Genomic DNA, 144,179 nt, shown 5'->3' with positions numbered 1-144,179 from the left:
AGAATGGAGATTCCATGGTAGTTCTCTACTCCGTTGAACGAACCAGTTTTATAAATCGGTGTGATTGAAGCAGATTTACAAAGAGCTGGGAAGTGTTTCTCGCTAAAAAAACGACCAATGGTGTGTCAGATTTTGGGCAGTTTAACAATCCAAATCCCACAGGAAGCTTTGGTAGATCGTTCATGTCTGCTCTTCATATCAATTATCAGCTTCACCCAAATTCTAGATAGGATTGAGGTACGGAGGTTGTGGAGGCCATTCCAGAGGTTTGATCTAACAAGACCGAAAGAAAGACTTAGTCTTTTTGGCAGCATGCTTCGAGTCATTGTCCTGCTGATAAAGCCTAGTCTGGATCAGCGGAACCTCCAGATTTTCCCGCAGAATTTTACCATTATTATCCCGTCGGTTTTGATAAAGTTTCCTACTTCATTCCAATAAGGCGCTTCTGAACCCAGATAACACAAAAAAGTTCACATTAAATCGTTTTCATGTCAATTTCACATTGGAATTGTATAATGATTAGAGTATGCCAAATCGAAGTGAACAATAAGTTGTTTTGCAGTCGTGCGTGTCTTCATATACAATTCATGGCTGTGAATTATAAAGCAGTATAGACGATTGCAATATTTGATCATATCTTAATCATATATTAGTATTTAGTTGCGTGTTATAAAAACTACGCAAAATAGAATTACAAATAATTGTCAAAATTTTCGCACGTATAGCGCCTCCACTTTGGTACATATATGTTCTTATATGGCGTGAAATATAACTTTTTCGTTCAGATATGATTTCGTATATCTCAGTTGCAATCGAGATATACAAACCAAATGGTTTACTGGGAAGTTTCTCATCTGATTTGCGCCACACACGAACACGCCGTTCGGTTAAACAGCTCGGATTTTTATCCGTCTGTTCAGAGAGCTGCTTTCCAGAGCTCTACGAGCTTATCAGCTTGCTTCTTAGCGAACTTAAGCCATTTGACTTAACATGCTTAGCAATATTGAAAAAGGAGCTCAAAAGTGGATACTGTTTACACTGATTTTAAAGCCGCTTTTGATCGTGTCAACCATCGTCTGCTTTTAGCAAAGTTAAGACGCCTGGGAGCGTCTGATTCATTCGTACGCTGGCTAGCATCGTTCCTCTCCAACCGCTTTCTATCAGTAAAGCTTGGAGACTTCAAGTCTCAGGAGTTCCAGATTGAGTCGGGTGTACCGCAAAACAGTAATTCGGGACCACTGTTATTCTCTCTTTTCTTCAATGACGTCTGCCTGGCGCTTCCAGTTGGTTGTCGAACTCTGTATGCTGACGACCTGACAATCTTTTCCGTCGTACGGTCGAAGGAGGACTGCGCGCGGCTTCAACAGTAAGTCGATTTGTTTTTCGGATGGTGCACGTGCAACCATCTGACTATTAGCGTAGCAAAGTGTATGGTAATTACGTTTACGAGGAAAAAATCGCCTGTAGCCTACTGCTACACTATTAATACCCTGCCAATTCAGCATGAAACAGTTGTGAAGGACCTTATAGGGTGTTGTTGGATACCGAATTGATTTTCCAGTGCCACTATAGCTACATTGTCTTGAAAGCAAACAAAAACTTGGGGTTAATCATGAGAATGGGAAAGGATTTCCGTGACCCCTACTGTTTGAGATCACTTTACTTCGGTCTGCCCTCGAAACAGCTGCAGTAGTTTGGAGTTCTTATACTACAATGTGGTCTACAAGGAGTGAGGCTGTACAAAGGAGGTTCATTAGATTAGCATTGCGATTCCTTCCATGGACTAACCCGTTTGAGCTCCCCCCATAAGAAAGTCGTTGTAGATTATTAAGCATGGATACCTTGGCTAATGGAAGAAACTGCACGCGTGCCACATATATCTCTAAATTGCTTTATGGTGAAATAGATTGGGAGACTACGGTGGGCCGGCCGCGTCGCAAGGATGCCGGTTGACTATGCAGTGAAATCCGTTCTTTTCAAGAATACCACTGACAGCAGGAATAGATGAGCCCATCGTGCTAGATGGCTCGACCAGGTGGAAGCTGATTTGCGTGTGTTAGGATGCTCAACGAATTGGCGATAAGTAGCCCAGGACCGAATACAGTGGAGAGGAAATGTTGAGACGGTAGGAGGCACTCCGACTTTATGTTGTTAGAAGAGATAAGTGTTAGAAGAGCTAGGCAAATTCATACTACAGGATTTCGAATTTGGCAACAAATGCGTGTCGCCTATGTTGCCAAAATCGAAACCGTGCCAAAATCGAGACCCTTTTTCGATATGAAAAAAATTAATGTAAATGCTTTAGAAGTTGACTAAATATAATTAATCAACGATTGCAACCATTTTATGTTTAAAAGGTCCGCCAAGAGCTATCCGTCCGGTCTGCGGTAAGACGTAGTCCTACGGCAATAAAAATATTGTTCGAAACCACGTAACTTTTTTTCATGAACATGCTCCGGGCATTATTTTTTCGTCATTTAAAGCATGTATGCGGAAACTGATTGATATTTAAGTATATTTTTGGAAGTGAAATATCTTGTGTTGCCAAAAACGAATACTTTTGTTGCCAAAATCGAGGCATGCCAAATTCGAAATCCAACTGTACCCATCTATATTTTTATTACTGCTTATAACCGTGCATGCTTGCTTTGATAATATATAAATCACCATTATTGGATCACATTTTTTTACCAAAAAAGGTATTAAAGTGTGATTGGATTTCATTGAGTTTTCTGATACCAATACAGACTTACACATAAAGTTTCATCAAAATCGTGCGACAATTTCTTGTCGCCGTCGAAAATAAGTTCTGTAAAAAATTCAGCTCTCTGCCTGCCACCGATGTTGACCCACATCTAAACTTAGACGCCCGGTAGTGGGTAGTCCTTTCCATCTGCTCACATTTTTTCTCATCAGTAAACTTCAGTTCGGTCTGACCTTCTTCTTCAATTCAGTCACAGCAAAGTGCCGGGTTCAATTAAGAAAAGTTTTCGTTTTGAAAGTAAAAATTTCTTACCTCGTTAGGCAGGCACTATAACCCGGCGCGGCGTCACTGACTGCGTCGCGTCGGAGGCGGCTGAATGCGAGATTCCGTATCCGCTTAACCGGCCCGAAGCACATTCAACGCAGGAAAAACCGATCGTAAAAAAAGCAACTCCCGGTATGAAAACAAATGGAAAAATGGCACGACCGATTTCGGCATGCGTACATCTAGTTGGAATGTTGTAGGCCACGATTCCATCGAAGGCTCGCACCAACGACGACGACAGCACGTGACCTGCTTTCACCATCGCACATTAATGTGGGACATAAATTTATTTCAGACGGTAGTCCTGACTGTGATACATTTGAATACATGGCTCGTCTGATCCCGGCGGCTGGTTGGAGACTAGCACACACACACTGTTGAGCACACCCAAGTCTACGCAGGAACTGCACTCAAATCGAACGAGTTTCCTTTTATTAAAACTTGATTATACGGTGGATTATTTAATCATTCTCGTTAGTAATAGTTTGCGTCGAAGTTCGATTCGGAAAGGGCAGCTTTTCCGATGAAGAAACCATTTTACAGAAGCACTACTTCGGGACATTGACGTTTGCCATATTTAGCGCCAATTAGATGCACGCACCTATTAGGAATGGCATAATTATTATTATCAGAGTTGTTTTTCATCCTAATGCCACCGCACTGCCAGCCCTCTCGGAAAATAACTTGAAACACGAATGAAAGGCACACATACCCTCTGCATGACATGAACGATAGAAATGTATGTGAAGGATTAACTTACCACCGGCAACTGGTTCTTGCTAAGGGCATAAATCATGGGGAGGGTCTTTTCCTTGAAGCATTACACATGCGGAGTTGGCATGATTAATGTCAGATAATGTGAAAGCAGTGAATTTTTTTCCAGTAAAAAATCAGAATGATGAAATAATTACAAATGTGATGCAAAACTGCATATTTTATTAATTTCGGAAACTATTGACGTACGGGAAGTTCGTTGAAAATAAATGAATTCTGCTAAAACGGGTCATAAAACAGACATTTCGCCATATTCTACTTACCAAACCCGAATCGTGTTGACTAAAGCATAGTTCACGATACCTAGTATTTTTTTCGGTATTAATCAAAAGCTCGGACGTAAATGCTGCAATGTTCGTTCATGAAAGTACATCGCCGCAGCTCTTCAAGTAAAATCCATAAAAAAGCTGTAATTCGTGCTTCCATGAAGCTTCACTCTACCGTGCCTATTTTAGGATTCCGTGAGCATCGAAGCTCGGTACTTACCCCAAAACGCCCCGATCAGAGGCCACCGGCACCGGCGGCACCGTCTAAATCAGTCGAAGAAAACACTACCCATGAGCGACTGCCCGGGTCGATTGCGGCTAAATTATAAATGCCCAAGCCGAGAAGACGGTTGTCGGCGCCAATCGGTCAGCGCGGCTCTAGCTACTATAGGTATTGCTGGCACAAAACAAAATTAACCGGAACCGGCACAAGCTGACCACAAAGGTGGTCATGGTTCTTCGAGGACCTTTTTTTCTTATTTTTAATCAGCGTTTGCACGATGTAATCACGCTATACTAGTCGCAGTTTTAGCCTTTTGCATAATGATTGATCTGTTTGAAAACTAGCTGGCTAGGGGTGAGTGCTTTTCGCAGTGAAGCGTCTTTATTGCTTTCATTGCGTAAATAAGTTACTGTATTTACTTTTTAATTAAGTAAACGATTTAAGTGAAGGATTGAATACAGAAATTAAGCATAATTACTTATTTTTCAAATTTCTTTTTTTTTTCAAGTATTGTCAATAGGCCCTAACGTTATCTTGTTATAAAACCGGTACATCTCTAGCAGGATAATAGTTCTAATTAATGGAAATAATTTGAAAATCGCAATCATGTTTATAAATTATTTTTATATTTTATTTCTATGTTACGTTTTACGAAACTAAATGTTGTCAGAAACTCTTCATTTCCTGTTAAATATTAGCAGTTGGAAATGATCTACAGAACAAAGCAACTGAATGGTTAAAGAAAAGCGCCTAAGAGACTTGTATGAAGCATAAACGTGGGCGCTTTTCATCTGTGATGCGCCTACTGGTATGCAAGCTATCGAAAACAGAGACCACGGCCAAGGTAACGTCTTCATTAGTGGCTATTACAATCACAGTTGGCGTTTGGTTTAAACTTCTAATTGACGTTTCGGCATTATCGGTTTATTATCGAAAGTTTCGCATAATTCCTAAATTAATCATGAAACAAATAACAAACGATACGACTTCAGCAAAAGGATGGATAGGGCTTTCAATGACGGGAAAGATTTGTAGGTGGCCATGTTCTTTTTCTTTCAATGGTGATGTTGAAATTAAAATTGGATGATACAAACATGGCGAAAACGACGAACCAGACCTATCAAACTTTAGCATCGTACAATATTTTTCGAATTGAAATGAAATCCCTCAGCATGAAGTTGATTCAATATGCTAAAAACTGCGCAATATAAAACAATGAAGTCGGGAGCCTCCGGTAAATACAATATACAAAACGGTTACTTTATACACGTAGCTAATAATCATATCAACATACACTACAATAATATTTAGGTCAATCACCAGAAAATGATCGATTCGATTCGTCATTCGTTTCCAGTAACATTACCAATTCCCCACCCGCACCCCCAGCCAGCAGGGCAATATCTCCTCGTTTCCTTGAAGTTTTCGTCGACAACGAGCGAGTGAGTGTCCTTCGCGTGCACCAAATGAACAGTTCCCGGTTTCCTGTTTGTTTATGAGGAGGGTAGAAACCGACTTAGTTCTCTGGTGAAGAAAGAAATTAAACTTTGCTTGAAATTAATGGTTGTGGAAAGCAATCAGATTACTTATTCATCGAAACATTGCTACCTGTGCTATCGATGCCGAGTACGGGCTCAGGTCGTGCGATAGAAAGACCAAGGTGATTATTTTAACTTATCGGATGTATTAGCCGATATTCTTTATAAAAATTTTATATCATAGAATGACTTCCATTCTCAGAATTTAATCACAAAAAGAAAACCTTCTAAAATAGGAATCGAAACTTTGATCTGGCTCTTTAACTCATTAATCTGGCTTTTATATAACTCTTTAATACAGATTTAAGATTTTTCCTGAAATACTCATAAAGTGGTCATGAGGTACATGAACAAAGTTAGTGTCAGAATAAAATTATTTCCATCCCTACCTAGTACAGCTTTCCATAAAATACCGCAACTATGCCATGCTCTCTGTACCTCTGTGCACTAAATTATTGTTCAGGGAATTAGCGATAACGTTTATATCACAACCGCAAAGCCACGGGGACCTTCCTAGTAGCTCCAAGCGTTATATTTAATTGATTGATTTTTTCAATTTTACTATAAACACCAATCAGAGAGTGCAACTATCAGCTACTGGTTTCTGACTATCACTGGATGAAGGGATTTAGAATGAAAATGTTGATTCTCATTTACGATGTGAAGCTATGTTTCAAAACAAGTAATAAGACTAAAATATTTATACCAGATGACCAATAAATATTACCAATGCTATTCAGATCCAATCATTAAGCATTTCGATCACCTTATGTGCTACTTACAAACTACTTTGGCGAAATGTAAGGCTTCTTTACTGCTAACCCTCCTACAGTGCTGACAATGCTTATATACAGATTACTCAGATTACTACTTACTTTTTTTCTCAGCTTTCCAATGGTGGCCTTAAAATGAAAATCGTCTGGGGGGCTCATGGTGAAAACGGCGATTTTTTTTATAAAATCCAATATGGCGACCAAATCCAAGATGGCCGCCAAAAAAAAATTTACTCCATTTGAAAGCCCTGTTCTTCTTTACAGAACCGAGACATTTGTTAGTTGTTTCATGGCAAATTTATGAAATAATACATGATATAGGGCTCAATGTTTGCTCAAAATTCAACTTTTTTTAAAACTGTTACGCCCCTTGGCGAACGAGGGGTCCACTATTTCGAGGTATCAAAAGTGAAGTTCTTATTTTTTAACCATTTTCAACCAATCAAGCGGAAAAGTTCCAATATTTGAACACCTCGTGTCAGTAGTGGCCCCGTTTCAGCGAGAATTACTCAGTGCACCTACGAGTGTAGTTTTACACTTTTATCCAGTTTGGTCCGAGACTCGCCTATGTGGGTCCCCTCTACCATCGACAACCCCGCCTTCGCCGTCGCTCAAGAAGAAGGCTTGGTTTAGTCGCAGAACGTGCGCGGTTTGCCACCTTTACCAATTGCCCAAGAAGGAGGGCATTTTTCAAAATTATCGTTACAAAACTGGGTGAACTATCTTAGAATTTCATGAAATTATGCATACACTCAAGTACTTTTTTTACACGGTTTGTTTTTTTCGATTATCAAGAACAGGGCAACTTAGCGACCGTTCATTTATATCTCAATACATTTGGGAGCGGCCCGACATTCCTCACGTAGTTTGTGAATGGTTCCTCAGTTGTACCGTTCTTGAGTAATCGGAAAAAACAAACCGTGTAAAAAAAGACTTGAGTGTACGACTATAATTTATGGACTTATTAATGAAAATAGTATTTAAAATATTAAAGCTTTCCCATTTTTATAGAAACCAGTTCATAACTCTTGAACATAAGGTCGTAGAATCAGATTTTGTGAAACATTTTTTCCATCTGATATTAATCCTAGTGATTTTCCCAGAAATTTTTCTTTCATCTTGACCTAAGAAAATTTTGTTCTACGACGGGTTCAAGGCTTAACAACTTTTAAAATAAATGATAACCGATAAAATCGGAAAATTTTCCTTTGGGTGTTATGAGGACTCAGGAGACTTCAAACTGCTCAATATTATAATAAGTTCATTTCTATCTTACTTACTTGTATATTACTATGCGGGGTCATAACGTAAACTATTTTTGTAAAATGAAGAAGTGTCTGATGCAAAGATTGATTAATTGGATGAACTGGAAAATTTCGATATAAACTAAAAATATATCGGGGTGATGGCACGATCTTTCGGTTCGTACCCGACTGCTTTGCTAATGGCAATGTATTGTTTTGGTCTACATCGAAATTTTCCAGTTCATCCAATTAATTTTTCTTTGCAACAGACACTTCCTCATTTTCTAATCCATAAATAGTTTACGTCATGGCCGCGTATAATATAAACTCATAAACAAATAAGAAAGAAAAAACACTCCCGGTGGTGGATTTCATCCGAGACTTGCCGTGCGAAAGTCGGCAACGTATTGCTTTGCTTCTATCACACTGACCGAGTAGATACCAGTCTATCAGCTCGGTGGTAGAAACAAAAAGAGCTGTCATATCCAGAATGATTCGCGATTAGGGCGCAACTAGCAAAATATAAACAAATCATTTCATTACTCCATCAGCCTTAAAAAGATTGTTAATATCCATGTCAAGATTCCTTTCTTCTGTAGTAATCGATAGAATTATTTAAAACAAGTTTTTAGTGATGGACGATAGAAGTACTTAACCAAAACAAAAGACAATCTGTAGTTTAGCCCTTTGCTTTGTTGTGAAGTAACAGGCTCATTTGCAAATTGTTTTGTAAACAGGCGATAGTAAAGAGCGAAACTTCGTTGTTTTAAAAAAAAACAGGCGCATGTAAACAGGCGAAGCTATATAATAAATCAAAACAAGGCGAAGCAGCCCGGGGGGTCAAACCGGGCGAATCTCATTGTCAAAATGCTTTGAGACTCATTTCAAGGGGTTCAACTATAAAATTTAGATTTTGAGCATGAATGCACATATTTAACGCGGTATAGTTGGGAAACTATGTGATTGCTTTATTTTACACCAATTTATGTCTTAAGACTCGATTTTTCTCACTTTTATTTGAATTACGACTTGAAAATGTACTCGCAAAATATCACAATGATATTCCTCATTGTATACATTTTGCTAGTTGAGCCCTAATCGCAAATCACTCCGGATATAAATAATATCGTCGCATGGGGAAGTGTTTGATGCGTATACGGGAAGTGATAGAGTTGGGAGAATAAAACAATATTAGATACTAGACTAGCTTCTATAGCGGCTGGCGGTAGTTTAGTTAATAAAACAGTCGGATACCAGTCGAAAGATCGTGGGTGCGAACCCCACCTGCCATCACCTCGATATGTTTTTGGTCTATATCGAAACTTTTAAGTTCATCCAATTAATCATTCTTCGCATCAGACGTCACTTACCAAAAATTTATTAAGTATAACCGTATGCAAAATTTAATTAAATTCTGAAACCCTTCGATGTTGTAGGATAATATGGAAAAATACCCAGAGGGTAAAATTTGGGTTCCAGGTAACTTCCAATTCAATCAATTCTTTAAACTTTTTATAGTGAAAGTTTCTACAATCGACGGAGGGGAAGGGGACTAGAAGAAAATAATAAATAGCTGTAGGTGTTTATATTATTTTAAACAACGGCTTCGAAGATGAATATGTTTTTTTTTGTGTATATCTATACTGCTTGTTTGTGCTGCTTATTAATCATTAAGACTACTATTGTCAGATGATGTATTTTATAACAAATAAACAAATAAACAAATAAACAAATTACCCAAACAGAGTAGGACAAGACGTGAAGGGGAAAAACGGAAAATCAGATAAGGAAGGGTAATTGAAGCAACACTTGTTAAAGTACGTGTATCGCACCTCTTTTTCCAAACTGAGGAATCCGCTGATCGAGCCAAACTATAATGAGAGCCAATCATACCCGGATTCGAACTCAACTTCTCCATTAGTTACTGTATAATTTCTTTCTTGAAGGAAAGCAATTCAATTTGGATGGTCCCGATAGATTTAAAGGCTATAAGCTTGATTTACCCAAGCATCCACAGCTTGCGTAAAATTCCACATATTTTCAGCAGAAATACAGTTTTTGCACAGAAATATAGATTTTAAATTAAAGTTCTGGCATGGTTGTTATATTAAAATCTAGTATGAGGTATGAGGTTTAAACCTATTTTTCAGTATAAAATTTTTCTCAGCTTTTCAATGAAAGTAGCAGAATTGAGCTAGCTAGTATAGTTTTTGTACCAAAGCTAATTTAAGGCAAACAGAACCGAAAACTAGAAATGGTCAACGACTCGGTAACGTTTAAGGTTTAACCATACACGTAGAAGTATTTTTCCGCAAATGTGGTTCTCTATCACCCCTGAAATATCTGCATTAAGCTACCTAACACCCTGTATATAAAGTAATCATTTTTAACATCGTAGTTTCTTGATAAAAACTGATTTTTTATACTTGTCCAAAGTAACCCGCCTAATAACAAAATGAACGTATGTTCGACCTTATTGGGTTATTTTTTTCAACAAATATGCTACTGCAGTAATTATTATCCTTAGTTGTAACTCAATGATTGCTTGATTCTAGCGTGAAACTGTCCAAAAAGCACGGCACGACGATACTTACACAGTAGTGACTGTCTCTAGAATTTAGACAAAGACAATCAACACTTTTTATTTTTTTGAACGCGGAAAATAAAAAGTGTTAATTGTCTTTGTCTAAATTCTTTTTCCTCCAGTGTTGTCTGGTTTTGGATTATGTATGTTATGCACGAAACATTTGTAGAGCTCTACAATCTTCCTGAATTGCGTACCGTAAATTCAGATGAAATTGATCACGTTTTCGAGCATTTTTTAAATATCTTTAAATAGAAACTTATTTTGGAAGATGATTCATTTTTAAAATAAGTACTATAGTGCTGGGTACACGACAGTTTAATGTACATCTCATATAAATTGTTTTATTTTAGACATAACTAAATATGGTATTGCCAAAATGAATATTTACATTTTCGGGTCAAATTATCATTTAGAAAACCAGGTGGGGAGCTCTGTAGCTGCAAGGTTATCGAGTCTGCTTTGACAAGCGAGTGGTCGTGGGTTCGAATCTTAGCATAATCAAACCATTTGATGTCAAGTAACTTCAGCATGGGTTTATTCTCAGGCCCCTCATTTACCCTTCATTCATGCTGAATTCTATATATTTACCCACTGAAGCCTCCTGACAGTGCAAATGTCCCGCCTATAGCTAAGTGTACTGGTCAGAGGTACAAATGAGTCCTCGCCTGGGACGGCTATAATATGGGATAGTACTGGCAGTGAGGAATAAGTGGGTAAAGTAGATCAAGCTTTGAAGAAAGGGTTAAACCCCAATAGGGGAAGGGCAGTAAAGACGGACACTGCAGGAAAGACGGACACTTATCATATTTCATAAACAATAATTTTTTGAAGCAAACCAATGATGGAAAATGTTTCTATAGACTGAATAAACACTTTTGAATTAAACTGCCGATTTCTAGCAGCGCAGCTGTCAAATTTATAAGCAAAACAAAGAAAAAATGCCTAAATACGCTAACCGGTGTAATTTTGTGTGTGAAGGAAATAGCTGGTAAATCGTTAAAAAGCAATACTTTCGTGCTATATCGACGACATTACGTTAGTTTGACCCTTCACTGAATGTCCATTGGAAATCTAGTGAATTTTTGAATATTCAGTAAAAAGTTATTAAAGTTTGAAAAAATGGTATCCAAGTCGGGAAAGACGGACACCCGAAGGTAGGGAAAGACGGACACAAAGATTCCGTATTCATTTTGCCTAACAACGATTTAAATTGCAAATACTTGCATATTATACATGTAAAAGTATCCAGAAGTCATTTAACAGTTGGAATAGGCCAACTTTTATAAACAATTAATTCATCACCAATTAAAATATTGAAGATTATAAAAGGGAACCATTTTATTTCCTCGCTCAAAGGGGTAGGGGGTTTTCCCAAGCCAATTCTTTCCTAAATACATGATGAAATATGTTAATCTTTCTTAATACTGATAATTCGTCGGCGCGCGACACCTTTTCGCGAGTGTCCGTCTTTCCCATATCAAGTGTCCGTCTTTCCCGCCCATGCGCAGAAACTCTGATTTATACATAATGTTTATAATATTAAAAAAACTATAAATTTTGGAAGAAATTTTCTAGAACACGCTGTAACTTTATTAGACAGAGACTTAAAGTTTCAGTTTGTATGAAAATTGCAATCAATACAGTTATATTTGAGTAGATATTGACTCTTGACCTTAAGGTGTCCGTCTTTACCGCCCTTCCCCTACACATAAACACGCATAAATTTAATAAGCATATCGCTCACTCAATAGCGATTATAGCAAAAAAATGCAGTGCAGGTCATACAGCAAACACCCGGGCGATATTACAATAGATCAACTATACTGGTCGCAGTAATGAGTCCACACACGTTGAAAACGTGCAGGTGTAGTCAAGATTTATCCTGCATATAGGCAATTATGTCTCGTAAAGGCAACTAGTAGACAAATGAGGCAGTCGGCTTTAAATTAGCATGATTGATGCGTCTGCTGGATAAATATGAATGATAAAAAGAATATTAAGCAAATTTAATCTGAAACTTAAAAAAATTAAAAAATCCAATTTAAATACTACTATTTATATCAATTCGCGACAGACACGTATTTCGACTACAACTTGCAGGCTTCATCAGTGTAGGTTTTCAATCAAAAAACTTTAGTTAAATTTTATCAACGTAACTGTGTTTTCTTTGAAAACACATTGCTGTATGAATGTTCCCATGGACGATTTACGTATACAATCTTCGCCCTTTTAGTAAAACTGATAATGTAATTATCCCCATTTACAGGAGCAGGACTGCTTCTTTAAATGTGTGGTTGCATTTCACTATGTAAGCACCAACCGATCTTTTGCACTCTCATAGAACTGTCATATGGAAAGATTGGGGAAATTTGTGCAAAGTATTATCGTCGAATGTTCGATTCTCCGCTAGACGGTGTTGCTAGGGAGAGTCAGTAGGATTGTTGCACTAGCCTCGTAATTGTCCTGTACTCTAACATTCGGCTACGAAGTCTGTCGATAAAGAAGGGTCAAGTCTTAGAAAGACGTTGAAGGCTTTGCTTTATTATCTGTATTTTGCACTCTTTAACAAATCTTTATTCTGCTCAACAGGATAAACTTTCGCAGGTGGCAGCACCGTTTCGCATATACACAGCGGTTTAGAAATCAATGTTGTCTCAGTACATGATGTTATCAATCGTTTTATTTTTTTTTAAGGTTCAATTAAAAAAGCTCTGTCGCATGATTTTTTTCATTAAAACTATTAAAGCACAGCCAGATAATTAGAGAACCGAATTAGATCTCACACTTAAAAGAGCACCGAGTTCGGCAAAATTTTGCCGAAATCTCAACAGCCGATCGCTCGGTAAATTTTTTTTTATGTTGCCAAACGTTACTAAAGATCCGTAAACGTCGATATACACCATTGACATTTTTACCGGACATTCGGCTGTTGAAATTTTGGCGAAATTTTTACGAACTCGGTGCTTATTTTTAAGTGTGAGTCAAACTTCCTACAACAACGAAATTTGTGTTAACGGAAAAGAGTTTTATCAGGCATATAGGAGGTATGGTATATCAATTTTCAAAGCTTGTGGAATAGTGAACATATCCCATAGAAAATTATGTTTTGATATTTAAAAATGGTGATTTTTTCGGTTTGCAATGCTCTAAAAAAATTATATCCTGCGTTTTCCAACAGTAACATTAAGCTAAAAAAATAAATGTCGAGTTTTTTTACCAAAGAACGTAAAAAAATATTTCGAAGAAAAAAAATCAAATTTAAAGGTTGTTCAACAGGTTTTACAAGAAAAGTGGACGTGATAGAAAATTTTTATTATTTTTCTGTATTCAGTGGACAAAAATCTATAAGAATAAGTTGAAAAATTCTATGCAATTTTTTTGAATTAACAAACAGGAAAAACACATTTTAAAAAATTTCCATGAACTAGAACATTAACATTAACATTAACATAGGTTTTTCTAATTCTAAACTTTTAAAAGAAAGATGAAAAATTTCCAATAAAGTATTCTGCAAAAATAGAAAACTTTAAATTTCCCAAATATATTTTTTATTAAAAAGTACGTAAACTGTGCCCATAATTTCATGGCATTCTGAAACCGTTCGGTCCATTTTGTAATTTTGAAATTTGTCCAAATAGTAACTTTAGTCTTATTCCCTCTTATTGTGAATTCCCAGATAACACAAGATCGTAATAGAATACATTATATTGGATAATTACATAATTACATTGGAATTTCATAATGATTAGAGTATGTCAAGGCGGAGTGTACAATAAGTTGTTTTGCGGTCGTGCGTATCGTCATAATTGCTGTAAATTGTAAAGCAGTATCGTATGACTGTAACATTTAGTTATATCTTAATCGTATATTGAGGATTATTAAGTTGCGTGTTCCAAAAATTGTTGTATAGAATGCAAGATAGAATTATCAAAATTTTTGTACGTATATTGCCTCCACTTTGGTACTTATATGTTCTTATGTGGTATGAAATATAACTTTTTCGTGCGGATATGATTTCGTATCTCTCAGTTGCAACCGAAATATACAAACCAAATTGTTTACTGGGTTATTTTATGATTTCTATTTGAAAATACTTCTGAAATAAATTGCGTCACAACAGTTTCTACAATCTTACAACTACCTGGTTCACGAGCAACGACTGTAAGATACGTGCGATTAAAGAAAACAGTCACAGTGTACGCTTGACCCTATGAAGAGTTTCTGCTATACAGAGTGTTACGTAACTCAGTGCAAATATTTCAGGGTGGTAGAGGAACACATTTGACGAAAAAAATCATGCATTCTATGCATATGGTCCAATCTCAATTACTACAGCGTAACTACCTCGAGCTACGATTAAAAACTCGTGTCCAAAGGAAAATTATACTAGTGCATTTCTTAGCTCTAGACGATAAAAATGAAAAAGTAGTAAAAAGCACAAAAAACGGAAAAGGGGTGAAAATACCGGCACTTACTGGCACGGACAATAAGAACAGTCCACTTCATCTACAGCGATACTGTAAAAAGAACGAAGTGCGGAATACAGAATATAAAAATACTTCGACGATATCACAATAGATCAAAATTATAATCGCAGTGATTTTATTCCATGTGTGGACTCATTACTGCGACCAGTATAATTGATCTATTGTAATATCGCCCGGGTGTTTGCTGTATAACCTGCACTGCATTTCTTTTAGCTATAATCGCTATTGAATGAGCGATATGCTTATTAAGTTTTATGCGTGCTTGTGTGTATTGAGGTTTATCCTTCCTTCAAAGCTTGATCTACTTTACCCGCATATTCCTCGCTGCCAGTACTATCCCATATTATAGCCGTCTCTGGCGAGGACTCATTCGTATCTCTTAACTAGTACACTTAACTATAGGAGGGACATTTGCACTGTCAAGAGCCGTCAGAGGGTAAATATAGAATTCAGCATGAAGGAAGGGTAAATGGAGGGGCCTGAGAATAAACCCATGCTAAAGTCACGACATCGAATGGCTTGATTCTACTAAGATTCGAACCCACGACCACTCGCTTGTCAAAGCAGACTCGATAACCTTGCGGCTACGGAGCCCCCCTAATCGCAGTGATAGTGTCCATACAGAAAAAAATGGCGAAAATTTCATGATAAGGTTTTTTTTATCAATTAGTTAAGGCCAAGACGAATTTCGAAGTTCGAAAACAGACACTGACGAAGCCTGCAAGTCGTAGGCGAAATACGTATTTGTCGTGAATAAAATATACATAGTAGAATTAAATTGGATAAGTTTTCTTCTTTTTTAATTTTAGGCAATTTCAATTACATGTAGCATTGTATTATTCCAGCTCTAATGTGGGAAATTATCGGCCCATTCTGGTGTCTAATTTTTATTGGATCTAAATAATCCTATTCACGCGTAATTGACCAATAAAAGGCAAACATCTGATAGCACAAAATAGCAGTTAACGGTTCAGTGCTTTTCGATGGATGAGACATAAAATTCCCACGAACTTTATACTTCGCTTGCCCTTCTCATATTGATGAGCAATCTATCCTAAACTCAAATTCATATTTAACGTTTCATTCGAAAAGCCTTCGAGCAGCATTCTAATTAAGTTATTCAAACTATTCAACTTTTTCCATTACCGAGCAAAAACATTTCGAAATACTACTCAAAGCCACCACCAAGCAAAACAAATGTTCCAGATGCTGCTGATTATGATTTAGCTAACGCGATTAGTATGAATAATCGGCATAACTTTTCCTTTTATTGCAACGCATACAACCCGTGGTGGGTTTCGCGGAATTTCGATGACTACTGTCAGCGCACCGACCGACCGACCGACATCGTAGGAACGGAAGTTTACGACATTGTTTACTCTGTGCCCAACCGCACACTTCTGTTCTGCTCGGTTCGTCCGTTCTCAGAAATTGCCTTTGCAAGCCAAACTTCAGACCAAAAGTCATTAACTTACCATCCATCCAGCCAGCCAGCCAGCCATCCATCGGAAGTGGCTTTTCCACAAATTCCTTTCAGCGAGCGCAGTGAAGATCCATAATAAGCCATTCATCGAAAAATACCTTTTGATGTGTACTGGAAAAAATGAAAAACCAAGCGTACTACCTAGCTTCGACGAAAATCATCTTCAACTGCTCAATTTTCAATATAAACCATTCATGCGAATTTTCCTGGCTGACTTATCGGACGTATTTTCATTCGGCGTTTCCCGCTTTGCCTCCATCCAACGCCGGTGTCTTCTTCGGCCAAATCGGAATGATGATTTCAATAAGGAGGACGAAGAAAAGAGATTTTCGATTTCATTTAATTCATTTTTTTATTTCTCTTTCATCCTAAAAGATCGTTTCACTAAGGTGTGTTGTCTTCTGTGTGTGTGGGTTTATTTTCTCTCGACTTTTTTTCTTTACTGGCATGTTTTTTTTTTGTTTCCACAGAATTTTCGTCAATACATGTACACGTGTGTGTGTCTTGTGCTTATTCGAAATTTTTTGTTACCTTCTCACAGTGTTGTGTTTAGCGCTCGAAGAAAATTTTTCTTCACAATTCAAAAGTCTTTGGTTTTTTATTTAATCCGATTTATGCTGTAATTAAATTAACTTTTTACATGGTTCGTATATAAAACTAGCCTAGTTTTTTTTGCTTCCTTTTTCAACTTTTTCCTTGTAACCATTTATATACTTTTTTCGTTTTTGAATGTATATATATAATTAATTTCATCGCTATGTTTATGTACTAGTTTTTCTTGTTTTAAATTCTGTACACCTATGTTAGCATTTTTTTATAAATTAACTGTCAAGTCTTTTTCATTTCAAAAAGGATTACTTTCTCGGTATTTTTTTCTCTCGTACCCTCTCATTCGTTCGTCGACTTACAGCCGACAGAACACAGTGCAGTAACTTCATCGGCAACGATCTTCTCCTTTTTCATTTACTTGTGTAGTTTTTATTTTCAGTCGACAATCCCCCGATAAGGAAAACTTTAGAGAAAACTTTCCGTACTAACCAGGAAACGAAATGCGTTCAAACAACTCTTATAAATGTATACAAAACAAAGACAAACTCTCCTCGCTCTCTATCTCACTTGCGTCCGCTTGCATTCGAACTTTTTTCAAATAGAACTACACACTTACAAACAGAAACTTTAAAAAATTGACTACACATCAGTACCGCATCCTTCCTGGTAACCCTCGTCCGGGGAGTTTCGGCTGTTGGATAATGCACGTTTCAAGGCCGTCACTGGAGGCAGCACTGGTACGCCACCTTTCTGCCACACCCGCAGGGTCTTAGCGTTCATTGGCATGCTTCCGGTGCTGCCATGGTGTGCCGGCTGTATACTGCTGAGCTTATTGTGCAGCTGTTCCGCCCCGGGCACAATGGGCAGCCCATAATCGGAGGGATAGCCACTTGGGCCACCGGCGCCCGCAGCGGGAATTGTTCCACCGACGGCGCCTACCACACTGGAACCACTGCTGCTTCCGTTACCACCACCGCAGCCCGCTGCAGTTAGCGTTCCGCTGCCGCCAAAGTGTGTCCGCGGAAATGTCCGACTATGATAGTCTACGGAGGACGCTTCATCGTCTAGATTCATCATGTTGTTGTTTGCTCCGATGATCGGGATCTTGTCGGAGTACGTGGTGTAGCCTCCACTGGCGATCGTAGCGGTCGGAGTCCGCGTCAGAAGCATATCGGTCGTTTGCTCTAGTGCCGATGTAAGATTGGAGCTGTGTGTTTCCCACAGACCAGAAGGATACAGTGAATCACAGCCCGCTCGACTGTATTCACCGCTTCCCGGCCGTTCGATGGGATCCATCAGCGAGAGCGTATTCAATGCATTGGCAACATTAGCGGATAAGGTAACACCTGGGTTATTCTCCATCATACCTGGTCCGCAACCAACGCCGCCACCACCTATACCACCACCACCGCCACCGGCCAGATCGTTAATGCTGCCGAGTCGTTTCGTGTCGTTGATCAGATCTGGATTGTTTCCCGATGACGAGTGCGTGGGGGACACGAAACAGTTGCCGGACGCGATCAAACTGCCGCCAGCGTCATAGTGGGACGTCGAGTAGGGCAAATCGGTTAACCGGGGCGGCTTCTGCACCGGATTGGCGCTCTTTAGATCGCCGGAGTTTTTTCGATCTGGAGAATGGACATCATTAATTGGTGTGCTCACCTTTCCATTTACATTACTAGAGGGACTTACGGAGGTGATAACCTCGACCTGGCCGGGTGTCTTTGTCTCCGTCATCGGTATCCGACGCAACCGGACCAGCAAAAACAGGATGATCAACAGTATGAACAGTATCAGTATTACTAGTGCGGCACTCAGGCCGATGATCTGTTTGTTCTCGATTGCGAAGCCGATGTCCCGCATTACGACGTGCAAGGTGAAGTTCGCTTCGGCCGTTCCGGCCCTATTTTCCACCACACAGTAGAACTCATTGGAGTCCGAGTCCTGGGCATTCGTTAGCACCAATCGGCTGCGCTTTTCAAAGTTACCCTGTTCGTATACGTATACGCGCTGATAGGAACTAAACTGGGAGTTATTGGCTAGTAGCTTTCCATTCCAGTACCAGTTTACGATAGCGGATGGAACGGCACTGGTTCTGCACTCGATGCTGGCGTTTTCTCCGGTGAAGGCCTGAATGTACCGTCGAACCGGTAACATCTCCGGTTTGCACGCGAAGTCGTCCACGTGGAGTTCGGCGAATGTCTTCCCGATGATTCGTTCCGGGCCTCCGGCGCACACGGGTGCGATCGGATAGGGAATGTTGTTATCGGTAAGCCAGACCTTGGTGGCTCGCAACCTGCAGTCGCAAACCCACGGGTTTTCATGCAGCTCGACCCCGTGCAATTTGCTGAGAGTTTCGATCGTTTTAGGCCGTAATTCCGACAGTTGATTGCCGTTCAATTTCAACGAATGTAGTGAGCTGAGACCTTCGAATGCTTGCGGGGCGATGCTTTGAATTTCGCAGTACGAGAGGTCCAACTTGGTGAGGCTGGATACGTTTCGGAAGGCATGAGATTCTATCTTCTGAATGTGATTACGAGCTAGGGTGAGATCTCTCAACGAGGCAATGTACAGAAACGATGCAGACGGGATGGCAGTCAACAGGTTGAGAGACAGATCTAATTCGACGAGATTGGTCAATCCGGCGAATGCACCGTCGTCAATCTGCCCCAGGCGACAGTTGCGTAGGTAAAGCTTCTGCAAGTTGAGCAGATTTGCACGGCTAAATGTTTCCTTGGGCAAAATCTGCAGGTTGTTGCCCGACATGTCCAACACTTGCGTGGAGTAATCGATGTGTTCCGGGATAATAATCAACTGCTTGTCGATACATTCGACCGCTTGTTTGCCACCTTTCCACTTGCACTGACAAACCGCCGGACAGCTGCGTTCGGCTTCGGTTTGCGAAATGCATACTGTTAATAGAATTAATGCCACCACCAGTCGGCTGCTCGAAACAATGGACGCCGACGTCGAGCTGCTGGCTTTCCTAGGACGACGATTTTGTGCTTTCACTTCGCTGCTGCTGGCAGTGACTTCGCTATGACGGCACGGATTTGCCATGATAGGGGTTTTTTTTTCGCTCTGCAGGATGATTGAAGACAATATGATGCGCGGGGTCCTAACGGACGCGAGTTCGACCTTCTCCGTTCAGATCGTTATTTACACCCCTCGGAGAAAATTCTGTGCACAGCTCCGGTGGCTTTTATTAATTTCGTTTTTTCTCTCAAGTGTGCTTAGTTGAGACCGAGAAAGACTCTGTTTCGGAAAAGTATTACGCGCACGAAATAATCCGCATTCGAAGTGTTCTGAACTGAAACTTTTCAGTTAACGTTGGGAGTAACGTTCTTTATTGCGTTCATGCTATGATTGCCAACTATAACCCAATGATGATGCAATCGGAAGATTTCACAATTTTTAGCTCAATTCATTTCACCACAACAGCATGCAAGCTTAACAATTGTATCTTTCCAGAAGCAGCTCGCATATGAGAGAACCGTTTATTTAGGGTTTATAGTCGCTTTCCTAGTCTGATCCAAGCAGGACGCAAAACCGCACTTAATCGCACTTAATCCTGGGGATTCGGTTTGCTTTACTACACTATACTATATAGCACATCGTTCGAAATCTTTCTTCTTTGTTGGCTAAGATTTTCACTCACTGCTTCGTTTGGGTGCACAAGCCAGAGATGAACTATGTTGGACACTAGAACCTTCCCCACTTCTAATGAGCACTAAAGTGATTTTCGCTCTTCCACCTCATTTAGCAAGTTACTTTTCTTCTGCTGTTTTTGGATCCTTTCACTTGCCAAATTGATCCGATCACCAAACCACTATCTCGTAAGGGTTTTTCTTCTTCTCTTGTCACACGACTGATTCTAATTGAATTATGATTATCACATTACCGCTTATACTGGGTCGCCGGTAGCATTCCACATGCCGCAAACTGTCGATGTCGTTCAGCGATTATCGATGCTTTCACCTTCTTCACGTGGCATGCAGCTCTCAATAGGGTTTTATCACGAAACTGCATCGGAAAGCGAGGCGGCAAAAATCATAAAAAATCAATTTTATGCATAAATCTTTTTTTCATTCACTGGTAATAAATCCAATTTAATCCTTGTTATGTGCTTTATACGAAAATTTATTACGTAATACGCTCGGAATGCGACTCGGGTCCGAGAACCCAGCGCACACGGTTCAATAGTCGATTACGGTCGTGGCCACCGGGGCTGCGGGCGTAAATTTGCGTTTAAATGTGCAGCCACAATCAGTGGGCCTACCGAGAAGGAAGGTTTTATTTGGGATTTCAATATTTCATAATCCGTTGTTGGTGAGCCGGTTCGATTCGGGGCTCTCACTGCTCCCGTACTCGTACGTATTCCGTTCCGTCTATGACCACAGCAATCACACCACAAGTATTCACCAATGATTCTCTCCAGTCAGAAACTGTTCTTGGGCATGCTAAATGTTCACGAGAACCCAATCTTTAATCCTTGCGGTCATCCTATGCGGCACTGTAAATCACTTCCGCACTCACACACAGCTCTGCAAGCACAAGAAGGGGCAATAGGCACTCCAAGCACTCGAGAGGATTGCCTGCTTCCAGTTTCCTTTCCAAAATTGGCTTTCGAGATCGTAATTCCCTGCTTAAAGCCGATAATTATGAACATCCAATCATCAGAACTCGCACATCACCTGCCGCAAGCCCAGGGCATTCCCACTCTTGGCTGGCGTCTTCACTATCGAGCATTTCTTCGCTTTTTCGGTGTACATTAGCGCATTCCTAGCAGCGCGATTGATTTTTCCCCCTTCACCAAACACACCAGTACCCTCCGGTCTGTTTTCACCCTTCGGCAGTTTCTGATGATTGCCTGCCCTCGCTGAATCTCTGTCAATTTACTTCCGTTGCTTTTGGCGAGAAATAATTACAATTTTTTCTTGTTTTTCGCTGGACGAAAGTAGAGATTATTATGCTCGTTAGGATGCACTTATAGCTCTTTCTACAGCCCTCCAAACAGTCACTATTCGGAATAAAAACGTCACGCACGGACAACTCGACACGTCCGAAGCACACGGTAAACAAGCATTGACTGATCCTTCACGACCATGCAAAACATGCGAGCCTTGCGTACTGAACGAAAATCGGTCAAAACTGAGAAAAAAGAGAGAACATAAAAGATAATCTCTCGCAGTGGGACTCTTACTGCTACCATTATTGATTCGTTACCCTTGCCGCCAGTGTTGCCACATCGAAGTCTGTTCCCAGTTTGGACTTAAAAGGAAAGAATTCTACATTTCTTTTCGTGATAGTAATCTAACACTGTGAATCATCTTGTAAAATTTTTAAACCTCAGTGGTCTTCACTTTTACGGGAAAGAAAGCACTTATAGCAACGCTGTTTACCGCTCGCTTTAACAAGCGTATATCCTCAATTATCTCAGCATGCCAAGGTTCTCTCCCGCTCTCAGTCGGTAAAAACAACGATTGAGTGAGAACCGCTCATTCATGTTTTCCTTCTCTCAAGCACAGGGTGCCTCCGTAGCATTGTCGGAGTTCCTCCGAAACCACTACCTTTGCAACTACCACTTCGTATTGCCCATGCGCATTTCCTGTCGCGAATAGGCAAGAATTGCATGCTTTCCATCCGAGGGCAGCTTCTGCATTTCTGTCGGACTGGCGGACGTTGTTGGGTTCTATAGAACCCAACATACACCGTTTAGTGGACGTCACATGGAAACTACTATTTTTCCTAACCGGGATAATCTTTCTATACATAGCGTATAAATCAAAAGAGGATTCGAAGCAAAAATCATCAGACCCGAAACAAGCCGCAAGCTTTTTTACAAATTCACCTCACAAACTCGGGGGGTGGTAGGTGGTGGTGGGTACTGGTACACCGCCGTCGATCTACCGTGTCCCCCGAATATTAAAAACCTACCAGCCAGCAGCGCTGCTCGGTCGAGCGCTGGCTGGGAAACCTTAAAGCGTTCTTCGCGACGAGTGGAGGGTAACCCTCAAAATGACTAAAAAAAATTCTACGCAGTAAAAACTGCTTCCTATCGACAGTGAAAAAAAAGCGAACCAAACCAGAGATGGAGAGGAAAAAAACAATGAACCCCGGCGACTCGAAACGAATCAAACCAAATTTCCTGCCTTTGTCAAAAGCCGGGCGAGGCGACCATCTTCGGGGCGAGCCTAACGCAGATCGATGGGGATTACGTGCCGCGTCGCCGTTTCGCCACCAATCCAACCAATCCATTCCAATCCAATCCGTCCGTCCGTCCGTCCGTACAGAGAGGTGAAGAAGTAAGGCCTAACCGGCTGAAGAAAAACTAGCTCGTTACACCTAATTTCGCAGCAGCCAGCCAGCCAGCCAGCCGACCGGTCCGCAGCCTGAGGGAACCGGACGGAATGCCGTACGGTCGCGTCGGTCCGTTCGCGCTGAATGGTTCACTTAGCCCGGCCGGTCGTCGAAGAAACGGACCCAAACGACCGCAACGACGACGGAGACAACGAAGATACGTATAGGTAAAGGTACAGGCGATTTGAGCGAGCGCTGTGATACACTCCAGCCGGCTCATTCACCACCAGAAGCCATCGTCCTCGCCGTCCGTCGTCGTCGTCGGCATCGCTGATCAGCCGAGTGTGGCAGGTGTTTTGCGGGTTCCTCGCTCGGGATGCGTTCTTAGCGAACTAATCAACTTGTGTAACTTCGCTTGCTGGAGCATGAAAATGAGTCATTTCGTAATAATGCGTTCTTGATGCTTGGCAGAATTATGCTCGGTTCGGAGCGAAAAAAAGGGAAGTATGGGCATTTATTTGCAGCGGAATAATGAGACGATGTCGATGGTTAGATGCGGCTAAAAACGAGCGCTTGACGTTTGAAAGAACAGAAACTGAGGCGGTTTTATTACCGCTAAAGCTGTAATAATGTAATGGGTTCTCTGGAATTTTTCATCTCGAAAGGGCAGCAATAAAACAATTTTTGCGGATACATTATAAACGAAGTGGTTATAGGAAATTCGAAACAGGTTTGTATTTCTTTATGTAATTTTTAAATTAGAAAAAAGCTGTGCTGAAGTCTGTTTCAAGTGCAATATTTGGAAGAAAAAAGTGAAGCATATCATCATAGCGTAAGCTGCAAACATCATCAATTTCATGAAAAATGATGCTATCGAAATTCACAAGTACTCCAATTTGGTTACGATCTTTTGTATCTGTTTCTTTTCGGAATATTTTGGACTATTATTCTTGTATTTGGCGCTTGTTATCTCCTCTTCTGACGTATTGTTGTCCCAAAAATTACCCTCGTTATTCTAGTATTCATAACCTAGCTCTGAACCCATTTGAATGATTCTGATACCAAAATAATGACATTTTAAAGTTGATTTTTAAGGCTCAGCCTTCCTATAACCGAACTCCTAGCTCCTCATATCTCCAACTGGGATGTGAATAAGAAATGAGAAGATCGATTAACCAACTCCACCAGGACTGTTCCAAACAGCAATACTGTATTGATCCTCCAGCGAAACAGTGATTGTCTTGCAAGCCGGTACCACTAAAACTTACGCAACGAACGACATAGGTAATTCAGATCTACAAAATTGGCAAAAACCTAAGCGACGAAAATAGACTTTGGCTAGTGAGTGTATTCAAAATCAGAACGATGGTACCTACGTAAAGGGCTGGTCAGAAAAGCGAATTCTGACTGATAATATGCCTACAAAAACGTAACAATACTCAGTAACAAGGTCCGACAACGTCACTTTTCATTACAAATTGTCACTCAACAATGGAGCAATGAAGTTTCGGTTTCAACTGAACCAGCAGCGCTTCGTTTCAAAACTAGCTTCAATCAGCGTCTGTAAAATGGGTTTCACTTCATCATGACGATCGGTTTTAAAGTTTCAGCTTTATTTTTCTATCTAATATTTAGTAGAACACAAACGACTTTGAATGCAAATAAATTAAATTTGAGTGACATTTCCTACAATATAACGCATTTCATATTTAACTTAGTCAATTTCGATAAATCGTGCCTGACTTTCAGTCGTCGTCACTTGAAACTTGATTGAAGCGTTCTATTAAACAAATGAAACAATCCAGCCAGCACCAACTCGTATATTAAAGTACAAAAATTATCGTAAATATCTCTTAATAAACTCGGAATCGTAATTAATGCTTAATAAAGTGCACCGAAGTTGATTTTCTGTCGTATATAGTGACAGTAACTGACACACATATGATATTCGGCACAAAATCGTATAGTAGCATGGAGCGAGTCGGGCTCAATCGGATATTATCGTATATAATTACTTATATACCTGAAACGCGTATATTTATTCCCCATCACGTATATCGCCTCCAAAATAGTACGAATATGCCAGTTTTGCCGCATCAAATACGATTTATTAGCATGTATATATGTATGTAATGCTGATTTTTAACTTTTTTATACATATAAAAAAGTCGCTTCGCGTATGATACGAAGGTAAGAAAAAGTCAGTTTCATTTATTTGTTTCGACAATACCGGCCCTGCTCAGCATAGCCTCCATCCAAATGTACCAAATAGGGCACGGGAGGGTATTTTCAGCCCATTAAGCGATAGCATCTATTTTTTCAGCCTATGGCCTAGTTCTAGTGGAAGAACAGGTGATTTTGACGTTCTTTGAATAAAAAATAGTAGATTACTTACAGTCTTTAGAAAATAGTTATAACATATCACAATTGTATATCGGAAAAATATTTTTACTGGCGAAAGAAAAGGCAAATAGGCTGAATTTAGAAACCTGCTGAAAATACCCTCCCGTACCCTACATCAGCGGTTCCCAAATGGGGGTTCGCCAAAACTTTAGTTCGCTGCAGAGTAGTATAGGGAAATTTGTCAGGGGGTACGCGAACCGAAAAAAGGTTGGGAACCGCTGCCCTACATAGGAATCTTTCATCAAAACCAAATCATAAATCGTCTTCCCCCTCAAGATTGGGATACGAAACGGAGGGGCGAAAGAATGGGGTTATATGCTCTGGGTAATACAGACGCAGACAAGTTATCTTCCAGTTCCAGTTATCCGACTATCGCCAAAACTAGCCAAAACATTCGGGGAAAGTTATTAGGCCATGGAAGCAGCCATTAGCAACTTATCGGTTTCAAAGCCGTATATAATAACGTAAACCGTCAATAGCTGTTCAAAGTTATATAGCGGAGCTCTGTAACTGCTAGCTTTCTGATTTTGCTTTAACAAGCGAATGGTCATGGGTTCGAATCAAAAGCAAAGCAAAGCCTTGGGGTTATACCGTCTTTAGATATTACCCTTCTTTATCGACAAACTTCGCAGCGGGCTGTTAGAGTACAGGAAAATTACGGGGCCAGTGCAACAATCCTACTGACTCTAACTAGCAAGCACCGCCTAGCCGAGATTCGAACATACGACGACTGGCTTGTTAGACCAGCATCGTACCTCGAAGCTAGCTGGGCGGGCGGAATCAAGGTCATTTGATATCACGTAACTTGAGCTTGGGATTATTTGCGGGCCTCTTACTACGCTACCTTCATGCTATGTTCTACATTACCCCTATGACACTATACACCACTTATAGTTTATGTACTGGACGGAAGGGCTGTCTAGGGAGGAATTAGACAGACCTAATGAGACTACGCCAGGGTTATCTCAACCAGGCGAAACTGGTCAGTAGGGCAAACTTCGAAGGAAGCGTTAAAAGAACTCTCCTATACTATACAATACATAAAAAATAATAATAAGCATATTGCACACTCCATAGCGACTATGGCAAATACAAATGCAGGGCAGAATACGACATACACCACGAGCTATATTAAAATAGATCTAAGTACTGGTCGCGGTGATACGGCCATACAGCAAAAAGAAATGGACGAAAATTGCAATTCGAAAAAGTTAATCGGACTAATCTTATCTACGACGGATGGGATTCAGTGGTGGGTGAGAATTTCATGTAGGCTTGGACTTGGACTTGGACTTGTACTGAAGTTATTGGAGCGTCTTAGTAGAAAACGAAACTTGCAGACTTCCTCAGTGTTCGAAAACAGATACTGAGGAATCCTGCAAGTTGTAGGCGAAATACGTATCTGTCAAGAATAAATATACATAGTAGAATTAAATTGGATAAGTTTTCTTTTTATTTAATTCTAGGCTTAGAATTGTAATTGTTCTTGGGCTACTTTTACTTGGGTTTGAACTAGGGCTTGGGTTTGTACTTGAACTTCGACTTGAGCTTGGGTTTGGATTAGCGTTTGGGCTTGAACTTGGATTTGGATTCGGACTTGGAATTGGACGAGGGGTTGGGCTTGGACTTGAACTTAGATTAGGACTTGGACATGCACTTGGTAGTGGACGAGGGTTTGGGCTTGGACTTGGACTTGAACTTGTACTTTTACTAGGGCTTGAGCTAGAGCTTGGGTGTTGACTTGGACTAGGCCGTAGGTTTGGGCTTGGAGTTGGAATTAGACTCAAACTTGTACTTGGACTTGGACTTGGACTTGGCCTTGGGCTTGGACTTGGACTTGGCCATGGACTTGGACTTGGACTTGGACTTGGACTTGGACTTGGACTTGGACTTGGACTTGGACTTGGACTTGGACTTGGACTTGGACTTGGACTTGGACTTGGACTTGGACTTGGACTTGGACTTGGACTTGGACTTGGACTTGGACTTGGACTTGGACTTGGACTTGGACTTGGACTTGGACTTGGACTTGGACTTGGACTTGGACTTGGACTTGGACTTGGACTTGGACTTGGACGTGGACTTGGACTTGGACTTGGACTTGGGCTTGGGCTTGGGCTTGGACTTGGACTTGGACTTGGACTTGGACTTGGACTTGGACTTGGACTTGGACTTGGACTTGGACTTGGACTTGGACTTGGACTTGGACTTGGACTTGGACTTGGACTTGGACTTGGACTTGGACTTGGACTTGGACTTGGACTTGGACTTGGACTTGGACTTGGACTTGGACTTGGACTTGGACTTGGACTTGGACTTGGACTTGGACTTGGACTTGGACTTGGACTTGGACTTGGACTTGGACTTGGACTTGGACTTGGACTTGGACTTGGACTTGGACTTGGACTTGGACTTGGACTTGTACTTGGACTTGGACTTGGACTTGGACTTGGACTTGGACTTGGACTTGGACTTGTACTTGGACTTTGTAACCGTCGATCTAGTCTCTGCCCAAGATTAAAGAGATTGTCGCGCGTGTAAAATATTTAAGAAATGTCACATAATAAATTGTCAAGAAAGTAGTTTAAATACTCTATTGCGCACGGCTTTCCCCGACGACGTACGCAGCCACGCGTCAACGCTTTTCACCCACCCTCCACTAGGGGGCGGGAAAATAGAGCCAAGCTAGCGTGGATTGGGGATGGCAAGAAAACGATAAGCCAGAGATAATATGGTTCTTGGTGCGAAGAAAGATCATAAGTCGTTGGACAAAAACTAATCGAAGCCATGACCTTGTCTGAAGTCAAACTGTTACCGTCCGTTACAAATCGTCAAGTCTAAATTCATAGCAGTGCACAAAGTAAAATACAAAGAAAAATAGAAATAGAAGATCAGAAGCCTGAGTTTGATTAAATACACAAATAAGAAGGAAGACAGAAGTGAAAGACATGGTTTGAAGGAGGAAAGGAAAGGCGTGTATAGCAAAGCAAACAAAAGGACCTCTGTATTTACCTTGAGTTTCCTGAATTTACCTGACATTTACTAACGTGACCCGGAACTGCATCTGAGTTGTACCGAATTTGGTCCTCACGTCCGCCGTTGCCACCACATCCGTTAATCCCGAAGCTGGAAAAGCGTCCTGCCATCGACGCCATCGCAGTTAAACCGCGTCGTTACCATCGCGCTTAACCAGAAAGCTATGTGTGCCCGCAGTCTTAACGCCGGGAGTAAGCCATTCCGTGCCTACAGTCACCGACCTGACCGCAATCGGATCACGGACTTGGACTTGGCCTTGAGTTTGGGCTTGGCCTAGGGATTGGACTTGGACTTATACCTGGACTTGAACTTTTAGAACGGTTTGAACTAAGGCTTGGACTTGAACTTGGACTTGGATTTAGCCTTGAACTTGGTTTTGGACTTCAACTGACTTTGAGCTTTAACTTGAATTTATATCTAGACGTGGACTTTACTGGGACTTGGACTAGGGTTTGGATTTTGCTAGAAAGAACAGCTACCAACAAGATGAGACGATATTGTAGATCTTGCTCGGCAAATGCCAATTCCAGATTGTCCCTTGTTTAAGGAAATGTCAATCTTTTTGCTCGTTAATGCTTGCTGCGTTTGTATACCAGTAACATGTTATACTACAAAATGGTAATATTTAAGAAAGTCAATAGCAAAAGAATAAATTTGTCACCTCCGATTAAGAATTTGCATTACAACCCCTCTTGGTTATACCTGTGCTTCGCTGCTCCAATAACTGTGTGTTAAGGTATTCACGATTCCACTCCAGTAAAGCGTTGCAGCAGCATTTTTATTTGTTTGGTAACAAAGGGCATTCATTTGGAGGCAGTTGATAATTCGTTTCCTGAAACTTCTCCACTTTTCTGGCAGCGTTATAACGTTTTGGGGCACGACGAGGACACCCGTAGTTAATTTGGAGTGGAAGGGGTGGGGAGGTATGATACCGAATTCATTGGTGTAAGATGCGAACTAAGGCAGTTACGCAAATTAAAAAAATTGCCGAATTTTGCCAGCCAAGGAAAATTCAATGGAAAACTATTTCACCGAATGCCCCACACTTTGGAGGGTTGTGGGAAGTAGGAGCAAAAAGTGTGAAAACGACACACTAATGAAGGTATTCACGTAAGTGGCATTGAACATTGCAGAATTTGCTACACGTCTATATCAGACTGAAGCAATTCTGACCGAAGGCCACTGCTTCCGCGTTCAGGCGATCCTAATGATTAGATACGCTTACTTCAGGAAACTTTCGCTTGTCCTTAAATGACAATTTCAGAATCGACTTGTAAAAGTATCCCTTTACAAAGGGATCCCTAAAGGTTGGCAGCACATATTCGAGGACATTTTTGGTAGCGATGGTCCAAAGAATCTATTATGGAGCTTCAAGGTATTGCAAAGTGTACCCCAAGATGCACTAATATTCAATCAGCTATGATGGTTATCATTCGCGAGGGCAATCTATCACCTTAAGTACAATGTTTGGTCAGATTGGAGAAGCTTTATCCAAGAGAATGACGATCTAGCTCGAGTGATTAATGCTCGTTACAAGTAAGTTACAACTCACAAATTGGATTTGTGACCGATTCCAGAAAACGATTCTTCAAAATAGTTTGGGTTCTTACGGTGGAGGATATTCAAGCCACAGCTGCCGTCGATTTATAGTATCAGTACAGCCAACGCTACTGCTAGAATATATGCAATGTAATGTTAAACGGTTCTAGAATAAGTACCTGATAGAAAAATTAGAAATCAGTAGAATTAGTTAGAATATTAGCAAAGTGTAAATGTTCAATTTCTAGCTACTATGAGAAGGATGTAAAAGTAATTTTAAAGAAAAGCAAGCATACATAAAGTCGTTATCCATGACAACCATGACATCGCGTTTCGTTGGAAAGATGTTTTTCATCAGCACCGTCGGGTGGTCAGAAGCAGGCTTCCAAGCAAAGCAAAGCAAGGCTTGATATAAACGTCCTTAAGAACTTGACCCTTCTTTATCGACAGACTTCGCAGCCGGTTACTATAGTACAGGAAAATTACGGGGCTAGTGCAAAGATTCTATTAACTTTATAGCGACACCGCTCAGTCGAGATTCGAACATACGACGGCTGGCTCGTTAGACCAGTATCGTACCCCGGAGCTAGCTGAGCGGGCTTCCATTTTATTTGAATCTGGCGGACCCGAAGTGCCTTGCGATGTCTAACCTCTTCACTCTCCGAGCTGGAGCTGGTAGAACGAACATAATATCGAAGGTAGTTGCTTGATTGTTGCGACGCTACAAATCAACTGATAACACTGTTAATTTTTTTGTACATGCTTAATAAACGTAGTATTCAAGGAAAATTTGTTCCAATAAATTATCTTTTGTAGTTTTTTTCATCGCTATTCGATATCATTCCATCTTTTAATGCATACGTTAGTAAGTTCTACAACTTTCTTAGAGACACTTTAAATTATTTAACAAATTATTTAAAAAAACTAAAAGTGAATAGAAGCACTATATTTTATTAATAAACTTCTCTAAAAGCATCGCCCTTTTTTCTGAGAGGACATTATCACTGAGACCAGTATTTCGATGTTGTGTAATATCATCCGGTTGTTTTTCATGTATTCTGCACTTCGTTCTTTTTGCTTTATCGCTATAGAGTCCACTCAGTCCACTCAGCTTATCATCCGTGCTTAAGTGTTGGTGTTTTCACCCACTTTGTACCTTTTATGCTTTTTACTACTTTTCAACCAATCTTGTTCCTAGAACCAGGTAGTGGAACAAGTTACAATTTTCTGTCCATGGACAAGAGGCTTCAGTACAAACCTTGAGCCAATTTCTCTCTTATAACTTGCCCTGGCGCATTTTGTACGTTACGATAAATAATATCGCTTTTGAGGTTTAGTCCCACTACTGTTCGCATGGTCTGGTCAACTTAAAAAACACACGAAAGTTTGCTCTCGAGATCTGTTATTCAACCAAATTATAACACTTTCAGTGAAAGGGTTTAGCCCGATCAATGCTTGCGCGAGCAACCATGGGTTGGTGAATTTATATTTTCCCTGTCACTGTCGATGTTACGCAACCAACACTCACTTTATGTCTAATAATTCGTTGATTTAAAGTCCTATTGCAGCAGCTGGGTTGAAAGTGATGATCTTTTTCGTTTAATGACAGTATTGGAAGATTAAGTTTACTTAATTGATACTTAAACCAGAAGGAATGTGACATGTGCTTCATGCCATGATTTTTAATTTTTTGTCGCGTGTTGCGTGACCACCAAACTTTCACTAGGGACAAGTTTTGTCCAATAAATGTACTGTAAGTCTTTGAAAAACCAAATGGATTAATATCCTTAGTCATATGGATGTGATTCCTTGGATAATTCATGCTCAATTCATTCCACCCAAGTAACAATTTGGGTTTTATGACACTCTTATAATGGCATTTAAGACCAAAATTGGTCACGAAAAACCGCAATAAGAGTACAATAAAACTCCCATTGTTGCTTGGACAATTAAGCTTAAAAAGTAGAAAAAGATTTATTTACCAATTTATCTGTAAATAAGAATGGCAGATATAACATTACGTGCTGACACCCATGGTTTTTTTAGATTTTTCTGTTACCGTTTTATTATAGAAATTTCCATTTAATTCCTATAAACTTTCAAACGTCTACCAAATCAGTTTGTTTTTATTCTACGTAATTCATAGCAAAACTATACCCAGTTAACCATGCGTATGACAGAAACCGTAATGCAACCGTGGACAAGAAAATTGTGCAAAAACTTTCATTTTCCATTATACCGTTTTAACTACGTTGAAAACGTATTTAGTTTCTGTGAGCCATTCTTCCACAGTCCCTGCGGTCGCACTTAGCGTCTCTGGCAGCGCCAGGGTTGAGATTCAAATGATACACTCGAGTATATTATAGGGTTTTTTCTTCCGAAATGCAATTATCACGAATGCGGCATCAAGCAAAATCCAAACGATTGTAACCGTTCCGCTGCGCAGCGTTAGTTGGTCACCATGTACAGAGGGAAGGCTCGAACGACTTCATGCATCAATAAATTTTGAACCTCTTCAACCCTGTTTACCATATTGTGCCGCCAAGTACTAAACTGTTGCCCGTTCGTGCTTGAAGCTCCCCGGCGGAGAAAACACTTTTTTTCAGCATCAACAATTTTCCTTTCGCGCCTTTTCCGCTCATTATCGTTGAATCGTCTTTTTCGCGCACTCCACGGTTGATGGTTCGCGATTGCGACTGCGGTGCTGCGTTTTAGGCAAACCACGCTGCTATAGGTACTGCCTGCCACCCGAGCAAAAGCACCGGCAGCAGCAGCATTGCAAGCCACCTGCTGCCGGTACTGCTGCTGCTACTTGCATTCGTCGATAGGCATAATTTAGCAGTGAGAGGAAGATGCGAAAAGCTAGCAACTTTCATTTGAAGTTTTGACGATTGTTTCGTCTTGCTCGCTTGGCTGCCCAAGGCTCCCGAACCGGTTATGGGAAGCATTCGAATTGCACAATGCTGCAGGCATCTTTACTTTTCCTTGCCGGGTGGCATGATGGCGTGTCTCTCTCGTTGTTGGCTTGGAAATTCCGGTGGCGGCGACGACGACGACGCACGGTTTGATGATTGAAAGTGGGGAAAAGCTCACCGGAGTGGATTCAACAGCAACTAATGGATATCGTTGCGATAATTCGTTTCGCTATAACGAACCAAAGTGGTTGTCATGCCTACTAGTTTTAAGTAGATGATGACTAACAGTAGTTTAATGACTTCCACAGTAATGTATCTTTGGGTTCTAAATTTTTGAAAATTTAAGTTCTTTGCTTCAAGCAATTCGTTTCCGTAGCCTAATGGTTCATTAAATTTATTTGAAGGTTTTAATATCAAAACATTTTTTTAGCAATTGAGTTAAATTTCACGTACCAAATTATTCACAGTTCCTGCTTGCATTTGGTAAATAAATTATATAAAATATTGAAATTTTGTAAATAAAATAAAACATACTGATAATTAAACGCCTGATATTGCTATGATGAGCATGGTGAAAACATATGTAAAAAAAATCCTACTTTCGTCAAAGTATTTCCATTTTACTCAATATATAATATTGTGAAAGCAAAAAATAACACTATTGCATTTTTATAAATGTTAATACTTCCGATTATAAGCTCAGGAATAGCTAGTCTGAATGTACAACATTTTCTATATATAATTCAGGTTGGATGAACTACGCCCACATCTACTAGCAATGGTCCCTTTTTAAAATGCGTAATAAACGTTGCATTTTCTCTATTACTTTACTGGTTGATGAGCTGTTATTCTGCTGAAAAACAAGTTATTTATAAACATGTAAATTGAAATTCATGGAAAGGAAGCTGGCAATGGCACAGTGTTCAGAATGGAATTTAAGTGGAAACATAATTTATATGTAGAACTATTCAAGGTAGCCTGGAATTGCAGTGTCCGAGAGAGCATTAGAGAGAAAGGGGCCAATTTTCTGATGTAGAGCCATTCCAGGTGAAAACGGCCGAACATATAAAAAAAATTTGCATGAGCCCACATTAACCATTACGACTCAAGACTAATTTTTAAAGAGGCTCTATCGCAAGTAACAATTCTTAATTTTATTACGTTCCTCTAGTGGTTTTCATTACCAATTTCATAAAACCGCTAATAAAACTATGAGCTCCACCAGAATTTTCTAATGACCGCTATAAAACTGCTTTCCGACCAAGTGGCCCACTCTTCAGAAAATTTTTATAACCTCTTCAAGCATCTGTTTATAAGCTCAAGTAGTCTTATCACGCTCTGCTCCAAGTTGCAATAAAACCGATTATGATTTCTTGCTGCATGGTAGCCATCGCCATAATTAAATGAAGCTTTCCGCTACAAACTTATAAAGCATACGGCTTGCTCTTTTCAAAAGCTAAATCAGTCAGCTTTGTTAACTTGAAAATATATTTCAGTATGCAGAAACGTGAAAGTTTACACGTCCAATCATTCTGATCGATTTGGTTTATAGCGATCATAATAATATATTCCACATATTCATGAATTTTCAGCAATTTCCGTAGTTGTGCAGCATATGCGCATTAAATATTATCGTGTATATTAAGAAATGGATAAAATCAACGCGCTATCGAGATTTTGCAGTTGTTGACAACTAGTTGTTTTAACAAAATAAATATATATTTTCTGTTAGTCAGTCTCGATTTCTAGCAAAATCATCTTAGCTACTTTCTGTTACATGATAACCGATTGCTAATAATTTTCTTTTTTCTTTTTCTAACGACTTATAGCAATCGACTTACTTTTTCTGTTGGGGAAGAATAAATGCCAAATACGAAAAATGTAGATTTAGGAAAACTGAATATTCTTGATATTAGGCTAGAAATATAGACTTAGCGAAGGTGAGAGTCGAGCTCACAGCTCTCAATCTCTAGTCGAGTGTGTAGTTTAACCAATTACACCACTACGCTGTTCGTGTACCAATTTTTTTCTCAAGCTGTCAAAAGAAAAACAAAGATATATGAAAAAGATCTGATTTACCGAAATTAAAGATAAATTGTCCATTGTTAAAAAAAAATAGTGTACATTTGAAAACGGTCCGTAATCGGCTGTACGGCGAAGCTTCCGTTTGATGTCGGAACAGGAGCGTTGTACAGCCGTCATGTCAACTTTGCGCATGCATCTCTTCAACTGTTTGCAATTCGTGGGTCTCCAGTTATTTTTGTACACCAAGGAACTCAAAATACCGAAGAAATTTTCGATTGGGCGCACTGAAACAGATTTTTAGAGTCGTCGTTTTTAGGTACAAATGGGATCGTATGGGTATTCGGGAACGATTGTGATTTTATGGCGTTAAGCGATGAAAATACGTATTGTCCATCTGCATGATGTTTTTGTAGAAACGGGATCAAAATTTTCTTCAAACATACGTCTGGTTCACATCTATTGATAGCCAAACCAGAGGACTTGTTATTGAAGGCACGAGAAAGAGAACGAAGTACTTCTGCGTTCAAAGTTTTAGCTGGTCTTCCACTACCTTGCTTGCGAATAGTTGTTGGGCATCTTAGGATATGGTGAACAGTCGAAGCCGCAACATATTCGCTTTTTAAATGTTGTACCGTATACTTTTTGTCGAGATTTCTGTGGCAGTTCGTAGAAGTGTACAACGCGCTCCCGAAATGCTTCTTGTTTCGACGCCATCTTAAGCAAAACTGGGCAAGCATAAACAACACAAAAAATATTGACAAAAAGAGGATAGAGAGAGCTAACACATACATACTCTCATTTCTCTCTGAGCTCGTTTGTTTTTGAGTATAGAGGCCTCGAAAAAATTCCAAAATTTTAGTTGTCACCCGTTATGCAGCACATCTTTTAGACATTCCTCGGGATAAACGATAAACTGACTGTTCAAAGGTTCCAAAATGGATGATGATGTTATGGGAAAGTTTCTCCAAAAATTTGAAGAACCATTTGCTTCCCACTGTCAAAAAACATTACAAAAAAACAGCATCTTCCATCCTTCTCACGCTTCCAACATGATTCTGCACCGTCTCACCAGGTGAAAGCAACACAGGTCTGATGTGAGGACAATTTAGCGGATTTTATTTCTTGGAAAAATTGGCCTGCCTCTTCGCCTGATTTGAATTCTCTCGACTTCTATGCATGGGGTTACATGCAAGGCAAACTAGGAAGCACCAAAGGATTAAAGGATTGACTGTGGATACTTTTAGGAGAATATTTGGGATCAATGTGTTTGTGAGTAGCCCGCTCTAACTTCAGCCTCGGATAAATGTGTATTGACGGGGTCTATAGCGTCCGAACAAAGTTGGTGTTTTACTTTTTTTCTTTTTGTATCGGACGTGTAGGAAGCGTAAAAAGAAGCCTTCAATTTCATACGCCTGTTTGGGATTAAATGCCTTAGGATATCGTGCGTAACGCTTATCAACAACGATTGCGACTAGTAATTAAAGCACGGGATGAAATATTTGAATCGGACTAATTTAAGGCAAATGTTATGAATAGACTTACACAAAGTACGCTCAAAATTGCTCAAAATGCCTTATTTTTGTTAACAATTACTTCACTGTTATTAGGGTAAGACTGTCCAGAACGCAGGGGGGGGGGGGGGGGGGGGTAGAATGGCCCATGCTATTAATTGCTTAAAAACGTGGAAACTATTTGGTAAAATTATGCATTAGCATTTTATTTTGGTGTAAAACACGCTAATACATAATTGTGTAGAATGTAAAAGCATCAAACATAACATCCAATAAAATCAAGCGATTATCCGCGATCTCATTCCACATGTAAGAAATCATGGGTTTCTCTTAAGCTTTTACCACTAGTCGGTATGCAAATTTCATAATAAATACAGTCTAACTAATTGATATACTGTCATACTCGATGATTCATAAAAAAAAACGGCATTAACTATGCATATTTTTCACATATATTTCAAAAAACTTCAAAATACAAAACAGGGGTAGAATGCATCATAGCGGGATCGAACAGTTATAAAATATTTTTAATTTGCAGTACATCTTTTGTTTCGGACTATTTATTAAAAATGTAGCAATATTATGTATTGTATAGGACTTAAAAATTGCCTTAAACCGAATTGTACATTGTTTAACTTACAATATTTCATCACACATCAGTTGGAGAAAAGTAGATGATTAAATTTTATTGTCAATTATGTTGAGATATGAACCCATTGTATCCCAGCAAACAAGCGTATGTAACAAACGCTATAACGAACGCTTCCGCCATTGCGGCAGCCTAATTTTAGGAGTTTATACAACACGTGATTGAATGGTAAACTTTTTGGTTGCGTTTAACGCCCAGCTGGGCAAACTTGGTGCGTTTTGCCCACGGGTTTTAGGGTTCTGCCTCACATAATGATTTTGACTCTTGCCAAAAATCGTCAAAAATAACAAAAAATACTGGTTTTTGTTAGGAAATTTCACCAGGAGTAAGTGTAAAAAAGATCTCAAAGTCTTCTAGAAGTTGAAAAACGTGGAACAAACACGCCGTTGCTCTGCAAAATGATGTTTTGCTTAAGCGGTGCATTCTGCACCACCTTACCCTACTACTCATCCTATAGAAGAAAATATACTTGTGGCAATTATAATCTGCTCAATAGGCAGTGGTCGTGGTTCTGTTGTCAGCGGCGTTGTCTTTTCTTCAACATGGAGTTGTCACCCCTACAACCTTCGACCAAGAGAACCCACGAGAATACGAGAAACCTTTGCGGAGATCGGGCAATCAACCCTGGTGAAAACTAAGGTCGTATACCGAAGGGTTGAAAACACTCATGCGGATGCAGAGTGAAACAACGAGGAATAGCCATGTCAGCCTTGAGCGTCTGTTTCCATATCAGGCCTGATTCCCCAACCAAGCAACGGTTGTACCTTAGATTATTTAAGAATATAGATACGCCACTCTTCGCGCGTAAAGTTGCTCCTGACGGCAACAGGGGTTACTCACTTGTCATAGTGTTCGTGGAGCCTTTTCATAGCCAGACGTTTGACTATATCATCTGTCACCAAGACTTGTGTAAAATGAGAATGCAATACAAAGACTATGATAGACTAATACACCCTGCAACCAGTAGATAGTGCTGATGGCATATACTTTTTACTCATGTATGAGGAAATCATAGACTGGCGTATCTAGTTCCTTTAATAATCTAAGATTGTACGCTAGGGTAGGAGCGCACAAGACAGCATCTGATCCTGAACTGACGGCTGAAATAAGACATGTGTTATGACGAGCCCCTATCATGAGGCTCGGTAGCGTGGCGCTAGTAAGGCGACCTACCTAAACTCATTTTTACTACGAACAATCAAGGTAACTCGACTTGGAACGTTCGGCTTGGACAAGGGCGGTGAAACAAGGACATAGGATGCTTGGTACCTGGAACTGCAGATCGCTGAATTTCGTGGGTGATGACAGGGTGCTGCTGGACCAGCTAGAACCCCGAAAGTTCGGGTGGTAGGTGTGGAAGCTCCGTGGCGGCAAAGCCCAATTTTTTCAGGGTGGTCGAACGACCAATGAGCTTCGTATTGTTGGGCAAAATGCAGGAACGCGTAATGGACTGGATAGCGATCAACGAGAGGATGTGCAGGTTGAGGATAAATGGCCGTTTCTTCAACTACGCCACCATAAACGTGCATTGTCCACACAAAGGTAGACCCGACGACAACAAGGAAGCGTTCTATGCGCAGTTAGTGACAACGTACGACAGTTGCTCACCACGAGACATCAAGATCACCATCGGGGATAAGAACGCCCAGGTCGGCAGGGCAGTAATATATAGACCGGTGATCGTGTCCAATAGCCTGCACACCGACACGAACGACAATGGCCAACCTTGTATCAACTTTACAGCTTCCCGAAGCCTGGTGAACAGATTTTTTTCCCCGCCAAGATATCCACAAAGCCACCTGAAGAATAATAGAACAGCTGGAAAGGACTAACTCACGGTAGTACGCTACAAAAATGGTTATGAAGCACTAGCAATGACAGTTCACTTAATAATTTGCACTGCAAGCAGTGGATGGAAGGTATGATTTGCCCCATCTATAAAAAGGGCGTTCGGCTCTATTGCTACAACAATTACCGCGACATTACGCCGATCAACACCGCTTATAGGGTGCTATCTCAGATTTTGTACCGTCGTCTATTCAAGATATATATATAGTAATAGCTAGAGAATTCGTTGGGCAGTATTAGGCGGGCTTAATGGGGGACCGTGCTACTACGGATCAAATTTTGATATCATGACAAATTCTTTAGAAATGTCGGGAGTACAACGTGCCCACGCATCATGTTTTCGTGGATTTCAAGGCAGCACACGATATAGTTGAGCGCAAACTACTATGGCAGATAATGCACTAGAAAATCCAGAAAAACTAACGCGGCTGATCAAACATGCGTATTTCGGGAGCACTACCGAGTTCCATCACGCAGGGGTTACTGCAAAAGAAAATGGATGTTATTCGACATCGCACCGACAACAGTGGTCCTGCAAGCGGGCATCAAAATGAAAGGAACTATCTTCGGTAAAAGTAACCAGCGCTTAGCTTTCGCGAACAACCTCAAAACCATTACTAGAAACCTCGGAATGGCGATGGCAACAACACTCGCCTCCCACGGACAGTGACTAGTGACGGTTATAAACTGGAAGTGGATGATGAGTTCAAATATTTGGGATCTCTGGTTGCCGCCGCCAATAATATGAGTCAGGAGATTCAACGACGCATTCAAGCTGGAAGTCGAGTTTATTTTTCCACCCGTGAGACGTTTCGAACACTTGAGACTGCAACTGCTTGCGAAAACACTTGTAAGGAACACATACGTGCACTTGCCGTATTTGAACGATAGGTGTTACGGACTATTTTTGACGGAGCACAAACGGATAGCGAAGAGTGGCGTATGCGTATGAACCACGAGATGGAGGCACTGCTTGGAGAGATTCGCACCGTACACCTGGTGAATGTTGGAAGACACCAATAGGTCGGCCGCGTCGCAAGGATACCGAACCCGAATTGCACCGGCATCAGGAATAGGAGGGGCCGTACCACTATTGTGTGTGTGTTGTATGCTTCATGTTTTGTGCCGACGTGATTTTTAAGTACATATTTTCAGAAGCAGATTTCTCATCAAACGAACTTTTTTGACAGAGTTTCAAATAAAAGTTTATCAAATATGTAAGACAATCAAACATTAAACTTAGTGAATTTGCTGTATTGTATTTCAAAAATTGCAACCAAATTGTTAATAAACCATATTTACTAACGCACTCAAAGCAATCATCGTAGTCATTAATACGGCTTAATGCTCTTCAAATATATTTTTTTCTCTTTTAACGTTTGTAACAATTAATGTTGCGATTCATATTTTTTACACTCAGCCAGATTACATTAAGCATGACAAGCGACGTAATTTCGAAGTGTGCAGAAAAATTAAATCTTGCACGATGGAAAGGTCACTAACCTGCTAAGCGGCTTTCAGTATGTTCGTTGCATAATTTTCCTGTGCCTTTGTGAAATCACAAAGCGCAGCTACGGACAGCCAGCGAACGATGCACTGTGCAAATGCAACGTTTTTGATGCCTGAAAATAAAGACACTTTAAAAATAATCACAAGTTAATTGCGTGAAAAAAATAGTATTATTAACAGCAAACAACAAAGCCAGAAATTGCTGCCAAGGCTTGACTATATAATGTGTGCTATTACGCGGTATAATTTTCGTGTTTTAACGCATTTTTGAACAAATTAAGGACTTCAAGTTTTAATTGCTTTGCTTGAAAATTCAAGGTTTTAGATTCGGGTACAATTATTGTACAAACATTTAGTTTCGAATCGAATACGAATCAAGTTTAGTGCGGTGAGAGCGAGCCAACATGAAAGCACACCATTTCTGCGAGCTGTACGATACGCTGAAATATGCATGAACATTGTAAAACAATTTATTTACACATTTTGTACTACTTTTCATTGGTTTATATCCATTTTAAACGATCACGAACATTTGAACTCGTTTTTAAACAATTTAAAACAATCAAACTAACAACAAGTACATAGGCTTCAGCGGCTAATGACGACGACCGAATCGCAGCGTGTCGGCAAATCATTCAACTTTCGATGGGCGGTCGATGGCTTGAAGAAAGTCGTAGCCGGCTTGTCTAGGATCGAGCCAACAACCGTATAGCAAAAGCAAAGGTTTGTTACACGTGGAATCTCTTATCGGCAGGTAGAGCAATAATTAACCGCTCAGTTGCCAAACCGAAGAAAACAAAAAGAAAGGCAAACCAAACCCCGCACACCCACGAAGAATTAGCGAAAACGGTTCAGGCAGTTTGTTTATCGCAACCAGTCCGGCCAAGTAAATTTGTAAGCATTTCGCGGTCACTTTAGTCGAGCAATTAGCCTTGATTGTGTGCGGGGGTGGAGGATGATACGGCTGGCCGGTGTGGTGAGATTTTGCAAAACGGATAAGGCAAGGTTTCACTTCTTCTGGAACCTCCTGGTCGTACCGCCAACGACGACGACGACGACGACCGTACTTGTCGATGATGAAAGTATCTCTAATCAATTTCGCTATCCGATCACTTGTAATTTGAGGGATGTTAACTGCAGTCATTAGCCCATCGTTGTTGCTGCTGCTATCGACACAAGAACATCGTGCGAACGTTGTTCGACAGAGGAAATCGATGGGAATAGTTTGAAAGCGGTTAGGGCTTCGACACTCTGTGCGAGCGATGAGTTGAAACACCTAACCTCCCACAGTAATTGGTAATAGTGACAAATGATTAATACCTATAATTTAACAGATTAACTCGAAACAGATCTGGAGAAGCTCAATTTGATAATCGAAATGGATCGGTAAGAAGAGCAGAAAATTTAGTTAGAATACTCAATTATTTTGATTTTTTTAAATAAACTACAAATCTTCAGTGCCACTGAGTCTTTATCAATGAAAAAAAGATATATTGAATATTATCACACTGAAATGGTGAAAGACCAGTCGGAAATAAATGTAATTTTTCATAAAATGCCTCGATTGAACTAGTGAATCGTTCATAATATTTCCGTTGCCAATAGAACTGCAGAAGCCAAACGAAATGTCAAAGTTATGAATATGAATCATCCGTACATTTGAATCAACGTTGAATATTCTATTAATAAATGCAAACCTAGAGCTTGTTTCGAGGCCATCAGAAAGGTTGCATTCAAAAAGGATAGTTTTGCTTTCACATATTACAGGCTGAACTGCTTTGAATGTACGAACAGCGTAAGTACGTTGTTTACGAAAAACTAGTAGCAAGCATTGATTTGCGATAACTAAAATTAAAACCCTTGTTGCAAAATTCTTTTAATGCGCAAAATAGTGAAATTCTGTTCAAATAGAATATTGAATTAGGGGCAAAGCATATACCTTCTGTCATAAATGCTGGTTATTCTAGCAGGAACCATTTTGCTGCATGATTTCTTATGCAAATAGACTCAAATTATTTCAATAAATTGTTCTACCAAAGAGGACGACCATGTCGCTGCGAAATAATAAAATTTAAAACTTTTCTTCAATCAAGAACCTAATCTGTTCATTAATGGGTGCTCTGGCAGTGTTTACACTTATCTCTTAAGTCAACTAACGTAACAGCACATCGTAACCCCTCAAAGCAAATTTCAACAGCGAAGGGATAATTACCTTCATATCGAAGGGTAACGTCCAAAATAATGTCATTTCGCCCTATGGTTTCCCGGAAGGAAACACGCAGATGGGTAGTAGGTACTGTTCTGGGCCAAATTTCGAACACTCGCATGAACTAACTTTTTTACTAACTACATATAAATTAGTAAACGAGTAAATCAACTGGCAAATTTTTCCTTACGCCATCTAAGCGTTGAGTCTGTTCCGAGTTCGAACCAGAACGGTACCACTCTCCACAAGAACCATCCATCCATTATTACGCAGAAAAAGAACCATTTTTTTCTTCTTCCGTTTTTCCCCTTGTTGAATTCCGGTAGGGTAAACCTTCTGTTGGCCTTAACAATTCCAGTACGTGCATGGCAATCAATTTAATGCTTTATTAGATTCCAACATTTATTAGCACTGTTCGTGCGTCAATACTGAACATGCCTACACGCTGCTCACTGCTGATGCTGGGGTGGCGAAATTGGTACCGGCGCGCCGCGGCGCCGCCCCGTAGGAGAAGGGTTCCGAAGCGAAACTGTGCCGAAAGGATTCAGGACAGGAAAGTTCTTAGCTTCTAAATCAGCTGCACCCAGACCAGAACCCTTGACGATTCGACGTTTCAACGTTAAACAAGTGCTTTCCTGTTCGAGTGGGATTCTTCTGCCTGCCGTGATGTACGGAACCACCCATGTCGTGGGATAACCATTTACAACGGTATAGTCGTTAATTTGATTCACTCGAATATGGGGGGAACGAACACAGTCTAGTAACAACATATCTCGAGAGCCGACCTAGATAAATTTGTAAAAAAAAACTTCTCTGCATGATACAAAATGCTTCAGCCACATTAGTTTATGAAAGAGAAACATTCTGATAACATGGCTAATTAAGAGTCAAGAACAACATTTTGCCTGCAGTTCTTAAAATTGAAACAAATGGTTTGTAAAACTCATACTTCAGAGGATTTCGACTTCTGAGAAAAGTGGGAATTTTAAACGTACTATTTATAGCTAAATAATAATGAGATTTTTGAGAGGGGTTTACTAAAGTGTTCGTCTAAACCTAACATTTTGAAAAAATTATTTCATGGTTTCAGTTTACTACAAAACGTGTGATAATATTATTTACAAAATTTTGAGGGCATGGCCAAGGGTCTATGCCTAGGGACATGAACATAGCCTAGGCGTAAGTTTACGGATTAGATAAAAGGTCACATCTCATCCAAGTCATTTATGTTTGGAAATTTTCTTTCCCCAAAAAATAGAAATATGTTTTAATTATATCTTCATTAAATACGGTGATAGCTTTGCAATTGTCCATATTAAATGTTTCTTGTGGCCCTAAAAAGAACGATTTTACTTATACTGGTCACATACTGACGGTCGAGAAACAACGCCTGCTTGCGATTCGTTATTCTTCTGCCTCCTAAAAATTTCCACAGTTTGTTTGCTGCGATAGTTGGGCCTTCTTTCTCGTCAGTATCGAATCTTCTTCTTAAATCCGCTCGCTACTGCTGCCACTGCCGATATAAATTTTGGCATGTGATCCTAGCAAAATAAAATAATCCAACAAGATAAGCAGTGTTTATGCCGGAAAATAAATGCCAAAGGTCTATAATTGCTTCCTTGGAACTCAAATTCCTGCATAACTCGTGAACTAATCAATCAAATGGAACCAAATTTGGCATGTGTTGGTTTTTGGAGGCAGGAATTTTTTTCTATGGTGGTTTGAGATCCCTCCCATCTCTGGTTATAAGCGACCCGTCGTCTGAAGCGCCGACCACTGCGAAAGGCAGCCTTCCGCAGAAATCATCATTGTCCAGATTTATTTTCTAGGCCTAGTGACCTCTATTACTTTCCTTCAGTTGGGTCCAAACGAGTGACAGCAAGTAAGGAGCGAGCCCAAGTAACACATTTTAGGTCCTTTTAGTTCAAGCAACTGGATTCCGACTGAAATTGCTCATTACGATCTCACATTCAATTTTCCAAAGTTTTGTACGGATTTATCAATCCCCCTTGCAGTGACATGCAGTGAAAAATGAGTTTTTACGAAAATCTGAGAAAAATAGAGATCGGCACTGCAAGGGAGATTGATTAATTCATACAAAACTTTGAGAAATTGAATGTGGGGTCGAAATGAGCAATTGTACCAAATTTGGTTCAAATCGGAGATGGTCGATTATAACGGGTAAGACCATTTGAGAGGGAATGACTCCTATATATACTTAAAAATGGAATTTTTCAAAAAACCATTTTTAAAGTAATCGTTTTAACCGATGACACCCCGTTAGGCATACGGACGTTAGGCATACGGACGCGAGGCATAGTACGCTAGGGATAATGGATATAAGGCATACGGATACAAGGCATATAGACGCGAGGCCGAATGAACACGAGGCCGAATAGACGCGAGGCCGAATAGACGCAAGGCCGAATAGACACGAGGCCGAATAGACACGAGGCCGAATGGATGCGAGGCCGAATGGATGCGAGGCCGAATGGATGCGAGGCCTAATGGACACGAGGCCGAATGTATGCTTGGCAAAACAGATATGTCAAAATCAAATCAGATCACTACAGACAAGGAAACAGTAAAACGATAGCGGCGACAAACGTTCAAGTTTGAATTTAAATGATAAGTTATTTGTCATAAATTTCTGAGGATGGCTGAATAAAGTAAGCAGAAACGTTAACAATACTAAGTTAATTCAATAATTCACCGAAAAGAGTCAATTTAAATCTGATAAGAAAATTGCACGGTGATCAAAAAAGACCAAAAGAACAGATATGATAACGAGCCAAAGGTGGTGGTACGAAACATCCAGCAAACGACGTGCCATGCGGTAACCGCGTCGTTAAAGCAAAATTGATCCAATTACCGTTTGGCTCAATATATTCGTTCGAAAAACTTCTTTGACGAAATGCAATGTCGCTTAAAACACTGAAAATTCATCAGTGATGCGATGATAACTTTAATTAATTACTTTCCAGTTTCTATTTTTTGTTTTATGCGGTGTTGGGTATTAGTGTTCTAATTTCCAATTTTTTTTATTAAGTAACCCTCCTCGACGATTTTATAACATTAGCCCGGGAACCACTAGCCCGAAAGTAACTAGCCAAATAGCAAACCCGAATGTACCATTAGGCGCTCCGTAACTGCAAGGTTGCTGAATCTACTATACTGGTAAGATGAGCTAGTAAGAATGCACCAACCAAGGATCATATGCTCATGAGGCCTCGGTAGAGTTATATGTACAATTGCAAATTAATACAATTAGACGTAATAATTCTATTGAATACCAATACAATACGAATATGAATAGCAAAAATGTAAAAAATCCTTTGGAAAAATGAAATATTCGCAGGCCGACTACGCTTTCGATCATCTAGGATAAATGGTTTTCCATAATGTCGCATATTTTTTAGTATATTTCGCCATTTTCGCCGAAAGTACTATTTGGCGGAGAACCACCGCTTATTCAGTTTGAAAGCCGCAAAAAGCGGCTTCGCCGCTTTGTATTCAACGAAAGTTAAATCGATGCGAGGACTAGGGAAAACTAACTAGAGGTCGGTAGACCTAGGAAATCGAATAGACCTAGACAGATGTGATTTCTGCGGGGGGGCTGCCCCCCGCATTGGCCGGCGCTTCCGACGGCGGGTCACCGGCGAACACTCGCCGTTGCCTGCGGCCGGCTCGCCCTGAATTATCTAGGAAACGTGCGATACTAACATGATAAAAAAGTTTCATATCTTATGACAAGCATAACTCATAACATGGTTAACTGAGCTTACTTTTGTCACTTCAATTCAATTGAATTAGAATACGCCTTAAATGTTTTAGCGATCTATTGGAAAAATTGTCTTACATTCGGATTAGTGTTACATTCGGGCTACTGTCACATTTAGGCAAGTGCCCTTCGGCTATGTGGTATTCGGACTAGTGTGATAAAACCATCCGCAACCGAAAATCGGTTTTGTCATCGATGCGAGGACTAGGAAAAACTAACTAGGGTCAGTAGTCATAGGAAAGCGAACCGGTTCGCCCTGAATCATCTTAAAAGCGTTTGCAGCATCTGGCTAGTAAGCTGACTAGCCACTTCGGTTCTCATTGTTGTGCAGGTGGTCTAATGTCTATTCGGCCTCGTGTCGATTCGGCCTCGCGTCCATTCGGCTTCACGTCTATTCGGCTTCTCGTCCATTCGGCCTTGCGGTCACTCGGCCTCACGTCCATTATGCCTTTTGGCAGTATGCCTTTAATCCAGTATGCCTCATATCCATTATGCCTGACGTCTGTATGCCTAACGTACTATGCCTTGCGTCCGTATGCCTAACATCTGTATGCCTCGCGTCCCGTCCCCGTTTTAACCAATACTAACATTCTGTGAACAGAAATCTGAGGTGCTTGCAAGTTAAATAATAAATGCCTTCGGACATAGCGTGAGGAGTCGTCTTCATTCAACCTGATCTCGCCAATTTCTCAGATTTCATAGAAGTCATGAATCGTCTTCGACCGGGTAGAGTTATCTCGTACCTTGTACTCCTGTTACTGGTGCAGGTGGGGTTTTGAAGACAACGGTTTACTCCGGCATTCTTACATTGTAACCGAGACACAGTAACCTCCCGATTTTCACCAAATGTACGATGGAATTAGCCCTAGAAGTCTCTGCTTTAATGAGCCGCTGAGTTCCTACTTTTTTCCATGTGCGGACTCATCACTGCGACCAGTATAGTTGATCTATTGTGAGTTCCTCCTTGCTCGAGCTGTTATCCACGGTCACCAGCGATCTGAATTACACGAACTCATACATCTCTTCCAGTTCATCGCCGTGAACAATTACCACCCATGGGTAATGCACTATATTTTCTTAAGGTGAAATTAGCAGTCATCGATTCTGCCAATTTCGAAAGCAGTTTTTTTGTTTGAAACAAAAATTCTGTTCAAGAAAATATATTCGCTGTGTTCATATTTGCAAGAAGAATGCAGTATTTACATTTTTACAAACAGAATCCCGCTTTTGGGCCCAAAAACTGCTTCCGAAATTGAGCTTTCCGACGAAAAGTCAATGACTGCTAGTTTCCCGTTAAGCCTCTATATTTCATGTATATCGACTTTGAAGCATTTATTTCGAGCCCAATAGCCTTCAGCCTGGCGGGGATTCCATCCTCCGTACTAGTTTCTGAATATAATATCAAAATCATCTGCGAACTTTAGGACTTAGCAGGCTTGTTTTGGTTCATCTTAATTATAAACAGACAGAGCAATCTGCTCCCCACAGTAACCAAGTGATTTTGTTTTCAGTTTAACAGCTTACTCTACTCCTGAATGATGCGAAATACTACTTTCTCTTACAACAATTCAATTTGCGCGGAAAGAGCACGACTCAGTGCTATTCATTTCCTGAAATACTGGAGACTATACCTTAAGAGCATCCATTTTGTAGAGCTCCAGTAGAAAATGAAAGATGAAACCAAATTGAAGTTCATTGGCTAGCAGGACAAAACAGCAAAGCATTGCAAAAGATAGGAGTTCTCTGACTTTTTGATGAAGAGAACAAATCGATTCCTATTCTACGTTTTGCCAGTAAACCGCTGAGAATTGAAATTATTGTTAGAGGATGGCGTCAGCCTGAAAGTTGGCTATTCTTACTAAACATCATCGAGTCATCCGCCCAAAAGCGATATCATCACCTTGCTTCAACCCTCGTCAAAAGTATCCTGGAACACTTGATTCAAAGTTGCTTTGAACAGTTGTCTCCGTTTGTTTCAACATTATCTTTACTAGCTAGTTTCAGTCGACTGAATCGTATGCTGCTTTAAAGTCGATGACACGTAGATGCATTGTATTCCCTAAATTTTTGCAGAACCTGCTGAACCGCGAATCTTGATTAGCATGATGGTGGCGATGTTGATGACGATGACCACAAAGTCCATGACGATTGCGGCGGTCACGATGTTGATGACGATGATGGGGAAGATGTAGATGGCGATGGTGACGATGCTAATTACGATGGTGATGATGTTGATGACGATAGTAACGGTGTTGATGACAATGGTCACGATGTTTGTGACGTTTGTGACGATATTGATGACGATGTTGATGACGATGTTGATGACAATGTTGATGAGCATGATGGCCATGTTGATTGCAATGGTGACGATGTGAATTACGGTGGTGACGATGTTGATGACGATGATGACAGTGTAAGTGCCGATGGTGACAATGTAAGTGCCGATGGTGACAATGTAAGTGCCGATGGTGGCAATAATGATGATGATGATGATGATGATGATGATGATGATGATGATGATGATGATGATGATGATGATGATGATGATGATGATGATGATGATGATGATGATGATGATGATGATGATGATGATGATGATGATGATGATGATGATGATGATGATGATGATGATGATGATGATGATGATGATGATGATGATGATGATGATGATGATGATGATGATGATGATGATGATGATGATGATGATGATGATGATGATGATGATGATGATGATGATGATGATGATGATGATGATGATGATGATGATGATGATGATGATGATGATGATGATGATGATGATGATGATGATGATGACGATGATGATGATGATGATGATGATGATGATGATGATGATGATGATGATGATGATGATGATGATGATGATGATGATGATGATGATGATGATGATGATGATGATGATGACGATGATGATGATGATGATGATGATGATGATGATGATGATGATGATGATGATGATGATGATGATGATGATGATGATGATGAATATTTAGTGAAGCAAGGTGGTGAAAACAAAGAACATACTGACTTCTTGTCTGTTAGAAGAACCCACTAAAAGCCAAAGAACTACTAAAATATGAAAAATCAAAAATATAATGAACGATTTATTGATGTATAAGCTTCATCCAACTTTATGATTTATCCAACTTCTTCAGTTGTCCAAGTTTCGACGGAAACGCGTTTCGACCCGAAAGTTATCTAAACTTGATTTGGAATTGAACCAAATAATAAAATACCATACTCAAGGGGAAATAAGCAATCATTAACTTTTTCTCGGAATGCCCAATTTCGGAAGCAGTTTTTGGGTTCAAAACATAGGCTCTGTCTTTAGAAATGTCTTTAGAAATTCAGAATGCAGTGAATACATTTTTAAATACAGAACTCCTGTTTTGTACCCAAAAGCTGTCTCCGAAATTTGGCTCTCCGACGAAAAGTTAATGACTGCTAATTTCACGTTAAACCATCTTTAAGAAATTTGATGGAGTTTCGTTTGATCTCTCAACATTCAGAAACTGGAAGTTTGTAGCGAAAATAATTATTCAGTATATTTTGCCAAACCAAAAATCATAGCTGCTCCAAAAAACTTCCTGTATGCAGCTGTCGCAAATGTTCGCAGAATATAATAAACAACAAGCTGTTTGTCTCGCCTAGGTCTATCTAGATTGACAGAGCCCATCCGAAAGGTACGAGACCGGGACAACTTTGATACAATGCTGGAAGTCTTTACCACTCAGCTTAATCTGTACCGGAATCAGCACGGGTCCGCTCGTGTGTCTTTTGCTGCTCTGAATACGTACAGCAGCTCGAGCTTCACAAAGCATCAGCAGCCGGCGGATTCATGCAGTGTCATCGTCGTGTGCTTGCTCGGCAATTAAAACCATTTCCAGAGCATAACAACGTTAATAAAAAAGTGACACAAGCAAGCATATCACACACTTTGCATCCATTCCGTGGCCAACCTCGCATGATCACAGGTGCCAAATGGCGACCGACTGAAAAGCCCAGGTGAAAAATATCGAGAGAGGGATCCTTTTTGCCGAAAAAATTGAAACCTCGTTCACTCCGGAATTAACGGTTCCAATTTTAGCGTGCCTTTGCTCGTACCTACCCGAAACAGCAAACAACGACAGCCGCGTCGCATACGGCTCGCGTTATTTATTTATTCAGCCAAGCGCGTTTGCTGCTCTGGTGAGATGAAGCAAAATTTGATAAATCCCCATATATAATTGCTGACAGATGCGCTTGCACGGTTGCACAACGAGCCAAAACTGATTTCCGACGCGGTAGAACCTACGCTAGAATTATTATAGCCCTTTTGTTATAGACAAGGGAAAATTATGAAAATGAAAAAGTTTTAAGCTTTTGTGACTAATACGTCATACTGGTAAGGTTTTTTGGGAAGTCGGTTGATTCAAATATCGATTGAAACACACTTCAGCGTATAACGTTTTCCGGTAGTTTGACCTAACCTTTACGGAAGCACATTCATCCTAAAAACTTCACCCCAATGTGAATATCATGAGCAGAATCATTAAAATCGGATCACTCTAATTATTCGCCTGAAATCAATACAATTTTTTGCGCGTACTTTACTTTGCTACGATCACTAACTTCACCAACCAACCAACCAGAGTACGGCCTGCCCGTGCGTACCTGTGTATGTAGCTGCATGTGAGTGAAACCTATCATCTCAACCCATCTGCACCAACCGATGGAAGACCATCTGTTCGATTGTATACATCACCTGAACCAGCAGCAGTCCTTTTCGTCCATATCACTGGCGCTTTCATTGCCAGCTACGGTCGGGCGCGGCGGCAGCCGCAGCGAAGCCCTGGCTATATGTGCGCTCTTATCGACGATTGATCTGTTGTACCAGACCGAGGCCAGAGGTTCTGCATGCGGCCTGGGATTTGCACCAACATTCGATGTGGAACACCAGCAACACCGGTTGAAGGCAATTATCTGATAAATTAAGCAGTTCGGGATGAACCCGCCAGCAGTTTCGGAAGCACGGATTGATCTAGATTGCGCGCGATATTAATAGTAACAGCCGAGGTGAATGGCTGAGATTTTTTCGCTGATCGAATAGGCGCCAAAAATTGATGAAGAAATTTTCGATTCGAATGAGTTTTCTACCCATCTACCCGGGATAATCTACGCAGCCAGAAATCAGAATCGGTTTAATTGCTCTAATTAAAAATATGGTTCATTCAATGGAAAAATCGGAACAAATGGAGAAGTCGAAAACGCAACTTCTTATTTGTCATCCTTTATACACTCAAATTGCTAGTCATCTCCGTTTTTTTTTTCACCTGTATCGAATCGCTGAAGCAACAACTTGCTCCACAAGCACAAACTTATTATGATTGGGAATTGTCCCGTCCGTACATCCGTCCGCTGCACGCCCGTGACGACAATGGGCTGTAATAACCATGAAGAAGTGCTTCCACCGTACCAGCCAGCATCGAGCAAAGGCTAACTCCAATGAATGGAGAACCGGTCCCGATAATAATACTCTGTAACATGGCAACAGTAGCAGCAAAGTCCGACACAGGTTTAGTCTTTTCTCACACTTCACGCTCTAAACTGGCAACTTCCTTTCGGAGTGTATTGGAAAAGTTTGTCCGCCTGCTGCTTTTGACTTAGCCTCTTAGTCTCGGTATTCGATAACGCTGACTGTGGGATTGTGGACTGTAGGTACGTTCCCTCCTGACTACCCTATAACCGTACGCTTCCGGGGCGGTACATTCTGAACGGAACGGACAAGTTTGTGGTTTGCACACGAGGTGAATCAAATCAGTTACGCATCTGAAAAGCAACCACTCGACTCCAACGGAGGTTTTCGAGGCGGTAACAACGGTTTTACACCAACTATAGGTATGTTGGAGAAGCCAACTAATAATTTTGATCTCGTTTCGCACTGATTGTGTTTGAGTTTTAATAATCTTTGCTCCGGTTTTCTTCTGTCACAACATTGCTCATTCTAACTTTCGGTGTCTCGATTTGAAGCGGTGCTGCTATTATGACCGAGGAATGTGACACAAACAGTGTCGATTGTCTTTTATCTTATAATGAGCTGTGACGATTATTTTTCGCACTCTTCAGTACAATCCGTGCAGAATAAAATTTGCGTTCATTCAAAAATGCATCACAAGTGTCCCTTTCGTCAAGTTTCAAGATGTCTAAACCAAACATCTCGTCGGTTTAACTTTTTTTTTTAATGGATTACCTTTTTTTTTCAATCGACGGAGGACAGTACACTTTATTGTACTGAAACAAGGGTGTTGATAGTATCCAAGCAGGATGGAATAAGGCATGAAGGGGGAAGAGCGAAAATTTAGTAAAGTAAGGGTCATTGAAGCAACGCTTAAGAAGTTCTGTATGGTTCCTTTTTATCCAAGCTGAGGGATCCGCGGAACGAAACCAGCTATAAACTTACGTGGAGGAGAAGTGGGTTCAAATCCGGTTATAGTTGGCTTCGAAAACAAAACGAAATTTACGTTTCATTTTTGTATACGACTTCTACCGTTCCGTTCTGTTACATCAGTGGTGCCCAGGCATAGGAATGGTGCGGGCCAAATCTGATCGCCCATGAATGCCGCGGGCCGTAATAATTTCTGGTCATTCCTGTGCATAACAAAATGTAAAATATGCGACAACAAAAACCATTTTCTAGGAATCACCGCAAGATTTAAACCTGAAAGCATTCCGATTCACAACATGCACGAGTCATTACAACTAAACTGAGTGACTACTATGTCAGCAAAAAAAATTTCTCTTAAGTCCACCATCTTTCAAATCGGTCCGCGGGCCGCACGAATCATCGTCAAGGGCCACAGGCGGCCCGCGGGCCGCAGTTTGGCCATCACTGTGTTACATTATAAAGTTATACCTAAAAATTTTAGAGAAAAATTCAAAAAATCAAATATTAATCTATAAGAGGCTTATGTCTGTATCGAAAACCAGGTCTCTGAGACAACGTCATAACTCATAAGAGGCTAATCGGTAATTAAAAACAGGCCCCTGACAGGACGTCATGTTTTCGGAGCAATGAGCTCTATTCTCAGTCACCGCACTGGTCGACTGCTGGACTGCTCAACTGGTTGACTAAACTGCTCGACTGGACTGGTCGATTAGACTGCTCGATTCAACTGCTCGACTCGACTCAACTGCTTGACTCAACTACTCAATTAGACTATTCACATCGGCTGCTCGACTCAGCAGCTGTGCTCGATTGCTCGAATCAACTGCTCGACTGGACTACTCGACTGAGCTGGTCGATTCTACTGCGAAACTTAACTACTTAACTGAACCAGTTGACCCAACTGCTCGACTAGACTGCTTGACTAAACTGCTTGATTCGACTGCTCAACTCAACTGATCGATTCAACTTCTCGGCTAGACTACTTGATTCAACTGCTCGACTGGACTACTCGACTCAACTGCTCGATAACTGTTTGGCTGGACTACTGGATTGAACGGCTCAACTTGACTGCTCGATTCAACTGCTTGATTTAGCTGCTCGACGAGGCTGCTCGACCGAACTGCTCGACTCAACTATTTGACTGAACAGCTTAATTTAACTGCTCGACCTAACTGCTCGACCCAACTGCTTGATTCGACTGCTCGACTCGCTTCCTCAACTCGATTGCTTGTCGCGATATCATATGGTCGGTATTAAATCAGACCGGACCAAATCGCAAAATTTTAAAAAATGAGTTAATAACAGCAAACGATCAAGAATTTTCTAAGCAACATTTTACTCTAATCAGACTACATAAATGTTACAAACAGCCACAGTTATAAAATGATTTCGAACGATTGACAGCTATAAACCATACAGAGCAGCAAACTTTGAATGCGTTTTTCTCGAAGTCAGAATTTTGTCACTTGGTTCCGCCTGACTTAACACCGACCATATGAATCGGTTCGCGACAGAAAGTAGACGGTTCAAAGCCGTCAACCGCAGTTCAACCGATCACCCTGTCTGTCTGTAGCTGGGACAAACAACTCCTCCGGTAGCTTCTCATACTCCCAAAGTTTGGAAATAATCCAGTACAGAGCCGTTGCCAGTGTTTCTCTGTTATGTTCAGAATGCACTGCCGATAGGCGGTTGTTGGTCTTCAATAACCCGATCTACCATTTGACTTCTTGGAGATCGTGGAGTTTTGCGTTCTATGGTCCCAAAGATCTCGCATCTTCACATATTATTTTCTCTATAAAGTTCAATAACTTCCCAGGTAACAATTTAAGTTGTACTGCGCTCTTATTATTGTTTTGTCTGTATGTCTGTCTGTCTGTCCCGTCTGTCTGTGTGTCCCGTCTGTCTGTGTGCCCCGTCTGTCTGTCTGTCTGTCTGTCCCGTCTATCTGTCTGTCCCGTCTGTCTGTCGCTCCTGTCTGTCTGTCGCGCCTGTCTGTCTGTCTGTCCCGTCTATCTGTCTGTCTGTCTGTCTGTCCCGTCTGCCTGTCTGTTCCGTCAGTCTGTCTGTCCCGTCTGTCTGTCTATCCCGTCTGTCTTTCTGTCCCGTCTGTCTGTCTGTCTGTCCCGTCTGTCTGTCTGTCGCTCCTGTCTGTCTGTCGCGCCTGTCTGTCCCGTCTATCTGTCTGTCTGTCCCGTCTGCCTGTCTGTTCCGTCAGTGTGTCTGTCCCGTCTGTCTGTCTATCCCGTCTGTCTGTCTGTCCCGTCTGTCTGTCTGTCTGTCCCGTCTATCTGTCTGTCCCGTCTGTCTGTCTGTCGCTCCTGTCTGTCTGTCTGTCCCGTCTATCTGTCTGTCTGTCTGTCTGTCCCGTCTGCCTGTCTGTTCCGTCAGTGTGTCTGTCCCGTCTGTCTGTCCCGTCTGTCTGTCTATCCCGTCTGTCTGTCTGTCCCGTCTGTCTGTCTGTCTGTCCCGTCTATCTGTCTGTCCCGTCTGTCTGTCTCTCCCGTCTGTCTGTCTGTCGCTCCTGTCTGTCTGTCGCGCCTGTCTGTCTGTCTGTCCCGTCTACCTGTCTGTCTGTCCCGTCTGCCTGTCTGTTCCGTCTGTCTGTCTGTCCCGTCTGTGTGTCTGTCCCGTCTGTCTGTCTGTCTGTCCCGTCTATCTGTCTGTCCCGTCTGTCTGTCTCTCCCGTCTGTCTGTCTGTCGCTCCTGTCTGTCTGTCGCTCCTGTTTGTCTGTCGCGCCTGTCTGTCTGTCTGTTCCGTCTGTCTGTCTGTCGCTCCTGTCTGTCTGTCTGTCTGTTCCGTCTGTCTGTCTGTACCGTCTGTCTGTCTGTCCCGTCTGTCTGTCCGTCCCGTTTATCTGTCTGTTCTGTCTGTCTGTCTGTCTGTCCCGTCTGCCTGTCTGTTCCGTCTGTCTGTCTGTCCCGTCTGTCTGTCTGTCCCGTCCGTCTATCTGTCTCGTCTGTCTGTCTGTCCCGTCTGCCTGTCTGTTCCGTCTGTCTGTGTGCCCCGTGTGTCTGTCTGTCTGTCCCGTCTATCTGTCTGTCCCGTCTGTCTGTCTATCGCTCCTGTCTGTCTGTCGCGCCTGTCTGTCTGTCTGTCTGTCCCGTCTATCTGTCTGTCTGTCTGTCTGTCTGTCCCGTCTGCATGTCTGTTCCGTCAGTGTGTGTGTCCCGTCTGTCTGTCTATCCCGTCTGTCTGTCTGTCCCGTCTGTCTGTCTGTCTGTCTCGTCTATCTGTCTGTCCCGTCTGTCTGTCTGTCGCTCCTGTCTGTCTGTCGCGCCTGTCTGTCTGTCTGTCCCGTCTATCTGTCTGTCTGTCTGTCTGTCCCGTCTGCCTGTTTGTTCCGTCAGTGTGTCTGTCCCGTCTGTCTGTCTATCCCGTCTCTCTGTCTGTCCCGTCTGTCTGTCTGTCTGTCCCGTCTATCTGTCTGTCCCGTCTGTCTGTCTCTCTCGTCTGTCTGTCTGTCGCTCCTGTCTGTCTGTCGCGCCTGTCTGTCTGTCTGTCCCGTCTATCTGTCTGTCTGTCCCGTCTGTCTGTCTGTCCCGTCTATCTGTCTGTTCCGTCTGTCTGTCTGTCGCTCCTGTCTGTCTGTCGCTCCTGTTTGTCTGTCGCGCCTGTCTGTCTGTCTGTTCCGTCTGTCTGTCTGTCTGTCTGTTCCGTCTGTCTGTCTGTCCCGTCTGTCTGTCCGTCCCGTCTTTCTGTCCGTCCCGTTTATCTGTCTGTCCTGTCCGTCTGTCTGTCCCGTTTGTCTGTCTGTCCCGTCTGTCTGTCTATCCCGTCCGTCTATCTGTCTCGTCTGTCTGTCTGTCCCGTCTGCCTGTCTGTTCCGTCTGCCTGTCTGTCCCGTCTGCCTGTCTGTCCCGTCTGCCTGTCTGTCCCGTTTGTCTGTCTCGTCTGTCTGTCTGTCCCGTCTGTCTGTCTGTCCCGTCTGTCTGTCTGTCTGTCCCATCTGTGTGTCTGTCCCGTCTGTCTGTCTATCCCGTCTAGCTATCTGTCCCGTGTGTCTGTCTGTCCCGTCTGTCTGTCTGTCCCGTCTGTATGTCTGTCCCGTATGTCTGTCTGTCCCGTCTGTATGTCTGTCCCGTCTGTCTGTCTGTCCCGTCTGTCTGTCTGTCCCGTCTGTCTGTCTGTCCCCTCTGTCTGTCTGTCCCGTCTTTCTGTCTGTCTGTCCCGTCTGTCTATCTGTCCCGTTTGTCTGTCTGTCCCGTCTGTCTGTCTGTCCCGTCTGTCAGTCTATCGCTCCAGTCTGTCTGTCGCGCCTGTCTGTCTGTCTGTCTGTCCCGTCTGTCTGTCTGTCCCGTATGTCTGTCTGTCCCGTCTGTCTTTCTATGCCGTCTGCCTGTCTGTCGCGTCTGTCTATCTGTCCCGTCTGTCTGTCTGTCCCGTCTGTCTGTCTGTCTGTTTGTCTGACTGTCTCGTCTGTCTGTCAAGTCTGTCTGTCACGTCTGTCTGTTTGTCTGTCCCGTATGTCTGTCTGTCCCGTCTGTCTGTCCCGTCTGTCTGTCCCGTCTGTCTGTCTGTCCCGTCTGTATGTCTGCCCCTCCTGTCTGTCTGTTCCGTCTGTCTGTCTGTCCCTCCTGTCTGTCTGTCCCCTCTGTCTGTCTGTCCCCTCTGTCTGTCTGTCCTGTCTGTCTGTCTGTCCCGTCTGTCTGTCTGTCTGTTTGTCTGTCCCGTCTGTATGTCTGCCCCTCCTGTCTGTCTGCCCCTCCTGTCTGTCTGTCCCGTCTGTCTGTCTGTCACGTCTGTCTGTCTTGTCTGTCTATCTGTCTGTCTGCATGTTCCTTATAAACTCGGAAGCTACTGAACCGATCGGCGTGAAAAATTGCATACAGGGTTTTTGGGGCCGGAGAAGGTTCTTATGATAGCCTCCCCCCAAGAGGGAGGCCTCCCATACAAATGAAACTCAAATTTCTGCATAACTCGAGAACTAATCTAGCAAATGGAACCAAAGTTGACATGTGGGGGTTCTTAGAGGCAAGAATTTTTTCGATTGTGAGGGGGCTCCCGTACAAGTAAATTATAAATGAATTGAATGAAATGAATGATCTAAGGTTGAACTCGTCAAAAACTTGCAAAACTCGAAATTGTGACGAAGGTCATCCTAGATTCACGATTCATGTACAGCACAATTTAATTTGTGGCGATGCAAAGTTTGTCGGGTCGCTATTTCAAAAAAAAAATTATACAAAATTGAAACAAATTTAACGAAAATAAAAATAATCAAATTTGACAAAAAGTAGGTTGAAACACGAGAATCAAAATTGAAAACTATTGAACAAAACTGCGTGCATAATCAAAGACAAATTTAATGCAATATACAGATATAATTGTCTCCCAGTTGACCTCGAATTACGACAAACCAGTCATCGCATGTTCAAAACTCAACTAAAAGAGATAATTAGCCCGCAATTAACATCCTGTAGGCTGCGCAGTCAGCTGAATAAAAGTCAAAAGTCAAGTTCCGAAAACGTAATCTAGCACCAACCACTTAGCTTTTGGACATGCTAAGACAAAATTATTGATGATTGGAAGAAAATCTAAGAAACTCAAAATGCGGTTAAGTTATGTCAGAGAAAATTGACTCAAAATAGCAAAACTGTACGATATCAAAGCAATTCAGCAAGTTAGATCGAAAAACAATTTGGTAAGTATTTTATTAAGATAAACATTGTTTAATAAGAAAACAATTTTTTGACTAATCTTCTACTATCATAAAACACTGCTGATTGAAAACATAACCAGTTCGATTCGTACCTTGTTGTCAAATTATCAGCTTTTCAGAGGCAACTCGTTTAAACTATCGGTTAACGATCATTCGGAAACAAAGTTTGGCACAATACCAAACAGCAAGAGGGAACACTCAAACGATTTACCGTCAGCCACTAGTCCCAGCAAAACAGTTTACATTCACAGCAGCAGCAGCAGCAGCAGCCGGCAAATCCAGTCAGGAAATTGAGGATGAAACTTATTCTTTTTAATAACAATAAAATGCAACAACTTTCGCCCGCGTTTTGTGCATCGAAGACTTGCGTCCGCTCGGCGTTGACTTCACACAACAACAGCTTAGATCCTGCCGGCAAACCCCCAGCTTAGTGTGTCGGAAGTTTCGGAGCTTTCGATGCGGTACCGGTGTTTTGCCACCGCTTCCAGGAGGACTCTGCTTCTATGTTGCCGAGGCAGCCAGGATCAACCAGACCGTGATTGCACTTTCAGTCGAAACCACTGACTGTACGGGGCGAACTCTCGACACAGGAAAATCTCATTAGGGTTGGTTTCCAACCGGTGGGAATTGTGCACTGCTTCAGCTTCTTCTCGCATCTGCCTCTGCCGAGGCAGTCAAAATTAAGAACACTATGTGTGGTTCTGTCCAAAAAAGAGCGAACCGTCTACACTATGTGTGCTGGCGGTTAGCGAATGTCTATTTTGCGGTACAATACTTTGTGGCCAAAACTCTGGCAGTGCGGAATTAAGCCAAAGCGATAGTTTTTGAGCTTTCGAGTAACCTGTGCACGGTGGAACAAACGTGCAATTTTGGTCTTTGATTAAATATAACTTTTGAGGTAAAAATCATTTATTGAACTGCCATCTACAACGTGCCCAATCTCTTACTTTGACTTTGACTTGGAAAATTTTATAAACTTGGAAAATTTTGTTGTGCCGAATATGTAGTTACCTATTACGTGGTAAAGAGTTATTTGTTTTGAAAGAATTCTGTTTCTAAAAAACCTGACCAGCTTTAAAAGTTGCATGCTCTTTCAGGTAAATTGTATATTGTTCGTTGGTTTGTTCCGGTAAGAGTCAGGGACAAACAAAAGCTTTTAATATATTTTCATCCTGTAATTTGTTAGCAATTGGAATTACAATATGTGCAGTACATCAGAAACCCTATTGCCGGCAAGGATTGTACTAACCAGCACAAAGAAAGCAAGCACCGAAAGCTATTCCCGATGCTCGGTTGGAACAGTTTCTATGAGGTAGGAATTTCGTTTTAGATTCTGACCAGCCCCGACCACTCTCTTTCGTATGCACCGTGCCTTGATGGCCACAATCAGCAGCCTCGTCAGTTCCAGTCCCACTGGTCGGTACACGTTTGAAACGAGTCGAGTATGAAACGAGCTAACAGTTTTAGATTTTTGTAGCACCGAGTAACTTTACGGCTATGAATGCAATCAGGGAACTAAGAGTGCCAAGAATGCGGAGAAGCTATGCTTTCGACCAATTTACCAATAAAAAAGTTACACCCGGAAAACAGGAGAACTGAAATTAACTGAGTGTGGTACAAATTTGGCCAAATTGACAAAAGTCGGAAATTAGGATGATGTAAATGAATGGACAAAAACTGCCTGTGATTGGATTGATTTCTTTTTTTGTTTTTCAACAAACTAAGCCACAAAATCACCCATCAGTCTTAGAAAAGCTAAGAAATTCCTAGATTGATGCTATTTGCCCGTAATTTTATTGCCCATCCACCGAAAGTCCTGAAAAGTTGCATTCGAAGGTAATCCTTAAACTCGATCACTGCAGCAGCCAGCGAGCGTGGTGGTACGCGCCCGCAATGGAAAATCAGAAGAAAACATACAGAAACTCACATAAATTTCTTCAGATAATCCGTTAACAATGGCATAAAAGAAAAGCGCCGCGTCTTTGTTTCTGTCACAAACGGCACAGGCAAAAGAAAACATCCATCAGTTAACGAAGGCAGCCTTCACCGGGGTCCTCATCCGGTGCAGAAGGGACATTTCGTTTGTTTTTTTTTTTCGTTCTGCCTCCTGAAGCCGAGCTCCTATTTCGGTTCACTCCACGCTTATTCATTCGGTTGGCACATTCTGCGTTCCTGCGATTGCTGTTTCCGTGGAGACTCACGTGTGTTCTTGCTCCATTTCGGTCGGTGACGATTCCTTTTTTTTCTCATTCCAAGCGACGAAAAAACTATTCATCCGTTTAGCTGTGTTGATTTTGTCGGAGCCAACAAGAAAGAAAAAAAATGTGCGGAGCTGAGCTGCATCGTAGCGAAATAGTGTTGAGATGAGATGGAGATGGAGATGGAGACAGAGAGAGCAGGATAGAGAACAAGAAAGGAAAAACAGTAACAGCATCCGATTGGCTTTGAGCGTGGTCTCAGCTGCATCGGAAGGATAAACCCAGAAAGGTGAGGCCTGCAGAATCGAACAAGAAATTAATGCAAATAAACTTCACAGTTTCTTCGCATTGTTCGGCAGCAGCCTTTCGGGCTGGTGACTGGTGGCTGGTCGACGGCAGTACGAAGCGAAGGTTTGTTCGCTGTTTGAAACATTTTTATTCTTAGGAAAATATTTGTATTGCCAAATGGTTTTCTCCTCTCGGCTGTGTCGGTTTTTCTTGCCATTGCCATCATCGTCTGGCATTTCTACCTTCCCCGATGCGATGGATGCGGGCTTTATGTGTTTCTACGACATAATTGGGTTTATGGGCGATCGGTGAATGTGACAGCAATAAACAAGCGACTAATCTGATCGAAACGAGGGATTTACTCAGAGTTTTCCAAATTTATTTTTATTCAAATTTCGGGCGATTTGAGCGGCTTAGTGGTTCGGCGGAGTTCTTCGTCGTCTCTGTTTGTTTTCAGTGCGATTGTTTGTTGTGTACACAGCGCAATACGGGTTGCTGCCGGCTGGGAGGGATTGGCCACAATCTTTTGTGTGACAGGTCAATCAAGGAAAGATTTAGCTAGTTTGTTCTATCTGCGTAAAAATGTCTCTTTTGGTTAGAAGTTGGGTTGCCCGGTAAATGAGAATAACGTTAGATGGAAGCATTATCATACATAAATCATCGCATTGATTTGCTTGCCGGGGCGTTCAAGGTGCTCTCTTGTTTGGAAGCAATTCGATATGGGAAAATTTCACTTACTTTAGACACAACAAAGATTGTTTGACCCTCGTCATAGCAGCGAGTCGTAATAAAATTTGTACCTTTATTGGTTGTTTCTTATTTTGAGTTGATTATTATAATTTTCCGAGAAAGATCAGCAGGACCTTTCATAACGAAACAGAAGAACCGCTAACTTCTCCCTTTGTTGCATGATTTGTCGCAAATTGTTGACTTCCTTTTTCTGCTTGCCTATGTACCCTTGAAAAGTATTATTAGATGATGATGCTGAATTAGAAATTAAATCCGATATAGTATTAAAGGACAAGGTTCATTCGGATTGCTTTAACTCCATCCATTTGTACAGCTTTAATACCTGTATAGTATATACAGGTTTCAAATAAATTGTTTGTACATACATCAAATTAAACCAAATTAAGTTAAATACTTCTGGATAACTAGCTTTTTCCAATGGATAGTATCAGTAGTATGCAATAAGTAAATTAATTGCATATGAATAATTCCATGTTATAAGTTAAATTTTAAGTTTATTTAAACTCAATTCCCATTTTAAATTCAATTCTACTTTCATGCCCAAGTTGAAACCAATGTCAAGTCCAATTCCAAATAAAGTATGGTTCCGATTATATCAGCCCCCGTTTAAATCTATCCCCGATTATTTCAGCAATTTTTTCCGATTATATCAGCTCCATAAATAAATTTTTTTATTGTTCTTTTTAAGGTATTTAATGATTCCTTTGAGGTCATATAAAGAACCAAATGAACGTTTCAGGGTTTTTAAACCTTTATGGACCAGTCTGCAAAGTGGTCCAAACAGCGTCGAAATTCACGATTGCGCGAGATATCGCTGAAACGCGATATTTTTCGTGTATGGTGTCTTTGACAATATTTCTTTTTACAAAAAAAAACACTTCGTTTGACAGGAATCATTATGTGATTAATACCCTTTTCCTCTTTTTCTGTTTTCGTTTTTATATTTTTATGTTCCGTTCATTTCACGCTTTCTCCTTTCCTTTTACTTCTTTTCTCCTTTTTTGTCCCGCATATTCTTAGCTTTTTTCTGGATTTCTTCGTTTTCTTTATGGTTTTTCCTTGTTTTCTGTCATTTTTCTTCTTTACTTTTCAGTTATTCATCTTTTTTTGTTCAATCTCCTCGTTTTTTTGCTTCGGAGAAACGGATCAGAGCAAAATCAGGAAAAGGACGAGAACGGAACACTAACAAGACGAGAAAAGGAACAGAGAAAGATAAAACAGCGGGATAAAAAGGATAAAGGAGAAGGAAAACGAGAGAAAACATTGTAAAACAGGACTGAAAACAAGAAAAATGGCATAGAAAACGGAAACAATACAACAATGATTCAGGAAACACGGGACAGGAAAAATGGACAAGGAGAGAAAAAAAAGGAAAAACGGTAGGCAAGCGATAGTAAAGGGAAAAGAAAAGGAGAAAATACGGGAGTATGAAAATAGACAAACGAGAACAGAAAAAGAGGAAAAACGGGACAGAAAAAGAAAAAAAACTGAGGGAGAAAATGACAACGAAAAACAAAAAAGATAAAACGGAAAAGAAAACCAGAATGTGACCGATAAGGAGTAAAAGCAGGACACAATGAGATAAAAAACAGAAACGAAGAAAACGAAAAATGGGACACGAAAGGAATTAAAAGGCGAAGAAAGGCTATAACCGGGACCGAATAAGAGAAAAAAGTCGAAAAAAGAAAAATGGGTCTGATAAAGAGGAAAACGGAAGAAATTACACGAAAAACAGAACTAAGGAAAACCAGGACTCAGGGAAAGGACGAAATACGGGACAAAAGAGAAAAAAACAAATAGTAATAGAGAAAGAGTAAACTGCGGAACTGGGAGAGTGAGAAAGAGGGAAAACGAGACCAGAAAGCGAATACGGAACAGAAAACAAAAGAAATAGAGATAGGAAAAAAACGATAGAGGAAACGAAAAAACAGCCAAAAGGGTTATAAAAGGAGAAAATTGAGACATAAAATGGCAAGAAAAGGAAAAGCTAAACAGGAAAAACGGACTAAAACAGGTAATACCGAAAAAAACAAACAACGGAACAGATGAAAACAGGAAACTAGTTGGAAAAGGATAAAAACTGGAAACGAAAAAAAAGTTGGAAAACGGGAAAGGAAATAACAAAAAACTAGTGGTAACAGGACTGAATACAAGAAAAAATGGAATAAGAAACCGAAAAAATAGAACAATGGAACAAGTAACACGAGATAGGAAAATGAAAACGAGAGACTAGGAAGAAAAACAGAAGGAAAATGAATGCAAAAATCAAGGAAATGGTACAGAAAAAAAGAAACAAAAAACCAATTCAAAAGTAGGAAAAACGGGACTGGAAAAGAGAAAAAACGATACAAAAAAACGGGTAAAACGAGTGAGAGTATTAAACGAAAACTGTCAACTTAATTTCAAGTAAAACTTCGTGTTCAGTTCTGTTGGAAATAAAACTTCGAGCTCGGATTAATCCAAATTCAAGTCTAATATAATGTCCAGTGCCAAGTTCAATTGCATGTAGCTTGATTATTTTCAATTTTAGGTTCAATTTAAAGTCAACTTTCAATTTTGAATTCTAATCGAATTCCACGTCTAATTCACTTTCAATTAAAATTCCAAGTTCAATCTATACCTATAAAAAAGATTTCTGTCTGTCTGTCCGTATGTTCCTTTTAGAAACTACTGAACCGATCGGCGTGAAAATTTGCATGTAGGGCTTTTTTGGGGCCAGGGAAGTTGCTTATGATGGCTAGAGACCCCTCCTCCCACTAAGATGGGGGCCCCCATACAAATGAAATGCACATTTCCTCATAACTCGAGAAATAATCAATCAAATGGAATCAAATTTGGCATGTGGGGGTTTTTGGAGGCGAGAATTGTTTCTATGATGAATTAGGACCCCTCCACTTTTTAGGAGGTGGACTTACTTATGTGTCCATGTCCGCCGGTTCAGCAGAAGAAAGGGATGAAATCAGAGATCTCCACTGTTGACGGTTACCCGCCATGGCTTTTACCTGTCGCCAGGACAGGTTGTCATCTACAGCCCGGATGTCGTTGGCTAAGCTCCGTCGCCATGAGCCTCTGGGTCTGCCTCTTCTACGCTGTCCTTGTGGATTTCAGTCGAGTGCTTCTCTGCAAACCTCGTTCGCTCCTTTCCTCAAGGTGTGTCCGATCCGCTTCCACCTAGGTTCACGAAGTTCTGTGGCTATCGGCCGTTGATGACACTGACGATGGAGTTCCTCATTGGATATCTAGTTATCAGGGCACCAGGCACGAATGGTGTATCGCACACACCGGTTAATGGATACCTGCAGTTTTTGCGTTGCCTCCGCTGAGACGCACCACGTTTCGCAGGCATACAGCAGTACGGATTTAACGTTTAAAGTATAGATTCGGGTTTTCGTATGTAGAGTGATCTGGTTTGAGCGCCAAATGTTTCGCAGACCTGCAAAGGCACCGAGGGGTATTAGGAGGGGAGGAGTTAGGAGGGGGAGCTCCCATACAAATGAAAGACAAATTTCCTCATTTCCAACAAATGGAACCAAATTTGACTTGTGGGTGTTTTTGGAGGCAATTTTTTTTCTATGGTGAATTGAGTCCCCTCCCCTTTTTAGGAAGGGGGCTGCTATACAAATGAAATACAAATTTCCTCTTAACTCGAGAACTAATCAAGCAAATGGAACCAAATTTGGCCTGTGAAGGTATTTGGAGTCAAGAATTTTTTTCTATGGTGAATTAGGTCCCCTCCCCACTTTTGCAGGGGTCTCCTATACAAATGAAGTACAAATTACCTCTTAACTCGAGAACTAATCCATCAAATAGAACCAAAATTGGCATGTGGGGGAGTTTTGAAGGCAATAATCTTTTCTATACTCGCTTGTCGGATCACCCTCTTAACCCTCACTTCACTGAATACGAGTATATCTTAGTATAAGTGCCGACTTCGATAAGTTTGTTTTGAAAAATGTCGAGAGGCTCCAGATTCTCTGTCGAGCAATTCAAAACTTATGAAGTTTTAAAGAATGTATCATAGACCAAATTACTTTCTGCCGTCTCTCACCAATTGCGAACAGATTTGTGGGAACTTATCAAGCCGGTTTCGTTAAAGGTCAGTCAACAGCGCATCAACTATTAACACTGCGAAAGTCCTCAAAAGGGCTGTGAATACAGAGTTTCCATGCACCATTTGTTCATTGACTTCAAAGCCGCATATGATACCATCGACAGGAAAGAGGTATGGAAAATCATGAACGAGAACAGCTCATCAAACTGTTTCAATTTACGATGGATGGTGCACAGTAGTGGTGCCACATGTACAGATTTATCTGGAAAAGTGCAGAATTTTCTCTGTACAGATTCTGTACGGTACAAATTACAGATTTTTGTCATAAAGTACAGATAGGTACATTTTTTTAGGTGCCAAAAACCCATCTTTTTCCCTCACAGTTGTTACTTGAAATCAAAGAGGAGCACCTCTTGGCATGCATACAAATAAAACAAAACATGTCTGTCTTTAAGTTTAGTAAGAATACGTACAAACTTCTTTAAAGAAATAAGTAATTTGCGACTTATGTATTTTTTAAAGCTAACAAACCAGGTTATCCTATGCAACAAATAGTAATAGGAGTAATATGAGTTATCCTATAGGAGTATATAAAAATCAATTCTGTTGAATAACTACTATCAAATGTTCTACAAAGTTATTCAGTAACTATATCAAAACACACTTGCCATGATTTAATCATTTACGGATTGTTATCTACATAATAGTTACAAAGGTAAAAATAATTTCAACAATATAAAATGACACCAATTGAATTTTTATCAACCGCTCTTCTACCTTTAAATTTGTTAATCCAGCCAGCACTCACGACCCACCACCGCAAACCCTTTAACGTTGTTACAGCACACTGTTCGAGCTAAATCAATTTCTCGCAACCCTTCTCGTTGCCCTTCCTTCGTGATTCCAACGTCGTCGTGAGGGATTGAATGTGGGCGTACCTACTTTTTCGTCCGAACCTTTTGGCTTGGTCCGAGATTGATGAGCTACTGTCCACCGCGGCAGGTTCCTTTCCTCCCTCGCCCCCCATCCGCTCAGTTTGCGGACGCTGCGAGTGATTTAAAGCCAAAAGATTAATATTGGCACAATCGACCCTCGTTGACGTTAGTTGGCAGGCTGTTCGTTTCAGATCGGTCCGAGTCAGAAAACGCCGGGTGAAGCAACGTGTCTCATTTTCGACGCTTACATTATTGGATCGCCGCTGACGGAAGGTCGCCGGATTGCAGCCACGAAGGCGGTGGTGTCAGTGAGACCTGTCCCGGGCCCTGAGTTGTTTATCTTCGCCGCGTAATCTTTCGGAGAAACCGATAAGCGAGAGTTGAAGTCAGTGAGTCGAAACGAGTTGGTGGATTTTATAATGTCCTGTCAGGGTGTGTCCTGAACAGCGGGAAAGTTTTGCGAAACCATTCCGGGCAACCGAACCCGTTTACGACCACAAATAACAATAAACGGCACATCAATTCGGTATAATCTACTGCGGAGTGATCCGTTTTTATTAGATCAGTAAAAGTGGAACATTAAAATATTACCCGGTTAGGAACCACCCTCCGCCTACAATCACTGGCAATCCGCAATCACAAAACTTTATCAAGTTTAACCTCTAGCGAACCAGTAACTATCATTTCCAAACTCACATCTCATTTGCCTGAGGGAGGATGCTTTATTCGACCTTTACCACATCAAAAAACTCGAGCAGTTCAATCATGGACCAAAACAAAGAAATCCTGACGGGCGCTGCAGGGCGGCAACGACAATGTATGGAGCGCTTTATTCGGGCGGGAACCTTCAATCAAGAGGTGATGGTTGAATGAAACTGCTTCTACGTTGTATGTACATATTTCCCATTGAACCGATACAGCCAACTTTGTCGCACGCCTGTGGACAAAGACAGTATTAACCCACAAGTGAACTCACACGGACAGGCGGTAATTTAAATCTCCGACGTTAACGAAATATTGCGAAATAGTTTTTCGGGTGAAAAATCCGACGAAAAGCCAAATTTCGTGCACTTTTCTATGCATGAAATTAACTGACAAAATTACGTGTACGGTTTAGTTTCCGGTAAACTGCTAATGTCGTGTGCATTCGAGTATGTTGACGCCGTCGAAAAGCTTGGGAAAAGTTTTGCTTTCGGTGCGAGCAGTGCGAATACCGTCGGTTGGAGTTCGTTCGGACAAACTGGTGTCGGCTGAACTCAATTTTTAATTTGTCAGACAATTTTTAGTCTATTTTAAAAAAACAAAGTGGACAAAAAGTGGATTAAAATTAGGTAGCACTTTAATTTCAATTATTTTTAATAAATTAATAAATTCGTTTTTGTTTTGTTTATTTTTTCTGACGGTCTCGATGACAGATCAGCGACTCCCGTTACATTTCACACTAATGCTTGGCATACTTTTCCGTCCTAGCCAGGGCATACTTGCTCGATTTGCCTTCGTAACGATTGGTTCTGATCGATCACCATAACCAAATGACCAACTGCAAGGTTCTTGGGCACTTTGAACCATACTTACGGGTGATCACTGCGCACCAGAATTTGTCACAAATGATCTGCACCAACTTCCAGCTGCTTCTGAGCTTCAGCCGCCCTGTCTACAGCAGTCGTCGGGTGGAACTAGACCACGGAAGAACTACCCAGCAAGAAATGATTTAACGTCAGTATCTCTTGATCGGCTGACTTAAGTATGGAAGTGGACAGCAGTTGACCTACTTCAAGAATGACAGTTTTCGGTATCTCATCCTCCCGTTTACCTATTGACACCAGAATTGGCCCGGTTGCCACCTTGCCCGTTCGAAAGAGTCATTCCCACATCCCGCCCAAGTGTGGCACAACAGATGGAATGAGCTTCCAACTGGTCTTCGCGCTCGCGAATATTCATGCTAAGGCTCGATTTCTTTATTCGGTTGCTTCGTTGAGCTCCAGTCTTACACCGTGGAAGCAAGTGCCATTGTCCACGTGGAATTCTATCGTAGAACTACGGCGAAAACTACGGCGGATACGAAACGGCTCACGATCTTGATGAATGTTGCATATGCCATGTCGAGAGAATGTTGTGGGTGAATAGGTGACCCGCCGAGGAATGGATGCAACGCGTGGTTTTATCCCATCTACAAAAATGGCGGTCGGCACAGTTGCTGGAATATCCGCGGTATTACGCTGATCGGCGTCGCCTACAAGGCCCTCTTACAGATCTTGGTACGACGTCAATCCTCAATAACAAGAGACTTCGAAAGACAATATACTACTGGCAATACTACTACGGATCAAAATTTTACACTCATCATATTTTTACGGATTTCAGGTCAGCAGTCGAGTTCAAAGAGCTATGGCAGATAATGTACGAGTACGGTTTTCCGGACAAACTGACGCGGCTGATCAAAGAAACCCTGGAGCGAGTGATGTGATATGTGCGCGTTTCGGGGACACTCTCGAGTCCTTTCGAATCGCGCAGAGGGTAGCGACAAGGGGATGGACTGTCCTGTAAAGCAAAGCTAAGCCTAGGTGGTACATTCCGAAACTTGAGATACTGTTCGATACCCTGTTTTGACGTTTATTTAAATGAAATTTCGAAAATTTTAAATTTTTGCCGAATTCAATAAATTTTTGTAACCAAATATTACTCCAGACTTGCCACTATAACTTTTTTATGGATGTATCAGATCTCATTGATTGCAAAAAAAATAGTTAAGTAACGTATTTCACCTACTTTAACATTTCTAAAAATATGTTTTTTGAATTTACTCCTGAAAAATGCCATTTTTTCATAAAACTCAAATGTGCGACCCCTAAGTCGCGGCAACCAGTGTTGACGTTATATAAAAGTTTTGATTTGAGATTGCTTGATTCTTTTCGGTGAAATGATAACTATGTTTGTTTTATGCGTTACGCGTTTCAGCCTACTGCATTCTTTCGGCCATCTTCGGACGCCTGCGGAAGTGTAGAATTTTATTTACTTTAATTTTAATGTTTCACAATTACGCAATGATTTTACAAAAATTAGCGAGCTTCTTGTCAATATAAAGTGAACAGTTATGAAACAATTTACAATACACACAAATCTAAATTAACACGAATCTTGCACTTACAAAACAGGCACGTCTAGTAATTTTAAGCGTTCAATGTCTATTCCGTGGTATCATCGGTTCTCTGTTGTGTTGATCCTCCGTGGGTTGGGTTGTTTTTCGTTTGTATGCGACGGAGTTTTGGTATTAACCCGTCGTATGCTGTGTTGAAATTTCCACACTCACGCTGCAGGTTGACCGTTCTATCTTCACCGAGCACTTTAATGTGAAATACCTCTGCTGTGAGTCTGGTCTCCTGGTCGTCGATTCTTGCAACTATTCGGGTGTCGTCAAATTTGAAGAGGTGGCCATCATGGATAGTGTGTTGTGCTAGTCCAGTTATAGCATCCTTCTTCTTAGTGTCGTTCTTGTGTTCCGCTATCCTCACCTCCAACTTCCTCCCTGTCTGCCCGATGTATACTTTGCCGTCGTCGGTACCACACGGGATGGAGTATATGACGTTTGTCTGCTTCCCTGGTGCGATAGGATCCTTCAGCTTACTATACACGTTCTGTTTAACTTTGTTTTTAGGTTTGTAGGCAAGCTGGATGTCATGCTTGCGTAATATTTTGCCAAGTTTTTCACTGAGTCCCGGTATGTAAGTGCTGGATGCATATTTGATCTGATGCTTTTCGACAGTGCTCAGGCTGTTATAATGTTTGTGGGTTCGTTGCTTAGTAAGCCGGTTGATGAACCATCCTGGATAATTATTCGATTCCAACATACTTTTCGCTGTGCGTATTGCCTGAGGACGGTTGTTCCCGTCGGACAGTTTAATCGCACGATCTATTAGTGCGATCGCCGTGTTTGCTTTATGTGAAAAGGGTGATTCGGACGAGAAGTCTAAGTATCTCCCGTCGACATATTTCGGCATCCAAGACATTTCTAAATGATTGTTTGTTCTTATGATCATAATGTCTAGGAACTTTAGTTTGTTTTCCAGCTCGTTTTCAATAGTAAAGCGTAGTTTGTCATTATATTCATTGAAAGTGCGTAAGATCTCAGCAACGTGGTTAGTGTTAGCAATGCAAAAGCAATCATCTACGTAACGGCGGTAGTATTTCAAGTGTATTTGTTGCGATTTCAGTGTTTCTATGCGATTTTGTTCTAACCGCTCCATTACAAGGTCTGCAATTGCCGGGGATAAAGGTGACCCCATAGGGGTCCCAAAGGTCTGTTGGAAAATTTCCCCTTTGTACGAAAAGAAGGTTGACTCTAAAACCAATTTAACGATAGCGAGAAAACTTTCTTTGTCGATGGCAGTGTGTTTCGTAATTTCTGGCCATCGTTCAATCAAACACTCCATAGCGTGATCGATTGGTATGCTTGTGAACAGTGATGTTACGTCTAAGGAGAAGAGAACGTCCTCCTCTGCGATCTGCACTCCTGTGACTTGCTCTGCGAACTGGAAGCTCCGTCGCATACAAACGAAAAACAACCCAACCCACGGAGGATCAACACAACAGAGAACCGATGATACCACGGAATAGACATTGAACGCTTAAAATTACTAGACGTGCCTGTTTTGTAAGTGCAAGATTCGTGTTAATTTAGATTTGTGTGTATTGTAAATTGTTTCATAACTGTTCACTTTATATTGACAAGAAGCTCGCTAATTTTTGTAAAATCATTGCGTAATTGTGAAACATTAAAATTAAAGTAAATAAAATTCTACACTTCCGCAGGCGTCCGAAGATGGCCGAAAGAATGCAGTAGGCTGAAACGCGTAACGCATAAAACAAACATAGTTATCATTTCACCGAAAAGAATCAAGCAATCTCAAATCATAATATTGCGGTGATTTAACGTTCTAACTAAAGTTTATTTGATCAAAGAAGATGCTAACCGCCAATGAAATTGTGTCTAAATATGGCGAGGAAGGTAGAAATTTGATGCGTAATTTCCAAAAAGTGGCAATCAAACTTGCAAAATCGAGCAACCGCTACAAGTTTCTGTTAAATTGTAGAAAATGTAAAGTTGTACCCAATTGTCTCAACTACAAAGTGCAATTAGACCTCAATAACGAAAACTCGCAACGTGAATTGGAAAAAGTGGTACGTAAACACAAAATACGAATCTTAAGTGTTATGGTAGCAGATGCAAAACGAACGATAGCCATGTTGAAAAAACAAAAATCAGCGCTCATTTCGGTAATGGAAAGAACTTACGAACAAGGAGACGTGAGACGAGTGAGGGAAGTTGTCGAACGCAAGGCTGTAATAGTGTACAATACAGTGAAACGCACCGAACAACGGAAAATGGAGGCGCTGAAAACCCGACGTGCCGCGGAGCTCACACACGAAGTTGGGTGGATTGAAAATACCACCAACACTCCAATACCTGAGTTTCTGGAGAGAACACTCTTACTTGGACCGAATTTCAACATCCAACACAGCACCAACGTACCGTACATTGATGTGGTCTCGGAAATTGAGAAAACTGTTAAACATAAAGAAAATGCGAATGAAATTAGAACGGAAGTAACAACAGCAATTACCAACCACATTAACTACATGTTACAACCAAGACACCATGATCACGAATGGATAGCGAAAGATATGGCAAAGAGCAAGAAGTTTTTGAAGGAAAACCCAAATCTCATTATAACGAAAGCGGATAAAGGCAATAAAACGGTGATCATTACCGCGGAAGAGTACCACGATAAAATGTTGGAACTCCTAAGCGATAACATAACTTATCGAAAATTAAAAACAGACCCGTCGGCTAAAATCCACAAATCTGTAAATGTATTTCTTGACCAATGGCTGGATAGAAAATATATTGATTCCCGAACCTACAAGAGCGTCAAAATGATGAGCTACAACATACCGCGCATCTACGGGTTACCAAAAATCCATAAACAAAATCGTCCGCTCAGACCAGTTGTGGCTACCATCGGGTCCGTGACATATAACATAGCGAAATACCTTGCGAGCGTGATAGGGAAAATCGTGGGTCATAACGATTTCCACGTCCACAATAGCTTCCAGTTCGCAGAGCAAGTCACAGGAGTGCAGATCGCAGAGGAGGACGTTCTCTTCTCCTTAGACGTAACATCACTGTTCACAAGCATACCAATCGATCACGCTATGGAGTGTTTGATTGAACGATGGCCAGAAATTACGAAACACACTGCCATCGACAAAGAAAGTTTTCTCGCTATCGTTAAATTGGTTTTAGAGTCAACCTTCTTTTCGTACAAAGGGGAAATTTTCCAACAGACCTTTGGGACCCCTATGGGGTCACCTTTATCCCCGGCAATTGCAGACCTTGTAATGGAGCGGTTAGAACAAAATCGCATAGAAACACTGAAATCGCAACAAATACACTTGAAATACTACCGCCGTTACGTAGATGATTGCTTTTGCATTGCTAACACTAACCACGTTGCTGAGATCTTACGCACTTTCAATGAATATAATGACAAACTACGCTTTACTATTGAAAACGAGCTGGAAAACAAACTAAAGTTCCTAGACATTATGATCATAAGAACAAACAATCATTTAGAAATGTCTTGGATGCCGAAATATGTCGACGGGAGATACTTAGACTTCTCGTCCGAATCACCCTTTTCACATAAAGCAAACACGGCGATCGCACTAATAGATCGTGCGATTAAACTGTCCGACGGGAACAACCGTCCTCAGGCAATACGCACAGCGAAAAGTATGTTGGAATCGAATAATTATCCAGGATGGTTCATCAACCGGCTTACTAAGCAACGAACCCACAAACATTATAACAGCCTGAGCACTGTCGAAAAGCATCAGATCAAATATGCATCCAGCACTTACATACCGGGACTCAGTGAAAAACTTGGCAAAATATTACGCAAGCATGACATCCAGCTTGCCTACAAACCTAAAAACAAAGTTAAACAGAACGTGTATAGTAAGCTGAAGGATCCTATCGCACCAGGGAAGCAGACAAACGTCATATACTCCATCCCGTGTGGTACCGACGACGGCAAAGTATACATCGGGCAGACAGGGAGGAAGTTGGAGGTGAGGATAGCGGAACACAAGAACGACACTAAGAAGAAGGATGCTATAACTGGACTAGCACAACACACTATCCATGATGGCCACCTCTTCAAATTTGACGACACCCGAATAGTTGCAAGAATCGACGACCAGGAGACCAGACTCACAGCAGAGGTATTTCACATTAAAGTGCTCGGTGAAGATAGAACGGTCAACCTGCAGCGTGAGTGTGGAAATTTCAACACAGCATACGACGGGTTAATACCAAAACTCCGTCGCATACAAACGAAAAACAACACAACAGAGAACCGATGATACCACGGAATAGACATTGAACGCTTAAAATTACTAGACGTGCCTGTTTTGTAAGTGCAAGATTCGTGTTAATTTAGATTTGTGTGTATTGTAAATTGTTTCATAACTGTTCACTTTATATTGACAAGAAGCTCGCTAATTTTTGTAAAATCATTGCGTAATTGTGAAACATTAAAATTAAAGTAAATAAAATTCTACACTTCCGCAGGCGTCCGAAGATGGCCGAAAGAATGCAGTAGGCTGAAACGCGTAACGCATAAAACAAACATAGTTATCATTTCACCGAAAAGAATCAAGCAATCTCAAATCATAATATTGCGGTGATTTAACGTTCTAACTAAAATATAAAAGTTTTGTTGTAACATCCTAAGCTATCACTTGAGAGGTAAGCCCGCGGGTTTTCTGACATAGTGCTATTTTGGGACACTCTACTGTGCAGTGAAATCCGTTCTATTCAAGAGCCCTACCACCACCAACGTGCCCAACGTGCGAGATAGCTCGACTAGGTTGAAACCGACAGTATTTCGAAGTTCACTTGATGTGAACGCATTGTTTGTTGTAATTTTCAATGGACTTTCCTGAGCACACTTTCTCGATCCGTCCTCGTAACTATTGGTACCTTGCCGATCCGTCGACTACTATCACCAAATTACCAACTAGCTTGAAACCATTGCATCTACGGGGTCCTTATAAACGAAATGCACCAATTGCCAGCTGATTCTGAGTACAGATCGACTGTCTTTAGGTGCTGTAGTAAGATATTGAACCGGAAAAACTGTTCAGCAAGAAATGATTTGATCAACCGACTCAAACGGTATGAATGTGAGTGATTTGTAGTCGATCATTAACTTTATTTCAAGAATGACAACCTTCAAGGTCTCGTCATCGTCTTCAGAGCTGCTCTTTATCGCCATTTTAACTGATTGAACGAATCGTTCCCATGCGCCGCCCATATGGGGAGCAGCAGGTTGGATGGGTTTCCAACTGGTCTCTGTGCACGTGAATTTGCGATTTGTTTCTTTCTTGAGCTCCCAACTTGAAGCATATACTATCGTCTGCGTAGTGTAATTATTCCGTTGGATCACGGCGAAACACGAAGCGACACATGGCCAAGTGATTTGATTGGGTGGTTTATTTTATGTTGTCCAAAAATCGGCGGTCGAACAATGAAATGTTGGGTCGGATAGAAATGAGATACGCGAGGCACGTCCGAAATAAAAAAAATGAACTGATGATGGTTTATTATTCATGTAGTTTTTTTTATAGAAGACGAGGCCACCGTGACCAGCATTTGGATCTATTGCGGTAAAGTTATTTTATGCTCGACTGTGTGAGGCACAGCTCGCAAAAATTGCCTAAGGGGTATAAAATTTGCAGATTAAGCTACTAAGCCTTATCAAAGCACACAATAGAAAAATCAAAGTCATTGCAACGTGGAAAGACACGCTTTAAATTCCGCTACAAAAGTGGTCATTGAACAAGATCACGGGAAGGTTAGCTTTGGATGTTGCGCATCTTCAGGATCCGTTGATGGTTCATAAGCGGCAATGTTTTCTATATGAGATTAAATTTGTGTACGATGCGAAGGCGTTTGTCAGGTGGCTACAGGTGGCTCAAACGCAGTGAAAATGAATACTTCAGGTTGTCTTGAACTGTAGATTTAGCTGTCTATTCTTCCGGTGATAGTTATTCACGCAGCGAAAAATAAATACAACCATTCTCTGCGACGCTTTGTCCACGAATTGAAACAGAATTTCATTCAGGATATCCTCGTGGCGTGAGTTGATGCAGAAGGACCGCGTTTGATATAACTCTTCATTTTTAGCACAACTAGACCGTGGCGGTTCTTAAAGGAAAGTCGATCAACAAGGGATTCTCTACAGAGTCTCCGGCGGAATCCATTGTTTGGTCGGTAACATTCGATTATGTAGCAACCCACCTCATCTTTGTTAGTTCGGCGGCTTTCAGCATTTTTCCGATGAGAAAGACTACGAATTTATGATTTACGATGATAAAAATGCGTGCTTTGTCTAGTATCGGGGAAAGACTCCTCCAGTATTGCCATCTGTTGTGCCGTTGTTCAGAACTAGCCTAATTCCGCTTAGTAGCTCTGACTCAAATATCTTGGACTAGGATTTTTCCATGGACGGGAAAGAATGAAATCAGTCATAGTGGATCAAGATCAAATATTGCCATGACCGCTGCGATGATTTTATGATTTGCTTGAATCGACAAGGCTCGATTATCCTGGATTTGTCTAAGTAACCCTACACGTAGTGTATGTCAGCGAAGGCTTCAGCAAGCCGTTGAAACTCCGTGGAGAATTTTCGAGTAACTTTTCAAATGAATCGAAGTAACCTTGAGAGACTCTTTTTGGCGCTCCTCTCTTCCGATTATTATGACAACTTAAATGCATTTCATCAAAAATGTTATTAAAGTTTGGCTAAACCGTAACGCTAGCAACCAATTCATGCAAAGCGGACGTTTTAAAGTGCATTTACAATGTCGTAGCAAGTGAAAGAGAAGAGGTACAAAGAGAATCTCTCATTGTTACTTAGGTCCTTTTGAATAGTTACGCGAGAATTCATCGGCCTTCCGATTACGTACTAGGTCTGGGGGTTGGTCGTGACATTTGCGAGTGATCGATAGGCTTGTTTCGAATTATAAACGCTGGGACTGGTAGTCAGGGAACCAATGTAAAAACTACATCTCCGTTGATGGGACAGCAACCGGCCGAAAATGATACGATACTTTCGGCACTGGGGTTAAACGCAGGTTCCATCTTTCTTGCGGAGGGAAAAGAAGGGACGACTTTCAGTTTAAATGCGTCGTTCAATCACCTTACTTGTATTATTGTCGGCGATGACCAGTTATCCCAATAAACGTACTCATCAACCACTTTCAGTTCATCGCCGTCAATATTCACTGCCCGTGGCGAACCTTGTTTTCTCGAGGTCTCTTTCTGCCATATATTTCGACGCATTGATTTGTATCCCAATCCTCCTAGCCTCCGTTTTTAGGCTGGCGTCTATATTTCTAGTAATGACATCGAGATCGTTTGCGAAGGCTAGATGGTTCCTCTTATTTTGATGCCCGCTGACCGGATCACACCTTCAAAAGTAACGTTGAATAACAGTCCACCCCTTGCTGCAATCCTCTGTGCGGTTCGAAGAGTGCCCCCGAAACACACACGTAGTGCGTCACTCGTTCTAGGATAGCTAATCAGCTAGACTGTATCGTATGCTGCCCTGAAATCCACAAAAAAAATGATGCGTGGGCATGTGTCGGGAGTACGACACATCTTGAAGCTTAGTCTGAGAGTAAAAGCACTGACGAACTGACATGACACTTAGAAGAAAATCTTTTAAAAACCATCGTCCTGCACATTTTGCTTGCACACTAGCACCCTCTATTATGCATGTTGCAGAGTAGCTTGCATTTGCAGGGTTTTATGCTGTAGGGTTTTGTACATTTGAATGGTTTTATATCGAAAACTCAAAGCAACACTCGCGCGCCGCTGTGTGACCATGTTGCGAAACATGCTTTTTTGAAAAATGAGTGGTTTTTGATTGGACGATGGAATTATCGCGAGTGTCTCGTCTGTTTGTCTGTGGTAAAAGTTTGATCCGTAATAGCACGGGACCCCATAAAGCCCGTCTGATACTTGCTATTGGGGATAGACGACATAACAGAATCTCCCCTTTTAATGATTGGATAAACCATATCTTGCATCCACTCCTCCGGTAGTTTTTCCTTCTCCCAAATCCTTGAAATTATCCAATGAAGTGCCCAAGCTTAAAGTTACTAACGGTTCTTTGCCAATTCTATAGAGTTCCTGGAATCGGTCTTTTTCTACGGCTCTATTATCCTTCGAGATCGAGAGCCGCCTCGCTGTTATCGTTTGCAGGCACTTCTAGGTTAACTTTCTTTCCAGCTTCTTCTGTCATGTCACCATTAAGATGCCCATCGAAGAACTGCTTCCACCTGACGACCTCGTTTGTGGTCTTTTGTGTATAACCTTTGCATAACATGCGACTCGAGCAGGCTCCCCTGAATAATAAAGAGGGTTTAAATGACCATAATTAGTCGAAAGCAACTTTATAAGAGTCGAATAAAACTGCAGCGCCCATCGGAAGAATTTTTGTATTGAGTCTAGAAATATCAGTAAATGGAAAATTCGGAGCGACAAACTAGCTTCCAGCAACGGTAGCTTTGGCAGAAACATCACTCCATATCGCCTCACGATTATTGGCGCGGTTAAGTCACCTCGCCAGCATGACACAGAATGGCTGGATGGATGTGAATGTGTGGGTATGTGTGGGCTTTAGCGAGAAAGAGGAACGAAAGGCGTCCGTAACGATGAGTGCATGAAGTTGTTCAACACAGTAACGTTATCTCCGCCCCGTTCATTCATCAATCTCTCAGACGTGACAAAATTTAATTATTTTTATCTCGCTTCGGAACGTGTTTATTCGGAAATGGGGAACGCTCTCCTACGCCCACCCGGACAGTTTGTCCTTGCACCGTGCCGGTTGTTGGTATTGCCGTTGCTTCGATAGATGAGATGCTGTTGCTTCAAAGCACCGAGAATGGGAACAAGGCAAAGGCTGCTCCGCAGGATTAGAGCTGACCCCCGGGCAGGATATGGGTTATGCATTTAAATGTTTACTCCGAACCAATTATATCGTTAAACGGTTACTCGTGACCGAGCAGGATGCTGGTTTGTTGTTTGGGGGGGTACATAGACTGAAGAAAAACCCACAAAACAAAAGAATTCGCTGCCCATTCGGGACAAAGAACACAGCATGGAAATAAAATAAAATCCCAAAACGTAAAACACGTGCAACGTGATTGAGAAGAGATTGAAGCTGCATGGGAGGAACGTTCTTTATACTGACTGCAACGACCGACGACGACCGCTGTTGTTGCCAGTTGGGATCGATTCTGGCATTGCTGATGAAAGATGCATACAACAATAATGGGACCTGGGGCAAAGTAACAAAACATGAAACAGTCTTATGGCAGGGTTAGAGCACTAACTTCTACCATAATTCATTCGGATCAAACCATCGATCGATTGATTTAGTTTCTGTTTTTTTTTTTGCCAACCTCTCTCCTCCGGTGGATTCTTGCCAAATGATTGGTTTGGGTAATCCTCCATGGAGCATGGCAGTAAAGGATAGGGAAACCGAATAAAGTAAATCGTTGATTTGGTGGTATTAAATTTGCTTGATGGAATACTATCTAAGCATTCTTTCGTAGAACTAAAAGAAAATGTCTATAAAGATGCCTTTAGCTGGTAGATTAAAATATGAACCATGTTTTATATGAGAATGTAGAAAGAGCTGCCAAATTTGATAGACATAATAATTGTTTATTGTTTAATAACGTGTCATCTATCCGCTGGGTGCAGATTCCGTAACTAACTGTATTTACCTATGAGATATATTTTATCAGATTAATTTGTAACACTTCTGTACTAATGAAAACGGTCCAGAAAAATTATTTCCTTTCTTCTTACCTAAAATTACCCAAAATTTGTATATTGAATGTTAAAAAAAGATTGTTGATTACAGTTGACAGGACGGAGGCAACAACTCGGAGGCGAAATATTTATCTGTCAGGGCAATAAATATTGACAGAAGAAAACAATTCTGTCCTTCTTGATCTCCAAATTCAGTTAAGAAACTCAGTAAAGAAACATTAATACATTCGAAGATTGATGTGAGTCATTGCTAGAAAATTAATAATGTTAGTATGTTTTAATAATTACAGAAAAAATAAAGTGCGAAGTAAACAAACCTCTTGGATAGGTGTTTCATTCAAGAAAAACATCAAAACTAACAAACTTTATTTTACTTTTTATTTTACGGACTAAAATTCAACTAAACAAGCATTATTTATTATTTTTCCTGCTTCCAAGATGCACGTTACAGCTTCTCTTCTACGTTCATATGGCAAACCAACTAGGGCAAACCAAACGGGAATTTGATGATTACCAGCGTTCGTTTCATTTCCAGGTGTCTCATCAAACAAGAAAAAACCATTCTTGAAGCCAATCACCGGGGCAAGTCAAATGTTTCCTCTTGCCACATCCATTTTTGCAAACCAATGCCAGCAACGGTGGGTAGTGTAGTGGGAAACAGGGCTGGGCTGATGCGAGCAGTAACATTGCATCCGGCCGAACGGAACGACCAATCCGATGTCATGCTGGAAACCGACACCATGTTTGAAACGATTGTGTCATTAAGGCAAAGTGTATATGTATGCAAATATTTCCTGCACATGGACGGATTCTGCTTGCTTGCTTGCAAGGGCAGCGGATGGATGCGGTTGACCGTGTGAAACCGATGCTGCTGAGGTAATGGAAAGAACACGTAATGGCCAATTGGATTGAGTCAATTTTTTATTTGCTTTTTTTAGTACTATCAGGCCAAGTGAGATCAATCATCCACTTCCTGTGACTCATCTGTGACAGGAAGTTGACACCTGCGTCATCAGTTGCTCTGTTAGGTTAGTACTCAGCCAACACTAGGAAGTAAAAATAACCTAGAATTTATTCCCCCGAATAGATTAGGAAAACTCAAACTAGACGACCAGAGGATTATAAAAGACGTCGTATAAGCTGGCACATGTCGATACACATGACCAACTCTGCCAATTAATTCCGGATACATTCAAACTGATGATGGGCTCCTGCCAGGGCAGGGCTTTGCTGCATCAATGTTCCTCAAGGACTAACGATTTGATTGACTTCAATACACACAACAATGGCAATGGCTGGAGAGTTCCATGAATAACGACCATCGGTTCGGTAGCCAAATTCAAATGCAATGCCAAACTGCATAAATTTTTAATTCCAAATGATGTTTCAAATTATAGTTGCAGAATGGTTGTTAAAATTCCTGATTCGAGGTATTTTTTCGTCTGCTTCTCTTGCGAGTTGGTCGTCTCTTGTTGAACCTTACCTACCTAACCAGAGGAGCATCGATCAGAATCTCTGCTGCCATGAATCAATCAGGGCATCCAGCAGCGAAGTCGAGTGTTTCCATGCATATTTGATGAGTTTTCATGCCTTCATTGCATTATTATATCCCACATCCTCGTTTGGATGCCATCGAACAACACAACCACTTTTTTGTCTCGTTCTCTTTCTCTTTTCCTTTTGTACACATTTTCAGATTGCAACCTTTGATGAAGGAGCCGGTTGCTTCGGCAGCTGTGTGTTGCAGATTTTGGGGAGTTGGTGACGGTGTGGGCGGGTGGCACCGTTTGGAGACCAAAGGTGGGGCTGTCCTGCCGCAGGCCATACCGGGTCGACAGCTGCTTTTCTACCTTTGCAAAGAGTTTATTCATAAACGGATCATTTGCTGGTTTCTCCTTTTTTCGTTGTTTGCACCACAGAATTGAGTTCGCTTCTTTTTTTTGTTTTTGTTTTATACAAGTCGTTTCCGTTGCTGCCTTCAGTTTTTATATGGTTATTGTCATTCTTTTATTGTTCGGCAAGCAAATAAATAAATTGAAAGTTGGAACATTTCAAAGTTTTAGAAAAAAAACATTTCCTATCAAACTGTTGGTCGATAATCCGTGTGCATAATAATATTTACAGCTGCATAATTTGCATGAATTTCATACTACTTCAACTATTACTTCATTATATTCAACCAGTAAAGTATTTTGTACTTTTATATAGAAGACATTTTGTACTTTTTTATTTATTATTACTATTTGTATTTCATATTATGCTATTTATTGAGCTTGGAAGCCAGCACCATTAAAATATAAATTAGAATCGGAAAGACTTTGGACTGGAAGCTTGAAACGTCGTTGAATTGTCGACCTTCCATCTTTGTTCGACGTTTTCGTGTTGTCTTTTCAACGTTTTTCGCTCTTTTTAACATCTGCCCCTCTGGCATCTTGAAATCCTTTTTTTGTCTACCTTCAACGATTTGTTGTCATTTTTATGGTCTTTTGTGAAGTTTTTGGCCTTGACGCCATTTTCTTTCGTCAGTCACTTCTAGTCTTTTTTGAAATTTCATGTCACTGTTTTACCGGCTTTTTCTTGTCTCGTTATCGCCTTTTGTGTATCTGTTCATAGTGCGTTTGACGTTTTTTGATATTTATCGTTGCTTCTTTTGCGTTCGTTTGGCGTCTTTTCATCGTATTTACGTCGTCTTTCTTTTTTCATCCTCTTTTGGCTTACTTGTCATAACTATTCCTCGTCTTTTCGTTGTCCTTCGCTGTCTCTTTAACATCTCTTCGTCGTTTTGTGACGTCTAGTTGGCTATATTTTCGTCATTTTATTGTTGTCTCCTCGACGTCTTTTCTCCGTTTTTTAACATCTCTTTGTTAATTTTTCTTCGTATTCTTTTGTCATTTTTCTGTCGTCTGTTTGCCGTTTTAGACCTCTGTTCTTGGGATTTTTATCACTTTTTTCAGCGGTTTTTTGACATTTTTTCCTCTCTTCTGTTGCTAATTTAGCATTTTTTCGTTCTCTTTGTTCTTTTGTCATCTTTTCATCACCTTTTCGCTGTATTTTTGGTACTCTTTTTACCATTTTTTCATCGTTCTTCAAGCGTCTTTTTGGCGTATTTTGTTGTATTTTTTCTTTATCATTTTTTGTCGTTAGGCCATTACATATATTTTATAATTTTTTTATCCTTCTGATGTTGGCCGCTAAAGGTGGGGGAGGGGAAGTTGCAAGAAAAAACAATGAAATTTTTTTTAACGAGTATAGCGTTTTATGCATTTTTACTTGAAGTTTAATCGTGAAAACCAAATCTATGCATACTTTTCATATATACGTTATGGATTTCCACACGAAACCCAGCCAAAATGAGAACCAATTTTCAAGGGGGAGGGGGGTGACAAAAACTTTCAAAATAATTTCAAATTTTCCTATCCTTTTCATCGTATCTTTTTCTATTCTATGTTATTTTTGTCGTCTTTCTGTAAACTTTACATCATATTTTTAGCAAAGAAAAGCCTAGTTGTTATATTCCGTTATTGAAACTTGGCCTTCTGTTTTTATATGACAGACTTCGCAGCCAGCTGACGAAAGTACAGGACAATTGCAGGGCCAATAACTACGATCCTACTAACTCTAACAGTCACTCCTAGCCGAGATTCGAACATACGAGGACTAGCTTATTAGGCTAACATCAAACCTCGAGGCCAACTGGGAGGCATACATCGTATTTTTACTATTGTTTAATCACCTTTCATCGTAATTTTTTCATTGACATTTCTTGTCGCTGTTTTACTATCTTTTTGCCTTTCTACTATATAAATATATAGTATAAAGGTATAGAAATCACTTGGAAAACCGGAAATGGAAAGAAGGTCCTGCGGGCCGAATGTCATATACCATTCGACTCAGTTTCGAAAACTGAGCATTTTCTGTGTGTGTGTATGTATGTGTGTGTGTGTGTATGTGTGTGTGTGTGTATGTGACGCTTTTAATCTCACTCACTTTTCTCGGAGATGGCTGGACCGATTTTAATGTTCTTAGTGTCAAATGAAAGGTCTAGGTGTCCCATTGGTCGCTATTGAATTTCATACTGATCGGACTTTTAGTTCAAAAGTTATGTATAAAAATACGAAAAATATGGGACTTCATTATCTCATAAGTCCCTCAACCGATTTCAACAAAATTGATTGCATATGAAAGAGGAGCCCTGCAAACCCTTAACTTCCAAATTTCATGATGATTGGACATGTAGTTTGAAAGTTACATAAAGAAATGTGAAAAAACAGTATTTAAAACATATTTTTGTTACATATAAACATTAATTCAATGAAAAACATCACACATTTTATTATTATTTGAAAATTACTGCTGAGATCTATCAAACGAAACCAAGTTATTTAAAATCGGACGGTTCATTCAAAAGTTATTCAAACTTTAACACTTAAGCACTGTATATTAAACCGTTAAAACGTGTGAAATCAAAACAAATGTTGATTGTATGCAATGTGTGTAATGTATGTGTGTATGTATGTATGTATGTATGTATGTATGTATGTATGTATGTATGTATGTATGTATGTATGTATGTATGTATGTATGTATGTATGTATGTATGTATGTATGTATGTATGTATGTATGTATGTATGTATGTATGTATGTATGTATGTATGTATGTATGTATGTATGTATGTATGTATGTATGTATGTGTGTATGTATGTGTGTATGTGATGACAATTTGAAATTTTTAAATTTGCCTTGAAATTCAAGAAAAGTGAGAAACATGTCAATTGTCTGAAGTTTTTGAAGCCTCTCAGTGGAATACGAACTCTGAAATTAAAGAAAAGAAAAAACTTTTACCGACTAAATTCCACTATTCAATATTCATTCGCGACAGATACGTATACGCTTTGAAATAAGACACTGATAAAGCCTACACGTCGTAGGCGAGCTACATACCTGTTGCAAATAAATATTAAATAGTGGGATTCAATCGAAAAGCTTTTTCTTTTCTTTGATTTCAGATTTCAATTGTCATTTTCTTCACTTGCTGTTACTCACAATTGTACAAGAAAAGCAAAAAGCGAAGAAAAGCAGTTAATTTGAGCAAGTAGGTATAGTAGTGTATAGGATTAAAAATACTAGTGAGTCGATTTTTCCAAATAAATTTATACAAATTTCAAATAAATTCTGCGCATCAATAGATGCTCTTTTTAATCAATAGGTACTAGAGGTTAGAAATGTTATATAAAAAATTGCAAGTACACGTTGCACGGTAGTAACTTTGTAAGATTTGTTTTCGTTAGCGACATTTTAAAGGACAGATGTCTTATGTCATGTATCATGTTTTAATAAATAAATCCAAAATGACAAGCGCTGGAAATCATATCGATCATATTTCTCATTCTCAAGCATGTTTATGGCGCAGTTTTTGCACTATTTTTCGACCTCACCTTGTTTTCCTAACCCTCTAAAATTGTAAAAACGATGCGATCAAGCTAACGACTATCTTTTCATGAAAGTACATTCAAAAGAAGCTTAAGTTATGATTTTCATGCAAAAATAATTATCTGAAGGAGCGCCAGCTAAGAAAAAGTTCAATTTTGTCTTTTTCATATCTATTGCTCTATTCAGTTATTTTTTCTGATTCAGATATATTGCACAATTGAAGCCAAGCAAACTAATAATAAAATTTTGAGATTAATCATTTTGTTGTCGATACCCTTTTTTTCAAAAGCGAAGTATAATAATAATTTTTCTGAACTCTTGTTTTTCAAAGATGCTAACTTTTGAACGCATGGTATTAATATCAACATATCAAAAAATCTGCTATGAACACGTGATTCATATTGTCAATTCAAAACAAGTTTCGTATGTGGCTCTGAAGCCCGAAAGTTAAGGCCGTCTGTAGACCCGTTAGAGGGTTAATTTCTAATTTTCTATATATATTCATTCAAGTCTGTAAAAATTATCGTTTGTGTTTACATTATTTCTCGATAAATCACGTAAATATTATAAAACTAAATAAGGTGTTCATCAAGTTCAAGTCAAGTAAATGACGCTTACAAGTATTTACGCATTCAAGCAAAGAAAATATAATTATTCTACGCAATACGTTGTGAATTTTACTGGCAAATAAGGATTTTGAGGAATGTGAAACGCATATTTAAAAATATAGTCAAGTTACTTATAGATGTTCCTGAGAAATTAAATAGTGATTATTGTGGCAGTAGAAAGGCTAGGTCACGCCGCTAGGTGGATTAATTCGGGTTTTGTCGTTTATTCATCACCGTTTCTACATCCATTTATCGCCTTTTCATTGTTTTTTAATGTCTTTCTTGAGATTTTTGGCCTTTTCTTTAGCGTATTTCGGCGTCTTTTCATCGTAGTTTTGTTTCTTTTGTCTTTTGCTTATCGTCTTTTCGCTTACTGGTCATCGCTTTTTCGTTGTCTATTTGCTATCTTTTCGTCATTTCTTTTGTGATCTTTTCAGCATTAAATTTTTGATCTTTTGCCCTCATTTTAGGGTACCTTTGTAGTCTGTTCATCCTTTTTCATCTCTATTTTTGACTTTTAGCCGACTTTTAGGTGACTTGTTTCGTTTTTGTCGTCCTTTTTGTTGCTGTTTTGCCGTCTTTTCGTTTGTCGTGAAATTTTCGCCATCAAAAGATAGTGAATTAGAAACACAGGTCGGACTCGATTATCCGGGTGAAAAAAAATTGTTTGGTAATAGGTTTTTCGAAATGTATGTATTTACATTTAGAACGTGTTTAACATTAAAAAAAAGTTTTTTTTTTCACCCGAATAATCGAGTCCGACCTGTAATAAATAAGAAAAAGATATTTTAAAAATTTTCTAAGGACATGGGTTTTCTGACTTTTCTTTAGAATTTTCCAGCCTCGTAGAAATCACAAAACCACAAGTCGATGACGTTTTGATAGGAGGACATTATCGACGGCAGAACCGACCGTCAGTATCGGTCGGTCTGTTTACCGTTATTTGTAGTCTTTATTGACAGTTCTTGTCGCTGTTTTGCCGTCTTTCCGTTTATAGCTTTTTCGTTTTTCATTATTGTTTTTTTGACATTTTTCATTGATTCTTTTGCGTTTTTTCGACGTGTTTTCATCGTTTTAATGTAGTCTTCCTTTTTATTTTTCATTCTCTTTTCACTTATTAGTCATCACGTTTGCGTCGTCTTTCCGTTGTCTTTTCCCTATCTCTTCAACACCTCTTTGTCGTCTTTTGAACGTTTAATTTCTTCCCCATTGCCTTTTCAATTTCGATTGCGTCTTTTGTCATCACTTTATTTTTTCTTCGTATTCATCGGCTTTTTGTCATCTCACCCTGTCGTCTATTCATGGCCTTTTTTATTTTAGTCGTTTGCTCATCGTTTTTCGACCTGCCTCTTTGTCATTTTTGCCATTTTTTCCATTTTTGTCATTTTTTGTCACATCCGCTTAGGTGATTTCGAGGTACGATGTCTAACAAACCAGTCGTCGTATGTTCGAATCTCAGCTAAGCGATGCAGCTAGATAGAGTCAGTAGAATTGTTGCACTAGCCCCGTAATTATCCTGTACTCTAATATCCGGCTGTGAAATCTGTCGATAAAGAAGGGTCAAGTCTTAGAAAGACGTTTAAGTCCAAGGCTTTGCTTTACTTTGCCACTTTTTCCGGTGGTTTTTCCATTTTTGTCGTCTTTTTCATTACTGTTTTGATTTTTTTTCGTCATTTTTATTTTTGTCACCATCTTATCGCCTGCTTGCTTTTTAGGGGGCATCCATAAAGTACGTCACGCTTATAGGGGGGAGGGGAGGTTGACCTAATCGTGACGATTTGTGACGTAGGGGGGAGGGGGGGTATGAAGTTATGTGACGTCACATGAAACAAAATCAAATGGAAAATTTATTCGGGAAATTATATTTAGCCTTCATTTTAATCCTCTAACGGGCAACATCGTAAAAACGATGCGATCAAGCTAATGACTATTTTATCATGAAAGTGCACTCAAAAGAACCTTAAGTTCTGATTTTCATGCAAAAATAATTATCTGGAGGAGCGCTAGGTTACAAAAAGTCCAATTTCTCTTTTTCGTTTTTCATGTCAAACGCTCTACCCAGATATTTTTTCAGTTCAAATACATTACAAATTGAAATAAAGCATGAAATTTATTCATAGAAAAATTATAAGGTCAATCATTTTGTTCTAGATATCCTTTTTCTCCAAAAGTAAAAAAGGGAATATTCGCGCATTAATTATTTTCGAAATTTTTCGGAATTTTTGTTTTTGAAAGATGATAACTTTTGAATGCATAGGCAGAATGTTGTGATATTAATATCAAAATGCCAAGAAATCTATTCTTTTGCGTATTGTCAATTCAAAACAAATTTCGTATGCAACTCTGGAGCACCAAAAGCGAAGGCCGACTACAGACGATCTTACCCGTTAGAGGGTTAAGATACAAGGCTTCTATAAAATCAACGTACTGATGGATTATAAAACAAATAGTTAAATTTTTTGAATGAAAATTTTTTTTAACATGTATGTGTGAACAGGACTCATTTATTCTATGTAGTATGAACTCTCCATTAAGGCTTTACAGAATATGCAGTACACCGCTGAAGAGCTGCTTGAGTACCGTCCTGCCTAAAAGATTTTTGCAATATCATTTTGAATAGCAGTCGCAGAAACTCCTGAAGGGTTACGGGATGCTACCAGAGATCCATGGCAATGTTTTCCCTTGATATTCGTGCTGAACTCAGTCGATGAACAAAAACTCATACCGAAGTTCCACGGCTGCTTTTAAGGTTTTTCGGTATAATTTATACCGCCTCTCACTCACAAGCTCTCTGAAGGATAGAGTTTATGCCACTTGCGGATTAAATCTCGCATCTAAGGTAGTGTTGAATGATTGCACGATTGAATGAATACACAAAATGACAAAATCCGTCAGAAAAGTTCTTCCAAGGCGTGTTGCTGCAAGACGTCAGCAGAACGTCCTGATTCTATCAAATAGGTCAGACGAATTTGAGTGGATGGATGTAAAGGGCGTGGATATGTGCGAAACATTAATCGACGACACATCAGCGATCCTCAAAATCCGACTTATAAGCTCGAAAATTTTTCTTTTTCTGTTTGCTAAAATTCATTTGATAGCTCTAAATAAAAAGGTTGGAACGAATATTTAATTGTTGTGAATGGGGAGGTCGCCGTGACGTGACGTACTTTCTCAGGGGGGGTCACGAATGTGTGACGAAATGTGACAAGGGGGGGAGGGGGGGTCGATTTTGGTCAAAATTTGCGTGACGTACTAAATGGATGTCGCCTTATCACTTTTTTGCCTTTTATTTGTTTTCCTGTTTGTTGTTAGAAGCACAAAAATGTTATTTTTTGCTGCCTTTTCGTCGTATTTTTTGCATATTTTGCTGCCTTTGTGCCGCTTTTTAAATGTCTTTTTGGCATTTTTTTGTTGTATTTTTTTTTATTCCTTGTCGTTACTTTTAAGTATCTTCTTAGCCTGTTCATCGTATTTTCATGGTATTTCCGTCATATTTTTATTGTTTTACATCGTATTTTTATTATCGTTGAATCACTTTTCCGTATTTTTTTTCATCAACGTTTCTAGTCGTCGTTTTGCTGTCTTTTTGTCGTTTTTTCATCGCCTTTTCCGCATCTATTATAGCCTTCTTCTCGACTTTTATTGTCTCTCTTGAGACTTTGCCTTTTTTTATCGTCATTTCGCCTTTTTTCATCACTTTTTTGTCGCCTATTTGCGTTCTTTTCATCGTTCTTTTGTCATCGTTTCGCTATTTAATTGTTATCTATTTTTTGTCATGTCTCTGTGATATGTTTGGCTGTTTAAGGTCTTTTTGTCATCTTTTCGTCATCTTTTCTTCGTGTTTTTTTGTATTTTCTACGTTTTCACCTCTAATTTTGACTTTTTTTGGAACTTTCTGAGCGATTTTTTGCCGTTTTTGTCGTTTTTCTTGTTGCTGTTTTGGAGACTTTTCATTCTCCGTCGGAAAATTTTTGTCACTGAAAGATTTCAGGATTAAAACATGGTTTTTCCGACTCTTCTTTATAAATTTCCACCGTTGTGGAAATAACTATTCACTCACATTTTGATAGATTACTTACTTTTTTAAGTGACTTGCCATCCTGAGACAACAAGGTTTGTGTTGTGGGCTACCGCTCCTCAATTCCTCGGACACCGAGTAGTCTCCACCAAACGTTAGACATGATCTAACCATCTTGCTTGCTGGGCTCCTGGTCGTCTTGTTCCAACCGGATTTGAAGCAAACACTATCTTTGCAGAGTAGTTGTCCGAAATTCTTGCAACATGCCCCGCCCATCGTATCCGTTTAGCTTTAGCCACTTTTTTGATACTGGGTTCTCCATAGAGCTGTGCGAGTTTATGGGTCATCCTCCGTCTCCATACTCCATTCTTCTGTACACCGAAGATTGTATAAATCGACGTTTTGATAGATGGTCAATACATTTCAGACATTATCGACGTCAGAACCGATGATACCAATGACCAGTCGGAGGTTTCCTGGAACAGCCTTTAACAGCACAGCAGAGCTGGTCTTAAACCGTGTGGAATCAAATCGACACTACGAATAGCTTGACAAGAACAGAATGACTATTGAATGACCACTATCCTGAATGTCACCTACAAAGTGCTTAGCGAAGTCATCACACTGGCCAACATCCTTGGCATTTTTAGGAAGCTTCCAAACCGGCTTCCTGTGGAAGGTTGATCAACAACTTTATAACAAGCTTTTTTGGCCTTAAAATATATATGGCTTGTCGGGGAAGCTGATCACACTTATCACAGCTCTGGTGAATTTTTGGTTATCTATGGGACCCGTACAGCCAAATTTCGACGTTTCGGCAACCCAGATGAAACCCCGGTACCAGAAAAATACAACTTCATGAACTGCGACTGATGCAGGGCACTCGTGACAGCACTTAGTAGCGCATAATATCTCCGGAATGATTGCAGAAACATTTACCAACACAACCACAGAATGGGTATTCATCGTATTGATATGGCCCCACATTTGAGTGGAACGTGGGAACAAATGATTTATTCAGTCAAGTCGATGACGTCAAGTCGAAGCAGCTAACAGAAATTGGTGGTTGTATTTTTACTAACTTTGGCGTTAGGAATAGTAAGAATTATCATTTCTATGACACTCTACAATGATTCCAAAATAATTCTAACATAATTTAAAAAATGATTCTAAAAGGATATTAATACGAGTCATAGATGATTCCAAAATTATTCAAAAATGGTTCTAAAATAATTCCAAAATTTTAGATTTTAAAACAGATTTTAAAACAATTCTGGAATGATGTTAAAATGATTTTAAAATGATTTTGCTATGGTTCTTATCCAGGATTCAACTATAATTGGCACGAAGCATAGGCTGTTCATCGTTAAAGCGGTCATGACTAGGGGACTGTATTTTCATGTCCACATTATTCATGCAATATTCCATTATTAATATTTGGCAGGGCAGCCTTCAGAGAAAATTATCAAGACTGAGGTTTGATGGTTTCCCGACGTTTCGACACTTTTTTGTGTCTTTTTCAAGGGGTACTGTGAGCCCAGTCGATAAACAATAATGCAATATTTAATTTGTTTAAGCATTACGCACTACATCATAAATAAAATTAATACCATTTTTCCAGTATAGTAAGATAAGGGACCATCAGCTAGCATATGCTGAAAAGGGATTTCCTATAGTGGATATTTCGCAGTGGACAAGATCACCACGGACAGAAGAACTATCCTAGATAATATGCCTAGTTCAGTCACTTTTTTTCATTAATTTTACTGAATAAAGCAAGTTGAAAACAGAATTTAGCAACAAGCATTTATGTCTGTTCAATTTTATATAAGAAAGAAAATATCCACGTGATCTAACAGGTGAGGGAGTGTGGCTTGACTCCATTTTCATAATTGTTCAAGGAAGAGCAAGGGGGTTGAAAATTGTTATTTTGCTGTCAACGTGGTATCATTCTTATACATCAGCTTGCGTTCCGGGTCAAATATCCTCACTGACCATCGAGGGTGGACACACTATGTTTTAAAAATGAGACTTGTCGGTTTTCAATGACTTCAATATAAATTCATAAACTCCATTGAAGAGTTCTAAAAAGTATAAGCCGATTGTTAAAATAATCAAAATCGACACCATTGATTCCACAATACCGCGAAAGCTCTCAAAAGTGGCTTTTTATTGAACGCATCTCAATCACAAATCAGGACTTTTCAGAATATATCCAAATAATCGTTCCAGAAACCATCAGAACATTGTATCACCGGCAATATGAATGACATTCCTCTAAGTCTAAGTCGTTCAAGCTCACGCAGCGAAACGAGACCATTAAAAGTCCTGAACAAATCTAATGAATCACTTTGCCTCCCCATCATCGTCGTTATCGCCTGTTTCCTCCTGTTTCATCATCCGATTTTCGTCGCCCGACCGCTCACTGTCTGCTGCTGCTGCTGCTGTACACTGTCAGCTAAACGTTTATCCTTCCCACTTCACCTTCTTCTGCCGGGAAGCGACGCAGACGCAACCATGGGAAGCTCTATTTCGGTTATTGATGCGCTATAATGCGATATTAATAAATCATACGGTGAATAAACCAAGCCATCGCTGTTCGGAACTCAGCGTGTATCTGTGTCCTGACAGGATAAAGCCGAGCACAGGATTCGTCGGGGTACCGCAGGACGACGGTAGACACGCACTTTTCCGAGAAGCAACGAAAAGCCGGAGTGAGCAGAAAAATCTTTCGCTATCGAGTGATGTGATGGTGAAAATGAAGGAGGTGGCGAGAGGATGGAGGAAATGGAGGGGAGCAAGGGGGGTATATTTTATGCCGACGCAAGTTCCCTGCAGTTCAAATGCGGATGCTGGGGTCTAAAATAATGTTTACTCCTAGCTGCGATGATAAATGAATCGATTTTATGATCGCCGATAATTTCTTGCGGATAAAGATGTTTTTCTGCTCGCTCTCGTTTGCTCTGTTGATACTAGCGCGCAGTGATAAAGTTGCTACTTCAATGTTTTAACGTCGAAAACAAGTTACGATGAGCTTGCTAGCTTCGTTATATCATGTAGACTATCTATCATTCGGCGTATGAGGTGTATTTTACTTGTATCTGACAGTCAGCATAAAAGTTTCGTGGTATGTAGTTTGATTTGCATTTAAATTTCATGATAATTATAATAGACCGTTGAATTTTTATTAAAAGATGTGGCTTTTCGGTCTCGAGTTTCTTACGAAAACTTTATTTTACGTTCAGCTGACGTTTCGAAGAACTATGCCTTCATCTTCGGAGCAACTATTGTTATAAAACATTACAATTATTTAAACAATCTTCATCATTAAACATAATTACTTACAACGTTGATAATTGTTTTCTTAGTCAAGTGTTTGAACATGAAAGTGTTATTTTTGTTTAACCCTCTATACTGAAAGCATAACAAAATGGACGGAAACGGATTTTTTACAAACTAACTATTGTATTGGCTAACTTAAAGAGACGGTTCCGTCTCTCAAATTAAATACAGAAGCTTCGTTTACAGCAGCATATTAGAAAGTTCATATTGGAATAATCGATCTGGTTGTGATGTGCGTAGACGGTTATAGTGTAAGTTGGAATTTTAAGTTAGCCAATACAATAGTTAGTTTGTAAAAAATCCGTTTCCGTCCATTTTGTTATGCTTTCAGTATAGAGGGTTAAACAAAAATAACACTTTCATGTTCAAACACTTGACTAAGAAAACAATTATCAACGTTGTAAGTAATTATGTTTAATGATGAAGATTGTTTAAATAATTGTAATGTTTTATAACAATAGTTGCTCCGAAGATGAAGGCATAGTTCTTCGAAACGTCAGCTGAACGTAAAATAAAGTTTTCGTAAGAAACTCGAGACCGAAAAGCCACATCTTTTAATAATTTAAATTTCATGTCCATCCATATGTATTCGGATATAATTTGAATACCGATCGCTTTCGGAGGACAAAACGAATCACACTGGGGTGGCACAGTCACAGTTACTTTCAGCTGATATGAATTGATTTCCTCGCTCATATTCCAGTGTTTAACTAGCACTTGTTGCATGAAAATCCTTCTCTACATTTTTAAAAATTACTAATGAAAAACGCTTGAAAATATATGACTACTGCAGTGAAACGGTGAGCTTATTGAAACATACGAGGAAAGCGGGTAATTTATTGTCTCTTCCTCTAAGCATAATATAGGATTATTTCTCTTTTTTCATATATCCTTTCATTAAAAATCAATTCTTGTCTCAACCATTTCAATGAAATGTTTTGTTTTAAATTATTACCTACTAAATCCGCTACAGAAAACTAAACAAATTATATTCACAAAAAAAATTGAGTGAAAGATTAGCTCACATTGTATCATGCAGTGATCACTTGCCACTCCACCCGGGAAAAGAGACTTAATTTTGCGGGTAACAATGTAACTCAAGTACATCACATGCTTTCTCAGCACTCTGCGAACCGCAATACACCTGAGCATGAACCCAGGACCAGACCCTGCTATTAAATTTGCTCAATTTTCTTCCCGATGAACCCGGCATTGACCCGAAGCAGATGCGGGAATCCCCAGTTCGAGCTGGCGAAAGCTTCCGGATCCAACAGCTGCCATTTGATGGACGCGAGAATTTGCAGCGCGCAAGGTGGCTCGGTTTAATCGGGCTTGTACCTACGTACCTTACCGGTGGCAGCAGCAGCGGGCACCTACTTACTGCCGCCGGTGTATTCCTGTTCAGTTCAGTTGATCTCTCGCGAATGTGAGACGGCACTAGCTGCAAACGAGAATTGGGCGCGCTGCTGACGAGGCGCCGGCCGCACCAGGCAGGAGTGGAACGCACATGACGGTGAAGTTTTATGGCTGCGCACGTAATGCACAGTTCTGCCGAGCGAAAGAAAGTAAGCAAGCTGCTTCCTGCCACAAGGTTCTCGGAAGGTTGCCTAACTCTTAGACGAACCAGCAAGCAGCAAGCATACACACCACCGACCGGTACGGTACGGTGCGGTGCTACCATCGGGGCTGGTTGGTAACAAAGTTGTTCCCCATTCTAATGTCTTGCAGGCGGTAAGCACCAGTTTCCAGTGTGAACAAATGAAAATAAGAAACGAAAGCAACTTACTCAAGAAAGTAAACCCAATCTAGCGTACAGAGCAAATTGCATTACATTTAATTCAATAAACGATTCACTTCAGGTATAACAAGACAAGTGCATTTTAGTTTGTTCCAGTTTTGCTCCGTCTCAGCGATGATGCCGTGTTCTGGCATTTTTCCAAGGCTCTTGTCATAATGGCTGTTGGATTGTTTGAGTGCAGAAGACTGTTGGAAATCGCAACTAATTCGGACTTCCCCCTCACACGTGAGCATATTTCGTGAGAACTGATTTTGATTCCACGGCGGAAAGGGGTGGTGAGGGGAGAAGACGATAGCGGATGGTTGGGTGGCGTATTCATTTCACTAATAAAAAACTTTCGTTGAGTTTGCTCACATAGTTTTTTTAGCACGGGAAACTGTTTGAAGACTGTGGCTGTGTACGGTTTGGCAAAGGAGTGCATCCTGTTTTTGACGTTTCTATTTTTGTTGCGTTTATACACGCACTATCTAACTAGTAAAGTAAAGTAAAAGCTCGGGGTCATCCTGGTCACTTGTACATCTATTTTGGTAATAAAAACTATCATAATGCAAGAAACAAAACCCTTTTTTTCATTTGAATATGTTTACTCCCTTTGCCAGTTCCTTTCATGTTGTCCCCCAACCACTCGTGAATCTGTCTTCTTCTCGGTAATCCCTATAAATTGACACAAAACCTTTTTTACGTTTTTTACGTTTCTGAGCTTCCCCCTTTTAATGGCCGCCCTATTCCCCCTTTCAGAAATAAAACAACTTTTATAACTGCTATCGTTCTAAATGCAAGAGAAACGTACCCCTTCGCCCATTTGAACCTTTCTCTCGCCTTGTAAGAGACCGTCTCCCTCTTTTGTCAACCCCACGGCATAAAAGAATCATGCCAAAAAACATGTGTTTGACAAACAACGTTTGATGAAGAACAGTTCAGAAGTTCCGGAGCTATGGCGGAACATATTCACATTCCTCGTCCCCCCACATGTCAGTTCCTTCCCAGTTAGCTCCCGCTTCCGTCACGTAGCTAATTATGCATCGGTTTGCTCAATGAGAAAAGCCTTCCAGTTGGCCTTGAAGTCTGATGCTGGCCTAATAAGCCAGTCGCCGTATGTTCGAATCCCGACTGGGAGAGGCTGTTAGAATCAATAGGATCGTAGCAACTGGCCCTGCAATTGTCCTGCACTCCAACAGCTGGCTGCGAAGTCTGTAGTATAAAAACAGCAGGTAAAGTTTCGATAACGGAATGTAGCACCTAGGCTTTGCTTTGCTTTGCTCAATGAGAATCGCTATAATGGAAACGAAGCAAAGGTTTATTTACCATGATTCCTGCTCGGGGGAACCCCCCTCTTTTTTTAAAGCCAGTTGCACAACTGCAATCGCTTTAAATGCAAGAGAAACGCAACCCCTTTTACTTATTTTGATCTCTCCCCCCTTTTGTCCAGTGCTAATTTCCTAATGTCAAGGAACTTTTGTACCAAGGTTGATGAAGAAATGTTCAGGAATTTCGGATTTCCGGCCTCCCCCTGTTATAAACTCCCTCCTCTTTTGTCAACCACCTGCGTCCTGATTCCCTCATGCCAAGGAACATATGTGTCAAGTTTGATGAAGAACCCTCCAGGCATTTCGGAGTTATGGACCCCCCCCCCTGTTACGTCCTCTGTTACGTATCACCTAGTGCTGATTCCTTTGTATCAAGGAATATGTGTGCCAAGTTTGGTGGAGATCGGTCAAGGCGTTCTGGAATTATGGTGGAACATACAAACATACTCACGCTCACTTTTATAAAGATATAGAAGATAGGTAGATTTGCAATTGGACTTAAATCGGATCTGACATTACATTAGAATTTGGATTTAAATTTGAACTGTGTTTTTGACTTGAACTTGAACTGTGTTTTTGACTTGAACTTGAACTGTGTTTTGACTTGAACTTGAACTTGAAATTCAAATTAAAATTGAACTCAACATTGAAAAACATCGATATTCAAGATGCGAAATTGGCAAAAAAAACTGGACCTAAATTTGGGCCAATTTAAATCTAAAGCCTGACCTTAAATCGGGTTGGAAATTGAACTTTGAATTGGACTTTGAATTGAACTTGAAATAGGACTTAAATTGGACTTGAAATTGAATTTGATATCACGTTTTAAATTGAAAGCATTAGTAAACACACGACATTGAGGTATGTAAGGAAAAGTATCAGTCCTAAATTTCTTCCCTGTCGAACACCAAACTAATTGCAGACATTACAGGACTCGGTACATCCTAGTTTTACTACCAAGCCATGGATCCATCATGTATGTCTGAAGCTAGCAGATGAATTCGTCAGAAGCTCCTAGTCGATTAAATTCCTGTAGCAGAGTTTGATGACCAATACGATCGAATGCAGCTTTAAGGTCAATGCACACTGTGTCTATCTAAGCAGTACCCTCTTTTATTAGAGAGGTTGAGATTAGGGATGCTATACCGGTTTTACCGAAACCGGTTTTACCGGTATTACCGGGCTATTTTCCAATACCGAATTACCGGTTTTTCCAAGACCAAAAACCGGTATTTACGGTAATTTTCTGCAAGATCAAATAACAACTCAAGAACCCTGAATCGCTGGTAAAACTTTCAAAGCACGGGGAAACTTAAATTCATGATTGAAGGTTCTACAAATAATAACTCAATTATGCAGTTCTTCCAAAGGGAAAACCCTGAAATACCTTACCACTGTCAGCATAGAGCCGGAGTGCCCCATGCTTTTTAAGCAGTCGTCTCCATTCAACTCGTCGCCAATTTCTCAGTCGCAAATCACTATCGATCTGATCGTGCCATCTTGCGTGTTGAGCTTCTCTGTTACTGGTGACGTTAGGGTCATTGAAGAGAACTGTTTTCGTTACTGAGAAACAAGGATACGCTTTACTTAAGCGATGAAGAATTCATGAAGAAATAAGAAATTGTCGCAGTACTAGAACTTGCCTTCGCTGCTGTCGAATTGCTGTACCAGAAAAATTGCAAACTCTACGAGCTACGAACTCTAAAACTACTCTCGGAACACCTTTCAAGTATCGCACAACTGCTGTTCGACTACACTGTACTGGTAAAATTTCAGAGAGAGTTCGTATATTTAAATTTATTCGTTTTATAATTAGCCGCACTATGTGCATGTGCAACGACTTTGTAATATTCTTCAAGGCATCAAGGATGTTTTAATAATAAAATTCTGCAAGGTTTTATTATTTTAAAAGTCAATGGAATTAACTCAGAAACCGAGCAGGCAGAGGAACCAAGTCAACTGAACCTTCGGTTATAATTTATCATAAATTTCAGTATCTAAGCAGCTTATTAAAAGCTCTTGAACAAGGGTTTTTCTACGCTACATTTCTAATTTATCACTAGGAATTGTTCTTTCTTTCTCTGTGGACACCGAATGAAGATTCTCTGCCTCCGGAAGATTTTCATTGAAATTTGTTCTCGTTTAAAAGATGACACGGTAAATTGTCTTCGCATTGTTAAATATTAATTTTTAATGAACTAGTCAATTAACTATGCGACGGAAATTGAGTATCTTGAAGGATCTTCTTCAAATCATATGATTTTTAAATGTAGTTTTCAAGAGTTAACTTTTACCGGTTTTTTACCGGTTTTACCGGTATTGCATTTTTCAATACCGAAAAACCGGTTTTCAAAATACCTCCCGGTATTGGCATCTCTAGTTGAGATGACGGCTGCTCACTCTATAAACATTGTTGAAGATTGGATGCGATCCAGGAAACTGGAGCTAGCGCATCATAAAACGGAGGTTATCGTGGTGAACAACCGCAAGTCGGTGCAGCAAGCAAATATCAGCGTCGGGGATTGCACTATTTCGTCAACGCGGTCCTTAAAACTACTGGGAGTCAAGGTCGACGACAATCTCAAGTCCGGGAGCCACGTCGACTATGCCTGCAAGAAGGCTTCCACAGCTATTTCGGCATTGTCTCGTATGACGTCTAATAGCTCTGCGGTATATGGCAGCAAGCGAAGGGTTTTAGCCAACTTGTTCCAGTCCATACTCATGTATGGCGGCCTGGTGTGGTCATCGGCGTTAGGTACCAAAAGCTATCTAGCCAAGCTGGAAAGCACCTATCGACTCATGTGCTTGAGAGTGGCGAGTGCGTATAGCACAGTTTCGAAGTCACCTTCCACCTGACACAGATTCTGTCAGGGCATGAGTGTTTCAGACAGTATCTGCACAAGTTTGGGCATGCAAAGTCCCCCGCGTGTCCCGAATGCGTGGATGTTGAGGAAACTGTAGCACATGCTTTCTTCATATGCCCTCGTTTCGCGGGCGCGAGAAGCAACATGATGGCAGTGAGCGAACAAAACACTACTCCGGATAACTTAGTCCAAAGGATGTGTTCCAGCTCGGACGTCTGGGGAGCGGTCAATGCGGCAGCTACCCAGATTGTACTTGAACTACAAAACCGCTGGAGAGCCGATCAACGACGAATAAATAGCCTAACTACCATAGTCCAGTAGTTATCTAAGAGAGTGCGTTAAGCACAATAACCCCTCCCTGAAGTAATACCGATAAGGTGGTGCCAGGGGGGATGGAGGCTGGAGACTCGAGTAAGGTTTCAGTGGGTCCGGATCCTCACGCCCCATTAGGAGGGTCGGGATACCAAACTCCACTACCTGAGTTGTCTTCTCAGGTGTCTGATAGTACCGTATCTTCTAAGGTGCTCAGCAGATTTCCCTACTCGTAAAAAACAGTTGCATAGGGTGCACTAAGGCGTGAGTTCAATCCCGGTCGAAACAATTAGTAAAAACGCATGGGAAGTATTTTCTAGACTACCATTGTAACTCCCGACAATTATTTTTAGTTAGTTACTTAGTAACGAAACGAGCTAGAGACTTGAAATTTTTTGAGTTTTCCCAACTTTGGAAAACTAGAATTTTGGGGGAATTTCAGCTTTCAGCGACAGCTAGAAGAGCCACAGCAAAAAAAAGTTACATATCATGCATTGGGGTCGAAAACGGCCCAAGTTTTGTAATTGCTCTCATTCATCCATTTTCAATCCGAATTTCGTTTTCTTTACCTCATTTGAAAGCTATGGCCAAAACGGAACACCCACTACCATGTCTCCGGGGACATTTTTATACTTTGAGGTAATTCATTTTGCGGCACATCAAATCACATTGGCTTGATAAAATAAGACTAGTGGAAGTACAATGGGGACATTTTGGACCCGAATGGCCTCTTCACCACCGGTTCTGTAACATCCGGTGCCAGTTTCGGGGGACATTTTTGGATTTTAAAATAATTCACCATGCGAAACCTCATATCACATCACGTTGATAAAATAACAATAATGGAAGTAGGGGAACAAGGGGTAAGAAGGCCCGACGGGGTAAGAGCGATTTCGTCAAGAAATCCTTAAATTTTCTACAAATGCCCCAGTATGTTTTGTTTATTAGCCTATCTAAACACCTTCGAGACAACCTGTGGCACTCGGCCGTATCCAACGTCAAAACTAGAATCAAAACAAACTTTTCGTTCGGAGTGTCTTCATGCGATATAATTTCAGCAGCAACAAATTTAAGGTTTTTCAGCAAAAAAAGCTAAGTATTTTGACGTTTCTCTTACCACTGACTTTAATTGGGCAATTCTTGTTCTGCGTGTGGCGGAAAATGTATATAAAATAGTACGGATTGAGAGATAAAAGCAAAATAATGTAAATTGTTAGCTAGGGGTAAGACGGGCCATTTTTCACGGGGTAAAAGGGCCATACGTCATAGTGCTCATAATTACCTAAAGTTCTTCTGTTTAGTGTCTTAATAGATTTTAAAAATATTGAATGAAAAAACCAACCTTTTTCCTGTTAAATTTGACTAACTATTTTATTATTCTGACAGATGCGCATTTCGTTTACGACTTGCAGGCTTCATCAGTGTCTTTTTCGAAATAGAATACACCTGTAATAAAAATTATCCCTGAATCTGAGATCATCCTGTCTAACACAGAGCCTCCCACGTCAAAAGAAGCCAACAAGTGCCATTCGAATAACACAATCAATGTAAATTTGGATCTAACGGAATCAAAATTCGATGATTCCACTTCACTTAACGTTGCCTTCTTTACCTTCACCTAAAGTTAATGGTATTCGAAGAGTAAACGTCCTGCTGACAAATCAACAAAAATAACACGCCAAGAAAAGAGTTAATAAAAGCCAGTGGAGTAAAATAACGTCTACTCTTATTTTCAAAATTGAACTAGTAGTAAAGTTCCTTCTTTTAGCAGGTTTCTAAATTAAACTATACCTTCTTTTAGCATGTACCTAAACACCCCTTAAGAACTTGTTCTTACTTAGTTAATAATATTGAAATTGTGTTTAAAACTCAAAGAAACCTTCAAATCTGTCACAATCCGCCTTACTCCGCCATGGTCCGTCTTACCCCTTTGGTGGTCCTTCTTACCCCGCCTGGTTGTGAACGAGTAATTTTTAGACGTTTCGAAAATTGATGAAAAATCACGGAAAAATAACCTAATTAATTCTTTATATAATTTTTAATGGTAGATAAATGAATGCTTTTCCATGTGTGGAACAAGAAAATGTGAATTTTCGTACACATTTTATGCTAGCAATTTATTCGCTTAGGGGGGCCGTCTTACCCCGTCTTCCCCTACAATGGGGCGTCAGTCGGATATCTTCTCCTCTGTTGGGTACTCTTACCACTGCGTCCATTATTTTGAACTATTGTAGTATGCCCCGTTTTATTATACTATACGCTTCAAGCTTACCTATCACTTATTGAGGAAGTGATAGGCTGGTAGCTGGAGCGAGACATGTGCCATTCAGGGATGACTGGGCTTATGAACCTAGTATCCTGATCGGCGACGCCAGCTAGATCTCCCCTTTTTGAGATACTGCAGTCTGCGTACTATTTGTGCTCCACGATAGCAGAGCAAGTGTTCCGAAGTTAAATATCATCTTGTACGAAACCGAGATTCCGAAGATGATATTTACTCGGACAATGTCCTGTCACAAGCATAGATGCCAGAATCACAGATTTTTTCACACGCATAAATTTGGGACCCACCAATTATGTCAGTTCCTGTGAGTTCTGGTTCTACAAATGTGTCTAATAATTAAAATACTTCATAAACTATGTATATTACAGAAAAAAATACACTAGAAAAATTAAATTTTGCGGAGGAAATGATAGGGTCCCAAATTTATGCGTGTGAAAAAATCTGTGAAAATGGCATCTATGGTCACAAGACCGGTAAGCTTGCTGAGATCTCTCTTATTAAGACTCAGCAACTTTTGAGTAACCTAGGGGTGGATACTCGACGTTATATATTCTTTTATAGATTGTTTGAGCGATTGTATAGCCATCTTACTGGCCATAACTGTTCGGCTCTCCTTTTGTTTCAGCCCACCCTCCAGCACACAGTCAAAGATCAGGCAGAGTGAATCTCGACCCGTGAGTAGAGAGTTGGAGCCACATCTTCGTTTGTCGACTCACAACGAGTCGACATATTGAGGATAGACGAGGTTCAGGACTGAACCTCTGCTAGCGCATCGTTCAAGTCCTGCTCCTCCACTACTCTCCTCTCCACCTCATTCGTTTCTTTGTTTTTCGGCAGAGAGAGTTTGCACGGTAAGAAATCGTCCACTGCATCAGTGACCGGCTTGATGCAGCAAGGGCAAATTTCTGTGGAGGGCGCCCTGGTACTCCACAGGCTCCGTTGCGAACCCCCTCCACCATTCATCCCTCGGCACGGGTCGCGTCACACCTTGGATTAGGGGTTTATCCATTCAAATTTTTACATAATAGCCATGGATAACAGCTATTACAACCATCTCCTTTAGGGGCTTTGGACCCTCTGCTTTGGTTCCTGGAAGTCAAGAGAACCGTCCTGCAGGCGGAGAGTTTACACTTCAGCCTTCGCATGAGTGCCCCCTTCTCTGTCCGCATACGACCCTAGTTTCCACCGGATGTCCGATTTCCACTAAGGAACGTATCACGAGGAGGTCGAGATAGGAGTTGCTAAATAAGAGACTGTGGAACCTCTCGGTGGTTTTGGAGCGCATTATTTATCCATTTACCATCCAGTCGGGTATAATCCGGTACCCGATATTTATAATGAACCGCAAAACGGCATAACTCGGGGCAGATGAATTGCCCTGCAATCCAAAAATGTCCCCAAAAACCGGGTACCGCATAGACCGAAACCGACGGTGAAATGGTAATTTGGCTCCAAAATTTTTCCATTGTACTTCCATTAGTGTTATATTATCAAGCCAATGTGGTTTGATGTGCCGCATGATGAATTATCCTATCCAAAAATGTGTATGTATGTATATATGGGGTTTACCACAATAGATCAAAATAATGGTCGCAGTGGTCAAATCTTCCGACAAAAAAATATATGGGGTTAGCCACCATCACCTCAAGGGTTTCATAGTATGCAAGTAGAATTACTGCAGAATCGAATTTATCTACCTACCTACCTAGCAACTTTTATGTCAATGCTGTTCGTGAAGGACCAAAAGGGGTTGGGTGGATCTATAAGCAATGTCGCTTATATGATTCCACGGGAATATAAAACACTCCTTCCGGCATAGACTTCCGTTTTCTAGATACATAACTTCGCCGTGCAAACTTATCTTGCGTGATGATTTGTGTGCTAAAAGGGCGCGTCAAAATCCTCTCCGACCTTATATGACTTGGGCTGGTTACCACATCCCTCATCCAGTCTTCGATTCATTCGACACCCTGCTGATCCTCCCCTTTACGATAATGATGGTATATGGCAATGTAATAAGATATGTGTTACATGAATATACATTATATGAAGATATATGGACAAAAATAGAACACTCTCACCACCAGTCCTTCGAATGGAATAGAGTTGCATCATTTGAGTTTACATGGGTGCTTCCATTATTAATTTAATTTTTCTTCTGGTATCCCTGAGCATTATTTAAACTTTTTTCGGCCGAAGTTTTCACTGTACAGTAGGAGGCGCTTGCTCCATGAGCTAAAACGAAACAAATAATCAAAATAACTTATGTTAAGGTTACCTACTAGCAAGATCGTGTGTCTCAGCCGTCATCCAAACCCGCAGTTCAGGCAGCCGGGAACCACCCATCATCGCACCTCCTAGCTTAGCTACTCAATAGAGCATTACCGGGTAAGGCCACGTGGAGGCGCTTGGTAGGAGCTTGGGATGGCTGGAGCTGTATTGGACGCTTCCTCATTTGCCTTCCACATTTCATGCCCACCCCAGTAGCACAGTTGCTACAAATCAGTTGTGGCAACCGATTTATGACTAATTTCAGTCATAAATAAGTTTATGCAACCAAAAGTGCGAAAAGTGTGCTGCTTGGGCAATTATCATATCCAAAAATGTTCTCATAAACCGTGCACCCGATGTTTCGGAACCGATGATGAAATGGCCATTTGTCTTCAAATTGTCATCAAACCTCTTGTAACTGTCTTATTTGATCAAGGCGTTGAGATTTGATGTGCCGCACGATGAATTATTTCAAAATTCAAAAATGTCCCGCGGAGCCAGGTACCGGATGTTCCGGAACCGATGGTAAAGTTGCCATTTGGCTTCTAAATTACCTTATTTTACTTCCATTAGTCTTATTTAATCAAGCCGATATGATTTGATGTGTCGCAAGATGAGTTATCCTAAAATACAAAAATGGCCCCAAAAACCGGGTGCCGGATGTTCCGGGACTAAAGTTAATGTGGCCATTTGCTTTCAAAATGTGTCAAAACTGTCCTCAAAACCGGGTACCGGATATTCCGAAACCAATGGGAAAATGGTCGTTTCGGTCCAAAATCTCCCCATTGTAGTTCCATTAATCTTATTTTATCAAGCCAATGTGATTTGATGTGCCGCAAACTGAATTATCTCAAAATATAAAAATGTCCCCCGGGACCTGGTAGTAGGTGTTCCGGAACCGACGCAGAAGTGGCCATTAGTCAACAAATATTCCCTAACATACCTTGGGTGCTAGTTTTTGGCCATAGCTTTCAAACGAGGTAAAGAAAACGAAATTCGGATTGAAAATGGATGAATGAGAGCAATTTCAAAACTTGGGTCGTTTTCGACCCCAATGCATAATATGTCACTTTTTTCTAATGCATTAGATCTAATGTACTTTTTCAATTTAAAAAATCGATTTTTTTTATGGATCATATCGAGTCATTCAGATCATCAGATTAACATTTTGAGCATATGTGTTTCAAACCGTTTGAATATATACCAAAAAATGGCAAAGTTACAGCTATTTGTACCGCGCATGCCTGGAGTGATTACACAGCGAATAAAAACCGTTTTTCTCGAAACCAGGGTGTTCAAAGTCGGTACCATAGATATCTCAAGATCGGCTCAAGCAATTCCTTTGCTTCTTTTTTTGTTTAAAAAATATAAAATTATCTTATCTTTGATCCATCGTTTGGTCGTTATTGCAATTTATGTATTTTTTAGAAACGTTTAAAGTCAATTTTTCGACTCAAAAACTGACTTTTATGTTTGAATGTCCGCCATTTTGTTGAACGTTCGAATTTTCAAAAAAGGATGGATCAAAGACAAGATAATTTAATATACTTTTATGTCGTTTTGGGCCCGGAGACGAATGAATCTTATGATTTAAAGTCTCCGTTAACAAATAAAAACCAACCAACCATGTCGTTTTGGAATTTTTCAATTCGGATAAGCCCCCAAGCGGCAACATGTGAAACATATGAAAACAAAATTGTAAATATTAGTATAAAGTGCAATGTTTAAAATGCAAAAAACTCGAATCGTTTTGCTTTTCGCGTCATCGAGAAAAAAGTATTTGAAATATGGCAAAAAATATGGTGTAAAAAGTACTATGCCCCCTTAAAGCAAAGGAATTATCGTGCGGATTATCGCAAATAAGTTTACATGTTCTACAAATTGCTTTACTAAGCCAACACATTAATTCGCTATTTGCTTCGCACCATTAATAGAGTTCACGCATGTGCTGCAATTCATTTACAGAATAAACGGAAAGCACTCGTGCATCACGACGCACTCAACACATATCAAAAAGTTCAATCTGATGTTGATCTTCCCAAAACAGCACAAAGTTTTGCTGCTTAGCAATTACCTACGTGTTTTCGTCTGCTTATTACCTCACTGAAAACAACATCGGAAGCATCTTTACAGAAGCATCACAAAATAATGACGTTAATGAGAAAAATTTACGTTCCAAGAATATAATGTGTTTAAAGTAAATTGGTTTAATGAAATTTTTAAGTCCCAAAGTAATCGGAAAAAAATGTTCAAAATAAAAAACAATGTGAAGCATAAAAAGAAACAGTGCCAAAGTGCCAAACTTATGTACCATGAGTAAAATACCCACTGTCACCACGAAGCTTACAAATAGTTGCTTACTAATTGATTAATTACCGAATATGCCTGTTTCGGAATGAAACATCGGATGTGCTTCAGCCAAAAATCGCGGGTGCTCACTTCCACAGTCTCCTCCGCTGTATCTCTGAGCGAACTAACCGTCTGTGTCTGTGTTTATAGCCGACCGAGAAATACGAAAAGTTTCCCAGAGCGTTGAAACTAAATTGAACAACACCGAACAACAAGTAATGATTCTAATTTATAAGATAATTTGAAGTTTCACTCTTCCTTCAACCAAACTTTGACTGCCAATCTGGCGCTTTGTGTGTGCACAGTACAGTGCAGTGAGTTCGCTTCCGGTTTTCGCTTTGGCAGCAGCAGCAGCAAGGCGCACAAATGCTACTCGTGTAGTTTTGGATAGTTTGTAAAGTAATATGCTTCTAGTTTTGAGAATTTTCACGAGCAGCGTTTTTTTTCTTGTTCCGTTCTTCCTGTTGCTCTGTACATACTGCATGAGTTTTTTTTCGTTATTTTTTCCACGTTGTTTCTCGACGGTGGGTTATTATCAAATTCTGGATTGCTTATCATTAACAAAAGAAGGAAGAATTTATTTAATCTTGTACATGCTAGCACACCGGTGCTGCTCGGTACTGAAAGCATAAAGTTCTCGTGCAGGATGATGATGATGATGTGCTGATTCTAGATTCGCTTTATTGTATCTTCGTTTCCGTAAAGCTACTTTAAGCTGGTACGGTGGCGCCGCGGATCAGCTGGCTGAATGTGAAATTGATATTGCGGGTTCACCCTCAATGGATTTACATAAAAGCACAAAATGTTTTTGTACTTTTCTGTTCCCACCGCTACCAGACTTTGAGTTATAAATCAAAATTTCCCAAATATTTTTATGAGATTACGAGTATTTGGCAAGCCTGAAAGTGGCGTTTTTAATTTAGCTAACATCAACGGTTATCTAAGAAATACTGCAAATTGCGATTAAATATCTTGAACGTTCTTAACATTAATTGTTAAGTTTGATTTTTAAAACATTTTAACGAATTATATTCCTAGCGGATCAAAGTAATAAAGGAAGAAGCGTAACTTTCAAATCGTTTCACTTGCACTAATTTTCAAAAAAACATTGACTGTTGAGGCCGAACAAAGAAACTAACTGTCACGATTCAAGGGGATGTCGAGTCGATAGCCAGAAGTAACACGGTTGAGCGCTTGGATTCACCCCATCCAATCGGTCCCGTCGGCTGCTGGCTGCTGGCTGGCACAAACCGAAAACCGTCCCGTTTGAAGCCGTAACGAAACGTTAATCCACCTCACTGCACTCGGCACTCGGAGAGGTTTAGGCTGACCCGGCGAAGAATACGGCGAGAGCAAACTAATCAGTCAAATTAAATAATCAGCTAGCAGACGAGCTGAAAGACAATTTCCTCAATTTTATTCCGCTGTCCGAATGATGGCCCCGGCCGGTCTCCTGAAACCCAACTCCAGGAGCCAACGGGCACGGCTAGCTACATACTAACGGGGTGGTCAATATTCGCTTAGCTCGGTCGCAGGAATAATGTAGATTTGGCAGCGTACAGCTCTTCGATCACTTTTATTGCCTGTCCGTTTGTTGTACGCCACTTCTGCCGGGACTCCGAATCGGGTGGGACGAGCAAAAAAGTTTAGCTAGGGATGTAACAAATTGGTTCGTGTTGAACAACATTGTAACATTATTTTTTCACTGGTATTTTTTCCCTTAAATTTTCTAAAAATTTATTGCGAAACAACGAATCAGTAAAAAGTGAGTCATGGTTACGTAGGTGGTTAAAGACCTGTTCCAGGCAGCAAATCGAAGCGTCCCTCGCGAACTACAGAGGTCGCTCTCTCGATCGTTGTCATTCCTGAATGGAATAATGCTTTATTGCGCTTATTTTCACCATCGCGCGGCCGTTCATGAGTCTCGTTCGGAATGGATGCACGAGGCACGAAATTAATTTTTTCCTTCGTTATTTGCTACTTTCTAAGAGGGTTTTCGTTTGCTCGGCTGTGACGTGCGGCTTGACTGGGACAACAAGGGGAAGCGGCAAGGGGAAATCCGTTCAGCCTGTACGTGGTGGCATCCGAATTGCCCTGCTTTGGCACTTAGGTGACGAAGAACGCCACAGGAGACAGAACCGGTTTCCACAGAAAATGAGAATGAATTTACGCTTTTTGTTATTGTTCATACGGTCCGCCTCCCCCGGTCGGCCCGCTCTTCCTCCATTGCACCTCCGCACACTATCCTTCAACCACTTCCTGTGTGATTGTCGGCACGGGTGGTATCCGTAGAGTGAGAGAAAGAAGAAATCTTTGATCGCACCTTGCTATACAGGCAGCTTGGTCATTCAAGCGTTACTGCTTGATCGTAAAGGTAACTAAAACGGATGAGAAATGTTTCTCATTTCAGGTGCGAGTGCCGTCTGTTGCCGAAGCTGTTTTTAAATCGAACTCATTGGCAGTGTTGGCATTTTGCATTATTGTATAGACTTGTTGACATCGATTTTCAGAAACTGTGTGCAAATTATATCACAACGACGGTATGGATGAAATTCTTTGGAAGTTTAATATTTATTGATACCTATAGCAATTTCGCAGAAAACAGCAGAAATATAAAAAATATAGCATTCCACAAGCAAAGGATGTACATGTGTATGTAATAATATTTAAAAGTGTTCCGATTTTGTTTAAAATTTGTGTACTTCGTTAGTTTCTGATCATTTCAGATCCATATTTTCTATATTTGCCTAGTTGGGGTTGTGACAAAAAATCAGTATTTTTGCAAATTTTTCTTTACAATTTCATTACTTTTGAACCATTGAATCGATTTGAATAATTTTAATAATGAAGGATATTTTGTTAAGATTTTCAGGAAAATGTCTAAAATAATCGTAAAATATGTAATATGAATATGCGAAATATGAAATATGCGTTTATGAAAACCTTAAAGGGGATAAGCAATTGTCCAAAAATTCGATCGCAATATGTCTAGGTCGATAAAAGTATATTTAATCCAGCGTGCCTCAAGGCAACAATGTTGAACCATTACTCAAGTTACTGAACGATTTTCTTGAATTTCTTTTTGGAGCTTATATTCATCTTCTGCCAGTTTTGTCCCAGTGCACAGCAAAGATAACCATTACCAATGCAAATTAAATGCAAGCCAATAAGCCTATAAGTAACCTTAAATGCTACTTAAATGCCACTTTGATAAAATATACGCCTACTTTACAGCTAACCCTATTATAGCGCTGACAATGTCAATTTGCAGCTAATTACCAACAAGAAGAATTAGAATAGAATCTTGGATGCCAAATTACATCAGCCATGCAGTCAAAATGCTCATATATAGCAACGTGCAATAAAAAGACCAGTTATGTAAACTGCTCATGCTAATGGTTATTGGTTAACTGGGAGTTGAGTTTTAAGTAGGAAAACTTGGTTTTGGGGTCGTGTAAAGAGAAGAGTTTCCGAAAATTAAAAACTCTATCGGTTGGTGGAACTTCACTTTTTGGAAATTAGATAAAAAGAAAACTTATCCAATTTAATTCTACTATGTATATTTTATTCTTGACAGATACGTATTTTGCCTACAACTTGCAGGCTTCCTCAGTGTCTGTTTTCTGCACTAGCCTGCAAGTCGTAATACGTATCTGTCAAGAATAAAATATACTTAGTAGAATTAAATTGGATAAGTTTTCTTTTTATTTAATTTCCAGGTTTCGTATTCTACTAAGACGCTTCAAAAACTTCAGTCGACTTAATTTTTTATTAATTCCACTAAAAGTGACATAAAAAATTTATTTTTCTTCATTTGCAATATAATACATTGATGTTGCCTGCGAAATTTTAGAGCGACTTTTTACAAGAAATTTTGCTGAAGATAGTAACCTCTATCTCTTCAGCGGAGATAAAAAATCCTATTTCTTATACATATATGAATCATAAAAATCAGTTTTTCTATTTAAACTGTCTTTGTAGTGGTTGTATGACTTTTTTATGTTCTACTATGTTGTACAAATAGTAAAAATAAATAACTTTTCTGAACACAGTATCCCTCTATTTTTGTTTGTTTGGGAATTGTAAAACTTTTAATTTAAGAAATACCCAAATTATGACCCAAAGTTACTCGGGTAACGAGGGTATTCCCAAACTGACGTCCAAGACTACGCTATAAAGAACGAAATTAATGCTAGTTTGTGTGTGTGGATAATATCACTACGACCAGCCTTTTGATGTATTGTGATCTTACCCAGGTGTTGTTCCGCACTTTTGTTGTTATTGCAGTATCGCTATAGAGTGAGCGAATTGCTTTTATTGTCCGTGCTTAAAGTGTCGGTGTGTTTTCACCCCTTTTTCCCTCTACGCTTCTTACTATTTTTCAACGAATCTAACTCTAGAGCCTGGAAGTGCAGAGACTAGTTACAATTTGTCCTTGGACAAGAGGCTTCATTCGCACCTCGAGCAAGAATCATTCCAATAACCAGTCCCGGCTAAAGGCTTAATGGTCGGTAAAGCAGAGTTCAGCACAGAGTGAGGGTGTGTATGTGTGTATGTATGCGTTCCTTACTGCTTATGCATTACCAATCTCGTTCCTAAAACCAGGAAGCGGAGCAAGCTATAATTTGCCCTTGAACAACAGGCTTCATTCGCACCTCAAGCAAGTACCACTCTTATAACTTGCCATGGCAAGAGGCTTTCATTGCTAGTAAGTGCAGAATGCAGTAGGAAGGATGTGGAGGGGCCTGAGAATAAACCCATGCTAAAGTCACTTAACATCGAATGGCCTGATTCTACTAAGATTCGAACCCACGACCACTCGCTTGTCAAGGCAGACTCGGTAACCTTGCGGCTACAGGCCCCCCCCAAAAGCATTAATTAAGCATTAAGCATTAATTTAAGCAGAGTACGCGATCGCAGGAATCAGCAGGAATCGAACGATACACTTAGGGATGTTCAATCTTGCTCTTCGCCTGTCCTCGACACGTCAATTCATTGCGAGTCGATGGACGATGAAAGTGAGTGAATAAGCAATAACAAGCAATAACTGGATAACACACTTAGGAGCAATAACTGAATTAGTCTAACTTTGGGTCAGTCAAACGCCTACGAGAATCAGATTAGCACGATCCCAAAAAAAGTCGTAAAAAAGTTTGTGTCTTTGAAAGTACAGTAGGATTTCGAATTTGGCAACAAATGCGTGTCGCCTATCAAAACCGTGCCAAAATCGAAACCTCTTTTTTGATATGGAAAAATTGAATGTGCGTTAGAAATTGACTAAATGTTATTAATCAACGACTGTAATCTTTTTATGTTTACAAAATCCACCAAGAGCTATCCGTGCGGTGGAAGTAAGTTTTTGGCGACCTGCGGTAAAACGTAGTCCTACGGCAATAAAAATATTATTGTTCGGAACAATCTATAGCCGCAAACTTTTTTTCATGAACACACTTAGGGCAATATTTTTTTGTCATTTCAAGTATGTATGCGGAGACTGCCTGATATTTAAGCATATTTTTGGTAGTAAAATATTTTGTGTTGCCAAAAATGGATACTTTTGTTGCCAAAATCGAGGCATACCAAAATCGAACCATGCCAAATTCGAAATCCCACTGTATTCATTGAGGTTGGGAAAAAAATACCGCTGAAACAGTTACCGCTATTGCTCACCTTCGAACTATCCACTAATCTCTGCTGGTATTTTCTTCAGAGAAACTGTAAGACCGATCAGAGTTGGGAGCACAATTTCATATAAGATGCTCTTTTAATCCCAATAGACCAACAAAGGAGTGAACGGATCAATTGTTAATTCTTTAATCGCTTGTACATGTTCCAATCGGGTCTTCCAGTTGACCTTGAGATACAACGTGGGTCTAAAAAACCAGTCATCGTATATTTGCATCTCGACTGGGAGGGTCGGTTAGATACTAGGATCATTAGGATCATTCTACTGTAACAGCTGACTTTGACTGTGAATTCTGTTGAGTTAAAGTAAAAGGCCAACGTAAAATATCAAAAACAATGCGTAGCACCTAGCCTTTGATTTGTTTTCTAATCCGATTACCTTATTTGATTGGATCAAAAAATCCCGGACTGGTTAAAGAAGATATTTTCCAGCTTGACACCCCCCCCCCCCCCCTCCTACGCACGTACTGGATGAAGCACTACCGTCCTCTGTGGAGTTATATGCTTCGATCCTCGAAAATGGATGGTATCATACTCCTCATACTAGGAGTGCACGAAATGATTGGTTCGACGGGGAATGCCAACAAGGGATAGAGAGGAAAAAAGAGCTTGGAAAAGCTATCTATGCATATCCACGAGAGAGAATTTGGCCAAGTATCGACGAGCGCGGAATGAGTTGACCACGATCCTGAGGAGGAAAAAGCGCCAGAAGGAGGACAGAGATCAGGAGGAGCTGGAACTACTATTCCAAGCTAATGACACTCGTAAGTTTTACGAGAAAGTGAACCAAACTCATAAGGACTACACACCTAAACCAGCAGTATTTCGATAAGCATCCCCACGGCGATATAAAAGAAGGAGACGCAACGGAAGTGCCTCGGAAACCTCGGAGTACTTGCAAACGATAACAACGTGCGGGCTCCCGATCTCGTAGAGACCAGCGAGAATCGAATCCCGGCAGAACTCTACAAAAATGGCCAAGAACCGTCTGCAAAGGCGCTTCCATGGATAAATTCGAGGATTTTGGAGGAGAAGAAACTACCAGAGGAGTGGGTTGAAGGTGTGGTCTGTCCCACCTACAGAAAGGGTCATCGGCTAGATTGCTGTAACTACGGCATTGCGTCGTCTTTCCCCAATAGCATGAGAATTCGTAGGGCAGTATAAGGTGGGCTTTATGAGGGCCCGAGCTACTACGGATCAAATTTTTACTCTCCGACAAATCCTCCAGAAATGTCGGAAGTATAACGTGCACATGCATCATATTTTCGTGGATTTCAGAGCAGCATACGATACCGTTGAACGAAAACAGCTATGGCAGATAATGCACGAGTACGGTTTTCCGGACAAACTGACGCGGCTGATCAAAGCTACTCTAGAACGAGTGATGTGCTACGTGCACGTTTCGGGGACACTCTCAAGTCCTTTCGAATCGCGCAGAGGGTTACGGCAAGGGGATGGACTGTCCTGTATGTTATTCAATATCGCAATTGAAGGTGTTATCGGGTGAGCGGGCATCGTAACGAGAGGAACGATCTTCAGCAAGTGTAGCCATCTCCTAGCCTTCGCAGACGACCCCGACATCATTACTGGAAACCTTGAGACAGCGGAGACATTCTACGCCAGACTAAAAACGGAAGCTAGGAAGATTGAGTTACAAATCAATGCGTCGAACACCAAATATATGGTAGGAACAGGTTCCAGAGAAAGCAATGGTTGCCTCCCACGGACAGTGACTATTAATGGCGATGAACTAGAAGTGGTTGACGAGTTCGTATAGTTGGGATCTCTCGTCATCGCCGACAATAATACTAGTAAGGAGATTCAACGACGCATGCAATCTGGAAGCCGAGCCTACTTTTCTCTCCGCAAGACGCTTCGATCAAGGAGCATACACCGCCGCACAAAGCTGACGAGTACAAAACACTAATCAGACCGGTAGTCCTCTACGGACTAGAGACAGTCGCATGGATGCCGGACGACTGTGCAGCGAAATCCGTTCTCTTGAAGAACCCCACCTGCGCTAGGAATAGCGGGGCCCAACGTGCTAGATGGCTCGACTAAATTGAAGCCGATTTGCATGTGTCGAGACGCGCAACGTATTGGCGACGAGTAGCCCAGGACCGAGTACAATGGAGAGGAATTCTTGATACGGCAAGAGCCACCCCGGCTATCGGTTGGTAAAGTAGCAGTGAACTACAGCTGGTTTTGTAGACCTACAACCCCGATTCAAGCGTTTTGAAGCTTGAAAGATGGGAGATAAGTACTTAACGGAGATAAAACCGGCCTAAATATCTATGGTTATGAGGGGTCATTTTGTCGTGCAGAAATAATTGCAATAATCGAATATATAAATGACTACCGAATATTGAAATGCTAATATCCGAGAAAATACGGACAATTAAGCGGCACTCAAAAGGTCTTAAAGATTTGTATGTTCTTCAAAATTGTTTGAGATTGAGTTTTATTAGAACCGCAAATAAGCCAAATAAGCTTAGTAGATCTGTACCAGGGTTCTTGGTCATTACGGTGTGGGAGGGGATGAACTTGTAAACGAACTTTGCTTATGTAACTCTAACTCTCCATCCATTCTTCAACTCTAATCTGCCAAATTTCTCATTATGTGCTGAAGGATGATCTGGAATTGTTTGTGAAACTCGGGAACTTATAACCAATTGGAGGGCTGTTCAAATTCTTATCATTGAAAAAAATTATTGTCTAGTTGGTATTAAAGATATTCAAAACTTGCTGGGTTTCAATAAAGCTCAAGTCGTTTAACATCTGGACGCCATATTTATTTTATTGCAGCGCCCCTATTCGGATCTGGAATCGGATCTGGAATGTTTTAATAGCAGTTTGTTTTGAAATGTTTCTTCTTTCAATGATGAAATTTTCGTCACGATAAATTTTGTTTTAAAGAAGTTATGGGAGACGTGAATCATAATTTAATTGTGGACACACGCTTAGAAAATTTGACGTGAGCAACGTGTTGGTTCTGAAACATTTCCGTGAGCGGTATACTGTTGATCGTCAGAATCTCAAGGATCATAGTGGAACTAAGAATCGGAGTTAAAGGTATTGAAAACGGTTCGAGCATACCCAGGGCTGTCGGATTATGATACAGTCAAGAAATTCAATGCCTGCCAAAGCATTGTCAGAATGATTCGTCTACGAAAGGGATTTTCATCTTATCGAGCCAGCCCGAGCAGGAGCGAAGAGCAAAATAATATCAAAATGTGTTATGGAAATCGAATAAGGCCATTGCAAATCATATTTAAAGTTTTTGTCACCCCCTCCTTGGAAATTGGTTTGAAAAATCGGGGAGCAAAAAAATAATCTGTAGGATATGAGTCAAATTTCTTTTTATAAAATCAATTGTCTGTGGGCTCTACAGTCCGAAACACTCGGAAAATAAGTCTCCGAGTTGAATTAACGCTTCTAGCGCGAAACAGAAATGGAAATTCGAACAATGGAATTTCCGAAAATCGTCCAAAAAAATTTTCCTTCGTTTTTGTCTTTTTTCGTATATTTTTGCATAGAAAATAATAACGTATATATTATAAGCAACAATAGATTCGGTTTTCACGTTTAAACCTTAAATAAAAATTCTTAAAATCCATGTTTTTTTTGCTCGATTAAAAAATTTAGTTTGTTTTTTTTCGCCCCCCCCCCTTCAGTAGCCGAATACCGGAAAGACAAAAACTTTATAAAATATTTGTAATGGCCTAACTCATATCAAAATTTGGTCTTGTTTTGGCTGACATAGTTGGTAAAATAACAAAAAATAATATCAAAATTTTGCTACTTTAAGACCAAAAGAATAACTACTTGTGTTATAACATAGCAATAACATGACTGTATTCAGAGTTTGGTATAGCATATTTTAGTATTATTAAGGTATTGAATAACAAATGCAGTAGCATATGAGATATAACAAAATCATTTTATAAAATATTTCTGATCTAAATTCTCTTCAATCAATAAAATAAAATTTTATGAAATATATCGAATGTCATTTTAAGGTCATAATATGATATGATAACCAAATCAGTTATTAAACTCATCTTACAACCACTGTTTTAAATATCTGCTCAATAACAAAGCGTGTTATCAATGTATCTCCATATCTATTCAATAACAAAATATAGCATAATACCACAGTTTGATATTGTTTTTATATTATTTTGCTCTTTGCTCCTGCTCGGGAGTAAGCAACCAAATTGGACACTGAAGCAGAATTTATTAGTCAAAAGACGTGCCTGTAAGTTGTATAATGAAGTTCTTACGAAGTATTAAGGGTTGGTAAGTTCCCGAATAAAAATGTATAGCGAAAAAACATTAAATTTCACTGTTACAAACATTGAAAAACTTCGAAAAACCACATTGCAACAGTGAAAATCTTTGTAAAAGTTACACTGAAGTTACCATGAATATCGCTGTTTTCACAGTAAATTTTAATGGAAACCGCCAATTTTACAGCGAATAAGGGGGTGATTAAGTGATGTAACACTAAATTTTTCGGCTTTTTCCCATACAAATAAAAACCAAAAACAGTAAAATTTATGGTACATTCACTATAAGTTTTACACTGTTTTACAACGAAGTTACAATGAAATTTAAGGTGAGTTCTGAAATAAAAATTGTAGGCTTTCGGATTATTAGGACAAAATAAAACCGGCTGATTAATTACGGTATTTCATGTTTTTTAAAAGATTTTATGACAATGAATTGGATAGGCTTCGAACTATTATAATTTTCGAGCCGCATTCATCGTTCATATTAGGAAAGTATTAGAGGTCAGTACAACTACATAAACAAATTCCGCTCTTTCCCATTCATGCCTTATCTCAATCTGTTAGATCCTATCGACTCTTTGTTTCATTACTGTCTTCTATCGTTCCCTTTGTCAATTGTAAAATCTACCGTTATAAAAACTTAATTGTATGCCTGACACCTCATTCGATGTCAAGACGTAGAAACAACGAGGTTGGTCTATTCCATAGGAACGGAGCCTTTCCCCGAACAACCGCGTTAAGAATTGCGGCTAATATGTTGACAGACGAACAAGTAAGTCGCATGCGCCTGCATAATGTCGTCGTCCCGTCAGTAAAACGAATTAGATTAAACTTCTCGATCGATGGTTTCTACAGTAGATGGAGGAAGAGACACAATTTGTGTCTACAAATAACTCAACCTGCCAAGGATTGGACCTTAGATAGAGATTATTTCTTGCTTCTAAACAATTTGCATTGTTGCCGAATTATATGAAAAATTTTCCAAGAACGGTACAGTAAAGTTACAGCATAAAGTGTAGTAAACAATAAAATTCATTATAATCGTAAAGTTTTTACATTAATATGAAAAGTGAAGTTACAGCATAAAATGTTGTAAACAGTAAAATTCATAGTAACCGTAATGTTTTTACATTAATATTCGTTATGCATTTCTACCCGGGTTGCTACTACAGCGCAGAAGTACAACAATGGTATTGAGACAACGGGGCGGATTTCTTCGAAAAAGACAACAATTAACTCAACTGCCCTCAATGGGTAAAAGAGGCACTTTTTTAAGAAATGTTCGAGCTTTCATCAAAACCAATTTCAAATGACTCAAGATTTTTGAAAGATCTGAACACGTTTACTCGTCTTAGATCACAATATTGTCCGAGTAAATAATATGTTTTTATAACAGTAGTTTTTTACAATTAGGAGAAAGTAATAAAACAACGTTGTTTATAGGATCCAACAGAATGGGGCCAGGCGTGAAAGCGTGGAAAATTAGGTACGGGAGGGTCATTGAAGCAATGCTTACGAATTGTGTACCGCTTGTTTTTATCTAAGCTGCGGATCGAACCGAGCTATAATTGGAGCCAATTATTAACGGATTCGGAACCAACCGTTCTCCCAAGCCCTGCGGATCGCCGATAGTGATGCACCTTTGAACCCCAGCGGACTGGGAGTAATAGTGTGCATAGCGTTGCTGACAGTTGCTGTGTTGCTCTACGGAGTGGCTGTCAAATTCATACATTTTCGGTGTCCCACGCATAGGTACCAAACTGTTAATTTTGACAGGAACCAAAAAGTTTGCTGAAAAGAGAAATTCTGGGAGCACGGTGCCGGCTGTTTGTTTTCATTCGAACGCTCTGTTTTTCTAGAAGTCTGCAGTGTTAAATCATAGTATTTATTGATGCAGTTTGCGCGAGTGTACAGTTTAGAGTTTGCTGCTTTCCTGTAGTATGCTGATCATGTCGATTGGCAAGAGATAAGTATACATTTTCAAAGTTAAAGTGGTTTCCAAACACATGTCATAGAAACAAAACAAACCTGATAAACCCCAATAAAATTCTTTCAGATGCCAATTATCGAAAATTATTTTCGATATTTATTGACGAATAGTGGTTTCATTTGACATGTAGTTGGCGCTACGGTAGAAATTATGCTTTTGTGCTTCAAAATTAAATTGGTCTAGAAGAATTTAGCAATTATGACTTTGTTTAACTAAATACGTGCCAGAATAATGAAAATTATTCTGGAAGTATGGATATGTGAAAATATCCATGCGGGGCTGATTGTTTATGAAGGCGACCTCGGAATGTACGTGTATATCCAGGCATTCTAGAAATGGGTCGCTGGATGAACAATAGAGCTATCACCTTCCATCTCCAGGACTAAAATTATTTGCATTTACAGAAACCAACTTGTGGATGCAAGTAATTTTATTACATAAAAGCGCTGCCGGTCAGCGGGCGATAGATTGTAACACACACACACACACACACACACACACACCTTTGAACCCCAGCGGACTGGGTCTACATGTTGAAATAACATGTTGGAAATATTGATTTCGTACCACATGATATTTGGTCGCATTAATAATATCGAGTGAAATTTCGGAACATTTGCTCTGCAATTGTGTGGCACTAATAGGACGCACTCTTCAGAATATTTTAAAACAGGAGTATTAGAGCTTAAGGAGATTTCATTTGCGACGCCGATCAGTGTAACTAGTTTTATAAACCCCGTTTTATCAAACCCGATAAACTTATTGCTCTATTGCGGTAGATACATTGCGCAAAAGGTGAGTGTTGCCATTAGTATTATTTTCTGATTTTAAAAACTTAGAAGTTTCGAAACGAATATTATTGAAATTCTTTGAACAATATTGGTATTTGTTTTTCTAAATGATGTTCCGAAGTTGTCACAGCTCTTTTTGAATTTTAAAACTTTTTATTTTGTTTAAACTGAATTTCATTTTCATTTTTCAACACAAATGTATAATATATTTGACTGTTCAAACAAACTGGCACCATTGCGACCCTACAAACATACAGGTACGTAAGAAAGGTACCGCAAAACAAGTTGCTAGGCGGCAGGTAGATACCGACGACGAAAACCTATTACACTGAAGGTAGGTTGGTATAGGCTGATAGCTTTGGAGATGCAGCAAGCGCAGAGCACCTTCATTATGCACCGAGCAAAACAGCAGCGCTTCGCCTTTACGTGTGCAAAGGTGCAAGCCCAGTCGTTCCGTTTTATGCTACTGCTGTTAAGCAGCCAGAGTGCCCCGATCTAAAGGGGCTCGTAGAAACAACGACAGCTGCCGTGAAACCCTTCAAGCAGCCATGAATGAACGGAATGGAATGGATGGATAGCTTTAGATGGATGAATGGAACAGATAACAATCTTCCGACGTCAGACACACGACGACGGTGACGCTGCTTTTCTGCCCGCTGCGCAAGGTAGCTCAGCCGTGGCAGGAGACGACCGACCGGCCGGCCGATCCCGAACCCGAAACTCAAAGTAATGTATTTAGAGATAATTATACATGAGCAGATCGGTATCGCCGTACGCGGCCGCCTCCGGCAGCTCCGGGAGAAAATATCAAGTCCGGGTCGGGATGCTTATCCTGGAACATAATTGGGCACCCTGACTGGTAAACACTCACTGGTCCGGCCGAGCTAGAAAATCGGCTACGAAGCTGAGAAATATATTCTAGCATTAACCGGTGAGGATTTGGCGCGTTCCGTTAAGGTGATATTCTTTGCTGATCCGATAATGGCGGTCTCTGCTATCGTCGATGCAGTGGCAGGTAGGTCAAACAAGGGATAGATGCCGGGCCTCTAGTTAGGAACACACAAAACAAAGTATCGATTTCACGTGATTATGTTTGTTTTCAAACTGAAGATTTAAGGTATTTGTTGCGCTGGGTTGACCTCAAACAGAATCGGATTATATGCTAGATTCAGTTTTTGTATAAATATTTACAGAACGTTTGCTAGGAAAGGACTAAAACTACTGCGGCAGAATTAGTTATTAGAAGTGTCTTTCCATAGAAGAACATTCAAGCAGACTATAAATTAATATTTTTTGTTGTGAGATGACCGGTGGAATTTTTCAATCAGCGAACCAGAACGAACAAATTACGCTAATATTACTCTCAACAACATTATAGCCTAAATTACCCGCTAAGAAAATATTCTAGGAACAAGGAGAAATAAAAATAAAGGTTAATATAGCAGTTCTGTTTGTTGACCAAGAATCTCGCATATTGTCATTTAAACGGGAAATATAAGTCAAGTAAAATCTTCAACAAACTAAACCGTGCAGCATAGTTTGCATGTATGGCAATCACAAGTCTATATTAAAATTTTAATAGTGTAATTTATTTGCATACATTAATTTCTGCACACTTATAGTCTATCATTTTTTACACCATGAGATCTATTATAAGCAAAGTTATCTCGTTATCTCTTAAATGAAATCTCGTGAACGTCCACACTGGAATATTAACTACACATCCAAATGAATACAATTGTTCGGTCGGACATTTCCACGGATTTTATATCAGTATCAAAGAGTTTGAAGGTACGTTTTAATCAATGTTTAACATCCGCACACAGTAGAAGAAACAATAAAAATTAATCATTAAGTCAAAACCCCGCCAAAAAAAAGAGTCAACAGGCAGCAAAAACCCGTTACCATCTAAAACCAGTCCATTGTTAATGACCGTAAAATTCGCTAATGAACTTGGGTTTGTTGAGATATTTATGATTCCAGAAAGCCAAGTAGCAAAGGGTACTGCTTATACATAAAACAAAAACCAAACGGCAAGTGCAAATAAAACCCGCATTTGCAGCACCATCACACCGAGGGTAAAAGCCAGACTTTTGCCCGCAACAGATAATTTAGAGGAAGTATAAATAGCAGCTCGCAAGGGGCAGGAAGGCGTCGTCGGAAGCGAAACAATCATTCCAAAACCAAAGAAACAGAACTAAAAACCTCGAAATGGAAATAACGAAAAAAAAAATCTTAGCACCTAAAGAGAAGCGGGCATAGGTTCAAACCCGTTTCTTCGGGTTTCTTTGCTGGATTGTTTTTTTTTGTTCTTCTTCCTTCGATCATGCTCTCCAATCCCACACTTCTCGGCGGTGCTTGCCGTTGCTTCCGACAGGACCGACACAGCAGCGCAAAAAGCATCGGAGACCCGCAGCCCGGCATCTGAGCCGAGGTGGCAAGCGTGTAAGAGACCGAAGAGCGAGAGAAAAAATCTAATAAAATAAGTACGATTTCCGGTCAATTTATTTCAATACGGCAGCAGAAGCAGCAGCAACAGAAATACCAACAGCAGCGCAGTTGTGATTTTCTCTACCAGCTTATGTGCTTCTTCATACTTTTCATCTTGCCGTCGCAGTTGGGATTCATTAACCATTTGAGCTCCGACAGCAGCAGCGGTTTACGTCTGTTTGCTTCCGCAGGATCGATTGTCGGAGTTCCGATGGTTCGGAGCAATACTTGAAGAAGGCGCAAAATTGACGAAAATGAGAATATTGTTTCAGAAATATTTGAACTGTACGCAAATAACAACTCTAATATGCTATAGCATTTTCAATTTGCAAAAATTCCAAAATAATCAACGTCGAGAGCCTCTGCCTGGCAAAGAGAAACAGGAAGTCACAGCTAGTAATTTGGCGAAGATTGTCTGAAACACGGCTGTTCAAAAACCGACAGGAGGTACCTACTCTTAAGTTGGTGTGCTGAAACTGATGACCCGCCGTCCGACGATCGTTGGTCTGAACTGGAATGCATCCTCAGCCGAGAAACAACAATCACCCATAACGAAGACGCAAAGTAGAATGAATGAAAGGAATTCATGGACGAATGGCTATATTTCGGTATGCGATGAATGGATTAGAAAACCATTTTAATTGTTATTATGTGATGAAAATCCTAATGTGCCTGCGTCAGTGCCACTCTTGTCACGTTTTGACCAAAAAAATAAACTTTCCTCGTACGCACAGTTGTCTCATGTTATACACTCTTTCCCCTGAACGTGGGACACCCAACGGTAGAATAGCAATAAAACAAGAAAGACAGAAGAAAATAGCATAATAAGCTAAACGAATGGAAACAAAGAGTTAAACACGGTACGATTGGCAAACAATGCAATTTTTTTTTCTCGCTCGAGCTGTATACGGAATTAGTAGAGCAAAACGGAACCATAACGAATGCTGGAAATAATGATCAATCATGTTTCATCTTTCTAAATCGTCGTCATGCGGTTACTCAAGACACTACACGATGCCGATGTTTGATTGCGATGCAGAGGATGTGTAGATTACAGCTCATAAAATGCATCACGACAGCAGCGGTTATGGAAAGAAATAAAAATAAATGAATCTTAAAGGAAAAGCACCATTTATCACAATATCCGGTGCCGGTTACGAATCTTGAATAATGACAAACCTGACCGGAGATAATTTTAAACAGAAAATCGTAATACCGCCTTCCGGCGAATATATAGGTTTATAATATGAGAGTGACTGTAGAATACAGAGTTGCCAACATGGTCAGCTGTCAAAACCTGTTAGATATTAAAAAAAACAAGGGTAGTCAATCACAGTAAATGTTTTTATGTAGCAAAAATAACAATAAAATTATCTGCAAATAAATTTAATTCCTTTATGCAATTAAACTTGTTATGACTGGCTTTTGTTACATTTACGTAGGTATCATAAATTATGAAAAAAATCTTTCAGCCGCAACGTTATGCATGTTAGTTTCATTCAACGCATACCTGCTGCTTTTTGTTGTCAGAACTTAACGAGCGTCCGTTTCTTTCTTTAAAATTGTTATCTTTATTTCTCATATTCGATGAATTGTTGATGATTATCGTAATTAAAATACATCATCACTTTATACTAAACTGTATCGAAACGAAAGCGCAGAGAACGTTCTTTCGCAAATGACTAACGATATTAATTTCTTTGTTAAATCTCTCAATCTTTTTTAAATTTGCCGGAAAAGTATTATTTCTATTGTATCTACAGAATAAGACAGTGATGTTTATGCACGTGAAAAATTCCATCTCTAAGTAATTACATCAGAGTCGTTGTCCAAGATGGCGAATGGTGCTTGTACAGCACAGAGACTATATAAATGATCAGAGGCGACAAGGCACTCACGAACCGCTAAATTTTGAATCAAAACGGAGAGTACCATCATAAACAAAGGTCACACTCCGTTATAATTCAAAATTTAGCGGTTTTTGAGTGCCTTGTCGCCTCTGTAATCTGTAGTCTCTGTAGAACGCTACGAAGATGTGAAGCGACTAAAAAACAGCAGGCTTCATTGCGCTGGCCACTAAGCAGCGTTACCAACTGGTTTTCAAGAAAATCTGGAAAACGAGAATAAAAATGCCTGGAATAAATCTGGCTGAAAATTTTTTGGTCTAATGGAAGGCAATGTTCGAAAAACGTCTTTTTTGTGCGATTAGGCATCAAAAAGTCTGGAAAATCCAGACAAATCTGGAAAGTTGGCAATGCTGCCACTAAGGATGCCGGATGTGTAGCCAGCAAAAATAATATTCTACAGAGTACTCGTCAGAGGCCGACGACTTCGAGGCAGATGCCGTACCCGCTGGATGTGCGCTATCAAGGCTGGAAGCGAATCGCCAATTCGACACTGATTCGATAATTGGGTTGTCGCCGAAAAAGTAAGTGAGTAAGTAAGTAAGCTCCTCGTCGATTAGCATCGATAGTTTTACCTGTTCTTTCGCACTTCACAACTGATCAGTATTTCTCGAACGGCCTCAGCTCATCTGAAGTATTGACCGGATTCCATTCGTTGAGAACCACTGTAACGCCATTGTCGTTGTACCTCTATTTGGCCGATTTTGAATAACGAAAGCATTTCAAGTCGGCTAAGATCGCCTGTCCAACGAGAAACTTTTTTGCGAACTACAACTCTTTTCTGCCGTAGGACTATGTCATACGCATTACTACGTTACTACATATAAAATTAAAATCTAAAACAGGAAATGTGGGCAGATCTTGAATGCTTATAACTCTTTTATTTCTTAACAACCGATCAGAAACCAAATTATCTACGAAATCATATGGGCGGGAAAACACATAAGTGACACATTTTCACACTTAGTGAAAATTCAAAAATAAGTAAGAAAGTGATTCAATACATTTTCTGTCCAACCAACAGATGTCAAATACGACTTAGATAACTTTGCTGGAAACAAATCTGAATTTGCTGTTCAATATTGCATTGGAAGGGGCAATTCGAAGGTGTGCAGAGAAGCGGAACTATTATCACGAAATTTCATCGGAGCTAACCGTAGAGCTGTGCAAGATTCATTTCATAGACATTTTATTCCACATTATCATGCACTTTGAAGGATGGAGATCGAACTGCCATCGCTATGTCACGTGTAAGCCTAAGTCCAAAAATAAATCGAAGTTCGAGTTAGCCGGGGTCAAGCTCAGGGCGAGTACCAAGTTCAGGTCCACATTCAAGTCCAAGTCCAAATCCAAACCCAAGTTGAAATCCAAATATAAATGCAAATCCAAATCATATCGAAGTTCATATCCAAATCCAAATCCAAGTCTAAATCCAAGTCCACATCCAAGTCCAAATCCAAGTCGAAGCCACGACCAACTCCAAGACCAGGGGGGCTCCGTAACCGCAAGGTTACCGAGTCTGTTCTGACAAGTGAGTGGTTGTGGGTTCGAATCTTAGTAGAATCAAGCCATTCGATGTCAAGTGACTTTAGCATGGGTTTATTCTCAGGCCCCTCCATTTACCCTTCCTTCGTGGTGAATTCTATATTTACCCTCTGGAGCCTCTTGACAGTGCATATGTCCCTCCTATAGTTAAGTGTACTGGTCGGAGGTACGAATGAGTCCTCGCCAGGGACGGCTATAATATGGGATAGCGTTGGCAGCGAGGAATAAGTGGGTAAAGTAGATCAAGCTTTGAAGGAAGGGTAAACTCCAATACACGCAAGCACGCATACAATTTAATAAGCCTATCGCTCACTTAATAGCGATCATAGCAAAAAAAAATGTAGTGCAGGTCATACAGCAAACACCCGGGCGATATTACAATAGATCAACTATACTGGTCGCAGTAATGAGTCCACACATGAAAAAAAAAGTCCAAGACCAGGGCCGGCGCTAGCTAATTTGTCGCTCCACGCAAATATTCAAAATGGCGCCCCAGAACAAACGAAAACCAGTCGGCGTTGCTGTGTATAGACATTTTACTACGTACACACTCGCAAATGCACAGTCTCGTAGCGTCTTTCTGCATAACCACTCACGAGGCAAACAACTCGTGAGCAGCCAGCTACCCGTGAAAGCTAACGGCACACTGCGACAAATATTTTCCATTACTTTTTGTTTTCTTTTTCATCTTACGCCTTCGATTCTACACGCGGGTGGGAGTACGAACCCTCGCGAGTAATCGGTATCAGTTGCTCAGGCTGCAATGACGTGCGAGAGCGACGACCGTGGTTGTTAGCTAAATACACACTCGGAAAAGTCGTTGCAGTGCATGAATAAACAAGAGCTGAGAATCCGAAAGGAATGCTTATGCCGGTGTGTTCATTAGAACGAGTACGCGTGTGGGAGACAATTAGCCCACACAAGTGCGGGCATCGCAACATTGGTCACAGTCAACTGCCCTTTTTTTAATGAATAATTGTCGGTTTCTTAAAACTCATTATTAGAAACCAAAAATATCGGTTCATATTTCCTGTTACTTCAGAAACTTCGTCCTCATACCTTGCAATTTCATCGAAGATGAATCTGCTAATTGCGGATTCTGGAGACTCGAAAATCTCTCCCGAAAAATTTCTAAATAATTTAATATCATCAATGGCATTTTCCCATTACGTTTATCTGAGCGTTTTGATTGTTATTAGTTGCGAATACATTTTCATCAGGAAGAACTGGAGCGCAAACGGAAAGCGAAGAATGGCGTAGGCGTATGAATCATGTACTGCAGGCACTACTTGGAATGATTTTCAAAGTACACTCGTTGCAAGTTGGGAGAGTACGATGGGTAGGTCACGTCGCATGAATACCGGATAACCGTGCAGTGAATCTGTTCTCTTCTAGACCTTCATCAGCCTTAAAGGCCCCATACGCATATGTTGGGTTGGAGACGAATAAAATGTTAGCGGGTCATTCAGGTCGAGCGACAAGCCCAACATCTTCTTTTGCCCGCTTGGTTCGTGGCGCTCATACACAGGCGAGAGTGTTGACCGAACGTGAATTCACCAACATTTTCGACCAACATGTAAGCACGTGTATGAAAGCCTTTAGGAATAGAGAGATCCAACTCACTAGATGGCTCGACCAGGTTGAAGCCGATTTGCTTGTGTCGAGATGCTCAACGAATTGGTGGCAAATAGCCCAGGACCCGATACAGCGGAGAGTAACAGGAGAGAAGAAAGTTTTATATTGACCACTTATTCATGTGATGCTACAGTTTTTTGCCTTTCTACTATATGAAAATATAGTATAAAGGTATAGAAATCACTCGAAAAACCGAAAATCGAAAGAAAGCCTAGCGGGACGAGTGTCATATACCATTCGACTCAGTTTCAAAAACTGAGCAATTTCTGTGTGTGTGTGTGTGTGTGGAACGCTTTTGATTGAGCCAACATTTCTCAGAGATGGCCGAACCGATTTTAATGATCTTAGTGTCAAATGAAAAGCCTAGGTGTCTCATTGTTCGCTATTTAATTTCATACTGATCGGACTTTTAGTTCAAAAGTTATGTATAAAAATACGAAAAATATGGGACTTCCTTATCTCATAGGTCTCTCAACCGATTTGAACAAAATTGATTGCATATGAAAGGGGGGTCTTTCAAAACCTTAACTTCAAGATTTCATGACGAATAGGCTTGTGGTTTGAAAGTTACATAAAGAAATGTGGAAAAAATGTATTTAAAACTGCTTTTTATTACATATAAGCATTAATTCAAAGGGAAACATCCTACAATTTATTATCATTTGAAAGTTACTGTTGAGATCTATCAAACGAAACCAAACTGAAAATCGGACGATTTATCCAAAATCAAGGGTCAAGAGTCAAGAATCAAGGGTCGATTGTATTCAATGTATGTGTTATGTATGTGTATGTATGCAGGCATGCGTGTATGTATGTATGTATGTATGTATGTATGTATGCGTGTATGTATGTATATGCGATTTGCAATTTTAAAATTTGCATAGAAATACAAGAAGAGTGTGAAACATTTCAATTGTCATTTTCTTTACTTGCTGTTACTCGCAATCGGACGAGCAAAGCAAAAAGGGAAGAAAAGTATTTGATTCAACCATAGAGGTATAGTGGTGTATAGGATTGAAAATACTAATGAGTTGATTTTCCTAAATAAATTTATACCAATTTCAAACAAATTTTGCGCATCAATAGATGCTTTTCCAATCAATAGGTGCTAGAGCTTAGAAATTTTATATGAAAAAGAGGAAAAATAGGTTACTAATAATTCTGTAAGATTTGTTTTCGCTAGTGGCGCTTTAAAAGATAATAGTCATGTATCATGTATCATGTTTTAATAAATAAATGAATATGAGTCCACTCATAACACCAAAAATAACAAGTGCCAGAAATAATATTGATCATATTCGCAATCCTCAAGCATGTGTACGGCGCCGCTTTTGTTTATTTGATCTCATCGTTTCCTAAAACATCTAACGTATAAACGATACGATCAAGCTAACGACTATTTTTTCATTAAAGTTTATTAAAAAGAAGCTCAAGTTTTGATTTTCATGCAAAAATAATTAACTGAAAGAGCGCCAACTAAGAAAAAGTCTAATTTCTCTTTTACGTTTTTCATATCTAATGCTCTACTCAGTTATTTTTTCAAATTCAGTTTTTTTCGACATGGAGTTTGAAAAATAAGCAACGGATATTGAAAAATATAGTCAAGTTAATTATAGATGTTCCTGAGAAATAAAAAAATCATTATTGCGGCAGTAGAAAGGCTAGTTCACACCGCTAGGTGGATTAATTCGGGTTTTTTTTATTGTAGGCGAAATCGCTCCCCCTCGAAGTGGCGCTCCCAGCATCTGCTTGTTTTGCTTAAAGGAAGCGCAGGCCCTGTCCAAGACCAAGTCCAAAACCAACCCCTCGTCCACGTGTAAATCCAAAGACAAATCCAAATCTAAGTCCATATCTAAGTCAGGTCCATGTCCAAATCCAAGTCCAAGTCCAAGTGTAAATCCAAGCCCAAGTCCAAATCCATGTTCAAGTTCAAGTCCCGGTCATAGTCCAAAGCAAAGTCCAAGTCAAATCCAAATCCATGTCCAAATCCAAACCCAAATCCAAATTTAAATCCAAATCCAAGTCCAAGTCTAAGTCCTAGTCCAAATAAATCCACGTCCGAGTTCGAGCCCAAGTTGACATCAAATTCCAAGACCAAGTCCAAATCCTAATATAAATTCATGTCCAAATCCAAGTCAGGTCTACGTGCAAGCTCAAGTTCAAGAGTAAATCCAAATCCAAGACTAAGTCCAAATCCATATCCAAATCCAAGTTCAAGTCCGTGTCCAAGTCCAATAGAGATGGTCGGGTCTCGGGTCTTCGGACCCGAAACCCGAAAAAAAACCCGAACTCGTCGGGTTTGAGTCGGGTTCGGGCTTGACTGTTTTACTACGTACCGGGTTCGAGCTTAGCGAAAAAAAATAAATCCGGGTTTGGGACGGGTTTGGGTTTGGGTAATGAGCATCCGGACCATCTCCACGATCCATGTGGAAAAGTAATGTTTTAAGATAATAAAATAAGCAATACATACTTTAATGGTATTTAGTATGATTCAGATATCAGCTACACTGGACTGGTGGCTTTTTAGACGGTTCAGTATTTTCAGATTTAGATCGAGTTATATACAGCCAGAATTCGTTAGTTGGATCATGTCACAACTGCACCCTAACGAGTGATTTGGTCGACTGACAGAAGACTAGAATTGTCTGCTATCACAAATTGTTAGTTTGTATTCCGATTTCAAAAAAGTTTCGTGTATCGGAATAGGTGTAAGTTTAAGTATCTTCAAAGCTAGCTCTTATAAGTCTGCTATTTTTAATTTATTTAAGGTGCTAGTGCTTTAAGCTAAGAACTAGCTTTTGGCTAATAGATACCGTTATAACATAATGAAATAAGATCCAAACATTTCAAAATAATTTTTCAAATAAATGTTTCGTTTCGATTTTAGATGGTTTCACAGAAAGCTTAAGAGCTATTCCCGCGAAAACCGCAAAAAAACGATTGAATACTTTAATTTTATAGAATTTTCATAGGTCATAGGTTCATAGGTCAAAAAGAAATAGAACTTAAAATTTCAAATGAATTTTAGAGTTCGAACGTTAAAGAGAATACGATGAAAAAACTGGCAAGATTTAAATCGAGGTGTGAGTTTTATGGAAACTAAAATAAAATTCAAGTTCAGGGTTGGAACGTATTTGACATACACTCGAGTCTTTTTTTACACGGTTTGTTTTTTTCGATTACTCAAGAACGGTGCAATTTAGGGACCATTTACAAAATACGTGACGAATGTCGGGCCTCTCCCAAACGTACTGAGAAATACATGAATGGTCCCTAAATAGCCCCGTTCTCAATATTCCAAAAAACAAACCGTATAAAAAAAGTACTTGAGTGTAAAATAAAAATTCGGGATCTGGTTTGGTCGAAAAAAAAAACTCAAGCTCGGGTCGGGTTCGGGCTTAGTTCGGATTTGACAGAAAAAAAGTTCGGATTTGACAGAAAAAAAATTTCGGGCCCGGGTCGGGTTCGTGCTTGGAAAATATGAAACCCGACCATCTCTGAAGTCCAAGTCCAAGTCCAAGAACAGGTCCAAGTCTGAGTTAAAGTCCGAATCCGAGTCCAAATTCAAGTCCCAGTTCAGATCCTAATATAAATCCATGTCCAAATCCAAGTCACGCCCACGTCCAAGTCCAAGTTCAAGTGTAATTCCAAATCCAAGACTAACTCCAAATACATAGCCAAATGCAACTTCAAGTCCGTGCCCAAGTCCAAGTCCAAGTCCAAGTCCAAGTCCAAGTCCAAGTCCAAGTCCAAGTCCAAGTCCAAGTCCAAGTCCAAGTCCAAGTCCAAGTCCAAGTCCAAGTCCAAGTCCAAGTCCAAGTCCAAGTCCAAGTCCAAGTCCAAGTCCAAGTCCAAGTCCAAGTCCAAGTCCAAGTCCAAGTCCAAGTCCAAGTCCAAGTCCAAGTCCAAGTCCAAGTCCAAGTCCAAGTCCAAGTCCAAGTCCAAGTCCAAGTCCAAGTCCAAGTCCAAGTCCAAGTCCAAGTCCAAGTCCAAGTCCAAGTCCAAGTCCAAGTCCAAGTCCAAGTCCAAGTCCAAGTCCAAGTCCAAGTCCAAGTCCAAGTCCAAGTCCAAGTCCAAGTCCAAGTCCAAGTCCAAGTCCAAGTCCAAGTCCAAGTCCAAGTCCAAGTCCAAGTCCAAGTCCAAGTCCAACTCCAACTCCAAATCCAAGTCCAACTCCAAATCCAAGTCCAAATCCGAGGTCGAGTTTAAGTCCAAGTCCAAATTCAAGTTCAAGGCCGATTCCAAATCCAAATTAAAATACAAATAGAATTTCAAATTCAAGTTAGGTTCAAGTCCAAGTATAAATCTAAATCTAAGTTCAAGCCGAAATCCAAGTGCAAGTCCGAGTTCCAAGTCCAGGTCCACGTTCAAGTCCGATACAAGCCCAAGTCGATGTCCAAGTCCAAGTCCAAATCCAAGTCATGCTGTAAATTCAATCCAAATCCAAGTCCAAGACTCAAACTAAGTCCAAATCCGAGTTAAGTCACAAATGACCCAAGCTGTTAAAGTTACTACATTATACCTTCGGATAATATGGCTATCGACTATTTCTGGCGTAATACAAACGGAAAGCGGAGAGTGGCGTAGGCGTATTAATCACGAGCTACAGGCACTGCTTGGAGAGATTCCCATCGTACACCTGGTGAAAGTTGTGGGACTACGGTGAGCCGGCCACGTCGCAAGGATGCCGGACGACTGTGCAGTGAAATCCGTTCTCTTCAAGACACCAAACGATGGCAGTGCTTCGAAAATTCGCCAAGAAACAGTAAGCGTATCAAAATCCACCATTGTAATATGATCAGGCATTCAATTTATCGTTTCAAATGCGCGATATTCAATGAATTTTGCCTACTACGACTTATAACCTTGCAAAATAGAAACGAGAATGTTTTATACATATGTATTGTCGCTCGTGAGCGCAGGTTATCCATATTTTCCTTTATCCCTAGAAACACGCGATCATGATTTGTTTATTTTTAATTTTTCGTAACACGAGTTTATCCTCTCTTTGTTGCGAGAGGATAAAGCAGTATCAGCCGTTTTTCAGAGACGAAAATGCACAGGTTACTATTGAATTTACCAAGCAACCAGCCAACAAGAGAGAAACATATAAAACAACCGAATTTATGTATTTGGGTATCACCATGGGTTTCATTATATACCTAGTAATGCATTAGAGTTTCGCGCCAATTCCACCTGCGATTTATATTTTTCATGGTTCACTGAGTGAGAGGATAAATGTTTTTCAGGGAAAAATGCTATGAGATATTATCAACTCTCATTCTGCAGCGGAAAAATGTTTTTCGTTCGCTTTGTTCAAACAGATAAGCACAGAATCTAGTTGTCATATGAGAATAATGGGTGAGCGAAAAACGTTTATCCTACATGTGAGTGAAAATTTTAATCACTGAATATGATACATGGCTGTGATTTTTCACCAAAAATCGAAATTTGTTAAGCTTACATCTTACAGCTTATGGTGGAAGAAAAGTAATGTTTTGTTTTTGATATAATGCTTTAAAAAATGTTTCAGAAAAAATGAATTTAGCGCTCAAAACCGTATAAATTCCAATATTTGTGTAAATATAAACCATGTCAAAAGCAACTCCAATGTGTTGTTTTTTATAAGTCTCGTTATATATCAGTGTTAGAGGGTAATATTGCCCGATTTACAGGGGTCAGTGATTCTGTACGATTTCTTTACGACAAGAATAAAAAACTTTGATCAAGCTGTCACTAAATCTGTGCCATTGAATCTTATTGCAGTGGTCACCTTATAGGGAAAAACGATAAAAAAAACATTTTAATTACCAATTTTTAAATGTTTTATTAAATTTCGTGCGGTAGTCATGTATCACATCAACAATAAAAAGTAAAGCGGAATATAGGTAATTAAACGAGACCAGCTCGAATGACAACAGAAAGGAATGAGGTAAAACAACGATACAAGAAACTAAGCCGTTTAAAGAAAGCAAAACCACTCGCATAATTAATATTAGCAATTTAAGGGGGTCACCTTTTTAACGACCTGTAAAATAAAACTGCAGAATTTTCGAATAAGGTTTTTGAACATTATCAAGTGCGAAATGACAGAAATTTTACAAAAAAATGCATTTTTCACATGTTATCTCTCACATTTCAAAACGTAAAAACCGCATCGTTTTATTTTGAAGCATCTCACAGAAGAGATCCCCCTTAAAGAGAGGTAAAACAAGCGCTGGAAAATAAGAATGTCCCCGCATAGGGGTCAATAAAATGAAATAAACAACAAAAAATAAAAGCCCGTCAGTCGATGTGGTTTGGTTTGAAATAATTAGGATTAAACAGTGCGGATGGGATCGTGTTTCATCTACATCCGCTCGCTGAATGTGCATAATATGCCGGAAGCGCTCGTCACACCGGCAGACATGCGAAATTAATGATGTTTATACCTGTGAAAACCACAAATTCAAAATAAGCCAACGGAAAGCTCATGTGTCGTTTTCCTCATACCTAATTGAAAAAGAATTTTGTGTATGCATATACTGCAGTCTCATGTGTAGAATTTTTTAATTGTACAAATATCAAAATGGTATAAGAGCCATACCTACATTCTGTGGTTTTCATGTTTCGTTGTCCCTGGGTAGAGTGGAGGATACACACAAAGCCAACCGTGAATGCCTCGCTAATCAAAGACTAGCCGCTTGTATACGTTAGCAGCCGCCAAGTGGTTCCATAAATCAAAAATGAAATTCATCGACCTGACAACAGCTTTCGGCTGCTGCGGTGGTGCTACTGCTTGAGTTCGACGTAGAAAAGTGAGATATATTAACCCTAATTAACCACAACCGGATGTAATTGAATTTAATTTGGGCAACTTTGCTTCTTCCCGGCGATCTGAAAAATTACCACCGGAATAGAGCAAGCCGCTGCAGCCGGGCATCTCGGAAATAGCCGAGGAAATTACCGAGGGCAGTCGTAATTGAATTGTTCGTTTTTGAGTTTGATTTGAAATTTCCCATCAATTTTGATTGCTTCGGATGGAACTTGGCTGCTGCTGATGCTGCCATCAGCTGGAACTTGAGTGCTACGAACTATTGGTTATGGCACTGAGCACTTTCGGGCGCACACAAACACATACACAAAGCAGAATCAGAGTGATATTGCCAGCACCGACAGTAGGAATGGAAGAGAGCCATTATAGCAGTAACAACTGCGCGCGGAATCGTCATTAGCTCCAGATTAGTGCCAGTGCCATGCTTTTCCTATCCAGCCACGGTATAGGTACCTACGAGTGGGAAAGCGTAAGCGAATCGATCAAATCATGTTCGCCTCAGAGGATCACTTGCCGCTGCTACAAACCTATCAATCATGCAAGGCTTGTGAACTCGTGACCTGTCAAGCTGATTTCATATTTCATTGGAAAATCCGGTCGGTAGTAATTGCCAACCAGTAACCGACAGTGCAGCCAATGTGTGCTAGTCCGATGGCTCCACAGGAAAGACCGTGTATCTTGTAGGGAGGTATTAGCATCGGTCGTTCCTCCCAGTTGTTTGCTAATTAGTATCATTGTTCTCGTAAGTGATTTGCTCTGGTAAGCTCACTAAACGGTACCGCACATCTACGAGGTTGTCGCTCTCGCATGTAGGTATTCCGTTTGTCTACAACTTATAACTTTCAACTCAGATTGGCTGACTGGGTATTTGTTAAGAGATGTCCTACCAGCAGCGTGAAATACTACGGTATTTGTCTGATGATTTGGTTGAGTAAATTAAAAAAGAAAAAAAAACTCGACACGCCACATCGCAAGATAGCTTTATATGTTCATTTTATTTTAAGGCTATACTTTCGCGATACGTTGTAGTGGAAAACAATCTTCGACTAACACGCCATTTTGGAGAGAAGTTTGATTGCACGACACATGTTTTGTATTCAAGAGCTAAGACCCATAAAGTTGCTCAACAAAAAGTTTGTTCAATCATTCCTTTCAATCAGTTGAATAAAATATATAAATGAATCTGTTATGTATGACTTTTATTGTGGGTACCCGCTCCCGCAGTAATCAATGGCTCGCTAGCGAAAACCATAAAATACAGTGAGAAAAATATAAACTGTATAACTACAACAACGATCATCAGCCTATAAAGTGTCACGCATGTTGTACTGGCATGGAGCTTAAATTTCGTTCATTGATGCTTTTCCGTTCCAGTTAAGTTCAAACTGTTTTATATCTTGACTTTGTACATTCTTCAACTGAACAAACAACAGAATATTCTGTTGTGGATAACTACATTATCGAGTGTAAAAACAGTCGTAACAGTTTTGAAAGAGTCAATATCAATATTTTTTGAAGAACTCCCTCTGAAAGCTGATAACTGTTTCGATGCAGTATTCTTTAAAATTTTCAGTTCAGAATCCTGCCACTGCTTCTGAAAGCCACTTTCAGCTCATTAATGCTATTATGTTGCTACTTGTTGGTATATTAACGATATGATAAAACTGATCGCTTTTATTCACCAATTTAAGGCTCTAGTGATGTTCTGCAATTCGTTCTTTGATGTGAAATGCCTATCTTTTTTAGTTTCATTGCAATTTTGTTTTAAACGTATGGTTTTTTGGGTGTTGAATTAGTATCTGAAAACTGCACGAACTTATACATCACGCATAGCACACTAGATCACCGCGTGCGACGAACACGGTTAGATGCATATCGAAAACAGCAACGAAACAGACTTCACGGGTCTCTCTGGGATGGTTCTGAAAACGATTGCAGTATTAAAATGTATTCTCTGGAAGGACGCACGGACTTTCACCTTTGTTATGGCTTCACTAATTGTGCAGCAACGAGAGCCCAGCGGGAGTATGATTGCAGATTTTCTGGCTACCAAGTACAAGTACAACACAAATCTAGAAGCGTTCGTTTTGTTGCACAATTATATTAATTTAGCACGTCCCTAAATTAATATAATTGTGCAACAAAACGAACGCTTCTAGATTTGTGTTGTACTTGTACTTGGTAGCCAGAAAATCTGCAATCATACTCCCGCTGGGCTCTCGTTGCTGCACAATTAGTGAAGCCATAACAAAGGTGAAAGTCCGTGCGTCCTTCCAGAGAATACATGGAGCGTGCTAAACCGGGTAAAATGCATCCTTTCCACACTACAGGTTCAAAAGCAGCTACCTACCTTTTGTAGGATTATGCAAGCAAAAGTGAAGGCGAACTCAAAATTTATGGAAAACATTGTTGTTGCTGTTGTTGTTTTTCATACGTGTCAGAATGTGTTCGTTGCACACGGTGATCTAGTGTGCTATGCGTGATGTATGAATTGTTGCTGTTTTCAGATACTAATTCAACACCTAATACTAATTCGTTTATAATTAAATTGTAACGAAACTAAAAGAGATAGGTCTTTTTTGTCAGAGAACGAATTGGAGAACGGTACCAGAGCTTTAAATCGGTGAATAAATGAAATCATGCACATTCATTCTAACGAACACACCGGTATAAGCATCCCTTCAAAACTCCCGCTCTCATTTCTTCATGCACTGCTACGAATTTTTGCGATTGTGTGTTTAGCTAGCAACTACGGTCGTCGCTCGTTCTTCGTCATTGCAGCCCGATCTGCTGATACCGATTACTCACGACGGCTCGTACTCCCGCCCGTGAGTACAATCGAGGGCGATGAAGAAGAATAAGAAAAGCTAATGCAAAATTTGTATTTCAGTGCGCTACCAGCCTCACGGGCAGCTGATTCCGCGCGAGTTTTATGACTCGGGAATAAGCTATGCTGGGAGACGCAGTGAGGATATGCATGCGCGAGTGTGTGGGTAGCAGAATATCTGCGCACAGCATCGGTGGCTGTTTCTTTTACGCCTGCGTATGCGGCGTAAGTGTAGAATGCTATGTTTCTCATACTCTTTCGCATTTGAGTAGGCATGATTCACTTCTCACTCGATTCCCAACATTGGACCTCATTTAAGGCAAAAAGAACCAAAAACTAAAAATGTTTAATAACTCTGTAACGATTGACATTTGACCATTTACGTAGAAGATTTTTTGTCGTGAAATGTGGTCCTCTATCATCTCCTGAAATATCTAACCCAAGTAACACACTTTTGTCACTTCTGGTTGCTACAACCTATTTATGACTGAAAGCAGTCATTAATCGGTTACCACAACTAATTTATAACTACTGTGCTAGTAGGGAAGCTGCCTAACACCCAGTATACATATACTTGCTGATTGCCCGATCTTTTGACCCATTTTGTTTTAAAGTAACAGATCGATGTCAAACCAAAATGTATTCTTCAATAAACTTATTATGAACAAAATAACATAATTATTCAATACATTAATGCTTTAAACTGTTCAGCAAAATAGATGAGCATAAACCGAAATCGGTGAAACGATGCAAGCGACGTGTGAGGGGTACCGCTCTTGGTTCCTACTGGAATTTTCTCTTATTTCTTCATAAGCGAAAATGATTTCTGTATACAGCAAACTTGATGGTCATTCCACAGATGTGCAAAAGTTCATAATTTTGTGACTTCACGGCGCTAGTGTATGGGCTAGTTTTCTGAATGTGTTCTATCTACGGAATCTGTTTATTTGAATGATCCTGTTTTCAGAAAATTTTTTAGTGGACCAAAAATGCTAGGCTGATGAACGGAAGTATCCAATTTTCACATTATATGTCATCACTGTGCAAAAATCTTTCTAAACATCCTGCCAAAGTAAATCAAAACACCACATAGCCCTACTTTGTAACCACAGACGCCCTACTTTCTGCCAACAGCAGAAATGTTATCATACTTTATGTGATGAGATGTTTTATGTAAAAAATATCTAGAAACATGATAACTGCTAGAAAAAAATTTAATCAATAGAATGATACATCATTTAGGAACGATAAAAGGATTTTTCCGAATGCAGCAACTTGTATATGGCCGCAATTGTAAGATGTACAATTTACAGTGTGTTTTGGCACCGCCTGGTGACAAACTTATGAAATTCTATCCCCCAAATGAAAGGTCTTAACCTACTGATAACCTTTGCTGCAGACAGTAACTTTCTATATAGCCAGGATTCCGAGATATTCCGAGATAAAGAGTGTTGAACAAAATACAACGCGCGAGTGTCCGTGTTACAAAAGTTGGCGCAAGTAACGGAAGGTTAAAATGGAGAATAACAATTAAGGTTAGTAGAATAAATTTTGGTTATAGAAGGAATTCATTTTGACCTCACTCCTAAAAAATCGCCCCATAGAAACGACATAGATATTGACCTTCACAAAAACAGAACTCCTAGTAATCAGATTAAAAAAATGTTCCACCGACTTCCAACTTACAACTGAGCATCTTGTACACGATGTAAGATTAGGCGGGTGATATATGAGAAGCAACAAATTCTACAACTCTTAAAAATGGTCTCAAATTTGCAAATGTTGACCGATTTGGCTAAAATTTTGACCAAAGTCTTAGGATTGAATATAAAACAAGTGATATTGAGCTTAGGAATGTGGGTCATTTTTAGGGTCATTTTAAGGACCCCTAAAGTGAGAAATTTTTTAATTTTTTAGTTAAATTTCATATTTAATTGAAAAAATCTCGTCTAACTTTTATAAAACCGTAGTGAATGTATATATATCCTGAAAGCTTATCCTGCTTATATATATCCTGAAGCCTCTAAGCTTTCCAAATATGTATAAAAAACTTAAAATTGCTTGGAAAATTATTGAGTTATTCATGATAGTATGTGTACACCTAGCCAAAAAACGTTTTTTTGCAATAACTTGAAATTTTGGGGGTGTTAGGATGATGTCATATGTGTTTTTAAGATGTACTAAGTGTGACTAACAACGTACACTAGGTCACTTGCAAAGTATATTAAAAAAAAAATTTTTTGTCACACCGTGTAATTTGCTAAATTTTATTCAAAAAACATCAAAACCACTGTTTTTCCACTAGCACGTAACCAGGCTGAAAAAAACAGCAGCAATAGCTTACGTGTATCCGCTCATGATGATGGTTTTGGAAAACACACAATTATGATCACACTTACTTATTCTAGAAACTAAACAGCTGTGAATATGTTATCACAGAACAATTCTACTTCTTTTATATAAATCAATTTTCATTTACTAGCCATTAGCAGCATTTTGTTTTTAATTCCAGCATATGGAGCGTTACTTGCACTACTACCAATATATGAGGCCTGTGACAACTGGCGCTAATGTATATTAACGATTCAATGATACACTAGCGCCAGCAGCAAGCTGAGGTCACTGCAAAACTAACTGCAAATCATCATGCCGGCAATTGACAGATACTGGCGCCCTTGTTTACATTTTGGAAAATTTTCCTTTTCGTTTCGCGAATGCAGCGTGTGTTTTAACATGTTACAGGCATAATGGCGTTTTAAATTTAGTCCTAATGCTGTTTAAACAACAAACTTGCCGTTTAACAGCTTAAACTTTTTTGGACTCTGTAATCTGTTTGTAAACAAGGGCGCCAGTATCTGCCAGATGACGTCACCTTGATTTGGTCTATAGCGACATGTTACCCTTCGGTCTCTGTTTTGATCTGTTTTTGAAAAGCATTTAATCGCTGTGCTAGCTATTTCGTCCTGTCGGGTTTAAAAAACACAGACACCATTATAGAAAATGGGCTCAATTTAGCCACAGCGACTCAATCATTTCTCAAATTCAGTAGCGTTTTGTTAAGACCAAAATACACGCTGATATTCAGTGAATATTATTCTATCAACTGATGGTATAAAAATCTTGTCTCGAATAAATATAGTTTCAACGTAATTCCTGAATATTGTTCAGGCTACCGCTTAATGGGCTGGAAATACCCTCCCGTACCCTGTGTTTTATTTTGTCTCATTTGTTTGTGTTCGATTTATGTCCAAAGAGTCTAGTTTTCAGTCTGTTCATTGTAAGTCCCATGTACCGTGAACGCAGGTAATTCCGAACAGTTCCTAAACCCAATCACTCGACTAAAGTAGCGAAAGAATGAATTAAAATTCATAGTTCAAGAGCAAGCTTTCATCATGAGGATTCCCATTAATTATGCTTTTTGGTTCAATCTAAAGAAACTGACTAAAGAAATGACATCGGAGCCTAGTTCTAAAAATCAACTTTAGTTGAGTGATCGGAATTATAATGGTTCGGAATTAAAATATAATGGTTTGTAAATTAATGAGATGATTATATAATAAATTTAAATGGAAACTCATACTAACAGAGGCACATTGGTCAGCTTCGGTATGTGTATGAAGATGACTATATAGAAAATAGTCGCGGTGTACAAATTAGAACTAAATTCGTCTGATACTTTGACCTTGAAGCTTCTTGAGGCAGTTTACCCGTTAGAGGGTTAACGTAACATGCAGCAGCGAATTGATCGCATTTTCACCACAAATCATGGTGAATGTTATCCTAGCTTCCATCACAGTTGAGCTTTTCACACAAAAAGCGCCTAAATTTATACTTGATTTTTATGTTCGGTGATCATCGCTAAGCTTTTTGATCTTCTGTACTCGCACGAAATCATGACCTGCTTTGGTATAAAGTTATGCATAATTCAGCGTTTGGACAAATAACATAAATGATGTTGTTTTATTTACTGTATAAAATAACATTAAACTCGCCTGAAAATGGCGAAACTAACAAATCAGGTAGGTTGATTAGGAACTTTTTTCCCATAATGTAAACTGACCGGACGTTAGAGAAAAAGTTTTTGTCAGGAAAACATTTTTCCCTTCAGTTTAACCATCTTACGATGTATGGAAGATTTGTTGGGCACATAACTATCTATCTTCAGAAAAAATTTCTGTTTTTGGGAAATTGATTTTTAACTTTTAAAATGATTTTTTTCAGTATAGAAATTAATTTTTAAATTTTTCACTATTTTTTATGAAAATTCAGAACATTTTCTAAAAGTCACGCATAGATAATTTTTTTGTAGGTCCTATAGTTTTCGAGTTAAATTTTTTATTTAAAAAAAAGAAAAAAAAATTGCGCCCTTTCCAAAAGTTAGTCTAGAGCAATTTTGGAAAAACAAAGTATGCAAAGTTGCTTATTTAAATGAACTCTTTACACACACAAAGTTTCATTGAATTCTAAGAGGGTGCTGCCAACTCCATAGACGAGTTGGCGTGAAATCCGTCTATCGTAAAACCGGCTTATCTTTAATTAAATTTGCCATGCAGAATCAATACTATTCAATATGTTTGGAATCTGGGAATAATGGAATCTGCAGTTGTAATCAAATATGAACTGTGTTCGTACGTTATTTGAAAGTAGTAAAAAATAATTCTAGTTTGCTAAATTTATTCAGCAAACTGAAGTTTTAGGGTCGAGCGTTAGTGCGTAATTGAGTATTAATTTATAGCTAATGGCAGCTTTCATTTTAATTGATGTTTGTCCTGCAAAAATTCAAGAAGAGCTCTACTCTGTTTTGCTTTCCAGACGAGTCCCAGTATTGATTGCAAAAATCCATTACAGCATATCAATAATATTGTTTACATCGGCATGGTTCCAGCACAGCAGTTCCCAGGTAGCGGTGCTTGGTATGGTATAGGCCTACCAAAGTGACTTCACAGTTTCTTCCGCCACGCGGCACCAGCTCCCAGTTCCAATATCCGCCACCGTCACGTCCGTCGGTCGGTCGGAGAATCAGTCGCAAAACGGGACCTACCGTGTTTACCTACCGTCGAAGATTTTGAAATGAAGCAAACAAACCGAAGAGCAAGGAACCACTTTGCTGGTAGATGGCATAATCCGGAAAAATATCATATTACGGGAAAACATTTCGTAATTTACCCCAGCTCAGCCGCCTGGTTTGGCACGTCAGACAGACAGAGAGAGTCAGAGAGAGGTGGGTGCGCACATGCCGAGGGTTTACACATATATTGGGGCTACCCCCTTCCGAACAAGTCAACAACGGATGTTGATGTTCCCGATTCTCGATTCTCGGATGTGCGCCCAAACAGTGTGTAATCCAATACCCGAATAGAGGAGTCTGCCTGTCTGGTGTTTGTTTTCCGATGATGACAACAGCTTTGTTGAGCTTTTCGGTTGTTAACTTCGCGCCAGCCAGCTCAGCGGAAAGCAAAAAAAAAAGTGCTGCGAGGTCGCGACGGCCACGGTGGCCGCGGCGGCGACGAAGGCGTGTCAATCAAATAAACTAGTTTTCGGTAGAGCGAGCGCGCAGATCGTCGATTCGCCAACGGCACCGCGCCGCGTCGCATCACCGATCGCACCGTACTTGCGCGGGTCAGTTTTGTTATTGCACATGCTCTCTAAGGCTGAGGCTGAGGTCGGTGTGCTTTTTGTCAAAATTATCCTCTCTTGCTTGGCTATGGATGCACAACGAAACCAGCCAATGCGGTGGAGCATGTTGCATGAAAAACAGTAATTAGGGTCATTGGTTCAATTGTGGTCACAGTATAAATTGAATGTCTATGAGTCAAACTTTTGCTAACTGACTAAAATGGTTTTAATTCATAATTAAGTTTTTTTACCATCCCACTAGCGGTGATGATCAATAGTGATTGTGTACCTTTACATTGCTTTTTATTGCAGGATTTCAATTGCCGGATGATCGTACTTGAAACTATTGGTAGATTGATGGACCAGTTTATACGAAAAAACATAGACAAACGAATGACTGAGAAAGCACAATTTCAAAATAAAAGTCTGATTTAAGATTATTAACGTAATTTGCATTATGGAAGGCGTTGAAGTGAGAAGGTGGAGCTATTAAAATTAATTTTTGCTTTTGCTTTACTTGTTGAAATATGGCAAATTTGTTTATTTCACTATAATTTAACACTGAAAATTGATGCACTATGTTTTATATATCGAACGATGTTATATACATATCATTCAAATTCAAATCCTGCGTTTGAAAAGATGACCTTAAGTTGCAATTAAATTAAATAATAAACCTCATCTGAAGAAAATCAGCGAAGTTGTGTTAGAGCTAGGACATTTTTAACAAGAAGGCTGACATCTACAGCTTTAAGTTAGAGGCTTGAGTCGAATGCTTCTACAGCACTGTTGAAAAAGGCAACCCCATTTTTCAAGGGATCTGTGCTTGGTTGAGATAACTTTGACCTTCAGCGTCACTAATAATGTATTTTCTCATTAACGCTACGGTTGGCAAGCTCTTTTTTTGCAGAATGTGAAAAAATTAGCCGTCACGAAAAGTGTTCTTGAACCATGTTGCCTGTAACACTGTCACACTGAAGAACGGAGACTACAACTCGGTCGGATTTCGCGCTGCAGAAGACGACGACGACGATGCGTGGAAAGTCGGTCCGTGAAAATGGGAACACGCTCGCACCTTTATGTTTACCATTTACGGTGTTTTATGTGCTGACGACACTATAGCTCGCATCACACCAACCAAACCTACTAAGGAAGGGGTGTGATATTGCCCGCTAGAATCCGTTTTGTAGCCACCGGACAGCACATCATCCCGGCTCGATGCAAGGCTACGTACGGCGGCTGCTGCAGTGCCAGTGTGATGCTCCCGGCAGCGCTGCCATGAGAGTAAGGTTATTCATAATTCAAACGTTTATTAATACCTGTGAATGAAAGCAACAGCTTGATGATGCGTGCCTTGCCATCAACATTGGACGACGACGACGACGTTGGACTATGCAGTTTATGGTGCCTGTGACACTAGCTCCCGGTAGTCGCCGTACTCGTCAAGATGTGTAAGAAAGGTTCCTCTACAGAGAACCTGGTCCGTCGGCCGAAACGATGCCGAGCGTGATAGTGTCCACCCGGGTTGTAGTCGAAACAGGAAGCATTTTTTATGATTTGTTTTTATGATGCTTACGTACGATAAACATGGTATAAGATTTTTATAGTTTTTTTTTCGAGCCGATTTGGACGCTTTCGTGCGTGAAATTGCCAGAACAGATGTGCCGTGACTGGCAGTTGTTATTAGTGCAGTTTAGCACTGTTTAGGCCGATTCCTTTATCGGCGCACAGGTCTTAGCATCTTGGTACGAATTTCATTAAGCAATTATGAGTTTCCAACGTCATTAACGAAGAATAATTATTCTTTATTATGGTTATCTAATCGAATCCATGTTTCCGTAACTTGCTGGTACATGGTTATCAATGTATGTTATTTTTCGGTACCTGATATTAACCGCACAAGTCAAACATCTTGCTGTGCGATTAATAAGAATATAAAATTATATGGTTGTACTAACCGAAACAATGGCAATAGCACAATTGGCAATAATAATACTCTAATTCATTTTCAGATATGCTACCATGGTTCAAATAATGTTATTAGAACAGTTTAACAAAGTTTCAAATGTGGAGAACAAACCTTTTTGTTCCATAATT

General features: G+C 40.1%; 3 protein-coding genes across 3 annotated transcripts; 1 reads left to right on the top strand and 2 right to left on the bottom strand.

Moving 5' to 3' along the window:
* Positions 1–17,591: 17,591 nt before the first annotated feature.
* On the bottom strand, positions 17,592–20,012 carry LOC128740732 (amphoterin-induced protein 2-like). Its single transcript, XM_053836297.1, has one exon. The coding sequence runs from the start codon at positions 20,010–20,012 to the stop codon at positions 17,592–17,594; it is 2,421 nt and encodes an 806-aa protein (XP_053692272.1).
* A 28,721-nt stretch (positions 20,013–48,733) lies between these two features.
* On the bottom strand, positions 48,734–68,939 carry LOC128740731 (uncharacterized protein DDB_G0271670-like). The gene is made up of 5 exons (XM_053836295.1): positions 68,812–68,939; positions 67,006–67,108; positions 49,154–49,743; positions 48,956–49,024; positions 48,734–48,884 (listed from the first exon to the last, which is right to left on the bottom strand). The coding sequence occupies exons 1-5, from the start codon at positions 68,937–68,939 to the stop codon at positions 48,734–48,736; spliced, it is 1,041 nt and encodes a 346-aa protein (XP_053692270.1).
* A 3,021-nt stretch (positions 68,940–71,960) lies between these two features.
* LOC128740730 (uncharacterized) lies at positions 71,961–121,973 on the top strand. Its single transcript, XM_053836294.1, has 3 exons — positions 71,961–74,331; positions 121,629–121,696; positions 121,773–121,973. Exons 1-3 carry the CDS (start codon positions 71,961–71,963, stop codon positions 121,971–121,973), a joined length of 2,640 nt encoding a protein of 879 aa, XP_053692269.1.
* Positions 121,974–144,179: the final 22,206 nt, after the last annotated feature.

This window comes from Sabethes cyaneus, chromosome 3 (genome assembly GCF_943734655.1).
Source record: "Sabethes cyaneus chromosome 3, idSabCyanKW18_F2, whole genome shotgun sequence".
In the NCBI taxonomy this organism is placed as follows: Eukaryota; Metazoa; Arthropoda; class Insecta; order Diptera; family Culicidae; genus Sabethes; species Sabethes cyaneus.
The sequence above is the reverse complement of the archived record's forward strand: the minus strand, read 5'-3'. Positions and strand labels throughout refer to the sequence as shown.

Coding starts and splice junctions, on each gene's coding strand:
- LOC128740732 (XM_053836297.1), bottom strand. CDS start 20,012: ATGGCAAATCCGTGCCGTCATAGCGAAGTCACTGCCAGCAGCAGCGAA.
- LOC128740731 (XM_053836295.1), bottom strand. CDS start 68,939: ATGAATATTCGCGAGCGCGAAGACCAGTTGGAAGCTCATTCCATCTGT. Junction 49,744..67,005: donor CAAAAGGTTCGGACGAAAAA/GTAGGTACGCCC, acceptor TTTGGCTTTTAG/TGGGTTCTTCTAACAGACAA. Junction 49,025..49,153: donor TCATCATCATCATCATCATC/ATTATTGCCACC, acceptor ATTGCAATCAAC/ATGGCCATCATGCTCATCAA.
- LOC128740730 (XM_053836294.1), top strand. CDS start 71,961: ATGCTAACCGCCAATGAAATTGTGTCTAAATATGGCGAGGAAGGTAGA. Junction 74,332..121,628: donor TAGAACGGTCAACCTGCAGC/GTGAGTGTGGAA, acceptor TGCTTCCGACAG/GACCGACACAGCAGCGCAAA. Junction 121,697..121,772: donor TGAGCCGAGGTGGCAAGCGT/GTAAGAGACCGA, acceptor TCAATACGGCAG/CAGAAGCAGCAGCAACAGAA.